We start from the raw sequence: 114,211 nt of genomic DNA, 5'->3' as shown, positions 1-114,211 counted from the left end.
TTTTTAAAGATTTTTATTTATTTATTTGACAGACAGAGAGCACAAGCAGGCAGAAAGTCAGGCAGAGAGAGGGGGGGGCAAGCAGGCTCCCTGCTGAGCAGAGAGCCTGATACGGGACTCAATCCCAGGACCCTGAGATCATGACCTGAGCCAAAGGCAGAGGCTTAACCCACTGAGTCACCCAGGTGTTCCCAAAGTTCTTTTTAAATATAAAATTCTATCTACCCAAAACTTTAAAAAAAAACTTTTATTTTTTTCATTTTAACAGAATCTATACATTTTTAAAAAGGGTTTATGATCAAGCTTGCTTAGACAGTATCAAGAAATATTGAGGAAGCCTATAAAATCTCACTTTTTAAAAGTCATTCTCTTCTTGTGTTTCAGAAGATAAATAACTTAATTGACTTGGTTTTATACATGTTTTTTCTTATTAATACAAATTCAAAAGGACAAAAAATAACATTCTAAAAAATAATTCTTATACTTTGCAGGTAAACATACAATACAGTATTATATTTATAATAATGACTAATACTATATCATGATTCACTATATATCACCCAACTACCATGAATGTATTCCTGGTCTCATGATTTAACTATGCAGAATTTTGTAACCACTAAGAACAAAATATGTGAAATGGCCTCCCACATTGCTTGATATATAACTCAAGTACTTTTGGAGTTCAGCACTCCAAAATGTAGGGATATGCCCTTTCTCTCAGAGTAGAAATCACATCTGTTATTAATATGGCATTTTACTATTTTTTAGGAAGTAGCTCAGCTCAAATTTCAATTGTTTATCCAAGATTCACACGTGTGACTAGAGGAGATATGAGTATTATCAATAGTGCAACAGCAATGTGTATTTCAGCCAGGTACGTGTACTCTACATCTTTTGACTTGCAGAATCCTCACAAGAACCTCTAGAGGTAAGTAATATTATCACCCGATGTTTTTGCACTTAAAACAACTGACACACACAGAGGTTAAATAACTTGCCCAAGGTCACACAGCTAGTAAGGGGAAAAGGTGAGGTTCAAACCCAAAAAACCTCTCTTTGGGGCCTGTGAGCTTAACTATTACTCTGTAATAACAACAGTCTGTTTCCAGGAAGGTCTTTAAAGGAGTATTAAGGAAGTCCATAGAAAGACTTGCCAAGGACCAATGTGAAAAGAAGAAAGGAATTCTGAGTGTTGCTTCTACTATACTCTGTGTGTGACCTGAAACAAGGTTCTGAGAAATGGAGCCCTAAAGGAGAACAAATTTAGGGAGATGAGAATTAATTAGAGTAACATTAGCTACTGTACACATAAACCTCAAATATTTAGTAGCTTAGAATAACAGAAATGTATTTTTTAAATTGTGGCAAACTGTTCTTAATAATTTATCATTTTAATCATTTTTAAATGTAAAGAAAATGTATTTTTTACTTATAGAAGAGTCCAAGGTGTTCTGGCTCTTTCCATCCTATATTCTGACATTCCCTGAGGTCTTAGAGCTAAGAAAGGAAAAAGAAGATGCACCTCACCTACTTCTTAAACTCCTTGGCCTGAAAATGATACACATCAGCTCTGCAAAACTGTCATTGTGAAATTGTGGTGAACTAGTTCCGTAATTCTACTGAATGCACAGGAGGGGTGGGAGGGCTCAGAAATGTTTTAAATACTCGGGTAGCAACTTCTTGGAACTCATTCTACATAATGGAACTCTGGTAGACCGCTGGCCGTCTCTGCTGAAAGCTCCTTCATAAAATTCTTTCCAATCACCGACAACACCAGAAGCACTACTTTGGAACCCAGGAAAAACACTTAAGGTAAGAGATAAAAGGATCCTTCCCCCATTCACAGAGAACCAGTTGGTGCCATGAAGCCTTTATCAAGTCAGGGCCACTGTCAGGGTCTGCATTAAGAGGGCAGAACACTCACAACTTTGCCAACAGGTGTCACTACATGTGGCAGAGACATTAGCATCTTTGCCATAGCAGACTGGCCAGCGATAGTGCGTCTGGCAGATGACCAAGAGAGCAGAGCCACATTTGCTGGGCGTGGAAGTTGAAGGTTCTTTTGGCAGGCATCAACAAAAGGAAGGTTGCGGGGGGATGGTTCCTGGGCACCTGAGAATATGCTCTGTGACTGCATGTGAGCCAGCCCCTGTGATTCACAGAAACCAGTCAAGAGGAAGGCTGTTTTAAGATAGGTTGGTAGGGACAAAACAAAAGAAATACTATAGAGACTTTGGCTTTACCTCAAGGCTTCTGTGGCTTGAAACTGAAAAAAAAAAAAAATCTGAAAAATCCTCACAATTTCCTGAATATCATCAAATTAAATTTTATTGGCATGTAGTCCTGGTCCCATGGTTTATTTAAGGAGAATTTTGTAACAACTAATAGCAAAATATATGCTTCCCTAGGAGAACGGTCACCATCTGAGTGATGAGATAGTACACGGGAAGAATCCAAACTTACAGATTGGGGAGCCAAAGCTGGGGGACTGGCTCCCTGGAAGCCACTTCACAGCTTCAACAACCCGCAGCTTTGAGGCAGGGAACAGATATCTGCTGAAAGCTATTGGATGTGACACACATTGGCTTTCAGGATCAGACACCCCCCTTGAAGAGGATGAATTAGGACCTAGGGCTGCTCAGAGGAGCGGGTAAAAAGCTGAGCTTCAGAGAGTGGATTTGCAGGGGTGAGGGGTGAATACATTACAGACAGCTACAAAGAATCGCAGGAACTGGGGTGAAGGGAAGAGACTTCCAAGTCCCAAGACCCCAGAGGTCTCTAAGGTGGACAGCTGTCAAAACAGGGCTCCATAGTCTTCAATCTGGAACGGTATCCTCAGGACTTATGAAAGAAACGGTCTTCAACGTCCAGAGCACTAGATAGGAAGCTTGGAAGGTCCTGAGCAGAGCCTTAGAGATGTCTGATTGTGACCGGGTGGAGAAGGCTGAAGCTTGGATGGAGCCAGAAAGAATGCTGCTCACAATCCAGAGGAGGACCTGGATTGACCTAGGGTAAAGTGTGGCCCCAGGAACAGAGTCAGTATCACCTGGGGACTTGTTTGAAATACAAATTCTTGGGTTCCATCCCAACTCTTCTGATTAAGAGTGCTTAATCAGAAATCCTGAGGGTAGAGCCCAGAAACCTGGGTTTTTAGTAAACCATTCACGTAATTTTGATGCAAACAAGGGACTCAGAAGACCCAATGGGATGGAGGGAGATAAATATTGGGAATTAATATCAGACCAAAGACAGACCTTGAGTAGTAAGCAACACAATGGAGGCTATGATCTGGGAATCCCAATCTCCTTTCACCAATCTTCCAACAAATTTGGAAATGGGAGACCCATTAAGACCCAGACACAGACTGTATAAAGTGAGACCAACATTTCAACTTGTGAACCTGTTGTGAACCTGTGTGAGATCGGCAGGCACACTCACATAGATGGGTTTCACGCTAACCTTGAGTGTCTACTCATCTCCTGTCATTACCCCATCAATTCCCTGTGTTCATTACACTTTCACTAGCCCCCGCTGGGTGCACCACACAACCCACTCCTATAACCACGTCCTTTTCATCAGCATTCAAGATAAACACACAATAAAATCTTGTTCATTCCCTATTATTTCTCCTCCTTATCAAACTCACTAGTATGGTGACGGTATTATTTTCTACTTTATGTTACTGCTTGTGAATGACATTTCAGCCCCATCATAGAATCATAACTGAACTGATCTTGGAGTTACAATATTTTCATTTTTCTACAGAAAGATGCAATTCAACTTACAAACAATACATTTACAACTGAACTTTGGAACGTGTCCATAGATGGGAGGTGGAATGATTGGCATAATTCCTCACAAACTGAAACAGGAAAAAAAAAAAGAAAAAAAAATCTACACAAAAGGTACCATCAAGGAGATGAAACAAGTTCTACCACAGCGTTCCAAATCTGCTTTCAAATGCTGTATCTAGCTTCTCTTCCCTTCCCTCCATTGAAAAAAGAGGAAAGATAAAAAAGAAAGGAATGAAAGAAGTGGGGGCATAATTTAGAATTGCATAGGTTCTTTTTTTTTTTTCCTACTACATGGATACACTTTTATTTACCTACCAAAGGGAAAACCAATGTTCACTAAAAGCTGTTTAACCTATATTCTCAAGAGTGAAAGTGTTTAAGTTACTATCTACTTTTTAAAGGCTTCAAATAAAATACAACTAGGAGAATAAATAAAGAATTCAGATTATAAAACTCTCCAGATAATTAATTGTCATAACAATATAGGGACTGCAGTTAAAAAAAGCAATTTTCCATAGTTTACTTGGAAGTAGAGAAAAACAGTACCAAATCTACCTATTAAGTTATAACAGGTACTTGTAAGTGAACAGTATCAAACTGTATAACTTTAAAAAAAAATTTTTTTTTATTTTAAGTAGGCTCCACATCCAACATGGGGCTTGAACTCATGACCCTAAGATCAAGAGTTACATGCTCTACCAAATAGCCAGCCAGACATCCCTCAAACTGTATAGCTTTTAAAAATTAACCTTAGGGGCACCTGGGTGGCTCAGTGGGTTAAAACCTCTGCCTTCAGCTCAGGTTATGTTCCCAGGGTCCTGGGATCGAGCCCCACATGGGGCTCTCTGCTCAGCAGGGAGCCTGCTTCCTCCTCTCTCTCTCTGCCTGCCTCTCTGCCTACTTGTAATCTCTGTCTGTCAAATAAATAAATAAAATCTTAAAAAAAAATTAACCTTAAAATTGTTAAGAACTGTATGAAAATTGATATTATTTTTCAAGTTCTCCCAAAAGCTCCACAAAATCAGTGATGTACCATTCTGTTTTATCTCTTACTTGTTGTCTGATCACATTTCCTCTAAATGTAATGGAAACATCAGCAGTAAGAAAGGCTTCTATGTCTGTGGCTCCATCTCCAATCGTAACTATTTCCTTCGAATGAGATTTTTCCTTCACAAGTTTAAGACCTTTTCTTTTCCCACCAGATTTGGCTGTTGGCTGCCTCATCAAAACCTGCTTATTCACCATCAAAGTAGAAGTTCAGCCTACTGGCAAATATGTTGGTCTATGCGATACTGAACTTTGAAGCAACATGCTCTACGATCCTTGTAAAGCCACCAGATAAGAGGAAAACCTGAACATTTCGCTCTTGCAGGCAACCTACTAGCTCTCTTATGCCCTGAGTCATGTGTTGGGGTGTGGGGGGGTGTATACTATGAGCCTCACACCTGCTGCCGGGAGCGCCAGATGGGAGCTAAGAGTTCTGTGAGGGCCCCTATGAGAGGCACTGCCCCACCCACAGCTCACCGTTGTCATTCCACAGAATTTGGCTAGCTTACCAATTCCATCTTCTCTGAGGATTGTGCTAGACACATCAACACACACTTCATCAGCTGGACAGAAAGGTTTCCTCTTTCCTCACTCTGAAAGGGAGACCATCCCTGGAAGAATTTTCCTTGTTTCTCCAGGGCTGGATTCCTAGGAGATGACACTCTTCTCTTCCTGCTTCTTTCCTGACTAAAAATGTAGTGTCACGTTCTGACTACAAACTTCTTCATGAGAGATTTTGTGGGTTGGGCAAGAGCAGGAGCCCGGGCTGCTGCTCCTTCCTGGGCTCCTCCCCACCCTCCCCCCACCACCTCTCACCTTCCACCTCCCACCTCCCACCTCCTGGGCTTCTGCAGCTGTAACCCCCAGATTGCAGGGGGCCCATGGCTGGCTCTGAGGTTCAGTCCCAGAATCCCAAGAGAGGTGACCCGTGCAGACCTGCAGAGCTTTTACTGAACAATCATATGAAATCTGTTGATAAGTGCAGTGGCTTCTGGTAGCTTTTGCATGTGCAATCCTAGACTCCACTGGCATAGATTCTTATCACCGGGCTGAATTACCCTGATTTGCAAACCCATCTCAGAACCCCTAAAGACCCAAGAATAAAGCATCTGTGTAGCACTCAAAACATCAGTGGGACTCACTAACCTTGTTCTCTGAAAAATGAATTAATCCTGCCTCTTGCAGTTAGACCTAGATGGTTTTACCCCAGAAAAAGAAATCTTAAGGGTAGGGAAGATTTTACATGGCGAGAGGATGCTAATGGAGAGGGTCCAGGATGAATCGTTAAGTAATTAGGAAGAAAAGAAGGCTGATGAGGAAGCTAAGAAATGAACACCCTTCTGCAATAAAAGGGCCAGAGAGTGGACCCAGATTTGCAACTAAAGAAAAACAAATCTATTTCTTTCTAGACCTTATTGCTTTTTCTCCATAAAATCACAGTGATGGGCTAAATTACAGTTGCTACCCTAGGACAAGTCATTAGTGTTAAAGATTCTCAGGTTGAGGAATGTCCAGCTAAACAAATCATAGGGTAAGGAGACAGAAGCCCTTTTAGATGAATTAGGGATGACCTGAAAAAGAAACGAGTTTCAAATCAATCTCCTAAACCAGGTCTAGCAAAAATGACATGGATTTCAACTCCTGCCACCACAAATACTAAGTGTTCCCAACAGGTAACGAGAGCCAGAAAAGCTTCCTGCTGACTTCTTGGAAAAGGTTATGAATTCAAACCCTATGGTGATTTTGCCTCACTTTAAAAAAATTTCTAAATAATCTCACATATGTTACCTCTCAACAGCATCATATATCCATCTATACCCACCTAGAAGTGATATTAGAGTGATGGCTGTAACAGACTGACCCCAAAATACAGTGACTTTAAGGGAAAAAACATGTTTTTTTAATATTACAGAATTGGCAAAGGAGTTTTATTCCACATGATCATTCAACACAGTGGGGAAGCAGAAGGCTCAGAAAAAACATAACTAAAGTCTTAAAAAACAGTTCAGGGAGTAGTACATTTCACTTCCAGACATATTCTATTGCCTCACTTAACTGAAAAGTAGACCGGCACATGTAATCTAACCAGGTGGACATCTCCCCAGCTTCAAGAGGGAATAATTTTCGTAGGTAGATAGTTGATTCAGGTTCAGGTTCAGATTTAGTTTTGAGAGGTTCTATTATTTTCTCAACTTTAAAAAAACAAGGCTTGGGCTCATGAAAGATATAAAGCTTTCCTAAAGTTGTACACCTCGTACACGAACAATTTAAAGACTCTAGCCTAGATCTTCCAAGTTTAGGAGGGCTTCAAAAGCTATATAACACCACAGAAGATTTTAGAGGAAGAAGACATACAATGCAATGTTCTTTTAAGAAGATAATTTGTCGCTATTGTGAAGGGTAAATTGTAGAAAAAAGATACAAAGACATGCAACTATAGAAGCAATGCAAGCCAAACTCAACAATGGCCGAATCTAAAACGGTGATGATTAAAAGATGAAAGATTATTAGAGCAGAGGTTCAGAGTTTAGGGCCCATGGAAACGCCTCCATATTGTCAAACTCATCAGTCACTTCACTGCCATTTTACTGAAGCCTCTCCAGGTTCTCCTCCCACTTTCTGGCCCCTCCTTCTTGGTCTCCTTTGTTGCTCCTCCACTGATACCAATTCCTAAACTTTAGCTGACTCCAGGGTTCCATTCTGAACCTTCTTTTCTGTTCACCTTCCTCTCCCCATCCCCTGCCCACCCCCCAAGGCTCTCTCATCTAGGTTCTCAGCTTTAAACTGCATCTTATCCGTTATCTCTTACAGGGTAAATCTACATAACACACCACCCAAAACACAGTGCCTTTCAGCAGTCAATGTTCATTGAGCTCAACACTCTGCAAACTGGCCTGGTGCTCCCGCCATCTTTGACTGCACTTAAGTACTGTCTGGGTGTCCCCTGGCTATAGATTGATCTCAGAAGACCTCCACTGGGATGACCAGGCCCATCAAGTCTAATATACTTGTCTTTCATCTCCAACTGACTAGGCTAGGGATGTTCCCATGATCATAAAAGAGGGCAAGAATAAAGCCAAGCCAATCACACAAGTGTCTTCAAAGCCTTGGCTTCCATCATGTTTGTTAACATCCCAACGGCCATTAATGAGAGGGCATGGTAAAGGACATTGATATGGGAGAGATGAAGAAGTAGAGTCATTCTGAAGTCCTCTACAGATGTTTATGCAAAGCCACTCCAGTTTATTTCTCTGAGTCCTGGTCTCTTCTGAGCTCGAGACATGTATGTTAAATGGCCTAATGGACAGTGCTTTTGCATTTCTAGGCATTTCAGACAGCATATCTGAAACTGAACTTTTCTTGAGCGCCATAGTTCAGTCGGTTAAGTGTCTGCCTTCAGCTCAGGTCATGATCCCCTGCTCAGTGGGGAGCCTGCTTTTCCCTCTGCCTCTGCTGCTCCCCCTGCGTGTGTTCTCCCTTTCTCTCTTTCAAATAAATAAATAAAATCTTTTTAAAAAATAAAACAGAACTGAACTTTCTTTTCCAACTGATTCTCAGTAACACCTCCATCTTCTTCCATGTATCTCTTTCTCCTATAAAGACACTAGCTTTTGGAGACTAGACCCTCCCCCAATCCAGAACAACCTCATTTTAACTTGAATACATTTGCAGAGACCCTATTTCTAAGTAAGATCATATTCACAAATACTAGGGATTAGGACTTGAATATCTTTTTTGGAGGACACCATTCAATCCATAACTACCAGGTTGTTCTCAACAGAACATACTGAGTGATTAAAAACATGGACTTTAGAGTCTGGACTACCTCGATTGGAACACCAGTTCTGTTCTTATTGGCTGTGTGATCCTAGGCAAGTCACATAAATTCTCTGAACTTCAGTTTTCATATTTGTAAAACAAGGATGGGTATAACATCTATATTAAAGAGAAAATCTGAGGATTAAATGAGTTAATGAGTAGAGTGCCCAGAACATAGTAACACATGTATATTTATTAGATAAAATAAGGTCTTTACTCGTTCATCCTCAGGTCTCAGCTTAAATGTATGTTCTCAAATAGCCATTTCTTGATTTCCCCTCTCTTCAAACATAACTCATAATTTTTTATTCACATGTGTGGGTTCCCAATTCCATGAGGGCAGACTGTGTATATTTTGTTTACCACTGTATTCCTAGCACCAACAAAACATTTTGCATATGATGAATGTTAAATAAATGTTCTTGAATGAATAATTATGGAGGGTTCAAGCTGGCAACTTAATTACTGTGAGTTTGTGGGTGCTTGATTCTCTCTCTCCAACTCCCTCCTCTCCCTTCTCTAAGAAGCTTAGGAAAAGAATGAGTTTCAAATTCATAACATCCAGATTAGGTTTGGTCTCTTTCTCTGTAGCTTCACAGAAGAATAGAGATGTCTTAACCAGTGGTTTTCTACAAAATCTATCCCCTAAAAGAGAGAAGACAAAGAAGAGCAACACGGAGCCAAAGTGGCGGGAGAGCAAAAGGATAAGTGCATCAGTAATGATCACAGTGTATGCAATCACCAGGTGGCAATTCAATTAAAAAACACCAATCTCAACCAGTTATGAATTCATACGCATTAGTAGGAATGTGTTCTGTTTATAATAACCATGGTATAGAAGGGCCTGGGGTTGGAACACAAGCATAGCTTGTGCCAGAGAAACTGCCTGCTCTTCCTCATTGGTAGAGGTCTTGTTCTACCAACAGGTAGGAAGATGAGACCCAGGTTTTGCCATTTTTATCTACAGAAACAAACAAATAAAAAAAAAATCCAGATACCTCGCCCTCCAGGTAACAAAGGGAGTCTGAAAACTCACCCAGATCTCATTATTTGATCTCCAGATTGAGGCGCATCCTTTGCATCCTGGATCCTAATGATGAAGTCCCAGAACCTAAGTCAGGTTCGGTGGGGTGAGGAGGTTCGGAGCCGACGACTAAAGAAAGAATTCTTAAGACGTCGTTGGTGCAAAAGGTGATTTATTAGAGCACGGGGACAGGGCCCGTGGGCAGGCGGAGATGCAGCTGCCCCGGGTTGTGAGGAGTGGTTGGTTATATACACAGGAGTTGGGTAGGTGAGGACAAAGGGGTGTTCAGAAGGGCTGTTGGGGCAAAGAATACTATCAGGATATTGAAGGCTTAGTTACTATCAAGTAAAGACAATTGAGAGTCTCCTGGTGGAATGTTACATTCCTGCTATCAAGCATCCCTGTTAATGAGATTTAGGTTTAAAAGAAATTTAACTTTATTTACTTTTCCTTCTACCTCCACCTCTTTCGGTTTTTATGGAGGGGAGGGTAACATTTGGCTTGAGGAACTGAGTTCTGTGTCTTTGGAAAATGGGCTTATTGATAAGGTAACTTCTTTGTTGTAATCTCAAGGACATTTGCAAACCAAGGGAGACTCCTGTCTTGTAGGATTGTGATCTCAGCAAGTTAACTATTTATTTTATGGCAGTCAGGGGTGCCTGAGGAATGCTACACCTATGGAGGGGAGCGGATGGAAGGGGGGGGTGCAAGGCGCCAGCTTTTGCTTTGTCCTCAGCCAGCCTCCTGCTCCCTCATCATTCCCCCCTGAACAATTTTGACCCTTAAATCTTTAAGGTGGTTGAAGGTGGAAGTTCTCATCTTCTGTAACTTCTTCGTGCTGAATAGGGGCATAGAGCTGTCTCTACCTGCTCGGGTCAATATTGGTCAGGGTAGGAACGTATAAGAGAGTTATGAAAGGTGGAGGCAGCTGAATCCAGCGCTGACAGTGAAGAGGCGTCCTCGCATGTGACAAGGATCGTCTGCCGTGGTGTAGTCATTGTAGCAATGGAGTCTCGGCACCAAGTAGAGAAACATGGAACAAAGCAACATATTAAGATTAATAAGGCGATAAGAATAACAAGCCCGAAAAGGAGATTCGGCCATAGTCCTCCTTCAAACCAGGAACTTAACCATTCACTGAGAGAGAGAGAAGGATCTTGTAGGGCCTTAATCTGGGTATTTATATCTTTTATTAGTCCTGTGACATTTTTGTGATAGTCTGGAATGTACACACAATATTTTGTCTTGATAATTGCACATGTGCCACCCTGTGCTGCTGTCAGAACATCTAAGGCCATCCTATTCTGTAGGACTGCCTGGCGTATTTGTGACACTTCGGTATTAAGCAGGGAGATGCTATTTAGTGGATCATTAAGTGCCTTTGTAGTATATTTATTAAGCGCTTCTACATGCCACATGACATCCTCTAGTCCCGCAGATGGAACAAAAATGGATGCTAAGTGATCATACCATTTAAAAACAGATCGTGTCCATCTCTGTTTCAAGTTGGAGAGATTAGCTGGAGTTGTAATGGTTTTAGTAATGCGCCCATGGATCCAGGCAAATCCTAAAGTACAGCGACCTATCCACCCTGGAGGAAGCCAGGGCCACAGGTTGGTTCCACATATCCAGTGGGTTCCGTTTAGAGCTGGCCATCTAATGCCAGGTCGCCTTACCCAATCAGTAGCAAAACATTCAGTAGCCTGGAGTACTATTATTTGAGAACACATTTCTAGTGATAGCCATCCCAGATATCGTGTGTTATTTGCCCAAGTACCACTCGTATGATTCCTTTGTTCCCAGCATAAAACTGCCTTTTAACTGAGCTGTCCAATCGTGGGTGTGAACCACAAATATGTATCCCGGATCTGATATATGCCATCTTCAGTATAGCGATAAGGAGGGTTTTGTAACTTAGGCCCATATTTGATTGGGGAGTTATGGCTTGATAGCAATCCCCTTTCCTTCCAAATAGCTCCATGAGCATGTAGTACCAGGAAAGCATATTTGGAGTCAGTATAAATGTTAATTCTTAGGCCTTCTGCCAACTGAAGGGCACGAGTAAGTGCTACTATTTCCGCTTTTTGGGCAGAAGTATTTACTGGAAGGGGTTTTGCCTCGATTGTTTTAACCAGACTAACTATAGCATATCCAGCTCTTTTTTCTCCCTTATCCATAAAGCTGCTGCCGTCAGTAAACCAGTTATCATCCGCATTTTCAAGAGGGGAGTCCTTTAAATCCAGCCTGCTTGAATAGACAAGGTCCACAATCTTTGAACAGTTATGTTCTACGGAACCAGGATGGTCAGGCACAGGCATCAGAGACGCTGGGTTTAAAGTCTGACAGGTTTTAAGTATTACTTCAGGCGTATCTAAGAGCATAGCCTGGTATTTAGTAAGACGGCCTCCTGTCATCCATTGGTGACCCTTGGTTTCTAAGACACTCTGGACCTGATGCGGAGTCATCACCGTCAGGGACTGACCCATCGTAAGCTTTGAGGCTTCTTCTACTAGGAGGGCCGTGGCAGCCACTGCTCGAAGACAGGCTGGCCACCCTTGGGCCACATTGTCAAGTGACTTTGAAAAGTAGCCCACCGGCCTTGTTTCATTCCCCAATTTCTGGGTGAGAACTCCCAAGGCTTGGCCTTGCTTCTCTGCCACATATAAAGTAAAAGGTTTCTCTAAATTCGGTAAGGCCAGAGCTGGAGCTGACAGAAGTTTAGTTTTCAATGCTTGAAAGGCTGTCTGCTGAGCCTTAGTCCATAGCAAAGGCTCCTCATCAGGGCCTTTAATTGAGTCATATAATGGTTTGGCCAAAAGCCCAAACCCAGGAATCCACAGGCGGCAAAAACCCGCCATTCCTAGAAAAGTGCGAAGTTGTTTTTTCGTAGTTGGAGGCTCGAGATCTAGTATGGCCCTTTTTCTGTCACTAGACAAAACACGGTGACCGGGGGGGGGGGGGGGGGGGGGGGTTCAAGGCGCCAGCTCTTGCTTTGTCCTCAGCCAGCCTCCTGCTCCCTCATCATTAAGATACCTTTAACCACATCTGTTGCTAATACAAGTTGAAAGACTAGTAGTTCTGATATTGTGTGGTAGGTATTTTAGATATATTTACTCATTTAATCTTCCTACAGCCCTATTATGTGGGTAGCATTATCCAAGGTGACCTAATAGGCGATAGAGCCAGGATATAATTATGACCTGATTATTACAGGGTTCATAATCACTTCGCCAGAAGGGTCCGACTTGCAATTTGACACCCATGAGGTTATTAGTAAAACCTAGTCCAGCAGTTTCTTAAATCATGGTCCGCTGAACCCTGCATCGAAATCAATGGTAGTCTTTGTTAAAAACTCAGATTCCGGGGCGCCTGGGTGGCTCAGTGGGTTAAGCCGCTGTCTTCGGCTCAGGTCATGATCTCAGGGTCCTAGGATCCAGTCCCGCATCGGGCTCTCTGCTCAGCAGGGAGCCTGCTTCCCTCTCTTTCTCTCTGCCTGCCTCTCCATCTACTTGTGATTTCTCTGTCAAATAAATAAATAAAATCTTTAAAAAAAAAAAAAAAAAAAACTCAGATTCCCTGGCTCTAAGACGGAAGGAATCAAGGCGGGGGGGGGGGGGTCAGAAAAAGCACCTCCAAGTGATTCTGTTGCAGGACATTATGGACGCAGATGATTCTTATGCACGAGGACCACACACACTGGCCTCGGGTACTATCGAAAATTGACAACATACCGCCCTGGCTGACTTGAGCCCAGCTTGCCATCCTCTAATCAAAACCACTCCCATAACCGCCTCAGTCGCAGCCGCAGTCGGAAACTGAGCACGCGCAGTGCTTAGCTCTCAGAAGCAGGGCAGGGCTCCCTAAGAGCCCGCCCCTTCGTTACACGCCTGCGCCGGGAGCACGGCTCTCCCTAAGTAACCTAATGCCGGCGTCTCCCCTCACAGCGGTCCAGAGCCCCGCCCCCAAGTCCGGGACCAATCAAATCCCAGGTTGCTGAAGTTCGGGGCCAATGCACAGGGCCGTCTTTTATTCCTCTCTGCAGTTTGAAACTGTCAGGTCGCTGCCAAGGGAGCCGGTTTACCGCTGTTGTTTCGGCTACGACGCGGCGAGAAGGGGAGGCAGGCGTCTGGGTTTGTGGAGAGCCGCGACGGTGGGTAGCGGCGCCCCCGACGGAGGGAGTGGAGTGGGGTTGAAAGTGCCTCGGCTCCGGTTTCCGCTCCCGGGACTCAGTACGGAGCCGGTGGCGTCTTCCCCGAGACGTGGGCTCTGTGCTCTTCTGCGGGTCGCAAGGTGTAGACGTTTCCCCCTCCGAGGGGTCCGGGAACAGAGGACAGGAGTGAGGGGTACTTGAAGTATAGCGGTTCCTATCGCCATAGGTTCCGGTCATTTAAAACGTAAGGGGAAAAGTAACCATGGCTAACGCTTTTTTAAAGAGTGTGATTCAAACCACGGTGGGAAAGAAGGTATCGAAGAGAACTTCCAGCCCTTCCAGAATTTCACACCTGGTGTCCTCTGCTTCTAGTCCCTTACGTGGGGCGGGGCTGGCGTATCTCCTCTACTGCAGCTAAGATGGGTGAAGAGCGCGGGGACGTCACCCTGCTGCCAGCTTGCACATTAATTCACTCTTCCTGTCTCTTGGGGTTACATTTGAATTCCTGGACCCCTCTTTCCTTAGCAGCCAGGTATTTACCAAGACGTACTTTGATTTCTCTGGCAATCGAGAAGTACCCAGAACTTCTTATCTCGTGGTTTCTAGTATCTTGGGTTAGAAAAGATTGGAAATTTAGTGAACTGATTCACATCTGCCACCCATTAAAGCAAGCTTCATTTTTCTCCTTTCTGAACCTAGAAACAGTAAGAAAATGCTGCGGTTGTAGAGTTTCAAAGAAACTGTCGTACCTTGCTGGCATCAAAGCAGGGCGGATGGAAGGCCTAATGTCCTATTTTCCAAAAATACAGTAGTTGTTTTGTGGCTTCAGTGTCTATTTAGAGACTCTTTTTGAATTCTGACCCAACTTTTCAACTTATTTCTTTATTGAATAATCGGCACCAGCCCACCTCCACTCCTGCTGTCTATAGGGCATGCGAATACATCCTGAAAGAAGTGAATGAATATAGAAATTAACCAGGTTACCAGGGTGGTGGATTTGACGTCCATAAAGCAGCCCTTCCTTGCTGGGCGTGTGTGTGTGCTTATTTTATCCTCCCTAATTGGCTTAACTAAAGACAGCCATGCTGCGACTTAGTTTACTTACCAGGTGTGTACACAGTAATAATGAATAAAGTTAAGTTTTCATGAACGAATCCCAGCCCATGTTTCCTTTCTAATATTGTACTTTTCCCCGTATCTGACTTTTCTACCTGAATTTTCTTATTTCATTTGTTTTTCAGGCTGCTGTGATTGAGACCTGTTTCACCTTCCACTGAAATTGTTCAGGTAAATGTCTGCAACTTCTTACTGCAGTATTCAGGAGACCCCAATTTTCATCTTTCTTTGGCATCTGACTAAGCATTCCCTTCCCCAAGTTTTTATGATGCTTTTCTTTCTGATAATTCTACCACTCTGACTTCCTTTTCTGTCTGGCTCTTCTCTTAGAAGAGCTGAATTAGAAACACTAAATGTTAGTGTTTCTAGTTTTTAATCTCCTTCCACTACTGTAGTAGGCCTTTAACTTTGTTAGGGTTATAGACCCCTCTGAACACATATTAGAAGCTAAGGATCCTCAGGACACCTGGGTGGCTCGGTCAGTTAAGCGGCTGCCTTTGGCTCAGGTCATGATCCCAGGATGCTGGGATCAAGTGCCACATCAGGCTCCTTGCTCAGTGGGAATCCTGCTTCTCTCTCTATTTGCTGCTTCCCCTGCTTGTGCTTTCTATCTCTCTCTCTCTCTGACAAATAAATAAAATATTTTTTTAAAAAAAGCTAAGGATCCTCTTACTAGAAAAATACACATATGCATTTATTCTAAAAATACTGCATATAATTTGGGTGTATGGACCTCAGAATAAGAACTCTTTCTGACACTCCTTTTTATACGTGATCTTATCCTCTCCCATGTTCAGTATTTCCCATTATGCTGATGATTCCTCAAACTTGATCTCTACCCTGTACCTCCAGGACAGAGCTCCCTCACTGCTTAACTCCAGAAAGCACCATTCACATTGTAGCCCTTGTGAATGGCAGTCCCTGGTGTATAGTGTAATGGTTGGGGCCATATCCTGCATATCTAAAGCTACACTTCCTGTCTCAGATGCCTCACACCCAACTCCTCTGATACTGAACCCATTGTCCTCTGTCCAACCTGCTTACCTTCCTACATTTCTTGCCTTGGAGAGTGGCACTATTATCTGTCTGATTACCAAACCAGACATCTGGAAGCTGCCGACATTACAATACAAGCCTAATCATGTCATCACTTGTTTAAAACATTGCATTACCTCTCTAAGGTAAAAAACACATTTTTTTTGACCTGACATGATCATGATCTTCCATGTTCTGGCTGCCCCTTTCCTTGCCTATTCAATCCTTTGCCAAGTCTTGCTCTGCAGTCTTTGCTTCAGCCTTACAAACCACTTATGTTCCTGGCATACACGCCCATGCCTCTGTGTCTGCTTCTGCTGCTCGAATGCCTAGCACATCCTCACAGCTTTAATCTGTTAGATCTCAATACCTGGTTCATCTTTTCCATGAAAACCTACTCTCTTTCCATTCCACTTCTTCACCATCATGATCCTACCCCATGAAAAATAGCTACTCTTTCCTCCCTACTTTGTACTTCTCTGTTGTTTTGGTGTACTAGCTTTTTTTTTTTTGCTTTTTTTTTTTTGGTTAATCATTTGTATTTTATGTATGTCTGGCTGTCTCTACAGATTATAATCCATGAGAACAGGACTTTTCATCTTACATTCCTCACCATTGTCTTCCGTATAACTGTGTTCAGATAGTTTGAATAGTCACTACTTGTCCTTTATTTTTTTTTTAAGATTTATTTATTTATTTTAGAGAGAGAACCCAAACGAGCAGGGAGAGTAGGGGGGGAAAGAGGGAGAGAGAATCCCAAGGAGACTCCACGCTGAGCGCAGAGCCCAACATGGGTCTCAGTCCCAGGACCTCAAGATCATGACCTGATTCCAAATCAAGATTCAGACACTTAACCAACTGAGCCTCCCAGCTGCCTCACTACTTGTCCTTTAAATAATTTGTTTACTAGAAATTTTATTTTTTTGGTTAGAGCTTTTAACAATTTTTCTGTGGCATGTAGGAATCTATTGTTCTGTACAGTCTTGCTTTTCTTAAAATATTCCCAAATGTTAAGTTTCTCAAGCAAAGCATTTGCACAAAAGCATTTGCACAGTTATCTTACAGGAAAACATACAGCACACAGATTGCCACACATTGCTCAAGAACGTTGATCATTGGACACTGGGTGGCTCAGTTGGTTAACCATCTGCCTTCATCTCAGGTCATGATCCCAGGGTCCCAGGATCGAGCCCTGCATCCAGCTCCCTGCTCTGCAAGGAGTCACGAAGCTCTTGCTTCTCCTTCTGTTCCCCCCACCCCCCGCCGCCCCACCTCATGTACTCTCTCTTGTTAACTCTCCCTCTCAAATACATAATAAAATCTTTAAAAAAAAAAGTACAGTGATCGCTATCTATTCTCAGCAGACCCCATTGTGGATATGTCTGACAAGCTCCCATTTCTCTTTAACCTTTCATAGATTTGTGTCATCTTCTTGACTATATTAAAAACTCACTGCTGTTGGGAATTGAGTCTTTTACTTTTTTTAAAAAATTATTTGTGGGTGCTCAATATGTTGAGTGATTTTAACATTTCACGGGATTATTATTTACAGGATAGGATGTGGGTATATGTAGAGAACATGTTATTTTAGTTTAAATATCAAGTGATTTTCTATTATGTTGTAGTGTTTGTGTAGAATGTCATCAGATGAGGAGAAAGGCTCACTTCCCGTTTTACAGAATGACTCTGAGCGGGGCAGTTCTGTCTCTTCAGATCTTCAGGTAGGAAGACATGTCTAAATTTGTTGTGACTTCTCTATTTTAAACAAGGGACAATATGAGGGAAAACTAGGAATACATTTTTCCCTTATTCATGCCATTTACATTTATAATTATGTTTTATATATAGTGTATAACAAATTATAATAATATCAGATGCCAAGAATTCACAGACTTTGGGACACACATACCTTACATTGTTTGAACCTTTCAGAAAATAGTCATGAACTCTTCACTTTTCATGCAAAAGATTCAAACAGCACAATGAGAGAAGCTGGAAATTTCAAGAAACTTTTTTCTGAAGGTTTTCTCAGTATAAGTCTCTGTTCTGAATGCTGCTTTCACTTTAATGCAAATTAGTATAATATCAAACCACCCAGAGTTCTGGGGACTTAGATTCCTTCGTGTTCTACTCGAGGTTCTAATCCCTGTTGCTACATTCTGCTGCGTGGGACCTGGATGGTGACAGATAAATGGTGTGGTTTTTTAATGAACTCTTTTACATTTATTTCTAAATGTTTATTTATTATTGGAAATGTGGATTCAGATTTCTAGAGTAGATTTTTAAGTGTGAGAGCTGATACATAGCTTGAATTTTATAGTCCTATCAGTTACAAGGGGAAAACTGGATGTTATGTTTATGCTTCAATAGAGTAAGTTGTTTTTGACACTGTAATATGAGAAAAGTTTTAAGAAGATATTTTATGAAACATATGTGTTCCTTTAATTGAAATTACAGATTTAGAAATTGGAAGCTATTGAAAAAATAGCTGTGACTTTTTATTAGGGTAAAAGTAGTCTGGAATTGTTAGGTACATGTTTCATCCTTGCCTTCCGTTTGGATGTCTTTTAAGGTAACAGTGCTTTCCTGAAGTTTTTATCTCTAACTTTTCCAGACTTCCTTTAGAAAAGAATTGATTAACTCATTTATACTTTTGATATTACGATTTATAATAAATACATTTTGGTCCTCATCCCTGTTTTTGGCACACAATGTCAAAAACCTTTGAAATTTCTTAAATAATGAGAGTGATAAATGTGTTACACTACAAGGTGACTTTTGCACCCCCCTGGTTGCTGAGGAGTCAACCACATGTTTAGAGAGTTGGAACTTTTAGCTTTGCGCAGTGGCAGTATCGTAGCCAATGAGGTTTATCCGAGGCGCGATTATTGCTAATAGAGAGTTGGAACTTTTAGACCTACCCACCCTGAGCTCCAGGAAGGCTTGGGCTTGCTACTAGTGTCTGAGATTGGGGGAGGTGAAGTCTTATGGCACTGAGCCCTTACTCTGTGGAATCTGCTGCTATCTGCAGTGGATAGTGTCAGAATTGAGTTGAATTGTAGGACACTCAGCTAATGACTAAGAATAGCTTGTTGCTGGTGGGGGAAAAAACCCAGATATTGTAAACCTTTTAAAAAATGTAAACACTTTGTGAGTTCCCAGGTTGTCATTTTGTCAGGAGACAAAGCTGTACATCAAAAGAATAAATCTCCAAAGTAGAAAGACAATATTGATTAATTTATTTTTATTTTTTAAAGATTTTATTTATTTATTTGACAGAGAGAGATACAGCAAGAGAGGGAACACAAACAGGAGAAGAGGGAGAAGCAGGCTCTCCGATGAGCAGGAAGGCCGAAGCAGGGCTTAAGCCCAGAACCCTGGGATCAGGACCTGATCTAAAGGCAGAGGCTTAACGAATGAGCCACCCAGGTGCCCAGTATTGATTAATTTTGATCCTTAAATAAAAAATAACCCATTACGGGGTGCCTGGCTAGTTCAGTGGGTTAAGCCTCTGCCTTCAGCTCAGGTTACGATCTCAGGGTCCTGGGATTGAGCCCCACATAGAGCTCTCTGCTCAGCCGGAGCCTGCATCCCCCTCCCTCTCTGCCTGCTTCTCTGCCTACTTGTGATATCTCTCTCTCTCTCTGTCAAATAAATAAATAAAATATTTTTTATATATTTACATATTTTATATATATATATGTATATATATATATATAAAATACTAGACAGAATTCACTTAATTCACTTCAGGTATTGATTAGGACCCTTCAAAGAGGTAGCTTTGACCATTGGTTATCTTCAAACTGAAGGTGAATCCAAATAATAAAACAGTTATGACTAATAAGATGATAGTTCTCTATCTGAGCTAAACAACTTCTTATGGAGAAAAATTAATACAAAATAATCCTTTAGAATAATAACATTTAACATTCTTGAAAACCTTCCCCCCAGTTTTATAATACAAAGATATTCTCTGGGTCTGTGCATAAGACTCTTAGAAATGACTCCTTTTAGTAGGAATATTTGTTACATTATGACCAACCCCTTGTGAATAGAGACTAAGTTCCACTATATTTTTTACTTCACAGGTATCCTTTTCTGATTTGGGTAAAGAAATAGCTAAGTATCTGTGTTAGGAAAGTCTAATTTTTTTTAAACCTAAGGAATATTTGCATAAGGTCTACACTTTGTCTCCTCTATTTTTTATCACTCCTTTCTCATGTGCCCTGAAGGTGTCAGCAGCTAGAGTGGAACAGGTTTGCATTCATGTTCTCTTTTTATCTTCAGTATTTGTTCTCTTTCAATATTTCCCTTATACTCTTTCCATGCTGTGAAAAGAGACTCAGGGTTGTTGCTGAGTGGCTGTTTTTGGATCGTGGCTGTCAGAAAGCCACGATCCAACTCCTTTTCATCCCTAGATTGTCCTATTGTGGAGTCTTTGGGAGGAACATCTTCAAACTAGGTTTCCGAAAAGCAGACATTTGGCTAACCATGTCTCTGCCCACCTGCAAGGAGCTGCCTTGGAGGGAGGGCTCTTCTGCCTTGGAGCTGCTGATTGGCTTCAGGCACCTACTCTAGGTTACCTTTGTGTCACCATTGCTAAATTGACATACTGAAGGAATCTGTATACTAAGGTCCTATCACTGGAAGCAATCTGGGTAGGTTTACTTGTTGGATTTGTCCTGTTTTTAAGAAAATACACATTCCTTATGACATGGGAATACTATTTTGAGAACTGAAGTAGAGAACATTTTTAATTGGGCCTTATTGTTCTTTGCCTGAATATCCATTGTGACTATTGTAATACATTCTTTGTCCTTGGCTTCTCATAGGAAGAATATGAAGAACTGCTTCGTTACACTATCGTGACCCCAAACATTGAATCAGGTGCTCTACAGCCATGTCATTCTAAAGGAGAAGTGGTGCCAGATGTGCGGGTTCCTACTATAATTGATAATATTCTTCATAATCAAGGTTATGTATATTTTTAAAGATATCTCTTAATTTAAGATGTTACTGAGCTCATTAATGCTGTTGACCTAGGATTGCAAAAATGCTTCTCCAGTGATTCTTCTCAGTCCTGTGTATCACTATCATCTGGGGGGAACTTTTTCCATTTTAATGTTACTCTTGGCTCTTATATGACAGCTGGATTTTTATATGAACTTTGTTGGCCTATTACTTTTATGAAAAACAATAGTGTTAAAGCAACATGGTAGCCATTATGTATTGCTCAGTGGAATATACTGCATCTCTACTTACTCCAGTCGGTTATATACCAGGGTTATTTTGGAAACTAATTGCCCAAGGCCCCAAATTAAAGATAGGTAACCCTCAGAACCTTCTAAGTTTATGAACCATTGCTAGGACTTTGTCGGCAGCATTTTTGTGAGTATGGAAGACTGTTTGGATTATCACCACAAAGATGAACCCATTTTGGACTATGTCAGGAACAGAATTGAAAGCTAATACATACCAAGAAGTATATTGATAGATGAATGGAAGGTGGAAAAAAGAGGATAAACCTCCTTTCACCTATCCATTCCGTATTCAGTAAAGTACAAGATCCGAAACAGTTCACCCTAAGTAAATATTCCTTAAAAGGGCACAGAAAGCCCTCCTAAGATGGGCCTGGCAATGGGCAGTTACGAAAAATAGTCATAACTCCAAGGATCTCTCCTTGAAGGTACAGGACACAGCCTACTCAGAGTCAGCGGGCTTGTGGGCTTATGGGAAATTACAGCCCTGGTATTTGGTTCCTCTCCCTCTGCAGACATGGAATTTTCATTGCTCTTCAGTCTTCAGCCTATTGCATTGGATCATCAAATAGGACCAGAACCTAACACTAAACATTCTAACACTGAACATTTTCTGCCCAAAATTTTAACTGATTTCAAGAGATCGGACCCTGGGATTTATTCATTCTTCATCAGTGATCTTGACCATGTTTTGATTACACTGGGTACCTCAGCCTGTAGTTCCTGCTGAGCAAACCCAAAGTGCTGCCTACTGTCATAAAATGTTTAATAATCAATCCATGTGTTTGCCTTCTGTGTCTCTACCCTTTTTGTGATCACCAAAATCTTGTTTCCTTTTCCACTGGCTGCCCTACTACTGTACTGTTGTTCCCAGTGACACAATTTAGGATTCCTTTCCTTGCCCCAGCTCCAGCCTTTCAGGGTCATCACTTGGGATTCAAGACCTGTTCTTTTCTAGCGTGCAAGATAGTATTTATTCATTAATACTCTGCCTTTTTCACAAAGAGTTTGAGATCTAAGCATACAACATGCAGTGAATTTAGATATCCCAATTCACACATAGACTTGATTAGAATTTATAAATTTATCATCCCATTTTCTCCTCTTGGTATTGCTGTTGCTTGGTTTAAGGCTATGTGGAGGTTGGTAAAGTATATATAAGCCTCAAACACAGCCATCCTTGTGAAGTTTTCCTGTTTTCTTTTCACCATATATTGAGTGAGGGTTCCTAAGGTGGAAGTGAGGTAGTCTCTGTTCTGGGGGAACCGCTGTCATTTTTGTTTGATTACAACTAGTGAAGAGCAGCAGGCACCTGGAAATACCTGTGTTATAATATAGCACAGCTTTTTCCAAGTTCTAATGCCATTTATCCACTTAGTCTCTTAGTATGAATTGAATGCTATAGTAGGCTGAATTATCTTTCATCTGCATTTGGTGGGTAAAGTTGAGCTTCCTGATAGTACAATAAGATGTTTTCTAGTCTCAGATTTTTTTCTTTCTTCTTATTCTTTGACTTAGTGTTCCTCATTCCCCAGCATGTTGTATTTTGCTTGTTCTAAAATCTTAGATACTGTTACCTTCTTAAATTAGGGATGTGCATTTAGGCATTTAATATGAGAGTTGTTTGGTTTAATAAAAAAAAATTTTTTAATTTTCTTTTCAGCAGGAAATAGCCCTGTTGTAAGAGAAACAAGGATGGAAGTTGGAAAAGGATGTGACTTAAATATTTCAAGTCATTCAAAGACAGATGGTATGACTTTTCCTTAGCTTCTTTTTATTAATATATGACATTGTGTGGTTTGGTGAAAAACATTTGTGTAGTAAGGGGAATAATTTCAGCATATTACTTATTGGCAGGATTTTTAAATGTTGCTGTTGCTAATTTATTAACTAATAACTGTTTAAAATAATTTCATAAAATTCCAAAATACTACAATTAAGACAGGTTAATCTGTTACAGTGTGTGGCATCCTTTCTTAAAATTGCTAGGTTAGAGGGCAAATCCTTTAGAAGAATTATTGGGATGTCAGAGAGTTTGGCCCATTTAAATGTTTTCATGAACCAGTGCGTTATTTCCCAACATTCAGGCATTTGTATATGATTTTTGTCCTATCTTCATGTGTTTTTTCTTCAGATATATTCATTTTTTGCTTAAATTCATTTAAAGGAAAATTTGTATGTGCCATTGCTGATTATAAAACTCTTTTTTTTTTTTTTTTTTTTTTTTAAATATTTTATTTATTTATTTGAGAGAGAGAGACAGTGAGAGAGAGCATGAGCGAGGAGAAGGTCAGAGGGAGAAGCAGACTCCCCATGCAGCTGGGAGCCCGATGCGGGACTCGATCCCAGGACTCCGGGATCATGACCTGAGCAGAAGGCAGTCGTCCAACCAACTGAGCCACCCAGGTGTCCCTGATTATAAAACTCTTAATATGCCCTTTTTATAAAAGAAAACAGTGGTGGGGCACCTGGGTGGCTCAGTGGGTTGAAGCCTCTGCCTTCGGCTCAGGTCATGATCTCAGAGTCCTGGGATCGAGCCCCGCATTGGGTTATCTGCTCAAGCAGGGAGCCTGCTTCCTCCTCTCTCTCTCTCTGCCTGCCCTCTGCCTACTTGTGATCTCTGTCTGTCAAATAAATAAATAAAAATCTTTGAAAAAAAAAGTGGTAAAAATAAATGAAACTAAAACACAATTATTAAGTTTTGATTGAATACCGCTGGTGAATGTGTTGTATTCAGCCTGAAGTCTGCTTTTCTTTGTTGAAAGGAGAGAGGAGCAAGTGTTACAGCGGTTATAAAAGGAGACTAGCCCCAGACTGAAACTTTTCCTTTGACACAGAATGTTTTAAAATAATTAAAATAGAACATTTTCCTTGCCCTGTGACTCAATGTTATATAATGTATGGGCCATTTAAGCCATCGCATAAGAAGTATCTTTACCCTTTAGTTTTCTCACTTGTAAATAAAAGGCTTGGGCAGTGTAATCCCTGGGGGACATTTCAAGTTCTTCATTTATGTGATTCTATTTTTTAAAAGTGAATATATGTTTAAAAATAAAAAATAAAGAGGCACCTGGGTGGCTCATTGGGTTAAGTCTGTGCTTTCGGCTCAGGTTCTGGGATCAAGCCCCGCATTGAGCTCTCTGCTCAGTGGCGATTCTGCTTCCCCTCTCCCTCTGCCTGCCTTTTTGCCTATTCGTGCTCTCTCTCTCTCTGTCAAATAAATAAATAAATAAATATCTTTTTTAAAAGGTAAAAAAATAAAATAAAAAATAAAAAGCAGAGCCTCTTACATTTCCCACAAGTCCTGATCTTGGTGAAATCTAGTGAAAGAAAACATTCACATACTTTGTCACTCTGCTTTTATTCTTTGGGATTATTCTTCAGAATAGGTAGGTAGTATCTCATATTTGACTAGCATAAACCATTTGTTGATAAATTGCTTATGTAAAAATATATAATAGGGAATGACTTTCCCTTTCACAAAGAATTCTTGATTTACTTTTAAGTAACAAGTTCTGTACTAGCCTTATCTTTGTTTGACTCATCTCATTCACTAAGGAAGATAGGGAGGGCTTTTAATCTTGGTTGTTAGGACCCTCATAACAAAACTGAAGTATGTGAGAAATGATGATAAATAGTCTCTAATTCCAGCATGCACATGTGATAAAAGAGTAACCTTTTCTATTTTTTGCTTTTTAAAAGGAGATGCCAGTTCTTCTGGCTCTTTCACCCATCCCTCTATCCCCCCGCTTCCACCATGTATAGGGGCAGAGGGTGGGAATTATGTGTATGTATTGTATATATGGATATCCTTATGGATATATGGATATATCCTTAATATCCTTATGGATATCCATATATACATATATAGACCTATATGTATGCATATATATGTACATATTTTCACCCATATGTTGAAGGCCAACAGTGTGCCTTACAACTGATTATCTTATTATCTGTACTAGTATGTACTAGTCTCTTTCTACTTAGAGAGTTGAATTTTAGTCGTGTTAAAACACATACCAGTGTTTTACATAAAGTAGTAATGACCTGTATACAACCACTGGGACCTTGGGTAGTTGCTTAACCCTTTCTGAACCTGTTTCCTCATCAGTGAAGTGGAGATAATAATGCCTATCTCTCAGACCAGCATGTATTAGGAGAGCACATCTTTACAACACTTTTATTACAGGAAGATAGTAAGCATTTAGTAAATGTTGATATGATGATGCAGATGATAATACCTTCAGTTCACACTGGAACTGGATATATGAAGCATCCTTGATTGGGACAGAGGTCATTTTGGGGAGGGAGGGTAGGAGGCATCTCATGCTTGTCAGTCCTCAATCAGTGACAGGATTAAAATTACAGTATTAATTTCAGCCTAAGTGCAATTTAAAAGTAAGTACACTGAGAGGTCATTTCTCTGCATTTTACTCCACCTCGGTGAGTAATTGACATGTCACCCTCCATTAGAACTCCTTACATTTGGGTTATCCATCCTCCAGCCTGACCACAATACCTTTCCTTCTTCTCCAGGGTCATCGCCAGTGTCGTCACCAAGGAAACCCTCACACCCTGTCATGGATTTTTTCAGCTCTAACCTCTTAGGTGACTCTTCCTCACCAGCGTCTATTTCTAGTCATGCAGACGTCCATGAAATCGTTGTGAGCGATTTTCTTATTTCAGATGAAAACCTTCAGAAGATGGAAAATGTACTGGATCTTTGGAGTTCAGGGCTTAAGGTATTACACTTGTTCAGTTACAGTTGTTTAATATGTAGGATAACAGTTCTGCTTGTGATCCCACTACTCACTGTTTTCTTTGAATCGAAAGATTTTGTGAAAAGAATTAAAAACTAAAGAGTTCCTGAGAAGATCAGTCCAGTGTTTTTTTTTTTTTTAAAGATCTTATTTATTTATTTGACAGAGAGAGATCACAAGTAGGCAAAGAGAGAGGAGGAAGCAGGCTCCCTGCTGAGCAGAGAGCCCGATGCGGGACTCCATCCCAGGACCCTGAGATCATGACCTGAGCCGAAGGCAGCAGCTTAACCCACTGAGCCACCCAGGCGCCCCGATCAGTCCAGTGTTTTAAATCTGTATTTCTCAGTCTTTATTATCCATACGGCTCATTGTGTTAAGCAGCAGCAGCTTGTTCAGCAGGTCTTGACCAGGGCCCTGAGAATATGCGTTTCTGACAAGCTCCCAGGTGATTCTGCGAGTCCAGGACCCACATTTTGAATAGCATACTTTTCAGTAGAAAGAGCTACTATGGGTTTCCACTGGATTTCTCAGATGTTTTTAAGGACTCAGCCTATGTGTGACACAGACACCTAGTGAAGCCTGACCATATCATAGCTGTGAAGAAGGGAAATGTCTCCTTTTGTAGGAAACACAAGATCCAATTTTAGCAACGTGTATTCATTTTATAGCTGCTTTGAGCAACCACGGTGTGTAACTGCTAAGACTACAAAATCTGATTATTTTAGTGATATTATTGGCCTCTAAATAAAACAAAGTATTACAGAAATGGCTTTTCTTTTTTTTTTCTGCTATTTACTATATAATGCAGAAAATGACAGTTTTTCTGAAACATAGTTTGAGACAACTGATTTCACATTCACAGTGAAATTATGGTCATGAGAGTTCTATGGCATTTACATTTCTCTACTACTTAAAACTATAAATTTTAGAAATAATCTTTCATTATAGTTGTTACCATTTTTCCCCTGTGGAACAGGTTTCATCCTTCTAATCATGGTGTGAGTTCAGTGGAGTAGCCACTCCCAGTCATTTAATTTGTTCTAGGTTCAGATAATCATATTGTTACCTAGTTTCTTTGATAACATAATTTTTGGGTATTTTTACTTATGCCAGTCAGTAGAGTGAAAAGGGGTCAGATTCAGCAGTTTGTTGTACAATGTCCTTTGTGATAAATGATTTCAAGGAAGAAAGCATCAGTCCCATGGTTTCCACTATCCACTTCTATCTAAGTAATTTCCCAGTCCTATGGCTGAGCCTCAGCCATACGCCTACATTTCTGCTTTCCCTGAGCCATCTTAATATGGACATTGAAGTCCTTGAATAAACAAAGTATCTGTTTACTAGTGAAGGAGACCTGAAGTTTGTTTTTTTTTTAAAGAACAACAAGGTTTCATACAAAATAACTTAAAATAGGAAAAAAATTCATTTCCCTAGTATGGCGAATGTGAACTGAGAACAACAGTCATGGCTGTTGAAGACATTTTCATTAGGGATTTTTATAAATAGCTCTTATGTTGATTGCTTGTTCTGATTATCTTTAATGTTTCTTAATTTCAGTGTAATTTTAAGAAGTAATGTTAAACAAACTGCTTAATTGCTGGTGTATTTATTTTTCAGACAAACATCATATCTGAACTAAGCAAATGGAGACTTAATTTTATTGACTGGCACCGAATGGAAATGAAAAAAGAGAAAGAAAAACATGCAGCACACTTAAAACAACTGTGCAACCAGATCAACAGCTTGAAGGAGCTGCAAAAAGCCTATGAAGTTTCCATCGGGAGAAAAGATGAGGTCTTCACTTTTACATTTCTTTTTAAGTGAGATGCAATAAAGATCTTGCTAGGTAATAAATGCCAGGAACAGATTATTTAGGTCATATGAGATACAAAGGGAAGATTGTTTCAGAAGCTGGAAAAAACAAAAACAGATGCACAGAGGGGCGCCTGGGTGGCTCAGTGGGTTAAAGCCTCTGCCTTCAGCTCAGGTCATGATCCCAGGGTCCTGGGATAGAGCCCCACATCTGGCTCTTTGCTTGACGGGGAGCCTGCTTCCTCTCTCTCTGCCTGCCTCTCTGCCTAGTTGTGATCTCTGTCTGTCAAATAAATAAAATCTTTTTAAAACAAAAAAGAAAAAAAACCCAGATGCATAGAAATAAGATATATTCATCCTATTAAACATGCCAGGGTTATGTCATTTAATCTTTGTCACCACCATGAGTGTGCTTAAAGTTTTAAAAGTGCATGCTAAATATTGGGACACTTAATTGTTTTCCCCAGTCTTTTTCTTCCTAACTGTTATTAAGAGATTATCATGGAACCAGCATTACCCCCATGTTAAACTATGTTTCTAGGGGCCATTTTAAGTATATCACAATTTATTTGTGATATGTCTTTATTCATTGATAAAAATTTTTCCTATTATTATAGACACAGAGAGCACTTTTTTTTTTTTTTTTTTTTTAAAGAGGGAGCACAAGTGCCCAAAGGGTGGGTGAGGCAGAGGGAGAGGGAGAGAGAAAAAGAGAATCTCAGGCAGCTTCCACGCCCAGAGAGGAGCCCAACACTGAGCTCAATGTTACCACCCCGAGATCAAGAGTCAGATGCTTAATAGACTGAGCCACCCAGACGCCCCACACAGAGAATACTTTGTACTTCACTTTCTTCTAGCCTCTTAAGAACAAAAGAGTGAGGTTCAGGTCTTCACTAATTTTGTACCTCACGACAGCACCTTCAACAGCAGAATGGGCAATATATCCACTGTTTTTCCCGCCCCTCCCCTGCCACGGTGGTTTTCAGAGACAATGCCTCAGCTATTTGTCTGCAGATGCAGCATTTACTGTTTTAATGAACTAGATAAAGATTATATATTTTTAAAAATATATATTTATTTTGGCGTTCAGGGTATTATATAAAATCAAACATTTTATTTAATTTACTTTTTGAAGCATCAGATACTAACATCAGTCATTTTCTCTATTGCCCTCAAAACTCTGTCCTAAGGTTTTAAAATATTTGAGTTTAAAGATTTTATTTATTTATTTGAGAGAGAGTGCATGAGCAAGCAGGAGGGGCAGAGGGAGAAGGAGGCTCCCTGCCACAGGACTCAATCCTAGGACCCTGAGATCATGACCTGAGGAAGGCAGACACTTAACTGACCCACCGAGGCACCCCAAAATATTTTAAATATATATTTTTCAATTTCAAAGTATCCCACACAAAAGAGTGTACATGGGTCCAGTTTGAAAATGAATAAGATAAACAGCTATGCGCCACTATAGAGCTCAAGAAATGGAATATTACTAATGTCTTAGCATGTATACCCTTTTCCACTTTTGAAAATTATCTAAAGAACAACCAGAATAAATGTCTTTCAGTAAATATGCCCAATTTACTAAATCTTGCTTGAATGTGGCCAATTTAAAAAATATATTTTGGCTTCTCAGTTCTTTGTAAGAGAGAATATTGTTTTAAAATTTAAAAGTTGGGCACCTGAGTGGCTCAGTGGGTTAAGCTGCTGCCTTTGGCTCAGGTCATGATCTCAGGTTCCTGGGATCGAGTCCCGCATCATGCTCTCTGCTCAGCAGGGAGCCTGCTTCCCTTCCTCTCTCTCTGCCTGCTTCTCTGCCTACTTGTGATCTCTCTCTGTCAAATAAATAAATAAAATCTTTTTAAAAAATAAAAAAATAAATAAAATTTAAAAGTCTTCATAGATGTAAAAAAAGAAAAAAGAACAGGAAAAACTGAAGAAGAACATTATAGTATAACTGTTGTTTGCTTTTTTGAGTTTGTTGAATCTAGAAAATCCTTAGCAACTTCTAATCCAAAGTACCAAAAGTATTTAGGGACCAGAAAGATGTTTAAAACCCTGGTCGCTGCCCTCAAGTCTAGTGAACAGGGACTTTGTGTATATGTAGCAATATATTCAAATATGTAGTTGTCTTTCTTGAATTAAATGTCAATGACTATATTAATTTTTATATATCTAAACTTTTTTTTATGATTGCCAAGATACACATAATGAAGATTTTTCTTTTCTTTTGTTCCTTTTCATTCATTGATATGTAGTACATTCATGTGGTCAAGGTTTTTGGCCTTTTTACAGATAATAAAGAGGTTAACTGGATGACTATACAAGTGATGCATAAGTATTCTCTTGAGCATTTTTTGATACATGAGAAAATCACTTTACAAATTACTATTATTGTAACAACACAATAATTGAGTTAATTGCTATTTACAGGTGATTTCTAGCTTATCTCATGCCATAGGCAAGCAAAAGGAAAGGATAGAGTTGATGAGAACATTCTTCCACTGGCGAATTGGCCATGTTAAATGCAGACAGGATGTAAGTATAAAAACAAAATGATAACTGACAGATATTAGACTTCTGAAACTCAAAAGGGTTTAGGATCACATTTTAGAGTTATTGTTAAAGCTAATGAAAGATTTATTTTTTAATAAATCAAAATGAATTTTATAATTTAATGTTGCTCTTATTTCAAAGAATTTTAGTGTAGTTTGGGGAAAACACCTCTTATATTTTATAGGTCAATTGATCTTTTATTTCCCACTTTGTAGTAAGTTAGTAAGGATCTTACCTGACTAATAGATGCCCTTGTCATGGAGCCCCTTTAACAAATTTAATGTCAGATGTGATTATGAGGAGAAAGAATTTATAATCTTTAACATATCATATGCTTATTATATTGTTTCTCCTTCAGAAATGCCTGAATATATCTTCTTCATAAAGAGGCAGTACTGTATCAATATATTATAAAATTGTGTGAGTGTTTATTGTGTAGACTTGCCTTAGAGATGAGAATCAAAGAAACCTTGTCTATATAGCTTCTTAAAAATTCTTTAGTTTGTTTATAATTTAAACTTGAACATCTTTATTTTAATAAGAGCTGAATCAGGATAGCAGAGTAAATATAAACCAAGAATAGTAAGTTCTGATACTTCTGACAGTATCAGAAGTGGAAAAGTATGAGAATATATGTATATCCCACAGGAAGACAGTATAGAGACTCAAGAGTATAGGGGATGGATGTATGTGTGTGTGTGTGTGTGCGTGTTTTATTTGATGTTCATGTGAGCCATGGAATGATCTCTGTGCATTTACTTCTAAGAAATTAATACTTAAGGAAAAGGCTACTACTATCATGGAATAGGATTTCTCTTTAAAGGATACTTTCTTATGCTTTCATTGTTTTTTATTAATCCTGGTAACCTACACATATTGAAAAGAGCTATTTAAATGAGAATGGCATATTTTAAAAGTTATTTATCAAATGAAATGATGAGAATATATTATGTTTAAATGTTAGTTGAAATACTTGAGGCTACCATCAGTTTTTGAATAGCTTTTCAAATTTAAGAAAATTGAAATTGGAACTACTTCAAAAGAATTTAAATCCACTGATAAAAGAAGACTGGCATATACTTCTGTCTGGATCTATTTGGCACTCTATTTGATGGCAAAGTGTCTGAATTAAATTAGCATTGCTTATGGCGGTGGCCACCAGGTGGAAGAGTACTAATGGCACCTAAAGCCATAGGCCCCACCTTCTCGGCCTTGCAGCCACTCTGTCCTTCGCCTAGACCTGCTTTCAGCTGAAAGGTGATACAGACTCATAATGCCAATGTCAAGTTACTCGTTTCCTTTCTTTTGTTTTTGTTTTTGTTTTTTTTTCCTCCTAATTTGATGGGTGGCATACAGCAGTGATATAAGGATAAGAGCTTAGGTTCTGAAATGAGGTGGGGCTGGCTTTTCCCTTTCTATTTGTGTGACCTGGGCAGGTTACTTAACCTCTCTCTAAGCCTGTTCTGTCTGCAAATGAGAATAATATGATTATACAGGATTAGATGATAACATATATACACTGCTTACCTCAGGGTTACATTATGTATTTTAATATCACTGCCAATATATTTACCAGTTACTGTGTTTTTGAGGTTGTATATTACTTTCATTTAGGCCTATGAAGGTAAACTAGCTGACCAGTACTTCCAGAGAACTTTACTGAAGAAAGTCTGGAAAGGCTGGAGATCCATAGTACAGAAACAGTGGAAAGATGTGGTAGAACGAGCTTGTCAAGCAAGAGCAGAAGAAGTTTGTGTCCAGATTTCCAATGATTATGAAGCCAGAGTTGCTGTGGTAAACTTTTTTTATACTTTCAATTTCTTTTAATAAAAATTAAAAAGATAAAATACTGTTTATAGTTAGGCAGAGTAACCCATTTCTCCAGTTCCATTTACTGCTGTGTAGATTCAAATGAGACTTCCTGGCAGAGAACACTAGTTAAGACTAACTTAACTCTGACCTCCAAACTTTAGTTGGCTCTCTTGAATGTACACTTCCCTTGGAAATCACCTGTAGACCCTTACATTTCTAAGAAAGCATGCTTTCTTATGCTTCTTTACTTGGCCTTTATTGAGCCAAAAATAAAGACCCAAAACAAAAATGTTTATCCTTATGTTAATGTAAGTAAATTATGTTCTGATAAGTAGTTGCATATAAATTGAAGTCATTTTCCCACTGACTTTTATTAACAAAATAAACATTGTTTCCAAGGGAAAATATTTGAGACCCAAAATTAAATTAAAACCACGGTGAAGAATGCAGAGGGCCTCTTGAAATCAAATATTAAAAGAAAACCCTTTTTTCATCATTATAGGACAAAGTTCTTAACGTTAAAAATAATATTCATTATATAAATAATTTGCTGCAATTCAAGATGACTTGAAAAAGAAAAATTCAGTCCCTTGATATTTGGCCTGTGGGATTGTACCTATTGTCACTTTGCCCTGTAAATTCTATAGATAATGTTTAATTAAAAAGAAAGAATGATAGAAAAATTCTGTTAATAGTGCACTTAGGTATTTTTTTTCTGAAGAGATGAGAGTCCGTCTGTGGCTTTAATGTATTTTGCTTAATAGTCTGCATAAAAGTTTTATGGTCAGAAATGACATATCTATTTGATATAATTAAAACATATCAACAACCTTTGGTGGGACCAGCATGAAATTCCCCTTGTTTGAAACTTGATTTTATGGTTAGGAATGAAAATGGTTTATTGATAGAGACAGTAAGAGGTAAAAATGCACCTTTTAAAATAAATTGAGATACGTGGTGGAAGAGGAGAAGTGTTTTTAGTATTTTACATAAGAATAACTTCAGAGCTTGACAAGACGGCCACACTAAACAGTGCCAGCAAGGACTCCTGCCACCACTCCAGCCCCAGCCCCAACCCCAGCCCACCCCTGGCTTCAGCACCAGCACTGGCTCAGCTCTGGCTGTGGCTGTTGTGCAGCCCCCAGCCCTCTTCCCGTCTCCCCACTGCAGCCACGTGGTCCAGCCACGCCAAGTCATTTTGGCCTCCATTGTGAAGAGTGACAGTGCAGTAGAAGCACGGCCTGAGTTTTCGGGACCCTGTTGAGAATTGTTGACAAGCATTCAACGAAAGTCACTAACAGCTTCTTTTCAGTACCTCCCAGTGAATCAAAAGATGAAGTAGTTGTTGGCATGAAATTCACTAAGAACGTGTATGAATTACACAAGAAAGTCTCTCCAAATGAGCTCATCCTGGGCTGGTACCCAGCAGGCCGTGACATTACAGAGCACCCTGTGCTGTTAAGTACTATGGCAGGGAAGTCCCCATCCCTATTCACCTCACTGTGGGCACCAGCCTCTCTGAGCAGCAAGGCCTAGGTCAGCACTTTAATGGGTGTCCCTGGGAGTACCATAAGGGTAATGTTCTCACCTCTGACAGTGAAAGTAGGCATACTGTGACACTGAACACATTAGAGTCGACCTGATCATGAAGACCTATTTGAGCCCCAACCAGATGTTCAGACTCTCAAGCAATCTGCAGCAAGCCTGAGGGGCATGGGTTCACATCTGGGATGCCCTGATAGTATTGCAGTACACAGAGGATGTGCTGTCTGGAAGGGTGTCAGCTGACAATACCACGGTCCATTTCTTGAGGAGTCTGGGTCACCAAGTACCCAAGATAATTCCCAGTGACTTTGAGACCATGTTCAACAGCCACTTGGCCAATCTCAGAGAGTCACAGATTGCTCTCACTGAGAAACTTATAAACCTGTGAATGGGCCCAGGCAGCACTCTGGCCAGTCTAGGCCACCCTAGGACTCAGAATAGAGTGAAGTAGAATGGTTTCCTTGAGGTTTGAGTCACACTGAGTCAGTCAACTCCTTGTGACTGTAAATAAAAATAGCCCGCTTTTTGTAAAAAAAATAAATTCACAGTGTAAGTCTGTGTTTTGACTAGTTAATATCCTTCCTTGAGTCTCAATCTTTTTATTCTTTTCAAAAATTCCCCTTATTTAGTTATCTGGAGCTTTGGAAAATGCAAAAGCTGAGATTCAAAGAATGCAGCAAGAAAAAGAGCACTTTGAAGATTCCATGAAGAAAGCTTTCATGAGGGGTGTGTGTGCATTAAATCTCGAAGCCATGACTATATTTCAAAACAGAGGTGATACAGGTCAGTTATTTTGTATAAAGTTCTCTGCCTACTTTCAGAAAGGATTTGAGGAGATTTCAGTGATTGATGTGGTCTATAGTACTGATTTTCTGCAATGACTATGTCTTGTCCAGGTCTGGTATTTTTAACTTGGTAGTGTCATACCCAGTTTTAAATCTGCCTTGAAGATTCGCTCAGTTTTGGTTATTTATGGTATCTTAGATCTGATCAAGTAAACTGTCAACTCTTAAGTGTTTTGGCTCAGTGTTAAAATGATGTTTTGAATACAAAACAGTATTATAAGGCTCTTTTAACTAATAACTGCAATGCCTTCAAGTACAAAATTTTTATTTTTTTAAGTAGCCAAATTCCTTGGACCATTTTGTTTATTAAATATTTATCTAGTCATGGTTTCCCATTTTAAAAATTCTTATTTTCAGTTTAAGAAAGACCCCAACTAAAACTAATTTTCAACAAATATAAATATAGGCCTATCTACAACAGTCAGGTAAAATAATTTTATTTCAAGAAAAGAGAAGTCCCTGTATTAGCTGGGATCTGTGTGGTTTATGTGGGTGTTTCTCCAGCAGGGCTTAGAATAGCACATGACTAGAGTCTTTGCCACTAATTTGCACCGAGGCCTATTTTCCTTGGTGAGTTTTAGTATTCTGCTCTGAGCAAAGAAGATAATATAAATCTTCCCCACCTGCTTCACAGAGGGTTCTTTTGGAAATGCAGTGAAATATAATTGGAAGCTCTTTAAAAGATAAAACATACTTTGACATGTAAGATGATAGCAATGATAAAATTATCACTATCTTAATTCACATCAACCTGTTTTATGTAAATATGTGAACATTTTTTGTGATATATCCTCATATTAAATCATATTTGAGATTCACAGTTTATCAATGACACAGTTTCATTTTGAACATCATTAACATTCCAATCCAGTGCATAACTTTTCTGTGGTTGTCATACCTTTATTTTAAAACATCTTCAAACATTTATTATTTAAATTGCATGTGGTGTGGATACTAGCAAGTTAAGGCCAATAATTTTTTTCTGAAGCAGTGAGAAATCCTAGAATCTCAGGGCAGAATAGTTTATCTTGCTAATACCCAAAGGAGTACTTGATTTCTTCAATAGATGGTCTTTTAATTGAATGTCAACAGTGAAAACAAACTCACCACCACCAGTTGTAATTATTAGCAAGTTATATGTATTAAATTGAAGAATTTAATTATCTACTTCTAACAGATCCTAGATTTCACAAGTGACAAATTATACTTACTACATTCAATTATAAGAGACCTGTTTCTCATAACCTACATAAGAAGATTATGAATTGATTAGGACAGAGTGTTCTACCACCTTAATAACTTTACTATCTTAAATTTTTTAATTCAGATACAGCTTTGTCTCCTACAGGCAAATATCCAGAACTGGATTTGGAGAAAAAGTATTCTGATAATTATACAACGTGATTTGTTTTGCCCCTGTTGCTTTTAAATCTCCTTTTATCTGCAGTTAATGCCAAGTCCTGGGATCTTAATTGTTCTGAATGGCTGTCATCACAATGGGGGTTAAAAATGACAGGAAAGTAAGACACACTAGCAGTAGTGTTGGTAAAGCTACCAAAAGCAAAAGTTCAGTGTTAACTAATGCAAGGTTTGCTCTGTGATTTGTAATTTTGTGGCATTTCATTAAAAGCTTTAAAAAAATTTTAATTCTAACAAGATAAAATTACTTCTGGCCCTTTTTCCTCTAAAACAGCAGTTTTTTTAAAAAGCAGTTTTTAATAATGATGTATCTATCTTGTCACAGCAGAACAAATACTTGGTTTTTTGTGTGTCCTGACTTTCTGCTGTCTATGATCTGCAGTGCGTCTCAGTAGTATCCTAAATCTTAAATCTAAATCCTAAATCCTGAATCTCAAATCTGTATAGTATCCTAAATCTTAAAGATTGGAAATTAGAAGTTTTATGAAGAAGGCAAATGTGACAATAAAAATGGCCTTTAAATGGTACCTGCCAAATATTAAAGCAGTTTTAGGAAAGTAGAAAAATGCTTTACAGATTAAAAAACTTACCCCAGTTAAAAGGAGAACAGTTATTAAATTACAGTGAAAAAAAAAAAAAGGGAAAAAAAGGGAACTGCATAAATCAGCCCACGTTAGCAAGTTAGTCAGCTACCTCTATTCCAGGGAATCCCATCATGAGAACTCATTTTTGTACTTGTTCCACATCTGATTGAGTCTGCCACCCACCTAAAAAGACACAATCAGAATCATTTGCTATCAAAAGCATGTTAAAACTCTGTTTTGCTTTTAAAGTAAAAAGCAGTACTTTATATTGAATTAGTCCCTCTCATCAAAGGATTTCAAAAGATCTATGAATTATAATCCTCATTCAGCTTTGTTAATGAGGTACTGTTACTCTGTTTTATATAAAGATAGCCTAAGAGAAGGGATTACACGGAGAAAGACAACTATCATATGATCTCCCTGACATGAGGAAGTGGAGATGCAACATGGGGGGGTTAAGGGGGTAGGAGAAAAATAAATGAAACAAGATGGGATTGGGAGGGAGACAAATCATAAGTGACTCTTAATCTCACAAAACAAACTGAGGGTTGCTGGGGGAAGGGGGGTGGGGTTATGGACATTGGGGAGGGTATGTGCTATGGTGAGTGCTGTGAAGTGTGTAAACCTGGCGATTCACAGACCTGTACCCCTGGGGATAAAAATATATTATATGTTTATAAAAAATTAAAAGATTAAAAAAAAGAGAGAGGGAGAGAGAAGGGCTTACAGAAGCCCAAATTTCAAATACAAAGAGGATAACATCAAAAACCATTTAAATGTAGGGCCATAGAACACCCTCTGTTCAGACATTCTGAAGCATCTCAGTGACTGAATTTCCAAACCCTCACCCTGGTGATGGGTGCTACATAGCTACAGTCTTATAATACTTATACAGTGCTTATAATACCTGGGGGGGGGGTGGGATAAAATATGAAGAAACGCTTTGGTTTAGCTTCTGGAAGCCAGTGTTGCTCCTTTAATCCAAGGGTAAGGTTCATTTTTGAGAGAAGGTTACTATATAGGGTGCCACTAAAATTAGTTACGTGTGCAAATATACCTAATCCATGAGTTTATTTAATCCACTTGCAAGAACTGATTTCTTTTACAAAGTTAAAAGTAAAAATTTTAGTGTTAACTGATTTTTAGTGTTATTTACTGATTTATTATTGTTTGCTGAAAAATCAAGTTTAAAATATATTGATTTTGTTTGGATAGGAACAACAGATGGAAATGAGAGGGTATAGGGATATCAAAAAAATTCTACAGATCTAAATACCAGGCAGTTGTATGAAATGGTTCAGAATGAATCCTTAGACTCAGTGTGACCATATTATTATAATGGCTGTTTTGGGAATACATTTTACTCAGCTGACATCCTAGCTGAGTACATACTTATTTTTTTTTATAATTTTTTATTTTTTATAAACATATATTTTTATCCCCAGGGGTACAGGTCTGTGAATCACCAGGTTTACACACTTCACAGCACTCACCAAATCTTTTACATAAGAGCAAATCTTCATTAGTTTTCATATATTGAAGGAAATGGTCTTTAGTCTTAAGTGGTTAATGCTAACATTAACCAGTTAATAATGCTAAACATTATATGCAATACATGACAGATTCCTACATTTTCTTTAGAACCAAATTTTAGCTATTATGTATTTTCATTGTTGGGGGCATAAAAGGAATCTTAACCTGGAAGACTGTTAATGGAGTTATTTTGCAATTTGTAGGGATAGACTTCACAAATAAAAAAGAAGAGTATGGCCCTGGTGTTCAAGGCAAAGAACATTCTTCTCAGTCAGATTCTCTGGCCCCTCAGATGCCCTCAGTGGTTGCATTGCCACCGTCCCCGCCAGCAGCAGCCATGGGAGCAGCCAGCGCCTCTGCTTTTACCTCCGCTGCTTCCGTCACTTCTGCTGGGGCCACTTCTGCTTCCTCTGCTCACCTTCCGGTTTCTACAGCTCTTGGCTCCGGGTCTACAGCTGCTGCTCACCTTCCGATTTCTACAACTCTTGGCTCCGGGTCTACAGCTGCTGCTGCACCAGAAGAAATGGTCAGTATGGTTAATACATGTGCCTGTGTGGGGAAAGGGGCTCAAAACTTGCATGTATATTGGGAGATTTTTCAGTTAGGACATACTTTCCCATGGAGGAAAATTCTATATGGTATTTAGGCCCAGCCATAGAAATAGTTAATATATGAAGTAGCTAAAACAATTTTAAATGAAAATAATGGCTGAGAGTTCTATTACAGTAGTGAGAATTAAAAACTTCATTTCACAGTTTTCAAGAATTAGTCAGGAAAAAAATGGAGAAAGAGTTGATGACAGACTTTATTTTGAAGGGAACTCATGGATATGTATTTTCAAGAGCTTAGAAGATTAACGGCTCTTTTGAATACTTATTCAACTACAGCTTTCCCTTTCCCTGAATGTAGCTATATCATTAATACTATTCTGTTGTTACTCCATCTTGATTTGAGTAGGTTTGTGTTTGTAATTCACAGTTGGAATAAAGATGGGAGTAGTTTTTCCTAGTTACTGAGCTTCTTTCAAGAGATGTGCATAGGGCATAGAACTGCTGAATGGGAGTATTTGTGTGAGAACTTGCCTGAAGGAATTAATCAAACTAATTAATATGGAAGAGTTACAAAGCATGTCAAGGTCCTGACTCCTGAGGCTCCCCTTGTTAAACCTGTATTCTTTATAAACAGCAGTTCTCAAAAGTGAAGGGAGTAGAGATACAATCCAAACTTATCAGACTCACTTCTGCTGAGCTTTTTAAAAAACAATGTATCCCCTAGGCACGAAGGCATGTCTAGTTTTAGAAAGCTCCTGAGATGATTCTGATTTGCTTGTGTCCCTCTCCTCCCTGACCCCAAGCACTTACCTGAGAGGAAAGAAGATGGCAGAATAGGTTTGATGTCCCACAGCTCTCCTGGCAGACCATCAGAAGCTGCCATTGCCCTGGACAGCTCTCTGTAGCTAAGGAAGGCATTGAGTCAGCCAGACAACTGCCCATGTGGAGTATTCCAGCTGACATGAATTTCTGCCTTTTGGAAGCTACTGACTTTAGGGGAAAAATATGTTGAGATCTGCTATTTATCACATGTGCTCTTGATTCAAAGAGGTTAAAAAATATAGCTGTTAAGAGAAATTTGAATGTGTGAGGGAGTTTTGACTTAGAAATAAGACACTGAAATTCAACTCTGACATATGTTCAGCTGTGTTTATTTTTCATGAATACACATTTTCAAGTGTGCTTCTATACAGATGATTTCATTTAAGTAAATACGGTGAGTGTTTATTTAAATTTCTGGCTTGTCATTCATGTTGCATATTCAGATAATACACAGATATAGATTTTTCAAAAATTCCCTTCAAGTATGACTACACCATTTGTACATCTGCATATATGTAAAACCTGAACATGCACAAGAAGAAAATGAATGAGTATGCTTACCACCCTATTTGTTACTTTTTGAAATAATTTGAGATAATTTTGAAGTCTTTGAAACCTGAAAGACACAATATTGTGGAGACAGCCCTTTCAACTACATCCTCCTCTATTAATAGATACACATTCAATTTTGTTCACATAAATACAGTCTTTACGGTTAGGGGGAGAGGAAAATCAGAAGTAAATCACTCTAAGTATAATGCTAATTTTCTTCCTTTCTTATATAATTACAGTCCTCAGATTCAGGCTTACCTGAATTTGTCTCCTTATTTTTAAAAAACCATAATAACAAAAAAAAGGAATAAGGACATTAGTTGGCTAGCTTACCTAATGTGAAATTGTCATTGTTGGGACTAGGAATGGAGAGATTTGTGAGGTAGGCCTGGTTATCTTTCTTTTCATTTTAATCACAGAGGCTTCCTATGAACTATTTAAAACTTTTTCCAGTCTTAGTATTTTCAGTAGCTGAAAGGAGCTGTTTACAGAGAATAAACTGCAGAGCCTGAGAAACAAATAACTGGAGAAAGGAGGATTGCCAGCCTAGTAAAATAACACTTCCCTTTGCAAAATTTTTAATTTCTGCAGACATCCTCGGTATGTTAAATAAAATGCCAGAATTTCATGATGGAAAGCACTCTTCAAGAAATAGATTAGGCAGTTATACAAGCAAATATGTTGCATTTCACAAGACTGGACAATGGGTGACAGACACTTTATTCTTTTTCTAACTCCCAGTTGGAATAGTTGACAGGTTTCAATTGGATTTTTAAACTCTTTAGTAATACTGAGGCCCCCTCTTAACTTTCCTCTTCATCTGAATGTAAAGTGAGAGGGTATCATTAGGCGCCCAGTATTGGTTTCCTCATTTTATAAATGGAAACTGAGGTTTAGAAAGAGGGAGGGGTAACTTGTCTGTGGATATAAGCAGTAATTCCAGCAGAACTGGAATTTAGACTTTTGACAGTTTGGCCACAGAACCCTGTCTCTTTTTTGTTTTTCTTTCTTCCTTCCCTTTCCCTTTCCCTTTCCTTTCCTGATTTTATTTACTTATTTGACAGACAGAGATCACAAGCAGGCAAAGAGGCAGGTAGAGAGAGAGGGGGAAGCAGGCTCCCGCTCAGCAGAGAGCCCGATGCGGGGCTCGATCCCAGGACCCTGAGATCATGACCTGAGCCAAAGGCAGAGGCTTAACCCACTGAGCCACCCAGGTGCACCTAGAACCCTGTTTCTTAACCAATAATCAAGTTTGTCTCCATGTCAATTATTAAGATAAAATAATGAGTTTTAAAACTATGTCATTTCCCTTTTCTTTCTTAATCCTTTTGATTTTGTTGCTTTTGTTGATATGACATAAAATGCTAGAAATTACATTTTTATAGCATTTTTAAAGTCAATTAAGCTGATAAATTTAATGTGATTCAACATGACTGAGACCAGTAAGTGGTCATTTTAGTCAAAAAGTCAGTTAAAAAAAAAAAGTTAAAGCAGGAAATTTTTAAAAATTATATATACATATCTTACACATCATTTAATGTTCAAACATGAGTGTGAGTGTTAATTTGCTAGTGTAGCTGAACCAGTATGGGTTCACAGATTGTAATTAAGCCATCTCTTTTAAATAAGCTACACTAAGTGGATTATTTTTTCTGTAATTTCCAATTTCACTTTTTGTAAGTAAAGCAAGAATCTAACAGAACTTGCAGTGCAATCTGATTATAGAACAAACTATTTGAAAACGAAAAGCAGACTTGGTAAACATGCAAGTCAATTAAGACAACTATTTCAAAAAAGTGATAGAGGTTTCTTTTTAGTCCTTATTGTTCTTTACTAGAATATGTATTTTTCATCTTACTGAAGGCATTTTATTTTATTTTTTTAAAGATTTTATTTGAGAGAGAGAAAGAGAGAGAGTGAGCACGAGCCAGGGGGAGGGGCAAAGGGAGAGGGAGAAGCAGGTTCCCCGCTGAGCAGGGAGCCCAAGTACTATGTACTACACACTATGCACTAGACACTATGTGGGGCTCAATCCCAGGACCCTGAGATCATGACCTGAGCCAAAGGCAAGTGCTTGACTGAGCCACCCAGGCACCCCCTACCAAAGGCATTTTAAAACAATTCTCAGCTAGTTGGGTGAAGGTTATCACCCATGGACATTTTCCTAGCTACTCCAGTTTTTCTCATGCCACATGTTTCCCTGTCAAAATTTACCTAGTTTGTCTTTCATTCTTTCATCCTCCAAGTAAGAACACCTGTTAGAGTTGGGAGTGTTTATACCCCTCAAATGTGACTGGGCAGCAATAGTTATCAGCTTAATTGTACTTCAGTTTAAAATTTTTTCATAAAAATATTTTTACCTGCACTCAGTTTTACATTTGTATATGGCTTTTAAAACTCTTCAGCAGTTCATAAAGTCTTTTTTGTACTTTAATAAGAAATAGGATAAGGTTTTCCTAAGGTCAAAAGTAAAAGTACACAATAACATATTTGTAAATATTTTAAGATCAGAGTTTTGGTTTCTTAAATTCATAAGACCCATAAAAATTTAAATAGCCAAATAGTTTCTGCAAGTATATATGAGAAGCAGTTGTCTAAATATCTCTCCCTAAATTCTGTTAGTTGTTTCTCCTATTTACCTTTTTTTCCCTAAATTATATGCTCATGTCATTTCCACATGCATCAGTTTCAGACATTATTGGTTGACTTCCTATTATGGATGAAAGAACTTGGCCTTTTCATACCACCTTATTCCTTCCCTTCCCCTCCCTCATCCACTGTATGTACGTATGTATGTATTTGAGAGAGAGAGAGAGAGAGAGAGTGCAAGCAGGGGGAGGGGCAGCGGGAAAAGGAGATAGAGAATCTTAAGCAGAGAATCTTAAGCAGGCTCCACGCTCAGCACAAAGCCCAACATAGGGCTCAGTCTCACAACCCTGAGATCATAACCTGAGCCAAAATCAAGAGTCGGATGCTGAACCAACTGAGTCACCCAGGCGCTCCTCCACTTATTTATTTATTTATTTATTTATTTATTTATTTATTTTTTAAAGATTTTATTTATTTATCAGAGAGAGAAAGGGGGAGAGAGCGAGCACAGGCAGACAGAATGACAGGCAGAGGCAGAGGGAGAAGCAGGCTCCCCGCCAAACAAGGAGCCTGATGTGGGACTCGATCCCAGCACGCCGGGATCATGACCCGAGCCGAAGGCAGCTGCTCAACCAACTGAGCCACCCAGGCGTCCCATCCACTTATATATTTAGATACAAATATTCCAACTTTGCATTAAGTTAAAGTTTATGATGACTATGTAAATATGGCTAAGCTATTATTATGCTTGTATTTCCTTTCTAGTACAGTTTTTTGTTCCTGGAATTGATCCCTTCATTTTTGTCTTTACTTGGTTTTCTCTGCAACTCTAACTAGGTCTCAAATCCAAACTCTCCAAGGATTTACAAAACCTCACTGAGTGCTGTTTTCCCAGGGTCTTCCTGACATATCAATATTCTGTCATTTTAATTTTCCCAGAGACATTTCTCATGGAACACACAGTCTTCCTCTTTCAGTATACAGTTGCAGCCATCTGTAGCTAGATGCAGATATGTAAAGAACTTCAATGAATGAAACCTCAGATAGATGAGACAATGAGGAAAGATCACTAATAATGCTTTTGGAAAAACTATGGTTAGAGGGAGAATTAATTTAGGTTCATAATTCACACTGAAATTTCACATGTTTTAAGAAGTTAAACCCAAATAAGTAAATGTTAGAAGAGTATACCCCAGCTGTCCAAGGAAAGCTGCTTGATTCAATTATGGAAGAAATTAATGATTAAAATTAGCTATAATTTTAAAAATTTATGTGCATTGAAAAATAAAACAGATAAATGAAATAGGGAAAATACTACAAGTGCCTATCTCAGGAGCAATTAAATGTTTTTGAGAGCAATACCCATTCCTGGCAAGTAATTAAAGAACATGGGTAGTTGAGAAAATGAACTGCAAATATGAAAAATTAATAAGGAACCACAAATTAAATTAAATATATATGTTATTCCTGATAGAAATATAATCTTTCTGGAGTATCATCCAGCAGTAAGTAACAAAAGCTGTATAAGCTGACATTACGTTTTTATATGATCATCTCATTTTTGCAAAATATTCTATAGAAAAAACTCAAGGGGAATCCTCATTTACAAAAATTTTGTTTCCTGTTATAGTAGGAAAATAACTGAGTAAGATAAACCTTCGTTTGTCAGTTATTAAAACCTCTCACTAAAAGTTATAACATAGGGTGCGTGGGTGGCTCAGTGGGTTAAGCCTCTGCCTTCAGCTCAGGTCATTATCTCAGGGTCCTGGGATCGAGTCCCACATTGGGCGCTCTCCTCGGCAGCAAGCCTGCTTCCTCTCTCTCTCTCTGCCTACTTGTGCTCTCTCTCTCTCTCTTTGTCAAATAAATAAATAAATTTTTAAAAATTTTAAAAATCTGTTTAAAAAAAGTTATAACAGGTCTCTGTATTTGTGAGGAAAAGTATATTAACAAAGCAATAAGAAAAAAAAAACACAAAAGCATATGTCTAATGAGAGGCATATGCGTAAAGTTAATTATACATAAGGATCAAAAGTATTCATAAAACAGAATAATGGTTGCCAAGGGTTAAGGGTGGATGAGGAAGGGAAATGGATATGATCCTAAAAGTTCACAAGAGGGAAACTGTGGTGCTAGAATAGTTTTGTATCTTGATTACGGTGATAGTTATGGGAATCAAATGTGATAAAAATGACATGGATCTATAATACCAAGGCATTTTTACCCATGTCAGCTTTCTGGCTTTGACATCATAATTATACTATACTTATATAAGATGTAATCCTTGCAGGGAACCAGGTGAGGAATATACAGTACTTCTCTATACTACCTTTGCAACTTCCTATGAATCTGTATTTCAGAATGAAGAGTTTATTAAAAGTTTATAAAATCCTACAAAATGGTTGGTACACCCAATTAAAGGGGCGTTTTAGGATGCTTGGTTCTATATTTTTTGCTTTTTGTCTGATTGTTTTATTTTTTCCATGTTAAAGGTGGTTAATATACAATTATTTTTTAAGTGCCTGTGTATTTCCCTCACAAGTTACAGAAGCAAAAGTACTATATATTTTGCTATGGATTTTTCTACCAGCTGGATATTTCCTTGTTTTTTTAGTATGTGCCCAGAATTGTGACATCTGCACAACAGAAGGCTGGAAGAACAATTACAGCCCGGATCACAGGGAGATGTGATTTTGCCTCAAAAAACAGAGTTAGTAGCAGCTTAGCTATAATGGGAGTTTCTCCTCCCATGAGCTCAGTTGTTGTGGAAAAACATCATCCAGTCACAGTGGTGAGTACATATTTGATGACCTTTGTCAAAAAATCTTTTTCTTGAGAGTTTATAGACCAATAAGCACTTAAGCTACATGTTGAGGAAAAGATGAAAATTCATGATGAATCTTATTTATTCTACCTTTTATTATGGTACTTTATATACTTATAATTCTCAAACCTGCTCTAAATCTACCTTTCCTCTTTTAAAAAAATTAAATTCAGAAATGTTGTTTCTTGTCAACAGTGTAAAAATTAGCAACACAAAAAGCTATGTTGGTGTCCAAAAGAGACAAATGATTTCTCATTAATTTAAAAAGAGAGACAAAAGCAGTTTCCTTATTACCTGCTGTTTCTGTAGGAGGTATTTGATTACAAGAAACACTTCCCTATTTTTATAGTCTTTAATTTTTGCTCTTTTTTTAAGTCTTCTTCCCCTTTTTTCTATATAACTGTCAGCATACATGTTTCAAAAAAAATTTAGGGGATTGTAGTAAATTCACGTGATAGAAAAGAAAACACTTGGAATTTAAGCAAAAATAAACAAAAAAGCTTGAGTTTGTGATCATATACAAATCAGGTAAAATATTTGAGCTTCCATTTCCTCTTGTGTAAAATGGGAGTGTTAAGAATACTTAGCTCCTAGAGTTATTTTCTGGATTCAGGAGTAAATGAGATAATGTGAAAATTGAATGAGATACACTTAAAAAAAGCACTTTACAAATTGTAAAACCATAAGCAGATTTAACTTAATAAAAATTACTAGAGAAAGGTACATGGGATACCTCTGTATTATTTCTTAAACTGCATATGAATCAACAGTTGCCTCAAAAAGTTTTAATTTTTGAAAGTTACAAGATCACATCCTTAAAGACAAACAAGAATTGACTTTAAGAGAATGCCCCCTTTATAAATTTTCAATATTAGACAACACTCCTGTCTATATAATATGTCAAAATATTAGCAAAAATATATGTGAAATAAGTTTACATCCTTTTCTTTCTAGCACTAGATGGTTGCTAGATGATTAAGAGGAGCTGGAGTGTTTAAATTTAGCCTCAGGTAAAGAATGACCACAGTGAACTGGAGACTGAGGCACCAAGTCCAGATGGGGATATGGAGGATGGAGTGTCAGCCTTCAGAGACTGTAGACTTGGAAAGTCCTTAAGTGACTTCTTAATATATGTTTAAGTATGTGAGATTAGTTATCAGAAATAAGAACAACTGAAGTCATTTCTATTTTTGTCCGCACATATGTATATAGAGAGGGAGAGGGACTATCCATTTCTAAGATAAAGAAGACATAGACCACATATATGCTTACTTTTAATTTAGGCAGCCTTTTGTTTTTGTACTAATGATAGGAATTCTTATTCTACGAAAACAAACAAACACAGAAATAAAAGACTTAAAACCCCTGTTTCTTAGATTCACCTCCCTAGCTGTCCTTTGCTGATTCAATATGTATAGTACTTCTCCAGTTAATTGGTTATGAACGAGACAGCCATAAACGGCTTGCATGATTACCTAATTAGGATTGTTTTAACAGACACTATGGCAGTCCTCTGCACTACTTTTCATCTTCTCCCCAAAATCAAGACCTGTAACTACCAGAAAAAAATTATTACTAATATACCAGTAGTCGGATTTCTGACACTTTAGCCCCATCTGCTGGCTAATTGCTTGTCCCTAGTGCTACTTGATTCTCTGCCCTATTTTTGTAGATCATGAAACCAGCCCCTGGTAAGGTGAATCTGTTTCTACATTTCCTCTTGCCCATCCTTCCCAAGGAGAAATAGCTCTTTTAACGGGGTCAGATTAGGTGGTTAGCAACTAAATTTTCATACTAGTTATGGAAACTGGAAGAATCTCCCCCATCTGTAATGGTTATCCAGTTATTTATGTACAATGAAACATTTATATAAAATACCTCTTAAAACAGAAAATCATTTTTCCATTTCCTTAAAGAGGAACTCTTAAAGCAGTACCTGTCATGAAGACCTTTGTAGTAAGTTTTTTAAGTAAAGGGTTTTTAAAATACATAGTGAATGTTTTGATCAAGTACATATAATCTTGCTTCAGATATTTTAAGGATGACTTTTCTAAGGGGAAGACTGTACTACGAATGTACATGTACTGCTCAGTGACGTGGACTGAGAATTGGATAACAGGTCCCACTGCTGCCTACTCAGAAGCTGTATCCAGTATAATAGAGGAAATCCTTAAACTTGTACATTTTATACATATGAATGCATGTAATATATACTTGTATAGACAAATGAAGTCGATTGTGTACTGACTCTAATGCTTCGGTGCTTGGGTCCAAGATGTTCCCCTGAGCTCTGATATGGTGTGGGTATCCTCCTCTCACCGTATTTCCTCAATGTCTAGTTATTTGTATAGAAAGTTGTAATCCACACTAAGGAGCACCAGGCTTCTGGAAATATCTCCTCTTGTATGATAGGAAAAGGTTTTAGTTAGCTCCCAGGTGAACCAGGGTGATATATAAGAGATGTGCTTTACTCTGGTTTGGAACAAGGACCAGGCATCCCTGAGATTGAACTCCATATGTTAACAGGAACAGGGAGGAGAAAATTGGTTAGAATAGCGGGATGGTGTCTTCCAAACACATAAAGTCCCTTTCTGTAGTTGGTCTCTATAAACATTACAAGATTCCACTTGAGCCTTCTTTGAAGAATGACACCCGTGGCTCTTTTTGTGATCCTCTGGAATATGGCTCTGATACTGAACTGTGGGTGTTGAGCACATCAGTCTAACATATGGATTAAGAACCACATTTTATTTGTTTCAATGACTGCTTTACCAACTTAACTGCATGTATCTACTGGATGCTTAACAAATGTTTGTTTGGTTAAATTATATATAATGAAATGGTATTTAATATGTGTAATTTTATGGGATTGTTAAAGCAGATTTTTACCTTTTCAGCAAACCATTCCTCAAGCTGCTGCAGCAAAGTATCCCCGGACAATTCATCCTGAAAGTAGTACCTCAGCTTCTAGATCCCTCGGAACCAGGTCAACTCACACCCAGTCTCTCACAAGCATCCATTCCATAAAAGTGGTTGACTAAAATGAATATGCACATATTGAGATCTTTTAATTCTTTTGGTTTTACCAAGGATTAGAAGTCTCTCATTTTTAAAATTTCATATTCTTAAAACATCATGGATACATCATGCTCATCTTTTCAAAATTACAAAAGACTTTTTCAAGCCATACCATCCTTTGTAATATATGTAGGATTATTTTAATGTTTTTTTTTAATTTAAACGATTAAGTAAAACTTTTTTAAATTAAAAAATGACTTAATTTTTTAATAGGTTCAGCTGGTCACTGATTACATCATCAAAGTATATAAATCCTGTTTCTCAACATTATTTCTAAAAGGCTCAATCATTTCCAGTGTTACTAAGTCAACTCTGAGAACTTTACTAAAAATATTAAAATAGAATTAAGGTATTTTTATTTTAAAATTAAAAAGTAATAATGATACTTTAATACAAAGTTTCTGTGAAGTTGGTATATTAGTCTTCATTTTCCTAAGATCATTACAATTAAAAATGGGAATTGGTAAGATCTATGAATAATTTTAATGTTAAAAGGGAAAGATTTTTTTGCTAGCACAAAAAGAGAGACACAGAAACATCAAAAAAATTTCCTCTTAGAATGATCCTATTTCTGATGTTCTTTCTTGCCTTTCTGAAACTGTATGGTATTGAACCTTTTTTCTCTCTGAACATCTAAACATCGCCGTATGGGAGTGGGTATAGCACTGGGCAATTCAGCAAAGCTTCTAGGCCTGGGCAGAGACTTTTCAGTGGAGGAAACCATCTGGGTAAAAGTGATTGAGGAAAGAAAGACCAGGCTTCTAGTGGTTTTATTGCTGGCTGACTGGGTTATCTTGGGCCAGACATTTAATGTCATAAATCATAGGATACCACTTGTGAAACAGATCTACCTACCCCTCCTATTTCACAAAGTACTCTGGCTTACATAAAAACAAGTTAGTTCTAAAGAATCTGTCCATAGCCTCAATTTTCACATCTTTAACAGAATTGGATGGACTTAATTAGAAGGCTGTTTCACTTTGAAATTGATCTAGCTCTGTGCTCTAACTTTATTATAGGAAATAGTTTTTCTTACTGTCTCACCTTGTAATAGAACATGAGAATAAATGTGAGATAGGCAAATACCCTATTTCCTAAAGGGCACACCAAGGCTTTTCTGAATTAAAGAATAAAAGAATTAGAGTATTGTGTCTTAGAGTATTAGATCCTTCTTTTGCAGCACTGTTGTGAATTCTGGTCCAGCTACCACTGTGGCAGACAGCGCATCAGGAGTTACAACAAACACAAACCAACAGTGCCTCTTGTGCTACCCATACCTCGTGCATGCTCTTCGCTAGGACTTCACCATGCACCAACTGACCACAGACTCCACTTGGAGCCTACTCATGCAGCCTAGAGTTAACACCCCATTGTGGTAACAGATCAGTTCTTCCTTTCTCCAATGTATGAACTGCCCCGAGGTATACTAGTCCATCCCTTCTCTCAGAAGAAAGTACCCTGGAAATCAGATGATCAGTTACTCTTCATACCAAGTGGTAGCCAATTTGGTATTTCACCCACCTTCCCCATTGCACTCCCTTTTTCTGTCTTGCTTCCTTGGATTTGCACTCCTAAAAAAACAGTACTCATGGACTTTGGTCTCAGGCTGTGCCTTTTGAGGAACCTAGATGACAACTAGGTATAGTTTTTAATATCCAAGCCGTAACCATGTGGACAAACTAAAAGGAATATCATGAATATTGTAATTAAGAATATCATAACCATATTTTTAAGCTTTAAGCTCTAGAAGTTGTATATTGTCCAAGGTGGAAGCAAATAATTAGTGCTAGCCTAAGTTAAATTCCACAACTAAAACACTTACACAGTAAGAGTATGTATTCTATTTGTTTACTTTTGCATAAAGAGGTTACCCAGATTTTGAAAGAGGGAGCAAATAGCATGGTCAGTGGAAACCAGCCATACTGAAGAACAAGTGAGGAACAAGACTTCACTGAATACCTTTCTTAAAAACTTTTTGGACTTATGTGGATATATTACCTATTTTAAACATTTATAAAAGTAAGTGAGCCATTTACAGTCCGCATAAGACAAAGATATAAAACCATAAATTCATGATAGAATAACTGTACTGATATTGCTCAGGATTTTATCTCTGGCCTTATAGAATTAAGATCAGAATTTGAAAATGGAGAGCCTTAAATTATAATGAATAGGTGCAGATAAACTGATATAACTTGATATCTGATTTCATATTTATTTCATAACTTTCTCAGATTATAAAAATACTACATGCTGTCAAAAAAAACCCTGGAAAGTACCAAAAAGTACAAAGTAAATGAAAATCACCTTGCTGTTGATTTTAAAAACAACAGCAAACATTGGTGTATACACTACTGGTCTTTTTTAAGCAATATTCTACACATATGTGTAATTTAAAGCCAACAGTAACTGTAAATTTCCAAAACTAGGTTTTCTCAGTGAAGAGAAATAACAGTGGATGATTTCAATACAGTGGGCATGAGATTAGGCAATTCACCGGCATTCAACCTTGATCTTCAATGCTGTGGAAGAGTGAGACACTACCCCATTTTATAAAGAAGGAAACTGAAGATCCTGAAAACTTGAATCACAGTTAATAGGTCGCAAACCATGCAAGGGAAGCAAGGGCAAAAATGAACTATTGTGATTTCATCAAAATCAAAAGCTTTTGCACAGCAAAGGAAATAGTTAACAAAACCAAAAGACAACTGACAGAATGGAAGAAGATATTTGCAAATAACATATCAGACAAAGGGCTAGTATCCAAATCTATAAAGAGCTTAACACCCAAAATCTATAAAGAGCTTAACTCAACACCCAAAGAACAAATTATCCAATCAGGAAATGGGCAGAGGACATGAACAGACATTTTTGCAAAGAAGACATCCAGATGGCCAACAGACACATGAAAAAATGCTCCACATCCCTCAGCATCAGGGAAATACAAATCAAAACCCAACGAGATACTACCTCACACCAGTCAGAATGGCTAAAATTAACAAGTCAGGAAATGACAGATGCTGGCGAGGATGCAGAGAAAGGGGAACCCTCCTACACTGTTGGTGGGAATGCAAGCTGGTGCAACCACTCTGGAAAACAGCATGGAGGTTCCTCAAAAAGTTGAAAATAGAGCTACCCTATGACCCACAATTGCACTACTGGGTATTTACCCTAAAGATACAAACATAGTGATCCAAAGGGGCACGTGCACCCCAATGTTTATAGAGGCAATGTCCACAATAGCCAAACTATGGAAAGAACCTAGATGTCCATCAACAGATGAATGGATAAAGAAGAGGTGATATATATATATATATATTTTATATATAAGAAATGAAATCTTGCCATTTGCAATGACGTGGATGGAATTAGAGGGTATTATGCTTAGCAAAATAAGTCGATCGGAGAAAGACAACTATCATGATCTCCCTGATATGAGGAAGTGGAGATGCAACGTGGGGTGTTTGGGGGATAGGAAAAGAATAAATGAAACAAGATGGGATCAGGAGGGAGACAAACCATAAGAGACTCTTAATGTCACAAAACAAATGGAAGGTTGCTGGGGGGAGGGGGGTCAGGAGAGGATGGTGGGGTTATGGACATTGGGGAGGGTATGTGCTATGGTGAGTGCTGTGGAGTGTTGTAAACCTGGCAATTCACAGACCTGTACCCCTGGGGCTAATAATACATTCTGTCTTTATAAAAAAATTTTTTCTAAGTGGCAAACCATGATTAAAACTATGTCAAAAAAAATGGAAAAAAAGGAAAAAAATATGTCTGTCTATTCTAAATCTTTTGGATTTTTCATATACCGGGATGCTGCTCCTACCAACATTTAAAAAAAAAAAAAAAGATGTGCAAAACCTAGACATATATTGCATCAAATGACAGAAAGGCAAAAATCATATACAATCTGCTTTAAGTAAAAATAAAAAAAAAAAAATTCTGACCTTTCATTTCTGTAGTTGGCAAGTACTACTACCATTTTTTCATCTGGTAGAGCTTCCTGTCACCACCATCGTCATAGCTGAAAATCAATACTACTGCTAGAATTTTATGGCATTAAAGGACTGAATTTAAAGGAAAACGCTGAGTGGAAAATCAATTAAATACAATTCCTTTAGGCATCTATGAAACTGCACATTTCTTGGACCTTGAGTCTGTTTCGTTTTTTTGTCGACGGATCTTTTCTGGAAAAAACAAGATAACATTTATTATTAAAGCTAACATTTATTAAGTACTTACTATGTGCCAGGCCCTATGACTCACTTAATCCCCCAACAACTCTTTGACACAGGCAATTTTCTAGTTAGTAAAGGAGGTAACTGCCACCATGAGGGTGTAGAACTTGCTCAAGATCACACACTGTCAGCGCCGGAGGTCAAGTACGGACCCACAGTCTTGCTCCTGAGCACATCCCTGCACCACTTCAGGGGAGTGCCTCTTACTCTCCCCCAAGAGTTCTTACAGATACTCTTATAGAAACAAAGAAATTTAAAGTAGATGGAACAATCCCAGTGCTATGAAGATAATGTCACAGGAAGAGCTGTCATCCATGCACAATCTCTTGAAACGGAGTATTGGCTCAGTGGTATGATTCAGACATTTAAGCTCAGCTTCAGGTAAAACTGCATCAGTGAAAATGATGGCAGATATGCCTATGTTTTGCTTAAATGGTTATTATTACATGAGAGTTTTAACACCCCCTAATTTATCAATCAAACTATCAAGGAGAGTTTTGAAACTCTCCTTTAACTTTATGAGATGGCTTAGCATTCCTGCCCTCTCCTGCTCCCCACACGCCACACACACCTCCACACCCTGCCACACATTCACATCAACAGAAATCCTCCCCCACTTTTTCAAATGCCCAGCAGGGGGGTCATGCTGAGAACCACCAGGCTAAGGTGGGCTCAGTACTGACAGAGTCACTCACCAGAGGAGCTGTGGATTATTTATGAGCCACTGTTCTCATCAGATTGGGACTGCCACTGTTAACGGACAGTATTATTTCTGCTGGCTGTCCCCCAACCATTTGAAGGGAGAAGGAGCTTCTGTCTTGAAAACCAACTCACCAGCTAGTTCTGGGAAGCCTGCGCGTATCAGCTCTTCATACAGATGTTTGACTGGAGTGGCCTGTGTCATCAGGGTCCCATGCAGCCAGATGAGCAGAGCCCTGTGGCCGTGTTCACGGAAACTTCCCTTCCCTATGCCAAGTACACAGAGTTAAGAGGCAAAACACCATATGCTTTTTATTGTGATCTTGGTTCTCACTGAATTTTCTGTATGACTGTGGTTGCCCAGTACTAACTCTTCTGATGGCTGTCAGATAAAAAGGCCAGTGGATGAAAGCCCTTCCAGTTCCCCTCACTGGAACTGCTTTAGGGTGACCAAAGTTTGGATTCACTCCAGCACTTGTCTTGCACCTGCTGTGCTTGACACAGACTGAAGGAGCAGGTAAGACATGAAGCAGCTGAGTCCCTGCCCGATGGTAAGGAACAATCTGAACGAGATGGGGAGCTCTCCTTCAGCATTCACGTGGCACTGCTATCTACCACCATTTCTCACACGCAAAGTGTGAGAATGAGAAATCCTATTACAATGGAGAGAGTCTCATGCAGTCAGTCTGTGGTTAGGATCTGCACTTTTAATCACTCAGATGCTGGTGTTGCTGTCTGTTAACCACACTTTGAGCAGCAAATGTGTACCAGCCTGCCACTCCAGTTTCTGGTGGAAGTATGCATCCCCTGGACCAAGATTATTCACTGGATACCTAAGCCCTGAGAGATGTTGGGGGGAAGTGCTGAGCTGAGATGTGTCTCTCGCAACTCCTGTTCTCTCCTGTTGTGAGAGAACAGGCAGAACACAGAACAGAACACAGAACAGGCTCCTAGTTGTAGCCACTGTGTGTGGGAGCCGGCAGATACCACAGAAGGAGGGCCTGGGCTCTAGGGAGGAAGCTTGCTGGACAGACTTAAAGAAGCAGGTGTTGCAGGGAGAGTGAACTGTAACCATAAAGAATGTACTCTTAGGTGAATCCTGTTCCTTTCCTAATCTTGCCCTTGCCAAACATTCTTCAGTAGCACCATCAACGTGTCACTCCTTTGCTTAAAATTAAGCCCACAAACTCCTTAGTGCCAGAACCATTAACCCTGGATTGTATCTGGATTATGAATGTTGCCATTATCATGCCAACTAGATTATAAATTCCACCAAATAATGTACCTTGGCTCCTAGAGCAGTTGCATCCCTCACCTGGAGAGCTAAACACACACTAGGCACTCCACATTGTTTGGCTAAAACACTTAAAATCGCCTTTATCCTGCTGGCAGTTACTCTGAAGACACACTGCATTTTCAAATCATTTCTTTAGGTCAAGAGAGATTTCCATAAGGCAACTAAATTCTCTTAAAAACGTCACAGAATGCCAAATGCCTAATTAGTGAAAAAGGAGAAAACAGTAAAAAAGAAATCTTTTCAGAAACTATAGTCAATATTCAACATTTTTGATGCATTATCTTCTCCATAATGTAGCCATTGAATTAGCTATTAAAAGTGCCATAATTGTATGTGGTGTGAATGGCATGTGTTCTTGGGCTGGGATTTTGCCATCTACAGTCCCAGCTATCAATAATACGGATCAGCTCCTGAATAGGGACTTGTTCACATCTCATAATATCCATGTAAGGAAAGTGCTCTGGATAGAATGTTTTGCCAAGAAAAGGATTTGTTTCCTTGTTTTTAAAGCTAATTAGTTGATTAATGCCAAATAAACTTTATGTATTTCCCAGGTTTTGGTCAAATCATAAAAAAGCAAAGCTAATGACTCCAGCTGACCTGACCTCACTAATTCTGACAGCTGGAGTCTGGCTGAATTGACTCCATGGCTTGGGATCTTCTCAGGAGAGCCCTGAATCTGTGTCCCGCATCTCTCATGGGATAGGTGGTCTCACTCGAGACTGCATCCTATAAGAATTCTATACCCAGATGTGGCTTAAGGGAGGACCTGGAGTGGAAGCACTAAACAGTAAGCCTTTTGTTAGAGAATGAACATTTTCACCCCAAGACAATCTCAAGGAACACTAGAAGAGGTTGGTTTCCCAGGGACAAGCTGTTAAGTCCTTGCTTCCCTAGCACCTATTCAGTTGGGAAACTTCATTTCCCTAAAGGCTAAATGCCAACTTTCCAAATGGCTCGTTAATTATCCTTTGCAAACTTTAGTTTATTGCAGAGTCCACGAACATTCATGGTTTGCAAAGTTCTCAGTCTTTGTGGTCCTAAGCTAACTGTCCCAATTCCTGGGCCCTTGTCTGCTGCTTATTGTGAGCACCAACCACTTACTTGGAAGATCTGCCACCAAGAAGAACTGCTGTTCCTTCCTGTCCACATCTAAGCCATGCTCACCTGTCCACTGCTCCTCAATGGCTCTGATCTGGTCATCTGTAAAGTTCCAGGAACGGGCCAGCCTCTGCCACTCGTTGGCCTTAAGCTGCTGGTAAGCCAGTTTCCAGAGAAGACTGCGAATATGTCTGGTCTCTAAACTGTGATCTTGCTTGAATGTCAAAGTAAATCTGGTTGATGGGTCCCTGATGTTCTCACCATGCTGCTAAATTAAAGATAACTACATCAGATGATTTCATTTTCTGCTTATTGCCTTATTTCATGGTATGTATACAGTTTTTCAGATATAACTGGTAAGGTGGTAACCAAGACTTATGATGTCAGTATTATCTGACATTTTTGTCATTTAAGATAACAATGGAGATAAATGTCTGAAATAAAAAGCTTGAGTACTATCTGACACAGGAAACATGAGGGCTTTTGCCATGTTACATGCTTCTATCCCAGCCTCTGATATTTATTCACCCCACAAGAAAACAGAGGGGTTGCCTCGGCTAAGGAAATATCACAATAACATATGTATGTACCTTTGAAGGCTTACTTTCAACCAGTACCCTCTGTTCTTTTTTTTTTTTTTTTTTTTAAGATTTCATTTATTTATTTGACAGAGAAAGAGCACAAGTAGTCAAAGTGCTAGACAGAGGGAGAGGGCAAAGCAGGCTCTCGCTGAGCAGAAAGCCTGATGCATGATCCTACAACCCTGGGGTTCTGGGTCATCAGGATCATGACCTGAGCGGAAGGCAGACACTTAACCAGCTGAGGTGCCCCTCCCCTGTTCTTTTGTCTGTTTGATTTTCTCATATCAAAGTTTCAGCCCAGATTGGATATACTCTTTTTTTTTTTTTAAAGATTTTATTTATTTAACAGACAGAGATCACAAGTAGTCAGAGAGGCAGACAGAGAAAGAGGAGGAAGCAGGCTCCCTGCTGAGCAGAGAGCCCAATGCGGGACTCGATCCCAGGACCCTGAGATCACAACCCGAGCTGAAAGCAGAGGCTTTAACCCACTAAGCACCATCCAGGCGCCCCTGGATATACTCTTAATAAGACCCTAAAGCTGGTCCCTCCATTCATCCTGCTCTCTGGTGTGAGGAGAGCAAAGCAGAAGTCTAACTCTGGGAGCCAAAAGAATGGAGACGACAGGGGTCGATACCATTTAGTTTCAAGTCACTGCAGCCAGGCTTAGTCCAAATGCACTGTGCACTGATAGCTTGTTTTCTGTTTTCAAAGGTTCCTTTTGTCCCTTCTGCAGAATCCAGCCAAAGAAACTGGAGAAAAATCTCAAAGTGAAAGCAGGTGTCATGGTTTCCTAGCACTGCACCTGTCGTACACGCTATCAGGTCTCCAGATTATCCTCCTTCAGGAGGTTGCAGATCGGTTAAGGACACGCAGAACACACAGCCCAAGGATTGGGACTTCCTATCTATTCTCCTTTTTTATATATGATAACTCCTGTTTTTGTCCTTAATTAAAAGTGAATCTTAGTGAAAGATAATCTGAACAACAAGGGAGGAGTCCATGCTGGAACAGGAAGTGGAATAAGAGGACATGGACACCTGGTTATCAAAACCCCTGGGAAGAACATGGTGGGCCTTGCACCTCAGCCCAGTCACAAAGCAGCTTGTGTCTTTCACAGCATCGGTGAACTCCTCTGGAAGGTCTACAATGTCCTGGGAAGCATGCCCAAGCAAACAGGCCAGTCTTTTCTCTAGTATCTGAAACTCTGAACAGAAGTTGGACTATAACAGGAGGTATAAATTACCTGTAATTGTTTCAGAGGTTGTAAAATACGGGGTCTTCTCTGTCCTACCCTTAGCTTTACTCCCACAGTGCCTAACTCCCAGGGAGTCCTGAAAGCGGAAAGGCTGAGGGTGGGGGATCCAACAAATTTGGAAGCCATGGGAGCCATGGCCCCTCCACTTTTTCCTTTTCTCTTCATTCCCTCTCATGAAACAATGAGGATTCCAACAAGAACAAAATCTGAAACACCACAAGGTAGAGGGAAGAACTGCAAAATGCATCAACCTTTGCACCACAGCATTTTTAGTTCTTTGAGAAACACACATGCTCTGCATTCCAGGATTGGGTTGGGGTGGTCCTTCAGGATTCCAGAGGAAAGGGTCATCAATTTGGAAAGCCCAGGTCTTTTTCAACAGTTCATGGAAGTATTAATAGTTTTTCTGCCAAACACTGAAATATTTGTAGAAGTATCACATGCCAAAAGTGGTGGAAATTAAAATACCACGAGCCAGATTTTAGGAAGCTTCCCATTTGCCTCTTAACCACTGGATTTAATGATGGATATAAGAGAGGAAATGTCAGTCCTCTCTCTGATGTTCTTTATTAGGAATCATTTTATATTAGGCCAGAATAGAAACTTGTTTAATATACAAAGAGAATTTGAAATAATAATAAATGCATTTGGTTTTTTAAAAATCAGGGGATAGGTTTGTTTAATGAACAAAGTGAACTTAAAGTAAGTAATAAATAAGAGTACCTGGGTGGCACAGTCAGTTTAAGCAGCCGACTCTTTTTTTTTTTTTTTTTAAGATTTTTTATTTTTTATTTGACAGACAGAGATCACAAGTAGACAAGAGAGGCAGGCAGAGAGAGAGAGAGGGAAGCAGGCTACCCGCCAAGCAGAGAAGCCCAATGCGGGGCTCGATCCCGGGATCCCGGGACCCCGAGACCATGACCTGAGCCGAAGGCAGAGGCTTTAACCCACTGAACCACCCAGGCGCCCCATAAGCAGCCGACTCTTGATTTTGGCTCAGGTTGTGATCTCAGGGTCCTGGAACTGAGCCGCCCTTAGCTCAGAGTCTGCTTGGGTTTCTCCCTTCTCTTCCCCTTCCCCCTCCCCTCCACATGCTCTCTCTAAAATAAATGAATAAATCTTTAATAAATTTGGTTTAAAACATTTAAAAATATATATATTAAAAAACAAGGCTTCCTCCCACTCCAGATGTCTGTCCCCAGTTGTCATTCAGGTTAACAATGCTCACATTTCGGAGAGTCTCCTTTATCCATTTATGTATTGCATAGGATTCTCAAAGTTCATCTAACTCTCACATCTTAAAGATTTGTTAGGAAAAAGAGCTTATTCATTTGGTGGAAAGTAATTTATTCTCCTCTAGGAAAAAGAATCTAAAAATGCTAGCAGCATTAAAACATTAAAAATAGAACCAATGACTATTTCTATTTTCAAAGAAAATGTGAAAACAGTCATTTAAGAAGCAAGAGAAAAGGTAGAAGTTGGGAAAATTACCTTCAGTCAAATGCAGTGATGATCTAAGAAAAGGAGAAAGAAGCTAAGGCCAAGAGGAAGAAAATGAAGGAGCAGGAGGAATAGAAATCAAGTAGGAGGAGGAGAGAGAAAGCATTTCTAATGGTCACAAAAATGTTTTATAGGCAAGTAAGAAAAGTTTGAGGAGGATGGTGTGGCCTTTAAATAATATATATGTCATATCATCCAAATATATATATCAGGACCCCTGAGCCAATTAAATAGGATTGTGAGCAAGGAAGAGGCAAATCAATGCACTTTGCCTTAGAGATTTAAGGGAAATTTCACAGATTGATAAATTAGACAGCAAACCAGGCCTGAGTCTCCTCAGGGTAAACACATGAGGGTTAAGACCTGAATTCTGGCACCAACCTACTAGACTAGGGGAGCCATTCAGCTTAGGATGGAAATAACCGAAAGTAGAAACTGAAGGTGTTGCCCAATAATGCAAATCCTGCCTGAGGGCTTAGATTTTGATGTTGGAGGGAAGGCCTGCTGTTGAGAAGCTGCATGTATGGTAGCTATCAGAGGAAATAATAATGAAAAAGGGACAGAGAATGTCTTGGAGTCAAGTCTTCTGTGTCCTCAAAATGAATAAGGTTTTTGTGACTATCATAGGACACTTGAGTGACAGCCAGAAGGGGTGGGTAGAAAACAGCAGAGCCATGAACATAAACTTTGTTATCACTCATTAGAATGTGGGTTTGAGAACTTCCACAAAGTAGCAGAGCCAGAGACTCCGTGACAGAGGGCACAACCTGGGAGCCAACCATGCAGGGCAAGCATGCTAAGCCCGTTAGCCCTGACCAGCCTGCTTAGCCCAATGAGCTCTGCACACCTCAGTTCTGACTACTGATGCTGGCAAAGGGAGGAAGCAGCAGCTGTTCATTCCATGAATGGAGCAGCACAGGCCAAAGGGACTGTTATAATTGCACTGACCAGGACCCTCCCATTAGAGCAGAAAAAATAACACAAACCCCACACTACCCATAAGAAGATGGTGGTTGCAGAAGAGCCACAGCTAAGCTGGCATCATGCTTCCTTACCTCTTTCCAGGCATAGTATCTCTCTGCTTTAATGATCATGTCCACAACAAGGCTGTGGTTGCTCCTGGAGGCCACGGCCAGGGCAGTCTTCCCTTGCTAAAAGTTAAAAATGAAAGTGTCAGGCAGTATGGTAAAGTGTTTAGGAGCTCGAATTTTGGAACAGAGGGACCTGCATTCAAATCCTGATCCAACTGCTTCCCTGCACTTGGGAGCTTGAGCCAGTCCTTGGCTTCCCTAGGTCTCAAAGAACCCCATGGTGTACTGGTGAGGGGCAAATGTGATAGTGCATATCAAGCCCTTAGGACTGTGCATGGCACATGGTAATTAAGAGATGCTAGGTATTGAAAGTGTCAGATGCTGTGGCAACAGGGCAGGGGAAAATATTTGGGTTTAGGGACCAACCATCAGCAGATGATATTTTACACATGCTCTATCAATGAGAATCCAAACATGTCTCCAAGATCCCCAGGGGTCCCCCTGGCTCGCTGCACGAGGGAGTCCTCAGCAAATAAATAATATGGTCACACACTTTTCTCTTCAGGTCTGACTCTACCTGTGGTTGAGACTTTGGTCAATATGCCATGCTTCCTTCCCCCAATAGTCTTTTCCTTCTTTTATGGGAAGAGACCTCCTGATTCTAGCTAGGCACTTGGCCACTCCAGACATTTCCTAGCCACCCTCGCACTTAAATATGTTACCTAAATTCTGTTATATAAAAGAAGTGGCAAATGCAACTTCTGGAAAGTATTTTTTAAAGAAAGGAAGGATGTTATTCTCCTTCCTTTCCTCCTCTTCCTGAGTGGAATGCTGACATGATGGCAGGAGCTTGAACAGCTGTCTTAGACCAAGAAGTTGAAGCCATGTGCTATGGAGAGTAGGTAAAAGACAGAAATTGCTGGATCTCATTAAGAATAATAGCATTCAGGCACCTGAGTGGCTCAGTGGGTTAAAGTCTCTGCCTTCGGCTCAGGTCATGATCCCAGGGTCTTGGGATCAAGCCCCACATCAGGCTCTTGGCTCTTCGGGGAGCCTGCTTCCCTTCCTCTCTCTGCCTGCCTCTCTGCCTGCTTGTGATCTCTGTCTTTCAAATAAATAAATAAAATCTTAAAAAAAAAAAAAAGAATAATAGCATTCATCAGAGAAAGGGCAACCCTCTTACACTGTTGGTGAGAATGCAAGCTGGTGAAACCATTCTGGAAAGCAGTATGGAAGTTCCTAAAAAGGTTGAAAATAGAGCTACCCTACAACAAAGAAATTGCACTATTAGGTATTTACAAATACAAATGCAGTGATCCAAAGGGGAATGTGCACCCCAATGTTTATAGCAGCAATGTCCGCAAGAGCCAAACTATGGAAAGAGCCAAGATGTCCATTAGCAGATGAATGGATAAAGAAGATGTGGTACATATATACAATGGAATATTATGAAGCCATCAAAAAATGAAATCTTGCTGTTTGCAACAATGTGGATGGAACTAGAGGGTATTATGCTAAGTGAAATAAGTCAATCAGAGAAAGACAATTATCATATGATCTCTCTGATGTGAGGAATTTGAGAAATAAGACACAGGATCATAGGGTAAAAGAGGGAGAAAATGAAGAAGATGAAACCGAGAGGGAGACAAAACATAAGAGACTCTGAATCTCAGGAAACTAACTGAGGGCTGCTGTGGGGGGAGGGTCGTGGGAGGGCTGGGGTAGCTGGGTGATGGACATTGAGGAATGTATGTGCTATGGTGTGCATCATGAATTATATAAGACTGATGATTCATAGACCTGTACCCCTGAAACAAATAATACATTATATGTTAATTTAAAAAGAGAATAATAGCATCCATGACAAAACTACTAATTCATAGTACAGAATTCAGCTCACTTGGATTCCTGTCAAGAATTTTTCTCTATTATATGGCCTCTAATCAAGGGTGAGGGATTGGAAACTTAACCAAATGGAATGAGCAATAAAGGATATTCTGAACATGATTTTGGGCATGAGTGGCCTGGGATCCCATCTGGTATCTTTTACAAATTACAAAAGGCACACCTTTGTCAAGATGGATATAGCTCAAAGCTACAGCACACAGCTTTACAAGCAATGTCCCCTAGATTTTATGCAGTGCACAACCTACACATCTATACTTTTTTTTTTTTTTTCCTAAGCAAAAGATGGTGGTTTTCATCTATCTTTTAAATGGCACATTAAAAATTTGCTCAGGGGTCCTGAAGATAATCAAAATGAATGTCAGAAATAACCCCAGAAAAAGTTCTTAGCAACCCATGCTTCTCTGCTTAAGGATCCAGCAATTTATCCCACTAATTCCCTCACATGGCTGAGCAAGTACAACTCCTACCAACCCAAATGATCCGGCTGTTAGTGAAGGTGATAACACCCAGGTGGGCCAGAAGGTCAGGTATGATATTTACCAGTTTCTAGTCAAATGACACAGTAATGAAATTAGGAAGAAGTATACTGTGCAGGCAGTTAGCAAGTCTCTCATTGCATGCTACCTAAATTCTGGCTTAAGAAGCCATTGGAATCACCATGAATCACCCACCACCTTCTGTGGGAAGGCAGCATTCTGAAGCCAGTGTTACCAAGTACCTAGGAAAACCTTCCCAGGGAGTGTGCCCTGGAGTGGAAACCCAGATAAAACTGCTGTTGAGTGTGGGAAGGCCTCCAGGAGCTTGGGGACACCTCAGACTGAGAGAACATGTTTCTGGGAAAGTCATTCACACCAAACCCTGGCTCCTTTTTCCCATCCACAGTCTGAATCACTCTTACAAAACTTGTGGGAGTAAGTAGAAAACTTACTTGTGGGAGTAAGTAAACTTACTTGTGGTAAAACTTGTGGGAATAAGTAGAAAAGGTAGTTTTTATTAATTAATAGGTATTGGGGGCCAACCATGTGCCAGGCCCAGAGAAGAAAGAGGGAGGCGGAGAAGAAAAAAAACGGGAAAATCAAATTATGAGTCAAGTTGCAGCACTGATGGTATTTACCTGAACATCCAGTCCACGAGCACTGGGGACCCAGCCTGAATTCCCTTTCCAATGCGACAGTCTTTACCCATAAGGGGTAGGTGTCCCACAGGAGTTAAGTATTAATGAGAAAGTGAAAAAAAGTGGGACAAGAAAGCACAGGAAAATACAAATGGGAAATGTTAATACCAAAGCTAAATGTTAAGGGATGGTAAGGAGTCACAATGGCGAAATTGGTAGAATGCCACCTATGTGACGAGTTCTGGGTGGTTGCGTTTTCCTTCCATATGCTTCTGTTTTCCAGATCATGCACAGTAGGCTTATATTACTTTTCATGATAACTTTAAAAACTGACCTCTAGAGAAAAGTAAAATAACACATCAGTACTCCAAGTCCCACAAATGTAACATGTAAAAAAGATTCTGAAAGAGGACATAGGATGAACCCCACATGCACTAGGTATTAAAGATGTGTGGAGCTAATGAAGAGTTTGGGTGAACACAAGAAAGGGGAAAGCGGCCAGTTTCAGAAGCAGTCAGCTCTGCTCACAGCTGTGGGAAAGCGCTGGACAACCAAGCAGCCTTGGCTTTGAAGCTTGGCTCTATGTCTTACTGTGCACATGATCCTTGATATCATAGAAATCTCTTCAAAACTGGGATAATTTTGCCCACCTCACAGAGATGTGAGGACTGAAACAAGGTGCACGTGTGTGAGCACCTAACAGGACTGCCACACCTCAGTCTCCTGTGTTTATGCTTTTCAGTAAACTGGAACCTAGCAGATGTCCACCCTGCAATCCTCCTGACATGGAGCCCAGCTTACTGTTTACTTGAGAGAAATGAAGTTGTCTTTCTTTAAAAATAAAAAAAAGATTTTTTAAAAAATCTAAGCACATTAAGGAGGGGAAAAAACTTGCATAATCAAAGTTGTCTTTCTTTGGGCATCTACACAATGCCCTAAAGGTGGGAGCAACCCAATGTCCATCCACAGATGCAAGGATACACAAAATGTGTTCTCTGCACAGCGGAGTGTCATTCATCCTTACAAGGAAAGCTAGTCTAACACACACCACAACACGGATAAACCTTGAGAACATTATGCTACATGAACTTAGCTAGTTACAAAATGACAAACACTGTATGATTCTATTTACATGAGGTACCCAGAATAGTCAAATTCGTGGAAACAGAAAATAGAGCAGTGGTTGCCAGGGCTGGGGAAAGAGGAGGAAACAAGGAGTTGCTGTTTGGAGTTTCAGATTGGCAAGATGAAAAAGTTCTGGAAATTGGCTGCGTAACAGTGTGAATAGATTTAACGCTACAGAACCATACACTTAAAAATGGTTAAGATGATATATTCTATGTTATATTTATTTTACAATTAAAGAATTTTTAAGTAAGAACAAGTTTAGACATATGTATGTTTGTTCACTGCAGCTCGGTCACAGCAAAAGCTTAGGAACAATTTAAATGCCCATCCACTGAGAACAAAACAAATTATGACATGTCCATGCCATAATGGACATTATATAAAGAAGAATGAAGAAACTCTCCTTGTACTAATATGGAACAGTTTCCACTTTATATACTTAAAGAAGAAAAGCTAAATGCAGGATAGCATGGAGAAGTACATCACCACAATGTAAAAAGGATGCAGTAATATGGTAAGAGTATAATATATTTATGTTTGCTTATTTATGTGTAAAGAAACTGGAAAGAACAAAGAAATTTTGACAATAGATCTGTATGGTCAGAGTAGTCTGGAACCCAGATAACTAGGGTCGGGGGGGGCTCATTTTTATTGTAAAACCTTTACTGATTATGTTTTCTAATTTTTGGACCAAGTGAATCTACCATCTTTCCCAAAGATTAATAAATAATTTTAATTTTTAAAAATACCTGTTTTATTACTCAGGGTAAAATATCTTACTTACACGATTCAATCGAAATCAGGATGTTCTACTGACTGTTTGGACACACGGTTTCTCTCATGTGTGTCCGACTCACAAGGGGTGTGCTAAGTAAGGCTGCCGTTCGAGGGTTACAGACAACAGGGAGCTCTTCATGACCATCTCCGCTGAACACGGTAAAGACTATGAACTTACCTTATCAACAATCTTCAGGTCACATCTTGCCTTCAGCAAGGTTTCCACTAGTTCCACATTGCCAAGATCAGCAGCAACATGCAAGGGAGTTTGCCGCCTCTGCCATGAGAAATTTCAAAAATGTAATCTAAACACATTAAGGAGGGGAAAAAACTTGCATAATCAAAAGACACAGGGAATGCAGAGGTGTCCTATATGGGCATAAGGGAAGATAAACTAAGATCACATTTTTATTTTTCAAAAAATTTTTTTAAAGATTTTATTTATTTATTTGACAGAGATCATAATAGGCAGAGGGAGAGAGGAGGAAGCAGGCTCCCCACTGAGCAGAGAGCCAAATGCGGAGCTTGATCCCAGGATCCTGGGATCATGACCTGAGCCGAAGGCAGAGGCTTTAACCCACTGAGCCACCCGAGAACCCCTATTTTTCAAAAATTTTTAAAAGATTTTATTTATTCATTTGAGGGAGAGGGAGAGAAAGAGAGAGCACAGGAGCAGGGGGAAGGAGAAGAGGGGGAAGCAGACTCCTTACTGAGCAGGGAGCCCAACTCAGGGCTCAATCCCAGGACCCTGAGATCATGACCTCAGCCAAATGTAGACGCTTAACTGACTAAGCCACCCAGGTGCCCCAAGATCATATTTTTACATAGGTACAGGGGACATTCACTACAGTGTTATTTTTAACAGTGAGAAGCTGAAAGGAAGTTGCATGTTTCACTAGGAGATTCGTTTGATAAATTATGGTAAATCCACATGCTGGATAGTAGGCAACAATTCAAAATTATTTTTAAAAAATAATTTCAATAAGAGATACTAGAATAATCAAATTCATAGAGACAAGAAAGTAGAATGGTGGTTACCAGGACTTGTGGGGAAGGGAGACTAGGGAGTTAGTGTTTAAAGAATACAGAGTTTCAGTTTGGGAAGATGGAAAAGTTCTGGAGTTGGATGGTGGCCATGGTTGCTCAACAATGTGAATGTACTTAATGCCAATGAACTTTACATTTAGAAATGGTTAAATTTCTTTCTGGGGTAATCACTTTCTTACCAAGAGGATAACAGTGTTTCAAAGAAAAAGACAAAATCACAAGAAAGTCACCCACTTTAACCTTTCACTGAAGGGATACGCTAATGTGCAGATAATTCTAAAATATTAGTACTGAGGGGCGCCTGGGTGGCTCAGTGGGTTGAGCCTCTGCCTTCAGCTCAGGTCATGATCTCAGGGTCCTGGGATCAAGTCCCAGATCAGGATCTCTGCACAGCAGGGAGCCTGCTTCCCCCACTCTCTCTCTGCCTGCCTCTCTGCCTACTTGTGATCTCTGCCTGTCAAATAAATAAATAAAATCTTTTAAAAAAAATATTAGTACGCTATTTATGGTCTAGCCCAACCCTTGAACCAGATAGAGGAAGCAATTTCCCCAGAGTCACACAACTGGGCAATAGCATCTAGCTCAATACTCCTCCAACCAGAGCACTGGACGACTTGCTCGGGCCATTAGCATAATTAATATCAGAAAGCATTTATTAAAGAATCACTTTTGGATGGCAATGTGCCCCTCTGGGGGCTCATCAGAAACATCACACTTACGATGACAAACTATCGAAGGTCTATACCAACACGGAACAGAGATACAAGTGCCACACATTAAATACCAATAAAATTTCATTGCGACGATACTGTTTTAAGTCTAAAAGGCAGGAAATGAACTAAAATGTTAACAAGATTGTCCTTCCTTGGGAGGAATTACAAACAAATGGAAATTTTTACCTTATTTATGTTTTCTTATTGTTATACATTGAGTGTATTCTCAATCTAACATAAAACTGAAATGAAAAAGTCTAATTCTATAACGGGGGGTGCAGAATAATAAACCATCCTTCTCTGGAATGAATTTAGCCAATTCTGGTAAAACCAAAATCATGTGTAAGTTCTGTGTATGGAGCAAAGATTCTGCTCATTTGTAAATATTTGAGTCATTAGCAGATTCAAACACATAAGCATATATAATAACAAAAAGGTCCTCCCCCAACTCCCCCAAACATTTGTGATCATGAAACACAGGGAGGAAGATCCATTGGGGGGCCGGGGGGAAGGAATGGAAGTGCAGGTAAGTCTCCATTCTGCTCCCGCACAAAGGAACAGGTAGGCTGGAGATGGAGGTGACTGGAAAGACCTGAGGCTCTGGTTCCCCGGACAGAAGCTGAGGGCCACCCAGCAGCTTAGGACAAGCATGTGCCCCGGATCTGGCTGCTCCCTCCTCTCAGGGCCCAGCAGAGGCTTCTCTAGGTAGAGGCAGTCAGAAAAGCAAGACATGTCCAGAGTTCTCATCTGTCCCCAGGGTTCCAGAAGGGCTCCTCCCCAAATAGTTTCTCTTCCTACTTCCAACAGCTCTTGGGAGAGGCAGCAGCCCCAGAGTTGGCTCTGTTTCAGACAGTGCCCACTCCCATCCTCTTAATCTTCCACCTCAGCATTTCCATTTCCAGCCAGTGATGGATTCCTTTTACGGGGCATTTGATTCTGCTCCAGTGGACTGAATTCATTGTGATTTTTTTCTTTTAATTCCAAGAGGTCTCTTTTGCCTTTGGGTAAAAGGAAGACCATTTACAGTCTCTAATATAGAAACAAAGCTTCCTCCTTGTGGCAAAGGGCTACCACTGGCCAGTTATATTCCATGTAGAGGGAGTGGCTTTTGATTTAAAGAGCCGCTAGCAATCCACCTCTGAGCTACTGTTTATCAACCAGAGGTGCTGGACCTATTAAGTGCAAACAGGTTAAGAATGCACTAACTGAACCCCAGTTGTGCATCTGAAAAAGTACGTGTGTGCAAGTGGGAATGGGGGTCACAGGAAAAAAAGGATAACATATATATTCCACTTGGAAATTTTTTTTTTTAAAGATTTTTATTTATTTATTTGACAGAGAGAAATCACAAGTAGATGGAGAAGCAGGCAGAGAGAGAGAGAGGGAAGCAGGCTCCCTACTGAGCAGAGAACCCGATGCGGGACTCGATCCCAGGACCCTGAGATCATGACCTGAGCTGAACGAAGGCAGCGGCTTAACCCACTGAGCCACCCAGGCGCCCTCCACTTGGAAATTTTTAAAGTAACTTTAACTTGCTCAAAACTACCCTTACCTACACAATGCATTGAATTATAAGAAAACAGACTCAGGTTTCTGATACATCTTGCTTACCTGATTTAAGGTGTCAACATCGTGCTGTGCCCTTATTAAGCTGTTCACAACTGAGATATGGTTGTTGATAACAGCTAAATGAAGAGGGGAGTCCTTCAGCTGCAGAAAGAAAAAGAAACAAAATTTCAAATCCAAAAGATTCTGGGTACATCATTCAGAACAATAAGCATTCATTTTGATAGAGATGTCCTGATAATCTCCTAGTACTGGAACTGCCCAACACAGCATCAGGCCAATAGCAAGTGTTCAGCACTATTTCTATCCCAGGATTGTACAGCAAAACCACTCACTAGCAATCAGCTCTCCCCCTCATTTGTTCTGGAACTATACACTGAACACCTACTATGGGACAGGCTCTTTTCAGGAAGCTAAGGATTTAGTGGTAAACATGGCCCATTCTCAGGAATCTTCCAATCTAGTGGGGTAAGAAAATATTAATTTTTTTTAAATCACAAAATAAATACATAAATTGTGAAAAGTGCTTTGGAGGTAAAGGAGAGTACCAGGAGAGCATATTGGGATGGGCAGATTGCTAACTTTTCTGAAGATGAAAAAAACTTTCCTGAAGAACTAACACTTTCACTTAGATAAAAATGATAAGAAATGGGGCGCCTGGGTGGCTCAGTGTGTTAAGCCACTGCCTTCGGCTCAGGTCATGATCCCAGGGTCCTGGGATCAAGCCCCGCATTGGGCTCTCTGCTCAGCTGGGAGCCTGCTTCCTCCTCTCTCTCTGCCTGCCTCTCTGCCTGCTTGTGATCTCTCTCTGTCAAATAAATAAATAAAATCTTTTTTAAAAATGATAAGAAATATGAAATAGGCTTAACTGCAGGACTTCTCAGTGCCTTCCAAGACCTAAGGTATGGTGGGAATAGCGACAAGGAGGAAAAACCATGCACATTCAGCATTTCCTGAATTGATGTGATTTAGAGTTCTTTCTCCCTAAAGCTTTCTGTGGGACTAATGCTGCATTCACCCAGGGGCGCCATTCTCATGGTTAGCCCTCCCATGGATATAGAGTATACAGCCCCAGGATGTTCACCAAGCCCCTCCAGCCTGCTCCCCTTTCTTCCTCAGTTGTGGTTAAAATGCCTGTCCTACAGCCTCACCCATGGCCAGTCCCTCTAAGCCAACCCCGAAGGCAGGATTCTTTCCCAGGAGGTCATGACTACCTCTAAGATCACTCACTTGGCTCCTGCTGCTTCACCACCACCCAGCTGCCACTGGCCTATGGATGCACTAAGGAAATGTCTCTAGGGGTACTGAAGGCAGCCAAAAAGAAAAACAGGTGTGGGAAAGGGGTGAGATGGGAGAGAGAGTGAGCTGAGGGACAGTCAGGGTGGAGGGAAGGCAGCAGGAGACAGGGGGAAGGGGGGGTTCAAGTGTGAAAGAGCAGGGTATTCAGGAGATCCAGGGAGGCTGTGAACAGTAGGAGAGCTGAGAGCCAAGGCAGCTGACAGGGAGTACATGTGTGTGTGAGGGCAGGTGTGATGAGGACAGAGCGTGGCGTTGCTCAAGGGAAAGAGTTTTTTTTTTTTTTTTTTAAGATTTTATTTATTTATCAGAGAGAGCGAGCACAGGCAGACAGAATGGCAGGCAGAGGCAGAGGGAGAAGCAGCCTCCCTGCTGAGCAAGGAGCCCGATGTGGGACTCGAATCCAGGACGCTGGGATCATGACCTGAGCTGAAGGCAGCTACTTAACCAACTGAGCCACCCAGGCATCCAAGGGAAAGAGATATTAATAATAAGAACCACTTAGACATATTGAACATATTTTTATAATGCTACTTAATACATACTCACTTCTCCAACAGTTTATACTCTGTTTTAAACTCTGGGCTAACAGTTTTCATTCACAATAACCCTAGCAGCTAGATCCTCTATTCCCCACTTTATATATGAGGTCAAGAGCAGTTACATAACTTCCAAAAGGCCTTGGGGTCAGGAAGTGGCAGAGACAGGATTCGAACCCCTATCCACCTGACTCTAACATTGGCACCAGGCTCCTTCCCAGGAAAACTACTAGGAAAGAAACCTATGGAAGAGAGAGGTACTGAGTTTCAAGAGCTGCACCAGCACACAGAGGAAAAGGAGAAAGGGAGGAAGTAGGACTCCACAGCTGCATAGGTCAGGCTGCCACAGGAGTGAACAAGAAAATGGAAATAATGGGACTGGCTAGGGCAGGGTGGAAGGAAGGTTTTCTGGGCAGGCCTCTTCTATTCAGGAAGAATGTTCTCTCTTGAGGCACCAAGCATGAAAAAAGAGAAAGCATCCCTTGGCCCAAGGAAATGGGCAGTGTCCTTCTTGCCAGGGCCACCGGCCTTGCTGGGACCCAGCCCCTCCCGAGAAACAGGAAGCATCCTTGGATAAACCAGGCGAGTTCAGAGCCAATTCCCTAACGTCATTCTCCAAAAACTACCAAACACGATCAAATCACATCCCTTCTCTCCAGTTAATATAATAAATAATAATGGCTAAGCAAAATCAGAGGAAATAACAGTCTCACAGGAGAAATGAAAATAGAGTGAAAAACAGAGAAATGTTTCCCATCCAATTCCAGCACAGAGGGCTTTTGTTAATGCTACCAAAGCCAACTCAAACTTCAGGAAAGGTAAATCAGTAAAAAAAGATTGACTTTCAAAAGAAAAACAAGATCACTCAGTGAAGGGAGGGGTGGGGAATGATCATTCTTCTTCCCATTTATAGCAGTGCCCTTTCTTTTCCCAGACTGATAAATTTAATACAAGAGTAACAGCATCTCCAGATACCTGAGAAAGTTTTATTGCAGCAAATATCAATATTTAAAAGACAAACAACTCATTTTGTTCAGGAACTTCAATGACTTTCTAAAATTCATCCCTTGGATTTTATTTCTCAAAATTAAGATTGAGTCTCCAAAAGAAGTCAGTCAGCTTTCCCAAAAAAAATTTCTCCTTTGTGAACATCTCATCCCCTCAAGTATCTGTGAGGAGTATTTCCCCGCACAGCTAGCCTCACGGTACCACAATCCAAGCGCACGTTACTGGAATAGACTCACTTCCATGTTCTGGTGCAGATCAACATTCTCCCCAAGAAGACACCTGACAAGGGATGTATGCCCATTCTGGGTTGCCATCTCCAAAGCAGTGATGTTGTGCTGTAAGACACAGTGGAAAGGGCAGGGAGGACCCCATTACAATCCAGCATGCTTTCTGGTATCCATCACGTGGTAATTAATTAATACAATGAAACAACTATTTAAAAAAGAAAATCCAACGTGTTTTTGATCATTTTGAGGGCCTCTTCGTTACTTCCTGTAAGTGTTTCCCCTAAGAGTGAGAGTCCTAAGTAACACATGCCTCAGGCAAATACAAGCTAAATCCCGGTTTCCCTTCATTAAGGAATACAAAGCGTACAAGGGCCAAGTCTTCCCTCCAAACATCCTGCAAAACCCCTCCTTGAACCAAAACAGCTATCCTGGTATTGGTCCCAGGAAATGCCTCAACACCCTCGTACCCCCTGGCCATCTTACCTACAGCTCTCCCTTCCGCCATGTCTTGCTCCAAAGCTTAGCATGACTGCGATCTTTGTGCAGGGTTCCCTCATGGCCCCTCACTCAACTTCAGTGCCTCTCCTGCCCTGCTGCGTGCTGCGTCCTACCGCAACCTGTGCTCATGTGGCTTCACTTCAGGCCCACGCTAGATGGCAGAACTGCCTTTGATTATTGTGCCCATCTTCCAAAAGGTTTTAGCATGCTGCCTTGCAGTAATATAAGATCAGTGGATAGTTGCTGGCTGATTAATTATAAGATTGCTACAAAGTATTTCTAGGTCCACCAGATAAGGTTCTATAGGATGTTACGTCTTCCAAAAATGACTATATAAGTAACCACCATTCACATGCCCGTTGGCAATGTGAGCCTTCCACTTCCCCAACACGCAGTCTACCCTTGCATCTGGGTGGACTCTATAAGTGCTTGGACCAATCAACAGAGTATGGCAGAAGGTACAGTGTGCCCATGGCAGATGTAGCTGCTAACCGGCCTGGCAGGGTCTGCTCCCTGCCTATTAAAATCCAGCTGCCTTGCCAGGAGAAGAGACCACACATTAGTGCCGCTCAACAGTCCCAGTTGAGCTCCTGGCTGACAGCTGACACCAACTGCCAGGCATGTGAGTGAGCCACCGTGGACGTCCAGCTCACTTACTGTTTCAAAGGACCAAAGTCTGGCTGACATCTGACTACAACCACATAGTCTGACTAACAGACCCAAAGGAAGAATCTCTCATCTTAGTCCAAGCCTCAAAGCCATGGATGACAGATACCAGTGGATTATTGGTTCAAGCCACTGAACTTCTGGTGAGTTTCTTATGAAGTAACAGATAAGATGCTCATAAGAACGATACATACCCTGACAACCTGGACTCTAGCTTGAGCAGCTATTAAATGTCTCTGTGACATTTGTAGGCCTCTTCATCCGTAAAAAAGGATATAACCACCTGTACTAATTTTTATTGCTGCTGCTAATGAATTGCCACAAACTCAGTGGCTTAAACAATACAAATGTATTATGTTACCATTCTGGAATTCTGAAGTCTGAAATGCGTCTCACTGGGCTATAATAAAGGCCTTTCTGGAGGCCCTCAGGAAAATCCCCTTCTTTGACTTTTCCAGTTTGTGGAAGCTGCTCATATCCTGTGGCTCACGGGCCCTTCCCTCCATCTTCTGAGCCAGTAATGGTGTGCTAAGTCCTTCTCATCCTTCTTAGTTTTGATCTCCTCATCTGCCTTCCTCTTCTGCTTTAAAACACCTTTGTGATTACACTGGGGCTGCCTGGATAATTGAGGATAATCTCATGTGAAGGTCAGATGATTAGCAGCCTTAATTCCGTGCACAACCTAAATCTTTCTTTGCCTTGTACCATAACATATTCACAGATTCCAAGGATTAGGACATGGATGTTCTTGGAGTGAGGGGGCATTCTTCTGTTTACCACACCATCCTACCTCTTTTTCCCAAGCCATAGTAATACTGGGAGAATAAATGAACTAGTAAATATGTATAGTAATCATAACTATCATGTTATTCATTACACACACACACACACACACACACACAAAATAGCTTGAGCCCTTCTTATGCGCCAGGCACTATGCTAGATAGTGGGGAGATATGCTGGTAAACAAGCTCTCCACTATTGCATTCCAGTAGAGGTGGACAATCAGTAGACCTTTAGACTGGCAGACAGATCAGTGCACCAGCAGACTGAGAAAAAATCTGTTTACTAGATCTAGATGTTACGAGAATAACAACAGCTATACTAAGTGCAACAAAACAGTAAAGCAGCAGGACTGGATAGCTACTTTCCAGTAAGTGATCAAGAAAATCCTCCAGGATAGGGTGACACTGGGACTGAGATCTAAGAAGATCTGAATCAGAAGCAAGTCTGTGAAGAACCCAAAGCCAAGAAATAGTAGGAAGAGCTGTAGGACTCTGGCATCTTACCCCAGAGGTACCACAGGCAATGAGTATAGGGCCTACAGACTTTTAAAGAGCCAAATAAATGTTTAAAGTGTTTACCAAAAAAATTATTGATTCCAAGATACCAAAAGAAATCCGTGAAATTGAAGAGAATAAATATTTAATTGACATAGTTATACCCCATTGATTGTAAAATGTAATAGTCATAAAATATTCATTACATTAGTAAACAATTTGTAGGTTAAATTTTTTCACCTCTTCAAATTCCCAAGTATACACAGAGTTCTAAGAAGACCAAAGTCAATCATAAATTGAGGGAGTGTATCATAGCCAAATAATTATGAAAGCACCAATTAAAAAGCTTTTAAAATAATTTACAGCAAACACAAGTTTTTTAATGTGGAATGTTGGGGCCTTTAAATATGTTTGATAAGATACAAGGGTAAAGCCTCCAAAAAGGGAGTTGTTAGGGTCTACAAAAGGCTTCACTGGTCCAGGGGCATTTAGTACAACCCTGATAGAGAACCTCCTGCCCAACTCTGGGCAGCATAACATCAGCCCAAACGGAGGAAGCCTCTGCTGTCAGCTAAATCCATAGTCACCAACTACCTCCCCAGAAATGGCTCAATCCCTTACCCCTTCCCCTTAGTTGGGGGTTGGAGCACAAAAGCAATCTCCTGGACAGCAACACTAATCATTGTCAAGCGGTGAAGCATTTCCAAGATCAAACACAGTAATCACCTACAGATGTAAGAGCAAACTAAGCCTAACGTGTCCCCACAGTGATGTATCCGTGCTGCTGGCTTCTTGCTGCCCACAGCTCAGTCCCCCAGCGTCTTCCCTGGGTTCGGTGGAGACAAGTGTGAACAACCAGTAAGAGCTGAGCCTGTTGATGCAGGAAATGTGCTAATGAGCTCAGGGGAAAACTCAAGAAAATGTACAAGTTGAAAAATAGACCCAGGACAATTTCCAGGCTGCCTAGATAACATCAAGGCTGTAAGGATATGGATAACGTGGAGTCTGCAGTCTTAGTTGGGTGGGGAAAATGTGAACATGTGAAAACCATTACAAAGCAAAACCTCTCTGGAGGCTAACAGAATTAACTACAGAAGAGAGGGAGGGAACCGAACAATGGAGTCAGCCAACAGAAGTGAGCCCAGCAGGACCCCAATAATGAGGGGGCTTTTCCAGGGACTTCAAGGGGGCTGAAGATGGGGGGGGCAGGGAGGCACCTGTGAGTGCCTGAAAAACACAACAGCTCTCCACACTCGAGTATTTCGTGGGACCCACAAATTCTTAATGTTGTGTTCATTTATTGCATAAATAATGGTGCTCATTTACTGCATAAATAAGCCTGCAACTCCAGTGGGGATCAACTCATGATATCTTTATTTTCTACTCTCTCTCACAATCTTGTCCATTATATAATTTTAGACAGTGAAGATGTTTGTACAAATACATATCATCTTTTCTATTTGTGTTCTATCTTGGACTTTTTTTTTTTAAGATTTTATTTATTTATTTGTCAGAGAGCTCGCACAAGCAGGGGCGAACAGCAGAGGCAAGAGGGAGAAGCAGGATTCCTGCTGACAAGAAGCCCAATTCAGGACTTGATCCCAGGACCCTGGGATCATGACCTGAGCCAAAAGCAGACACTTAACAGACTGAGTCACCCAGGCATCCCATATTATGAAAATATTTATCTGGAACATGGAACATATTTAGTATATTTAGTATTTATCATTAATATTTTTAACAGCTATGTAATTTTCCAAGAAAAAGATACACCAGACTTATTTGGCTTTCCTCTAGAATTCTTAGCATGTATAGGCTGTATTTAATTCTTGGCTATTGGAGATAACTTCATTATCTATCTTTTTTTTTTTTTTTTTTTTTTTAATTTAACCATCGGCTCTTACAAGGTGGTAGAGGCCAGTTCTGGTGTGCCACCTCCTGAGGCCAGCATGGATAACCTTTTTTTTTTTTTTTTTAAAGATTTTATTTATTTATTTGACACACACAGAGAGATCACAAGTAGGCAGAGAAGCAGGCAGAGAGAGGGGGAAGCAGGCTCCCTGCTGAGCAGAGAGCCCGATGCGGAGCTCAATCCCAGGACCCTGAGACCATGACCTGAGCCGAAGGCAGAGGCTTAACCCTCTGAGCCACCCAAGTGCCCCTTCATTATCTATCTTAATGCATGTACCTTTTTCTCTTTTTAAGATTACTCCCTTAACAGAATTCTTCAAGGCTGGGTGAAAGAAAAGTAACTAATTGCTTTTCAAAAGCATTGTACAAATGTACACTTCTACCAGCAGAATAAAGAGCATAAAATATTACCAATTTCAGACTCTATTCTTGATCCTAGTGTTATCTTTATACCTTTTGAAAAGGTATTGTTTCTACAGACATACCTCATTTTATTGATTTGCTTTATTGATTGTACTTCACAGATACTGCTTTTTGTTGTTGTTGTTGTTACAAGATGAAGGCATAAGACTTCAGTGGAGAAAGTAACTGCAGATGAGGTAGAAGTAATACAAGAAATAGAATTAGAAGTGGAACCTGAAAATGTACATAAATTGCTACAATCTCGTGATAAATCTAAGAGATGGGGAGTTGCTTCTTACAGACAAGCAAAAAAAGTGGTTTCTTGAGATGGAAACTACTCCTGGTGAAAATGCTATGAAGATTACTGAAATGACAAAGGACTTAAAATACGGAATACAGGGACAGGATCTGAGAGGACTGACTCCAATTTTTAACTAAGTTCTACTGTGGGTAAAATGCCAAACAGGATCCATGCTACAGAGAAACGGTTCACAAAAGGAAGAGTCAATCGCTGCACCAAACTTCACATTTAAGAAACTGTGACAGCCACCTCAACCTTCAGGAATCATCACCCTGATCAGTCGGTCACCATCAACACTGAGGCCAGACCCTCCACCAGTGAAAAGATTGTTAACTTACTGAGAGCTTAAAGGACAGTTAGACTTTTTTAGCAATAAAGTATTTTTTAATTAACATATATATGTTGTTTTTTGGGATATAATGCTATTGCACACTTAACAGACCACAACAGACCACCAAAAAATTCATTTCACTCACTTTATTGTGATAGTCGCTTTTTTGCAATGGTCTGGAACCAAATCTGCTCTATCTTAAAAGTTTGCCTGCACATTGTGCTGATAGGGAGGGAGTCCCAAAACATATAGCACTTAAAAACAAAACAAAACAAAACAAAAAAAAACCCAAGGTCCAGAACAGGAGATCCACGTAGTGGTGTCAGTATTTATACATGTCCATGCTTCATCACAGTTTCCATGTAAATGCATGGAAAAAACAGATTCAAAGAACTATTGATCCCATTAGTTCTGGGGAGATGAAATTGAAATCTGCAGTTAGAATATACCTTTTGGAACTATTCAAATTTTTTGTTACTTTCATTGTAATTGAAAATTACTTCAAAAAATGGAAAATGAAAGTAAAACCATCTGAAGGGCAAGACCACTGCAAGGGTGAGAATCCTCACCACGGTCACTGACTAGTCAGATAATCCTGAACGAGTTCCTTAACTTTCCTAAATTCCAGTTCCCTCATCAAAAAATGAAGGTAAGTGACGCAAGATCTTCGCTCCATGCCTAAATACAAAAGCATTCTGTGTTTACAAGAAGGCACCACAGTGTCTTCTTCAGGCCCAGACTGACCACTTGAGCTTTCACACAATAATGGTTTTTTTTTTTTTTTCAGCATTTACTGTGTGTAAGCCAGGCACGTACCGTGGCTAGGGTGTGAACAAGGTAGAATGAGAATGTCTCTGTATTTGAGAACTAACAACTATCTGCTCCTTTTGTCCCTGTTTTCAATTATTCCATCCCCAATAAATAGGAAGAATTGCAATGCTTTCAAGAAGACAATAATTAGGGAACTATCAGAGGTAAATCATTAATTCTTACACCAAACAAAGCAAATTATAAATATCAATTCTACAAAAGCCTAGTGAGTGGATCTGTTCAGGACTAGATTAACCAAAGAACATTCTGAGTCCCCCACCATAGTGTGAGTGAACATGGCATGGCACACATACTTTATTTGGAATGTTGACATCACTTCCTGCTGCCAGAAGCACTTTGCTGCATTCTTCATGACCTCCTTTAACAGCCAGGAAAAATGGTGTTTCTCCATTCTAAAAAAAAAAGGAAAAAAATTAAAATTAATTGCCCTTTGGCATGGAATGAAATTCTTTGAGAAACAGCATGCTTTCTCTACACTTTTTATGCATTAGTCTTAGTGGATAGCATTAAGTTTCTATATGCCAACTTATATTATCAAGACTATATGCCTTGGCAGAGTTAAAAGCACAACTCTGTGAGGTCAGGATTAATATTACCCCATTTTACAGAAAGGGAAGCTAAGCCTTAGCTGAAAAGTGACATGTCTAGTGCACAAATTCAGCTGTTTGGCTCCAAAGCCTGTACCCTTACCTATCCTGTTATGCCTCTTTTTAAGATTTCCATCCACCATTGAGACTCTTATCTTTATTAATTTATCTAGCAAATATTTACTAGACACTTACTACCTGTCTGACAAAGGTACTGTGATTAAGAAGATGAATAGATACAAACCCTGCCCACAAGAAGGGAACAGCCCATCAAGCAAGATAATCACAGAAATATGAATTACAATGCAGTGTGCAACTCATAAAAATTGGTATATAGATGCAAGTGGCACAAATTTGTACCAAGAAGGCTTTACTGTTTAAAACTGATTTAAGCTGTTGTGTGTCCTTTAAAGAAAATAAACAGTAATACTCTTTCTCAGTAATTAGGTTTCCTGAAATTCATTATGATAAAAGCTATTAGGACAGGGCGCCTGGGTGGCTCAGTGGGTTAAGCTGCTGCCTTCAGCTCAGGTCATGATCTCAGGGTCCTGGGATCGAGTCCCGCATCGGGCTCTCTGCTCAGCAGGGAGCCTGCTTCCCTCTCTCTCTCTCTGCCTGCCTCTCCATCTACTTGTGATTTCTCTCTGTCAAATAAATAAATAAAATCTTTAAAAAAAAAATATTAAAAAAAAAAAAAAAAAAGCTATTAGGACAAAGTGAGACCTTAGTTTAGGCCAAAACACAGAAAGAAAAAATGGAACTGGTATCACATGGTACATGGATATTTTCCCCTCCTCATAAAGATTCCTTCCTAAAAATACTGGGAAGAAATGCAGAATTCCTTCCCATTCCCTAACCATTTCCCCCCTTGGGTATTAGTCTAACAAATGCATTAAGTTAATTCAGAAGGTTTTACTCATAGCTAATTAGATATGAACAATCATGTCAAGAGGGATGCAGGAACATGGAACCAATGTCCCCATCTCCAATGGATGGAAAAATTGTATCCATGCTGCTTTACCTGAGTGCCTGGGACAGCCATCTGTTACAGAGGAATTTCTCCCCCACAAGAGGCCTTCTCATTTTCCAGGAAAATGGATGCCAAATGGCAAACCTCAGTGGGAAAGGCATTAGCAAAAAAATGTAAAGCAAAGAATTCACATCTTTAACGCATCAGGAGTCTAATAAACATTCCTACCTTTGACCCAACAGTCCTACTTCTAAGAATATACCCAAAGGAAATAGTGAGGAATTCAGACTATAGTTTTTATACAAAGAGGTTTGCAACAACATTATTTTTAAGAAAAGGAAAATGAAATTAAAGTAAATGTCCAAGAACTGAGGAGTCAAATGAACTCTGGGCAGCCAATAAAAATATATATATATAGGAACACAAAGAAAATGGAAGGAAAATATACATAATATCTCTAAAATAATCATTTCAGTGTGGAGAAAATACAAGAACTACTATTTATGTTTATCTTTATATTAAAATTTTTAAATGTATGTTTCTGGCTTATGCTTTGTAATGTATTAATTTAATTATAAATGTATGTATGACAGATACACACCTAAACTTTCCTTATGGATAGGAGTTTGCTACCAAGACTGTTTAGAGACAACTCTAGAGTCACTCCAACTGGTCTGGCAACAGTTTACAACAGGAAACAAAGGCAGCCCAAGATTGTATGAATACTCTGGGCCTTATCCAAAAGGCTAATATTAGCACTAGTCCTTATTCTGTGCAGATGAAATGTATCATAATCTGCAATTACAGTTTGTTGGGCTTTATGAGCTCTCTCCAATGTGCCCTAATTCAAAAATAGCTAAAAGGTGGAAGAAATTCAAGTGCACACATTCCAGTGGTAAAGTATTAAAACAGAAGAGGACAGACATGACTAAGACTTTCAATTAAATCCTGTGACTACAGGGGGTGTCTGGGTGGCTCAGATGGTTAAGTTTTTGCCTTCAGCTTGGGTCATGATCCCAGGGTCCTAGGATCAAGCCCTGTGTCAGACTCCCTGCTCAGCAGGGAGTCTGCTTCTCCCTCTGTTCGCCATTCCCCTGCTTGCGCCTCCCCTTCTCTTTCTGTGTCAAATACATAAATAAAATCTTTTTTAAAAAATCCTGTGACTATAGGACTTGATCTCTACATTGATTTGTGAAGGCCAGTCACACCTAAGATTTACCCAGGTGATTTTTTTTTTAAGTGTCTCACCATCATTCATAACTTTTATTCAGGAAGACCAAATTCCTGGGATTTTCTTTAAATAATTTAAACCAATTAAGCCTGACCATCAGTATGCTAGATGTGTCAGAAAAGACACACAAAAGTAAACAAAGGAAGGCTCTATTTTTGTCCATGATCCTCAAGTGAAATCTTGGCTTAACTTCCCCAGGAACTTGAAGAGAATAAAATAAGGATTAATAGCAATATATACCACTGGTACAAATTCATATACTGCATCCATACCACACCAATGATGACAGCAGATACCACTGTTGTATCCTTATAAACATGTGCTAGGCACTATTCCCAGTGCCATGTGTGTGACACTGCCTTCCTATTTAAACCTCACTATGGCCTTAGAAGGCTATTTGACAAAACTGAGGCTAAGAGGGGCTAAGGACTAAGCCCATGATTACCTTTCTAGAAGACTGATGGAGCCAGGACCTGACTCACACAGTCAGAGCCCTGGTTTTCACCGCTGGGTGTGTAAGTCAAGGGATGCAAGGGACTAGCCTGGCAGGCTTTTCTGGTCCAAAAGGAACACTGACTTGGCCAGGCATCATGGAGGCTCATTTTCATACCCTTCCATTTTCATTATTTTGCCTGCAGTTGGTACTTTCATGGTCATAAGCCACCAACTCTAAGTACCACCTTGGTTTAACGTATCTGAGATCAGGATGCATCTCACAATCTCAATCAGGTAGTAGATGTGATATTGTTGTCACTGCTTGCAGCATGCATTATATCAGAATGGGTGTTGACTTGGAATAAAACCTCAGAAGTCATAGCAGGGAACCCCTTAAAGAAATACTGCATCACAAGTACTTCTGAAGGCAAAGAGGATATTACTTTGTTCAGAAAAACAAAGACATCGAGACTCTGAGTAAGAAAGTGATTTAGAACAATCAAGCTCAGTGTGAAGTTTAGGAACCAACTTATCTTGCTTATTTGTTCCTTTTTATGTATATAATAAAATCTAATATAAAAGTCTAAAAAACTCTTTCAATAAGTACAAACTACTCTGGGACAAAAAAGCTTGTTTGTGTCATGGTTTAAGTGGCACCATTATTTTTTTCTTAGTGTTACATAAAATAATAATACACTTTACAATCACTGGTGCCTTAAGTTAAAAGACTATATTACTTCTTACAGCATAGCTCAGAGAAGTGCCAAGTTTAGAAGTTATCAGAACATTAAACTGTGAAGTCCAAGAGGACTCCATTCATTTGAGATTCCCAAGAGCCAGTGTAGAAGTCACTGACCCAAAGGTCAAAAGTGACCATCTAAAGCATATGACTCACAAATCTGCCTTCACAGCCAAGACTGCCTTCTCCACCCAAGACTGCACTCAGTTCCCATCCCCCTGCCTTCCACAGAACCCCAGAGAGTTTCCATCTCCCCACTGCTCTCCACCTGAAAATTCCTGCACCCTCCCAATGCCTCAGAGTAATCTCCTCCAAAATCCTTATTACTGATCTCACTCACCTGCTCTGCACCTGCTCAGAGGAGGGCACTCCACCTTCCCAGGTGTCTAAACTGGCGAACTGGGCATCAAAAAGGCTTCCCTCTCTCTAACTCGAGTCACAAAGCTGTGGCCTCTGTCTCCCTCTATCAATTCATCCTATTTGCTCCTTGTGAGTGCACTGGAGGCAAGTTTTCTCCATAGCTCTTGATCAGCAATTTGCAGCATCCCCTGACTGCGTGTCCCCACCTCCAGGCTCTCCAGGCACCAAGCCCCCTCTAGACCATTGTGACATTCACAGGCCTATACACAAAATGAAGCCCATCTCTCTTTGCTGCTTAGAACCTGGCAAAGTCTCTACTGTCTATAAGTCAAAGCCAAGCCCTCCTCATGGAGAGCACAGCCCTTCTTTATCTCTACCTTGACCCTCTCAGCTCTGACCTTTTTGCATGCCCTTCTCGCCTTGGAGCCTTCTTCTTCTTTTTAAAAATTTTTAAATATTTTATTTATTTATTTGACAGAGAGAGAGAGAGATCACAAGTAGCCAGAGAGACAGGCAGAGAGAGAGGGGGAAGCAGGCTCCCTGCCAAGCAGAGAGCCCAATGTGGGGCTCAATCACAGGACCCCGAGACTATGACCTAAGCCCAAGGTGGAGGCTTAACCCACTGAGCCACCCAGGCGCCTCTCACCCTGTAGGCTCCTAAAATAAAAATACATTACCTAGCATAAGTTACATATGAAATATTTTTAAGGTAATGTGTAAATAAATGAATGGATTAACAAGCGTGGTGATGGGTATTCAGGAGGGTATGGATTGCATGGAGCACTGGGAGTTACACACAACGAATCGTGGAACACTACATCAAAAACTAATGAGGTACTGTATGGTGATTAACATAACATAAAAAAAAATGACTTGCTGGCCTACTTTAAAGAAAAAAGAAGGGACTTTTCAGCATGATATTTTACACTCTATAGCACTAATCTCTTTGTTTTCCTCCCATGAAAGTCATTCCTCCCCTGCCTTCCACTTTCCAGTCTTGTGTTCATCTGTAATGAGCACCTTCACATACCTCATTGATCTCATTTGTTTCTTGCCATTGGGTTAGCAGCACCCTGACCACAGGACTGTGACCATGCTTTGCTGCAAGATGCAGGGCAGCATTCCCCTCCTGCAAAAGAGACAAATTCATGGTAGAGTCCAGGGCACTGAGGAACACGGCCTTCCAACGGTCAGGGTTGTAATGGGACTTCTGAGAGGTTTCATTTTGATTAAAGCTGCAGTCCAGAGTGTGGGTCATATTATCCACAGTGTCAAGTGAAATTTATAATTTTTTAAGGTTTCAAATGTAAAGATACAGTTGTTTGAACCAGTAGGGAAAAACCATCCATACTTCTTGTTCAATCCTTGCTGTTAATTTGCTAACAAAAAGTGAAACAGAAGAAGCAATCCCATATGACCTATGTGAAGGTACTTAAAGATTTAGCATGCGGAACTTTTGGACCCACAATCCCACGTGTGTGTATGAATTCCTCTTAATAATCAAAGATATGCAGAAAGATATGGGTGTCCATTACAGTTTCCCTCCCCAGGGAGGTGACACTGAGTCTCCAGCAGACGTCAGGAAAAGAGAAGAGGAAACTGGAAATAACAGCGGAAAAATCCATGTAGTTTATTGATGTCACAAACATTTATGGTGTGAAAATTAGCAATCTGCTTGACCCACTGCAAAAGTAGGTTCATTTAATCTGGATATTCCATATTCTGTAGCAGCAATTGAACAAACTGAACAAAATGCCATCTCCAAAGCTATATACCAGGTGTCTCTCTCCTTTCTCTTGTTCTCAGCAAAGAAACAAAAGTCCCACTCACCTTGTCCTTTTCTGAAGTATGTAGATTAAGGAAGATAAGTTTTTCTATCATTTCAGTGTGGCCCCTCTCAGCTGCCCAAAGAAATGGTTTTCTTCCTTTCTGAAAATCAATCACAAACCTACAAGTGTTTATTACACATTTATTGAACAAGCAAGACAACTGACAGAATGGACGGCATTTTGATGGTTACAAGAAGGCCAAGATGGTGCTTCTGGTTGTAGCATTTAGGCCCTTCCTAGGCAATAACAATCCCTATAAGTCCCAACCAGCTTCAGTTCTGAGTCATTGCCCAAAACTGTGGGGACTTCCCATCAGGACAGAATAATTTTTAGGGGACAGAAAAGTATTGTTCAGAGGTGTTCCTCCCAAGCACCTGGGGAAGTGCTGATTCAGAGCCAGACAACAAGATTCCCATACAAATGTAGGATTTTTACCAACTTTCTGTGTTTATTGAATAGTTCTGTTGTTCAGCTCTTAACAAAGAGAAGCAATTAGGTGACCTGTCTCAGGTCCCTGCACATCACACACTAACCTTGCCTTACTGATAAAAATGTGCGAAGCACCAAACAAAAATATGTTTGGGTGGCTCAGTTGTTAAGCGTCTGCCTTCAGCGCAGGAAGTGATCCCAGTGTCCTGGGATTGAGCCCCATGTCAGGCTCCCTGCTCAGTGGGAGGCCTGTATCTCCCTCTTCCATCCCCCCTGCTTGTGTTCCCTCTCTTGTTGTATTTGTCAAATAAACAAATAAAATCTTTAAAAATAAAATGCTATTTATTTATCTGAGCAAGAAAGCACACACACATACATGCACACATACACACATAGACGTGAGGGGGGGAGGGTTGAGGGGGAGGGAGAGGGAGAGACAATGTCAAGCAGACTGTGTGCTGAGTATGGAGCCCTACTCAAGGCTCATGGCAGGGCTCAACATGGTGCTGAGTCTCAACCCTGACATCATGACCTGAGCCAAAACCAAGAGTCAGGCATTTAACCGACTGAGCCACCAGGTGCCCCTTTAATTCCAGATATTTAAAAGAAGGAAAAGGAAGTTGGGGCAGCAAGATGGAGGCCGAAATATTTTTTTTCAATTAAAGAAAACACTCACAAATTGGTTTGGTGTGTTATTAACCAAAAGCTTAGGAAGATGTTTGAAATGTGGGAAACAAGATGCAAGCGTCTTTGTAAGAAGATTTCTAAACCTGAGATTTGTTATCTGATCCCCTGCTAATGCAGGATTATGAAAAGATCATAGAGACTGTTAACTTGAGACGAAGAGCACATGATTCCCCATTAACTGGGGAAAAAGGGAAGGAAAAATGCTGAAATAATAATGGCAACAAAAAAAATGTCTATAAGGATCCATCCTATGGAACTCTATATTCATGCATTTATAGAAGCTGGAGAAAACAAAGTAGTACCAAAAAGTTCACCTAATTCACTATTCTTGGGCCAAACATGTTTGCCAATGAGGTCTACATCCCCAATCTTAAATCCCAGAAGGCTTGGCTTTCATCCTCATTCTCATGAATTCACTAAGGAAGCACATACACACACCCACACACAAAACAAACAAACAAACAAAACAGATTACTTGGACCGCCAGTTTTCTGATTTTCTGCAAGTTATTAGACACCTAATTGAAAAACAGAATTTAGTCGTGAGCTCTGAACAACATTTTGGAAACGAAATACCAGAAATTATTGTGTCTGGCTTATACAAATATCTGCAAATGGTGACAATGGATAAAGGTTCATATTTTAAAAAATCACAAGAAAGGATGTGTAAGAGACAATTATATACTACATGAAAACATTTAGTCACATATCCTTATAAGTTATTTACTTATTTATTCCACAATTATTGACCATCTATGAATATGCCAGATACTGTGCTCAGCAACAGAGTGGCCAAGTTGAAAAATACACTGCCCCATCCTCAAGAAGCTCAGAGTCCAACAGGGAAGATAAAGACATGAGCACGTAATTAAAATGAAATACAGTGACTGAGTGCTGGTGATATATGGGAGTATATAACTCAGCATGAGTGTGTATTTGTGGATGGGGAGGGAGCTGATAAGACATGGAGGAAGAAGGCCTTTTAAATTCACTAAAGCACTAGAACAGGAGAAAAGAGCAAGGGTGGTGACATTTCCTGCCCAACATCTTTCCCACTGGGAGCCTATGCCCTGTTTTTACAGAACTGTTAATCAAAGGCTCCTACTTCTTCTACCATCTATCCCTTAGTCACACTTTATGGGTCAGGGATGGTCTCATGCTTGGTGAGACCACTCAGAGTCAACTGTGGGATATTTTTCTGGCACATTCTATCTGTATCTAGTCTAGAGTCATCAACTAAGCCATCATCGGCCCTCTTTGTCACCTGACAAGGAGAACTCGCCTAAGAATGAAGCCAGCACAGACGAAAAACAGAAAAAGAGACAAGAGCCCTGCTAACATCATAGGCGCTGCTGGAATCAGACATATCTGAAGCTACATGTGCACAACATGTGTGAGTGAGTTAATCAAGTCCATTTTTTTTTTCTTTAAGTAATTGGAATTGAGCTTCTATCGCCTTTCACTAGCAGGGCTTCCTTAAATCACGCCCCCCAACCTCAAAGGATCATCAGAATGACTTTAATGCCCACCAGAGGGTCTCTTTGGCTTCAACTAAACATTTCAGAATCACAGGATTATCACAGGCCACACCTGATACCAGTCTACTCTCAAGATGTAGGACATAAACCAAAGCTTGCCAGTGTCAGCTCTTCTTCTTCATACCATATCCCACACAGCTGTCCAGCTGTTGGCTTTGAGGCCCCACGGGACAGCTCAGTTGCAAGGTGACAAATCCACACTGAGCAGGTACTAGAGCCACCTTGGCTTAGAAGGCTGGTGCCCTACAGGAACAGATATCCCCTGTAAAACTCCTCAAGCATACCTTCCAGGCCCCCTCAAGGACATGCCCAGTTCATTACAAAAGTTACTATCCTCAGAGAAGTCCACAATATGGAGCCCCCATCTGGGGTTCATAGGTCATTGGTAGTTCCTCCAAGTCCAAATGCTATTTGCTAAGTAGGGGTTATTTTTATCATAAGCAATACTTATCTCATTTGCAGTGACACAGGGCCATTTGTGTCATTTGCAGTGACACAGTGACACAGCTAACCAAAGTTTAAATTCTCATGCAGAAGCAAAAGGGGTTTTGTTGGCTCTTTACCCACAGAGACCATAAGCAATACACAAGCGGGTTGTGTCCTAGAGTAGACATCTGCTGCTTTTGTATCTCTGTTCCTTTCTTCTAATAACAGCAGCTTCATTTTCCTGTAGAGAACTTCCCCAATTATACACACATATACTCTGCCATTTATCTGGTTAGTGCTGTCAACTGCCAGGCTTTAAATGCCCCATGAAGTAACCACTTAACCCAGGCTGGTCACAGTGATTGGTTCAGGATTGGGCAGATGATTCAAGCAGGCCAAACAGAGTTGTTCCTGAGATTCAGAACATGAACATTTGATGAGAGGAATTTTCTTTCTTATGAATCAAAATCTATAAGAATATCCATATGAGGGGCTCCTGGGTGGCTCAGTCAATTAAGGTCTGACTTGGTTTCAACTCAGATCATGATCTCTAAGTCATGAGATCAAGCCCCGTGTTGGGTGCAGTACTCCACAGGGAGTCTGCTTGAGATTCTTTCTCTCTCTGCCCTTCCCCCACTCATGAACACATGCATGCTCTCTCTCTCAAATAAATAAATAAAATCTTTTTAAAAAAAGAATATTCCATAAGAATATCTTGAAACTGGTAGAAGCCAGCTTTCCCATCACATGGAGAGCATATCTATCAATAATGTCAACACAGAGACAACAGAGAGTTAGGAGCTGGATGCAGCTGTGCCCGAAACCATTCAGATAAACCCTCAAACTCTTCAGTTCGCAATAAGTAAATTATCTCTATTGCTTAATCTAGATTAAACTGGATTTTTATCACTCATAACAGAAAGCAGTCTAATTCATAGTTAGCAGTTTGGGGACAAATACTACTAGAAGTATCAGGGATCTATTCAACTTTAAAATGGTTTCACTCTTGGGGCACCTGGGTGTTTCAGTTGCTTAAAGATCTGCCTTGGGCTCACTCGGGTCTTGATTCCAGGATCCTGGGATCAAGCCCTGCTTCTCCCTCTGACCCTCCCCCTGCTCCTACCCTTGTGCACGCTGTCTCTCTCAAATAAAAAATAAAATCTTTTAAAAATTAAATAAAATGGCTTACTCTTACCCTTAGCTGCTACAAAGGCCTGAATTTCTGCATGGCTAAACTAGGTAACAGAGGATCTGCCCCCAAAGAAAGCCCAGTGTGGTTAAGAAATGGAAGGTTATCACAGATGAAATATTTTTCCTCACCAAGAAAACAGCTATTACTTTAAACTTTGAATGCCTTTTAAAAATATTACCATCAAGAAAAAAATGTGATAGCCGAATTACACAAAATAAGGGCATTTAAAGTAATCTATACCTTAGAAATATACCAGAAGGCAACATAAAGATGAAGTGAGAGCAAAATGAGCTATAAATATTTCCCCTATCTTATCACATATTATTAGGAAAAATAACAAGAACTCTAAAAATAATTTTAAAAAATAGTTTCTTTCCATGTCTTATTTCCTTTTTTAACCACCAAACTCTTCTAAAATGCTGTTCAAGTTGGCCTCTATCCAGCACAGTCCCCCAGGACTGATTCTCACCTGCAAGATGGGGAGACCTTCCAGCCAGGACAGTGGAACCTGGCATCAGAGCTCCAGTTTCAAAAAGAAACCACAATGCCTTCCCAGTTCAGGATCCCAATTCCCTTTCCTAATTAATGAAAATAAGGAGGGACCAGAATTCCTGTTGCCTTTTTCCTTGATTAACACAATGTCTATTTAACCTAACATGTTTTAATTCAATGCATTTAAGTTGCTTGCATGTGAATAAGTCTGAGAGGTTGCCATTGTTTATTAGAAATTATTTTTCAGTTTATTAACAGAGTTATCAAATTTGACAACAAATGCACACAAATGTCATAAACAGCCATTAAATGGCCACCCAGAGATCAAACTGACCATCCTTTCCCACAATGATCCCAGAGATGGAGAGAGGAGAGCTTCTGAGAAGAGGCCAGGGAGAACCCAGCACAAAGCCCCCCAGTGCCCTATGTGCAGGTCTATCCCCCACAACATTTCCCCTTACCCTGGGACCCACAACCAGAACCCAGGCATAAGAGGAAAACTAGCAGTTTGCTTAATAATTAGAGATTTGAGAGGGAAAAAAGAATGTTACCATGAATTAAAAAGTGTTGAAGGAGGAGTGCCTGAGTGGCTCAGTCGGTTAAGTGTCTGCCTTTGGCTCAAGTCATGATCTCAGGGTCCTGGGATTGAGTCCCACATCCTGCTTCTCCCTCTCCCTCTGCCCGCCACTACCTACCTCCACTTGCCCAGGCTTACGTTTTCTCTCTCAGGCTTTCTCTTTCTCTCAAATAAATAAATAAAATCTGTTTTTAAAAAATGTGTGAAGGAGCAGTGTGTTAAATATGCAGTCACAGAACTACAGAGTGTGGAGTGAGTTCTCCCCTTGCACACGGAAGCCCTTAAATACTGGCCTCAGGTCCACAGAAAAACGTGTGCGTTCCCAAATCCCCTCATGTTCATTATTCCCAACCCTCCAAAAAGGGAAGCTTCTTTGCATTTCGATCTCTAAAGAGTCCCTATAAAGATTCCTTTGAACCAGTGGAAGTTCCATTAAGTCTACAGCTGAAACCAATCTAACAGTGTACCACCAAACTCTATAAATATTCAACAAGTATTCATATACTCTAAGGCCATTCCTTTCTCTGCCCCTGCTCCACCCTAAACATTGTGAGTACTTATTTTTGACCACTAGATGGAAGTTTGCATGTAGACCCAAAACATCTACACTGCTTTACTAATCACTTCTCTTGGCTGCTCTAATCTCTCTCCCCTGGAGAGGCCATGGAGCTGAAAGAAACCTCAAAATATTTTCCAGTGTCTTCCATCTCTCCCACCCCCACCCACACTCTCCTAGGCGTAGTTAAATCCCTTTTATTAATAAAGATCTCCTCCTCGCAAGGATTTCCTTGCTAGCTTTTGAAGTCCCCTCTGGGCTAAAGAAAATTTTACCAATGCTGGTAAGGTTAGCAGGCTCTCAGTCACTTTCTGCAGATAAAGTATGCGAGAGGGTCGGCTGTGAGGGCAAAGCAGTCATTTCTATCAAATGCATTCAGTGAGCTCCACAATACTTTTAAGCAAACACAGAAAAATCTAATGATGAATTAATACACCTGAGCTCCTGATCCCAGGTCCTACTGGTTTTGCCAACATCCTTGACCCACTCACAGATCTCAGAAAAAGAGTAGGTTTTGCCTATTCCATTGCTCCATCTAGGATTCTTACAAAACTAAAATTGGACTCAGAGATTCTTCTCTCACTAAATGAGCCAGGGGACTCATTATTTGCTCATTCCTCATATGCGTCTGAATCCATCTTAATTTTAACATCTCCCAGCTGGACATGCCTGCACAGTCTGCTGCCAGGGCTCCTCCGCCTTTTTCCCAACAGACAGGGGAGGAGGAAGAGGGGTGGGAACAGGACAACTCCAGAGCCAGCTAAAGAGATGGTAGCCAAGAAGGTTGCTGGCCAGAAGCTGCAGACATGGCCGAGACTTCTCAGAACTCTGCTTTGATTTTGAGTCCCTTCAGCCTCCGTGATCCTCCCCACACATGCTGGCTCCTGTGAAATCAGCCAGAGCCCACTGAAAGGGAAGACTGTCATGTATCTCCTAGATAATATGCCCTCAACAAACATCTGCTAAATTGAACTGAGTGGAATTCATTCGCATCCCTACTTAACATCAATCAAACCAGAATGATCTAACTTCCTGTGTCACTGGGTGCTATTTGATTATGATTATCAGTTTGAGGATAACAGTGTATTTTATCCTATAATAATTGTTATAATAACTACCATTTAGTGAATTTAGTGAGCATTTACCACATATCAGGCTCTTTGCTAAGTGCTTTACAATCATTAACTCATTAAAACATCCCAACAGTGGCTGTTTCAGTATTGCTACATGGGAACCGCTTAGGGGTAGTGTCTGACTGGAAAGGGGTGGTGGAATGGCTTACAATGAAATTCAACGGCAGAGGCTCTTTTTACATAAAATTAAGGAAATATCAATCATCTATATGAAATCATAAAGGTATTGCTGATAAAAAATTATATGGAAGTCCCCCTCCCCAATCATCCCTCTTACACACTGTAGCTTTGACCAGCTGGAAAACTTGCTTAAAGCTCATAGCTAATATATGCCCATACCATAGCCCAAGTCTGTCTCCTCCAAGTTGTAAATGTACAGTTGCTCACTCATACTCTGAGGAAGTAAAACAAATTTATAGACTTCATTTGAAGAAAAGAGTTGTTATTATTATTATTGCTATTATTGCTAAGACTAAGGTCAGGGGCACCTGGGTGGTTCAATCTCTTAAGCATCTGCCTTCAGCTCTGGTCATGATCTCCAGGTCCTGGGATGGAGCCCCACATCGGGCTCTCTGCTCAGCAAAGAGTCCGCTTCTCCTTCTGTCTGCCACGCTACTCCTGCTTGTCCTCTCTCTCTCTTTCTGTCAATAAATAAAATCTTCTTTAAAAAGACTAAGGTCAGGGCACATGGGTGGCTCAGTGAGTTAAAGCCCCTGCCTTCGGCTCAGGTCATGATCCCAGGGTCCTGGGATCAAACCCCACATCGGGCTCTCTGCTCAGCAGGGAGCCTGCTTCCTCCTCTCTCTCTGCCTGCTTCCCTGCCTGCTTGTGATCTCCATCTGTCAAATAAATAAATAAAATCTTAAAAAAAAAAAAAAGACTAAGGTCAGAAAAGAATGTGAAAATTTTTTACAAGAGATAAAGTGAGGTATTACTGCTTAATTTCTGGAGAGACTTTTATGGAGAATAATGTTCTAGGCACAGTGAGAAGGAGGTCCCATTTGAAATCAAAATGTCAACCTCACAGGGTACACTCCCCTATGAGAAAAACCTAGAAGAAGATATTCCAGGAAAAAGTCCCTGGCACATAAGGTGTGCCCACTGTCATCTGAGAAGGGAGACAGGACAGCAGGATGGCACGGTGACTTGGGTCAGCTAGACCTGAATTCAAATCCTAGCTTTCACTTTCCAGTTTTGGGATACTAGACTAGGTACTAAGGTTCTGTGAGCCTCAATTTCATCATCTTTAAAAATAAGCAAAATCTTTCTGTATATGATTATGATTATGGGAATTAACATGATCATTCACTCATTCAGCAATGATTTAAGCATCCATATACACCAGGCCCTAGACCTCTCAGTGAAATAATGTATGTAAATAGCTTTCCTCTATACCTAGCACACTAATAAATACTCAGTAGGTGGTGGCTATTATTAGTATATATCTCCCTATGAAAAGAAAAAGAGGGACGCCTGGGTGGCTCAGTCACTAAGCATCTGCCTTCAGCTCAGGTCATGATTCTGGAGTCCTGGGATCAAGCCCTGCATCAGGTTCCCTACTGGGTGGGAATCCAGCTCCACCCTCTCCCACTTTCCCTGCTTGTGTTCCTGCTCTCACTGTCTCTCTCTCTGTGTCAAATAAATATATTTTTTAAAATCTTTAAAAAAAGAAAATAAAAGAAATAGAATGTACACAAATATGGTTAACACTGCATTATATTCCAAGACCCATTACTGCATAGTCTTGGATCAAATACACTCCCCAAAGGCCACACATAATGGAGTAAAATGCAAACATACATTCTGAATACAAAACAAGGAGGATACTGTCCATAATGAGCCAGGATTTGGGAACAGAGAAGGAAAAAAGAATCTGGATGCTTCCTCAATGCTTCCTGCCCTTCTCACATGAGATGCCAGAGCCACCACCAACACTTCTCATCTGTTCTGCTGTCTAAGGGTGTTGGAGGAGCTAGCTACGGGGCCAGGTCGCTGGCTGCTTTGGCAGCTCCAGCAGGAGTAGGAAGAAAGAGGAATTTGGTGGGGGTATGCATAGGACCTGTCCTACTATAGCAAATATACCTCATCAGGCTGGTCCAGGTCCTTCAAGTGCAGATCTTGAATGAGGTACTCCACAATGCGTACATTATTGCTCTGAGCTGCAAAGTGGAGGGCATTCATTCCATCCTGAAGAGAGCCAAGGTGAGCCAAGGTGAGGGACATAATTACATAGTGATCTTATAACTTCCCCATCCCACACTGGGGCAGCGTGAACTATCTCCTGGTGTGGCCTACATACCTACCTCATTCTTGGCCCTTTGGTCTGCTCCAGCTCGAATAAGCACGAGCATGATCTCGAGACTTCCAGACCAGGCTGCAAGGTGAAGTACTGTCAAGCCATGCTTCCCCAAGAAGAAAAAAGAAAAGCATCTATCACTGGAATGAGCCATAACACAGTCTCAATCAACAAAGGCCAAGTGAAAATTAACAATAGGGGGAAAAACTTAATATATAGCAAATGTAATATTTCAATTCTATGGGGAAAAGGAATGCATTTAATAAGTGGTACAGGTACAAGTCAGTCTCCACAGGGAAGAAAATAAAACTAAATCTTATATTAGACACAAAAAAGAGTTAGAAGAAAATCTAGACTGTAAGGTACAGTGTCTTAATCCACAAGTTATAAAAGGAAAGAATGGTGGTAAAGTCAAGAAACAAATGATTTTAAAAAATGTATTTTAATAAAGATAAATGGTTAATTTTTCTAATACATGAAACTTCTTGCAAATCAACAAAAAAGAAGGCAATTAAACCAACTGAAAAAGTGAACCAAAAAAAAAAAAAAAGGCACTCTCTTAAGGTATTAGTGGAAATGAACTGTAATGGTTTGAGCAATCTGGCAATATCTATTGAAATTTTCAATTCAACCAGCGATCCCACTACTAGGAATCTATTCTTTGAAAATGAGTTTTTAGGACCTAATATTATGTAAATAAGAATATTAACTGTAGCCCTTTAAAATGAAAGCAAGGTAAATGTCCATCAATATAAGAATGCTGAACAAATTAGGGCACAATCAGATCACATCAAGCAGTCGTTAGAGCTATAACATTCTTTCATGCGTCTGTTGGCCATTTGGATGTCTTTGCAGAAATGTCTGTTCATGTCTTCTGCCCATTTCTTGATTGGATTATTTGTTCTTTGGGTATTGAGTTTGATAAGTTCTTCATAGATTTCGGATACTAGCCCTTTATTTGATATGCCATTTGCAAATAGCTTCTCCCATTCTGTTGATTGCCTTTGGTTTTGTCAGCTGTTTCCTTGCTGTGCAAAAGCTTTTTATCTTGATTAAGTCCCAATAGCTCATTTTTGCCTTTGTTTGCCTTGCCTTTGGAGATGTGTCTAGCAAGAAGTTGCTGCAGCTGAAGTCAAAGATGTTGCTGCTGGTAGTCTCCTCTAGGATTTTGATGGATTCCTCTCTCACATTAAGATCTTCCATCCATTTTGAATCTATTTTTATCTATGGTGTAAGGAAATGGTCCAGTTTCACTCTTCAGCATGTGGCTGTCCAATTTTCTCAGCTCCATTTGTGGAAGAGACTGTCTTTTTTCCATTAGATGTTCTTTCCTGCTTTGCCAAAGATTAGTTGACCATAGAGTTGAGGTAGCATTTTTGGTTTCTCTATTCTGTTCCATTGATCTATACGTCTGTTTTTGTACAAGTACCGTACTGTCTTGATGAGTACAGCTTTGTATTAGAGCTTGAAGTCCAGGATTGTGATGTCACCAGTTTTGGATTTCCTTAGGTGGTCTCTTCCTCACAAGATGGCTTTAAGTTCCACACAAACTGATGACTCCAAAAATCACGTCTCCTTGTCAAACAAATGAATTGACATCCCCAAGGGATCACAAGACACCTGTTCAGTCATGAAGAACATTGCACTGTGAGTTTTCCAAAGAATAGCAGTAAAACCAGATGCTCTGCAAGCCCTTCTCAGAAATATTATTGATAGAAGATAAATCACACTTGGATAGGAGCTCTATTTTTTCCTAAGAGGTCGTTCCTAATTTCAAAGCAGGAAACACTTAAAAATTTCAAACACTAATCATAAAATCCAAGAGTCAGGAATTCAAACTGCCAACAACAGGAATATTTGAAGCCATCATTCCTCAGAGGCTAAGAATCACTGCTCACAGATGTTAACTCCCTAACAAAAATGTTCATAAAACTATGTCTTGTGACAAGAAACTGACATGTCTAGGACAGTCTGTGAACATGTGTCATGGATTACACTCACACTTGTACAGAATGTTCTGTAAAGTATGAAAAGCCCACAGTCAGTGGTGATCTACCCCTATCAATAGTGTGGTCATAGGTGAGGTCATTAACTTCCCCTGAGGAACGCATGCACTGGAGTACCTCCCCAGAGATAAGAAGCTGAGAGCTGATGCTGTCATTATTCTCTAAGCACCACCTGCTCTCCACCTAAGAGTGTAGACCTTGACTCACATCTGTTAAGAGCCTCCATTTATCCAATGTGCGTCTTCACAAGAATCAGGGATGCCACTGACTTTGAACCTGGAGCTCTCAGCACGTAGGCCCTGGTTAGCTTTTAATGCCTTGAGAGATACATTATGTTAAATGTCTTTGACCTTGCTCCCTTAATAGACTGTATACCCCTCAAAGTAGGGACTGTATCTCATGCCAGTGCTTCCTGACATGATCACCTAGGGATCTTGTTAAGTCACATATTCTGATTCAGGAGGTCTGGGGTGGGGTCTGGGATTCTGCATGTCAAGCTCCCAGGAAAGGCCAGTGTTTCTAGTCTCAGGACAACACTTTGAATAACAAGAACTTAAATGTTATTAAATCTTCAGTAGCTGGCATGGAGATTTACCCACAGTAGGGGATGAATATATATTGATGGTGAAGGGGTTCAATTGTTGGTTCTTTACAAACAGGTGTTAGAAGACAGATCTGCCAAGTCAAATTCAAGGCTCATAACCCAGATAAAGAAAGTTTGACCAAACAAAGCATTGCTTGAATTATAAAAAGCATTTTCTTAGTTATGTTCTAATGCCACTGTGAATAAAGTTATAGAAATATTGAACTTAGTGAAACTTTCAAAGTGGAGTACAGAGGAATATCTGAAATATATATGTACAATACTATATTTCCCACCTGACAGCATTTCAATCTTACAAGGCCAAATTACAAACAAACAAACAAACAAACAAAAACCAAACTGATGCTAGCTTCCAAATGTATGTTTGGAATAAGTTGGTAGAACATCTCTTCATCATTCCAGGAACAACTGACTTACGGTCTGACAGAAACCAGTAGTATATTCAATATACCATAAACATGGTGTTTATGAGAAAAGATGCTACCAACCTGGGCAATGGATGCATAAGTGTTTATTGTACAATTCTTTTCACTTTTTAGTATGTTAAAGATTTGGGATTACAGTCTTGGGTAGGATGGAGTAAGTACACTGTCTCTCACCAAATGCAACCAAAATCTCTAGACAAAATTCATAGAGTAGCTATTTGAGGACTCTGAGAAGTAAATGATATCAGGTAGATTGGGAAGTAAACAATAACTCAGAATATAAACAAAGATTGTTTCCTGATTTGGTTTCTGTTTTTTTCCTTCCATACCTTGCACCTTGAACTCAATGCAGTATAAGTCACAGAAGTGTGCTCTGGGAACAGACAGAAAGAGCTCCAAGAGAAGCCCTCTCTTTCTAGTCTGAGGAGCAGAAGGGGGGCCCTACAGGACAGAGAAAAGTAGCAGAAATATTGTTTCTTTATTCTCCTCTGGCCCTGCCCCAGGCAAGCCTCATTCCCAAAGCTGGAACCCTGTGGTAGAAGAGGTAGCAACAGCACTAACTGGGCAAGCACCTAAGACTAACAGAGAAATCCTCTTGGACCAGAAGAGGGGGTGGAGTGGGGACCCATGCTGGTTATTTTCCTTCCTCAGTCCCAGAAGCAGACCTAATTATGGGAAGCAACACAGCAAGCTCAGAGAGCACACCTTTGACTTTCTAGTCAGAATGGCAGGAAAAGGGGGAAAGGGACCCTGGAGCTGGAGAATGTGGGGATGAGGATGCTGGAGAGGTAGAAGCTTGAGAAGTAAGTGTGTGGCCTCACCATGATCTGTACACAGACCAGTCCCTACAGAGCATGACCAAGGCTTGGCATGCAGAACTACGGGGGCAGACTACTGCCCAGGTCTCAGACTAGGCCCTGGATAGTGCACCCATGGAGCAGGTCCAAAGAGCTCTGCAAAAGTGTTGAAAACTGAAGGGAAACTAGTGTCAAATGATGAAGAAACTGATCATCCCTATGTAAGGAAAAAATGAACCTTGACCTCTTCCTCATACTTTATACTTAGTAACTCAAAATGGACAATAGATCTAAATGTAAACATACAACTCTAAACATTTTACAAGAAAAATAGGAGAAAATCTTCATGACAAGTTAGGCAAGTCATTCTTAGGTAAAATACATCACCCAGGTTCATTTTTTAAAATACTGCTAAGTTGGACTTCATCAAAATTAAAAACTTTTGTTCTGTGAAAAAGATATGTTACAGAGTGTGAGAAAATATTTGCAAATCACAGATCTAACCAAGGACCTGTATCCAGAATATGTAAAGAACTCTCAAAACTGAACATTAAGAAAACAAACAACCCTCTTAAAAAATATTCAGAAGATTTGAATAGACACATCTCCAAAGAAAATATACAAATGGCAAATAACACAAGAAAGATGCTTGTTATTATTAGCCAGTAAAGAAATGCAAATTAAAATAGCAATGAAACACCAATACATATCCATTAGAAAAGAAAACACTGAGGAGAAAAAATGAAAATCTGGTGCACCTGGGTGGCTCAAATGGTTAAACATCTGCCTTTGGCTCAGGTCATGATCCTAGGGTCCTGAGTTCGAGCCCCACATCGAGTTCTCTGTTTCGCGGGGAGTCTCTTCTCCTCCCTCTGCCTCTTCCCCAGCTTGTGCTCTGTCTCTCTCCCTCTCAAATGAATAAATGAAATCTTAAGAAAAAATGAAAAAATGAAAGCTACAAGTGCTGATGAGGATCTGGAACAAATAGTTCTGCTACACTGCTGCTGGAAATGCAAGGCCCAGCCAGGAAAGAAAATAGTTTCTTTTTTTCTTTCTTTTTTTTTTTTTTTTTTTTTTTTTTTTTAAGATTTCACTTATTTATTTGACAGACAGAGATCACAAGTAGGAAGAGAGGCAAGCAGAGAGAGAGGAAGGGAAGCAGGCCCCCCACCGAGCAGAGAGCCCCATGGGGCTGGGTCTGAGGATCATGACCTAAGCCGAAGGCAGAGGCTTTATTCCACTGAGCCACCCAGCTGCCCCAGAAAATAGTTTCTTACATACAGCTTACTCTACCGCCCAGATATCTTGCTGCTAGGACATTCTACTAGAGAAAGGAAAACTTACACCTACATAAAATTGGTACACAAATGTTGATAACACCTTTATTTGTTTTTTGTTGTTGTTTGTGAATAAAACTTATATTTAGGTTTAGCCAGCTGGGCTCGGTTTAGACGACCCCAGTTTTGTTGGCAACATCCAAAGCATCATAGTCAGGAGCCAATTGAACATATGCCTTCTTTTCTCCATCAGGCCTGATCAGGGTGTGGACTTTGGCCACATCAATGTCATAGAGCTTCTTCCTAGCCTGTTTGATCTGGTGGTGGTTGTCCTTGACATTCACAATGAACACAGTGTGTTGCTCTCTTCTGTCTTCTTCGTGGCTGAATCAGTAGTTGGGGTGGCAGAGGAGCTGGATGATGGCATGGTGATCAAGCCTGTTTCTCTTGGGGGTACTCTTTTGAGGCTATTTGGGCTGCCTTTGGAGATGTAGTGCCGTGGGCCATCTGAAAGTAGGTGACATGCAGGTCATCTTTTTTTTCTGACCGTGAATGCCTTTCAGCACCACTTTCTTGGCCTTCAAAGTCTTTGCTTTGGCTTCACCTTTGGGAGGGCCAGGGGCTTCCTTCTTAGCCTTCAGCAGACATGTTCATGAAAGACATAGCAGCTTTATTTGTAATAGTAAAAAACAGGAAACAACTCTAATGTCCTTCAACAGGTGAAGACCTAAATAAATTTGTGGCACATCTATATATAGAAATACTATTCAGCAGCAAAAAGGGAAGAATTACTGATACATACAATACGAATGAATCCAGGAGAGGTTTTTCTGAGTGAAAGAGGTAATTGTCAACATTTTATATGCTACATGACATCATTTATATGGCATTCTCAAAAACGCAAAAATATAAAGATGAAGATGAGAGGGTTTGACTACAAAGAGGCGGTATGAGGAAATTTTCTGGGTGATGCAACTGTTCTGTATTTTGTTTACAGTGGTGACTACATGAATCTACACATGCCCTAAAATTCATAGAACTGTATACCAAAAAGAAAGAAAATTGTATTGTCCATTTAAAAATTAAAACAAAAAGTTACTGTATCAGGGTTTCAATGTCAAAATAAGAATAAACCCTTGGCAATCAGTTCTATTACCAAATCAACTTTTTCAGGCTAACTAACATTGTAAAATAATCAAATAACAACTTCCAGACCCAAACAACATGTAAAGTACCATAACTATAATACAACTTACTATCCTCACAAAATTAGAGGGCCTTCTGTACCAGTTTTTAGTAAAGGGTACTTCTTCATTCTGATTCTACTACATAACAATCAACTTGCCTACCAATCTCAGAGGAATAAAGTAGACAGAGAAGGATGTGTCCCACTTGTAAAACAAGGGAAAATGTTCATCATTATCATGTCTAGGCCATGTCTATACCAACAAAACCAATAAGATGACCAGCTAGTTTGATCTGACTTCATTCACTCATCTGCCAAAGATTTACTAAGCACATAGTAAAAACCCAGGCTCCGGGAGAATGAAAGTAAAGCAGTGCTGAGCTTTATCTTCCAATGAGTCAATCCAGACAGAATATAGAATAGCTGTGTGGAAACCTACTTACTGAACACTTTAAGAACAATGGCCCATTTGATTAAGAACCAGGAGCCATAGTCCCTAGGATTCTAAAAACCAAGCCCATCATCCTCCATTGCAGCTGGAGATGATGAATGATATATTGGTATATCCAGCCCAATTGGTTTTCTTGTGCCATAGTAAAGTAGTAAGTGAAGTTAGGAAAGTTAGGAAAAATAGGGAGAAAATCCTTAGGGTGGGTTTTCATATCAATGCAGACAAATAGTTAAGCTGCTTTGGGGCCAAAAGTTTGGTCTCTGGAACCAGGTAAACCAGGTTTAAATCCTACCTTTACCCCTTCTTAGATGTATCTTGGGCAAGATATTTAACTTCTGTGTCTTGGGCTCTTCATATGAAAACTGTATTTTTAGTAACCCTGTTCTCACAAGGTTGGGAGACAAGGTTGAGTATTAAAAATCAAAATCCTAGGACTGGTGCCTAGTACATAATATGTACTTAACAAGCTTTATTAGAGTTCACGCAGCAAAGTCAAGACTTAATATCCCTTAGGCCAGTTAGCTTCTGTCCTCCATGTCCCAAATTATACTATAGGCAACCATCTTATTCTTTTTTTAAATTAACATATAATGTAATTATGTATTATTTGTCCCAGGGGTACAGGTCTGTGAATCATCAGGCTTACACATTTCACAGCACTCACAAGGCTTACACATTTCACAGCACTCACCATAGCACATACCCTCCACAAGGTCCACAAATGCATATTACTGACCGTAAGGTCAATATGAGAAAATGAGCAAAAGCCTAAGTCCTACAGGTAGCGGGTAAACAATTCAGCTACCAATACATCTTAAAGAGATCTTTCCAAAGTGAAAGCCGAATTTTGAAATATTGGGTGGGCATGTGAAGAAAAGATAACTGAAGTAACCAGATTTCCTCCATACACTCCAGTCCATTCTACCAAATGAAAATGAACTTACCTTATCAGCAATATCCACTCTTGCCTTATGATTGAGCAAGAAATCCACTGCAGATATATGATTTGCCCCCACTGCAAAATGCAGGGCTGTGCGGTTCATCTGAGGAAACATAATTTGTGTTTTCCATCATCTAATTGTTATTCAGTTTCTTTATGATTCCTATGTCTTAAATGGTCATAATTTTCTATCATATGTTTATATGTGCATGGCATAGCCTATGATTGATTGTAACAGTGTAAGGATTTTAATTAAAAAGTAAAAGTTGGGGCACTTGGGTGGCTGACTGGGTTAAGCCTCTGCCTCATGGGTTCTGGGATCTCAGGGTTCTGGGATCAAGTCCCGCATCGGGCTCTCTGCTCATCGGGGAGTCTGTTTCCCCTTCTCTCTCTGCCTGCCTCTCTGCCTACTTATGGTCTCTCCCTCTGTCAAGTAAATAAATAAAATCTTAAAAAAAAAAAAAAAAAGTAAAAGTTGCAGGGATATCTGGATGGCTCAGTCAGTTAAGTGTCTGCCTTCAGCTCAGGTCGTGATCTCAGGGTCCTGGGATCAAGCTCTGCATTAGGCTCTGTGCTTAGCAGGGAGTCTGCTTATCCCTCTCCTCTCCCTCTACCCCTTTCCCGACATATGCTTTCCCTCTCTTACTCAAATAAATAAAACCTTTAAAAATAAGTAAATAAAATTAAAAGTAAAAGTTGTATTTTCTCCCATGTGCAATCACAAAGAACAGTAATTTTTTCTGCTTAGAATATATTGGTAATGTAAAATAAAAATTTTCCTAGATGTTCAACCCATATATGGTCTTTCCTCTATAATTTTTTGTACTGTTTATTTCACTTAAACAAATAAACTGCTTCAGAATGAAAGAAAGAAGGAAGAGAAGAAAAAAAGAAAAGAACAGGACAATGTAGACACAGAAAAAGAAAGTTCTGACTGTCTGTTGCTTCAAAGGAAAGCCAATAAGGTGCTCCTGGGATGTCCAGAGACAGTTTACTGTGTTTCAGACAAGAGATGTTTTGCTTGTAAGTAAAATACAAGTCGTATTTCCCATATTCTAGACACTGGTTTTACTTCCAAACAAGGTATCTGCACATGGATTTCCTCCTTTATTTCAAACAAATAATGTACTGCAAAATTTAAATATCTGATATCCTTGGTAGCTAAACTGATGGTAAACTGACGTTTGACAAAACATAAGTTATCGTGATAGTGTCTGTAATTTAGAGCTGTGTTCTGGTATGTCAAGCCAAAACAGCATCCAAGAGAATTCAATAAAACCACTTATATATATTTTTTCATCTCTATCATCACAGATTTTAAGGAACTCTGCAACTAACCACATAAACAATTTGCTGTAAATGGGACCAAAACAGATATTGTTAGAAAGTATAATACATTTCATTGAGAGCTGATGATAACTTGCCACAGTGACCATAAATTAAAATGCCTCAAATGTGCCCTAAATGATACTTCATTTAGTATTAAATCCCTTTCAATACTTTAATATAAAAATACAGTTTAAAATATCAGAAAGTCTTGGGGCACCTGGGTAGCTCAGTTGGTTAAGTGTCTGCCTTCGGCCAGATTATGATCTCAGGGTCCTCAGATGGAGCCCCACATTGAGCTCTCTGCTCAGTGTGGGGGTCTACTTCTCCCTCTCATTCTCCCTCTGTGCTCACTCTCTTGCAAATAAATAAATAAATAAAATACTTTTAAAGATAAAAAAATCAGGAAGTCTTATGTGAAAAAATTTTAAATTATTGTAAAAGTACATTAGAGAATCTATTTCCCGCTACTTGGGAAAATGATTATTGCTTTACTTATTCAATAGTTTATCTAGATATTACTTTCAAAGACGCCTGCTTATTTGTTTTTATTCCCTTCTTTCCTGATTTTTTTCCTTTTGGTTTTGTTGTTGTTTTTGTTTGGTTCCTAAAATTGTTATGCTGCAAAATTTTGCTATTTCTCTACTCTTTCTAGGATACCTAAGGACAATGAATGTTAAATGAAACAGTAACACATCAGACATACACATGCACACAATATACACATAGACACATAAATTTCCATATATGCAAACATATATCTCTCACATATACACAGCACAACCGGTAAACATCCTTCCACTGCATCTGGTGCATGACTTCAATTCGTATGACCTCACTATCTGGGACAGATCTATATGTTGTGGAATGAAAAGTCTACTCTCAAGGGAGCCCTCTTTAAAGCCAGAGTCAAAAAGCTGAACTGATGGCAATTAAAGTTTCTTACTTTTTTGGATCTTACAAAACCATTTAAGCATGAGAACATATTGCTAGAGCCCTCCCCAGTGCCTGGGAAGGGGTCTGTACAAGTCAGAACACTGAACTTCATTTAGCATTAAATCCACCTCTATTTTCCCATTTTTGATCCACTGCACAGATTGTCCTAAGCAATTAACACAGCCCCAAATCTGTTCACTTTGATAAACCTTGCCCTGAAAAGCTATCAGGAAATCTCTACAAAACTAAGCAGTAGGAAATTTGTATTTCTAGCAGTGGACTTCTCTCCTAAACCCAGACACATCAAGAACAATACAGTCAAGAGCCAGGTTTTAGAAAAGGCCCTAGTGCCTGACATGCAAAGGTACCATATTTCCAAAGTGGTAAAATACAAACCCATGCTCCTTTGGATGTTAAACTTGGTGAGCCGAACAACAAAGGACATCCCTGGAGAGAAAGCAGTGATGAAACTGTGAAGCAAAAGATGTTCTGCCTTTCCAGAATGTGTGAGGCCAATGATCCACAGGCTGCAATCCAGGATCAAGTCCAGGCCCATAACCTTGATGACTGGCTTTACTGCCCACCCACAGTCTTTGTAAAGATGCACACAGTGACTGTGTATTTTCCCTCTGATAAGATAAATTAAAACACCCAGAACTATTCCTCCACTTAATTCCACCTTGAGTTTACACATTCTGGAATTACCAACAATAGAGCTCTCCTTCACCCCATCCAGCACAATCATTTTAATTTTTATTACTATTTCAGTTGCACTGTGTAAATCCAAACCACCCTTAGGGTACTCACTTGTCATATCTGTGACTTCTACTCACATTGTTCACAGCATTAATGTTAACCTTCTTTTCAAACAGCTTCTCCATAAGATCCAAATTATTGCTTTTTGCAGCATTCTGAAAGTTTCTCTCGTTTGGCAGTACTGAAAGAAAGAAAGCAAGCATGACTGAAGGAATTTAAGGGGGATGAAGACAAAAAAAAAAGCCAACCTCACATGACAAACCTGGTAACTTTAAAAACTTGACACAACAGCCTTGAGCCTTTCACATTCTGCCAATCTGAACATAGGAACTCTGCATTAATATTCTACAGAGCTGTATTATCAAGATTCCACTCTGTGCTCGCAGTGCAAATGTTTTCACACCCTTAAAAATATTCCTGGTCCCAAACAAAACATCATTTCCAAGGACCACCCTGAAGTCAGCAATGTAGCATCTGCCTCGAGGAAGTTGGAGGGTGGCCGTGGACTTTATGGTTTTTTGTTTTTTGTTTCATTTTGTTTTTTAATAAATGTCTGTATAAGATTAGATAGGCAGAAGCCCAGATACTCCATTCAAGTTTACAGACATAAAACTGCTGTCTGCAGAACCCACTGAAGATGCCGGCCAGCAGAAATAAATCATTAAAATGTAGCACATCATACAAACATACACAAAGACTGAAAGGGATGAACATGTTTTATTTTCATTTATATAAAAAGAGGTAAAAGTAGATTCATACCTACTATAAACATTACATATTTCACACATGCACACATTCGGGTGGCAGGTTTTATTAACTAGCCTAGAAAAGATTTCAGGATTTATTTCATTTTTTTAATATGCAGGGGAACTGGGAGGATTTGGAGGGAAACCCCAATATTGGGGGATAAAGTCAGAATTGGAATGATCTGAAATCAGCAAAGACCATCTCTAAAAAGAAAGCCACCTAAGAGAGGTTTTGTGGATGTGTTGCCAAGTAGTTTCCCAATAATAATAATAATAGTAACAACAACAACAATAACAAAAATCTGTTGAAGACTGTAGAATATGAACAAGTCTAATCAAAGACCAAGAGGATCTTCATGGGAGAAATACACATTCATTCTTTCCATCACATGGATCCCCCTCTTGCCTTCCACCCTTCTTATGACTTCTAAATGACTTCACTTCCACTCTAAATGACTTCAACATCCACACAGATGACAAATCCCTGGTCTCCCAGTTCTCTGACTCCTTCATGGAGAACAATCTATGTCCCACCTGATCTCAGCCACCCAATTTCAGGGACCTACTCTTGACACGGCCATCAAAAGCTACATTACCTCTGATATCTTTAAGAATCCCACCATCTGGGCGCCTGGGTGGCTCAGTGGGTTAAGCCACTGCCTTCAGCTCAGGTCATGATCTCAGGGTCCTGGGATTGAGTTCCGCATCGGGTTCTCTGCTCAGCAGAGACCCTGCTTCCCCCTCTCTCTCTGCCTGTCTCTCTGCCTCCTTGTGATCTCCGCCTGTCAGATAAATAAATAAATAAATAAATAAATAAATAAATAAATCTATCTTTAAAAAAAAAAAAAAAAGAATCCCACCATCTGACCACCACCTCACCCATCCAACTCACCTGTTCTAGTTCTCACAGTCCTGAAATTTTGCAACCTCATCAAGTCCTCCAATCTACTGTTCTTACCAGCTTTTCCTGTTATTTATCCTTTATTCCTTTACTCCACCCCTTGCCCAGGTTAGATCCTATAGTCCACCTCTGAAATCGCTTCTATACAAACACCTTTACCTCCCTTGCCTCTTCTTTCCTCATCAGAACAGCTGGCAGAATCTTAATTCCAAGACTAAACCCAACTTCTCTTCGTCCATTTCTGCACCTGAACAGCCGAATAGTACTAGAGAGAAACACATAACCGTGCTTGGGAGACTCAGATAATACTCATCCATATCTGCCCCCTCCATCTGAATGCCAGGATACCTACACATCCTAGTCAGGGTTCAGTTAAGGTGAGGTCCATCCCCTGGACTGAAAGCAGAAGTGGTTGTATGTTCCTTGGGGCAGAGTTGGTGAAAAGCTCCTGCGTCATCTTCCAGGTGCTTTCTTCCCATTTTTATCAACCCTGGAAGCCATGTGTTTAAATGTTGCAGTGTTGTAGCTTTGTTGTAATCCCTCAAATTTTACATGTGGAAGCTCTAACCCCCAGTATTCAAAATGTGACTATATTTGGTGATAGGGTCTTACAAGAGGTAATTAAAATGAGGTCATTAGGGTGGGCTCTAATCAAATGTGACTGGTGTCCTTAGAGGAAATTTGGATACAGATATGACATAGGAAAGACCAAGTGGAGACACTGGGAGGAGACGGTCATCTACAAGCCAAGGAAAGAGGCCTCTGGGGAAACTAATTCCACTGACACCTTAATTTAGGATTTCTACACTCAAAATCAGAGACAAATTTTTGCTGTTTAAGCCATCCAGATTACTTTGTTATAGTTATCCCTAGCAAACTAATACATGGGGTCACTTGATAGCAATACCTCAATTAGCAGTACCTCAATTAGCTTGGTACTGGGAGACAATTCTCCATGGGTCTTGTGGATTTCTGTACATCTTTTTTTTTTTTTTAAAGATTTTATTTATTTATTTGACAGAGAAAGAGAACGTGCAAGCAGGGGGACCAGCAGGCAGAGGGAGAGGTGGACTCCTCACTGAGTAGGGAGCCCAATGGACCCTGGGATCATGACCTGAGCTAAAGGTAGACTCTTAACGAACTGAGCTACCCAGGTGCTTCTGTACATCTTATAAGCAGAAGGACTGACTGCTTTTGTTGTAGATCCTCTTTTCCAGGATGTTTGCACAGAAAAGAGAGATAATGTCCTCCTTTGAAGCGAGGGGCTAGTTTGCTTATGGCTTGCCTTAAAAGACAGAGAGAATAAGGCATCCTTCTGGCCCATGAGAAAAGGTTTGGGTTCCCTAAGTTCAGGATTCATCCATAACACAACCCACAGCTTATGCAGGTGTCACTTGGTGCACTTAGCATCTACCTGCGGAACAGGGGCTTGGACAGCTGACACAAATGTTGACACCCTGGCTACTGCTCCTACTGAGAGTACTAAAGTCCTCTGTGGCTGATCCAGAAGTGTCTTCTGCTAGTGTCTGTGATACCATGGTAGGCTAACCTGTTAGCTTGCAAGTAAAGTAAAGCTTGCCAGAAGGAGATATTGATTATACTTAGTCACTCAGATTAAGGGGTTATTTGCTGCTGTAGGAAAAGCGAGTCTATCCTGACTACAGAGACTAACATACTACACGTAATTAACATACTCTTAAATTCTTTTTTTTTTTTAAGGTTTTATTTATTTACTGGACAGACAGAGATCACACGTAAGCAGAGGGGCAGGCAGAGGGAGAGGGGGAAGCAGGTTCCCTGCTGAGCTGAGAGCCCGATTTGGGGCTCGATCCCAGGACCCTGAGACCACGACCCGAGCTGAAGGCAAAGACTTAACCCACTGAGCCACCCAGGCGCCCCTTAAATTCTTTTTTAAAATAATGATTTATTTGGGGTGTCTGGATGGCTCAGTGGGTTAAGCCTCTGCCTTTGACTCAGGTCATGATCTCAGGGTCCTGGAATCAAGCCCCACATTGGGTTCTCTGCTCAATGGGGAGCCTGCTTCCTCCTCTCTCTTTCTGCCTGTCTGTCTGCCTGCCGGTGATCACTCTCTCTGTCAAATAAATAAATAAAATCTTATAAATAAATAAAATCTTATTTATTTATTTGTTTCAGAGAGAAAGAGAGCCCACACATGTGTGCATAAGCAGGTGGAGGGGCAGGGAGAGAGGGAGAGAGAGAATCTCAAGCAGACTCCCCACTGAGCATACAGCCTGATGCAGGGCTACATCCTATGACCCTGAGATCACAGCCTGAGCCAAAATCAAGAGTTGGACACTTAACCAACTGAGCCACTCAGGTGGCCCCATATTCCTCATACTCCTAAATTCTTACCTACTAATCTCAAGTACGATCTCATCACAGCAATCCTACTTCAATTCCCTAGCCTTCTGTTCTTCAATTCCATGACTTTTCCTTTCCTTTCAAATACCCTAATCTATTAATGTGCCTTATTTAGTATCCATGATCAGCAATATCCAAATCTCAACTGATAATATTGCCTACAGAAAACATAAGCAATCTGATAGTAATTCCCTTATTTTCCCATTACTAAGTTTATCAACCTACCTACATACTTTGATACCCACACTCTCTGCTTTTACTATTATTATAGTCAATGAAGCATTCCCGTGCCTACCAAGGTTAACCACCCCACTGGGGCAATGGATCGCACCCTTCTTATCTTTTCAATTATTTCATGTATCAATCCCCTAGAAATTATCCCATTCTCCTCTGCATCATTTATACTCCCTCCAGGGACCATGCCCTTCAGCATATACAGAGACACTATAATATGCCAGTGGAAAAAACCTCTCTTAACTTCACATCCTTTCCAAATGCCCTTCCATTTCTCAATCTACCCTTCCCTCAAAATTCTTAAAAGTGTTCTATGATTTCAGTCTCTCTTTCCTCACTTCACAGCTTCCTGTCATCTCCATACTAATAAGACCTCATTCCCACCACTTCACTGAATCAGCACTTACAGGATCACTCCATCTTCATAAAAAAAACCCCAGTCATCGCTTCTCTTTGGGCACCTTAAACTCTTGGCAGATCTGACAGATGGCCATACTCTCCTTGTAACATTCTTCTTCAGGCTTCTGATAAACTACCTGCTATCTTCCAGATTCTTTTACTGGCTCTTCCTTTTCTGCTTGATCTCTAAGTGTTGGAGCACTCAGGGGTTTTTATGAAGTTAACAACGTGACAGAGTAGGTACTATCATCCCATCTTACAGATGAGAAAAATGAGACCTAGAAAAGCTAACCTCCTTACTCATGTCTTAAAGACAATAAATAATAGAACTATCCCACGTAGCCTGAATCCAAACTCAAGCTTTCCAACCCCACAAGTGTCCAGGGTGTCAGCATGAGAGTGTAGACTGCCCACTGTCAGATGTTTTAGCTAATGCATTCTGTCAGTTAGACTGGGTTTCTTTCAATTCTTTCTTCATTCCCACAGAGCCCTGACTCTCTTTTCCCCTCTGTATTAATCCAATGGGAGTGTAGTTCTAGTTCCTGGTCTTTTCCCTCCTGGCTATGTCCCAGGGTAAATCAAGTCCCTGTGGTGTCCTGAAATAGAACATATGGATTCTATTCAATCCCTGAAGTCAAATATCTTCTCCCTTTTCTACCACATCTATAAGAAAAAGTAATTTTGAAGGGGCTCCTAAGACCACTGAGAAGCACCATACAAGATTCTTAATCTACAAAGTCAATGGTTCTTAGCTCTGGCTTCACAATAAAATCAACTGGATCCCTTAAAAAAAAAAAAAAAAAGAAAAAGAAAAAGAAATCTAAGTGAAGTTCTTCAACCCAAGCCAACTGCATCACAATCACTAGGCTTCAAAATGTTTGCAGACTTGCCCACAATTTACTGAGTTACCTTGTAACAATTCTGAATCTTTACATTCTGATGTAAAATGGAGATTATAAAACTACCTTTGGCAGTGTGGAGAAGCCAGTTTGTACAGACTAATAAGAACTGGCTATATATCTTCCCAACTCTGTGTCCAATGACATTATATTGTAGCTTTAAATCAGTTGTGGTGAAAGTATTACACAAAGAAAACTGGAAAATACTACAAATCAGAACTTCCCCCCACCCACCCTGCCCCAGAGAGCTGGTAATCAAACATTTACTAACATACTACTATCTACCTTCTAGCTAGTAAGTGACAGAGTTGAAAATATGATCTAGACAAATCACAAAGGTATCAATTTTCAGCTTGACTAAATAGTATTTAGAGAACTTAACTATATATGTCTTTTGTTTTTTTCAAAATGTTTAAGATCAAAGAAAGGTTAAATGTTCAGCCCAAAACAACAGGTTACACAGAGTTGTATCATTCACTTAAACTTTTAGGGGTCAAAAACTCCAATGCCTTCAGGAGCTGGGCAAGTATAAACAAAGAGGGCCAGAACAGAAGACCATGCTAAGGTAGAAAAACAAGGCCCACCTCCTTCTGTCATTTCATTCAGGTCTCTGCTCAACTGGTACCGCTTCTGAAAAATTGTATCTGACCACCCAATCCCCTTTCTCCTGTCATTCTCTGCCCTGTGCCCTCCTTCATTTTTCTCCTTCATATTCTTTGTTATTACTTGACATTCTAATACATATATGTTTACCTACTCACTATCTGTTTCCTTCACCAGAATACACTATCCATAAGGAAGCTGAAATAAGTCCAGGGCCTAGTGTTAGTAGGTGTTCAATAAATATTTGTTAGATGGATGGATGGAAGGGTTGGAAAGCCACTATCCACCTCTAGAACAATCCTGCCAGGAGAGAAAATATTATGTCCAGTATTATAAAAACTTCCAACATAAACACACAAATACACACACACACACACACACACACACACACACATAAATCATGTATCAAAGAGGAAAACCCAAGAGAAATTAGAAAATAATCTGAACTAAACTATTTATAAAAATAAATCAAAATGTGTGGGATGCAGCTAAAGTAGAGCTAAAACAGGAATTCATAGCATTAAATTATTAGAAAAGAAAGTCTCAAGTCAGTAATCTAAGCTCCTACCTTAAGAAAATAAAAACCTGGGGCACCTGGGTGGCTCAGTCAGTTAAACGGCTGACTCTTGATTTTGGCTCAGGTCATGACATCGGATTACTGGGATTGAGCCCTGTGCTGGGCTCTGTGCTCAGCAGAGTTTCTACTTGAGATTTTCCTCTCTCTTTCTGCCCCCATCCCCTGCCCACATGCATGCACTCTCTCTCTAAAATAAATAAAGAAATCTTAAAAAAAAAAAAAAAGAAAGAAAGAAAGTAAAAACCTAAATCAAGCAGAGTGAAGACAAATAGCAAAAGTAAAGGCAGTAATCAATGACATTGAAGAGATAAACAATAGAAAAAAAATCAATGAGAACAAAAGCTGGTTCTTTGAACGTATCAATAAAATCAGTAAACTTCTGGTAATACTGACAAGATAAAAAGAGAGAGAAAGAAGGCACAAATTACCAATATAAGGAATAACAGGGAACATAGCACCACAGTCCACACAGACATTAAAAGGATAACAAGGGCATATTATGAACAACTCCATGCACATAAGCTCAACAACTTTGATGAAATAATTTCTTGAAAACCACAAACTAGTCAAATATATTCGAGATTATATAGATAACCTAATAATACCATAACTATTAAAGGAATGTAATTTGTAATTTAAAATAATCTAAAAAGAAATCTTCATGCTCCTAAAAAACTTTCAGATGTGCAAGAAACCAAACTGTCTCTTGTCCAGTGGCAAGCAATTTGATTATCTCCATATAAAATCCAAAGCAGGGGCACCTGGGTGGCTCAGTGGGTTAAAGCCTCTGTCTTCAGCTCAGGACACGTTCCCAGGGTCCTGGGATTGAGCCCCACATTGGGCTCTCTGCTCAGCAGGGAGCCTGCTTCCTCCTCTCTCTCTTTGCCTGCCTCTCCATCTACTTGTGATCTCTGTCTGTTAAATAAATAAATAAAATCCAAAGCAATGTACAAAGCAGCTCTGGAACTAATAAACGAGGTTAGCAAGGTTGTAGGTTATGAAGTCAACACATAAAAATCAATCCTATCTCTATATACTGGTATCAACAAGTGAAAACCAAAATTTTGGTGGAAACATGATATCCAAATAAAAACATCTGAACCCTAATGTAAACTTCACACCTTATATGAAATGAACTCAAAACAGATCACATAGGTAAGTGTAAACCATAAACCTACAAAACTTTTAGAAGAAAACACAGGAGGAAAACTTCCTAAGCTGGGGTTGGGCTATGTAGCCTCCACAGCAATTATCACTGCCTTCCAAGATCTACCTCACTGATTTGCTGGTTTGTTCTACCGTCCTTCGACCCTCCACCCAAACCAGAACGTGGACTGTCCTGCTCCCTCCGCATATTCACATCTAAAATAATGTCTGGTAAACCGTAAACTCCTGAGACTACTTCTAGATGAATGAACGGACGGATGGAGGAACTAACTGAACACGGTTCAGGAACCGGTGCTCTGTCAACAGCCCTGAAATCATTCTCAACTTTCGAAGACTCTTCAACGATGTGCCTCAGTTTAAGCTATAATATGTTTATTCTCCAAGAGGCCCAGAAGACTCACCCCAGGCTTTAAAAACCTACGCACAGGGGCGCCTGGGTGGCTCAGTGGGTTAAAGCCTCTGCCTTCGGCTCAGGTCATGATCCCAGGGTCCTGGAATCGAGCCCCGTATCGGGCTCTCTGCTTGGCAGGGAGCCTGCTTCCTCCCCCCTCTCTCTCTGCCTGCCTCTCTGCCTACTTGTGATCTCTGTCAAATAAATAAATAAAATCTTAAAAAAAAAAAAAAAACCTACGCACAGAAAGATTAATTGGTTTCAAGTCACACAACAAGTCACCGCGTGAGTCAGGATACAGGAGATAACACCACAGGAAACTCCTTTCCTTATTTGCAATGGGGCTTAATCATTTCTTCAAACACCCGCTTCCTTACATTGAAAGAGTAGCTTTTTCCTGCCAACCACAGGATAGGTTTCACCTGAAATCAAACAGCCGGAGTCAAACCTTGGGCGGGGAGAGCGCGAGCTGACAAACCAGCGCACAGGCGACGCGCTGGCGGAGGGTGGGCGCCCAGCCCCCGCGGCGTCCTGAGGTGGCGCCTCGGCACCTTCCACACAAGCCCCCATCCGCGGCCCGGCCGCCACTGCGCGGGCTATGGCCCGCCTCCTGGAACTCACAGATCTCGTGTCCCGCAGCCGCCGCAGCCTTTCGAGGCGCCTCCCGCTTCGGGATCCAGGGCCGGCTCGCTGCACCCCTCAGATCTTCCCCGAGGCCCTTCACGGCCGCGGCCGCCCCTTGCAGCAGCTCCCTGGCGGCCGCCCGGTGACCCAGGATGCTCTGGCCGGGGTCCATGTGAGCCGTCGCCGCCCGCGGAGCGCCGGCAGGCACCGTCCGGCCGCTGCTTTTACCCCCCGCGGTGTCTCGGCAGCTCCCCTGGGTTCTCCCGCCCGGCGCAGCTCCGCCGCGTGGAATGGCCCACCTGCGGGTGTGGCCTGCGCACGTCCTGGGATTAGGTTACCTGAAGGAAAGCGCTCCGGAGAGAACGCCCAGCTCACACTTTAGTTCTTTCTACAACTTTGAGAAATGTCCAGGGTGGATTTAGAACCACACTATGAGAACTTCAGTATTAAATCATTTCTGAATGGGCTTCCAGAATTTTCTTTTGAATTAAGTAAGACTCTCAATTTTTTTCTCTGAAGGTGTAAACCTTGGTATCCTTTTTTGTTTGTTTGTTTTGTTTTGTTTAAGATTTTGTTTGTTTCAGAAAGAGAGGACAGAGCATGAGTGCGCGAAGGGTGGAGGAAGAGGGAGACGATCTTAAGCAGGCTTCCCAATAAGCGTGAGACCCAAGTGGGGCTCGATCGCAGCACCCTGAGATCATGACCTCAGGCCAAAACCAAAAGTGAGACGCTTAAAAGACGGACACCCAGGCTCCCCCTTGGTATTCCATTTTAAACCCAGTCATAACATTTTGGACTGCCCATCTTAGGTTTTTTTTCTTCTTCTTCTTCTTCTTCTTCTTCTTTGTAGTTCATGAAATAAAAAATTGACTAAATATAGGATCCTGGGCAACCATGTGCGTAGCTAAAATTCTCATCATATTAAAGAAAAGTAGAATACTGAAGGACAACCAGGACCTCTGCCCTGAATCCACCGCACCCACAGTGGATTTGATGCGTTACAAAACAAAGTAAAACCATGGCACATCTCACACCTGTGGATGGTTTCAGAGGTCAAATAGGAAGTTTAGCGCGTTCTAGGAGTGAAAAAAAAATTAAGTCCTTATAAAACAGAGCTAGATTTGACCCCAGAACTGACCCACCCTTTATACACACACATACACACACACGCGCGCCCACGCCTGCGCCTAAGAATATTAGGAGAGCATTGCCTGTAAAAACGTACAAGACAATTTGAAGAGAAATAAACTAATGAAAGCTGAGAAATATGTTGAATGAGATTAGGCAACTGCTGAGGACTTGACAAAAGGAAAGAAAAGAAGTGGACAT

The 114,211-nt window shown here is 40.1% G+C and overlaps 2 protein-coding genes and 3 pseudogenes across 6 annotated transcripts; 3 read left to right on the top strand and 2 right to left on the bottom strand.

Annotated features, from left to right (window-relative positions):
* Positions 1 to 4,784: 4,784 nt before the first annotated feature.
* Positions 4,785 to 5,453, bottom strand: LOC131831395 (phosphoserine phosphatase-like; annotated as a pseudogene).
* An 8,241-nt stretch (positions 5,454 to 13,694) lies between these two features.
* On the top strand, positions 13,695 to 48,741 carry POC5 (POC5 centriolar protein). 5 transcript variants are annotated; one of them, XR_009354016.1, is made up of 13 exons: positions 13,695 to 13,837; positions 15,079 to 15,124; positions 17,614 to 17,709; positions 20,824 to 20,965; positions 22,913 to 22,999; positions 25,789 to 25,994; positions 27,630 to 27,806; positions 30,255 to 30,359; positions 31,992 to 32,171; positions 34,364 to 34,517; positions 38,408 to 38,641; positions 45,244 to 45,420; positions 48,351 to 48,489. XR_009354016.1 is itself a non-coding variant. In XM_059175271.1 (13 exons), the coding sequence occupies exons 3-13, from the start codon at positions 17,626 to 17,628 to the stop codon at positions 48,492 to 48,494; spliced, it is 1,776 nt and encodes a 591-aa protein (XP_059031254.1). In that variant the 5' UTR covers positions 13,698 to 13,837; positions 15,079 to 15,124; positions 17,614 to 17,625; the 3' UTR covers positions 48,495 to 48,741. The 5 variants fall into 5 exon arrangements, 4 of the variants coding, with proteins under 4 accessions (XP_059031255.1, XP_059031254.1, XP_059031252.1 ...); XM_059175271.1 differs by having other exon boundaries at positions 13,698 to 13,837; positions 22,916 to 22,999; positions 38,319 to 38,641; positions 48,351 to 48,741; XM_059175269.1 differs by having other exon boundaries at positions 13,698 to 13,837; positions 38,319 to 38,641; positions 48,351 to 48,741.
* Positions 18,823 to 18,981, top strand: LOC131832783 (U4 spliceosomal RNA; annotated as a pseudogene).
* Positions 33,342 to 34,122, top strand: LOC131832365 (eukaryotic translation initiation factor 3 subunit F-like; annotated as a pseudogene).
* Positions 48,742 to 52,470: 3,729 nt separating the features above from the next.
* ANKDD1B (ankyrin repeat and death domain containing 1B) lies at positions 52,471 to 113,157 on the bottom strand. Its single transcript, XM_059175274.1, has 15 exons — positions 112,880 to 113,157; positions 104,037 to 104,140; positions 100,946 to 101,044; positions 93,263 to 93,361; positions 93,042 to 93,146; positions 83,932 to 84,030; positions 83,132 to 83,230; positions 78,073 to 78,171; positions 71,569 to 71,667; positions 68,535 to 68,633; positions 65,342 to 65,440; positions 60,261 to 60,356; positions 55,936 to 56,137; positions 53,607 to 53,738; positions 52,471 to 52,721 (listed from the first exon to the last, which is right to left on the bottom strand). Exons 1-15 carry the CDS (start codon positions 113,052 to 113,054, stop codon positions 52,660 to 52,662), a joined length of 1,668 nt encoding a protein of 555 aa, XP_059031257.1. The 5' UTR covers positions 113,055 to 113,157; the 3' UTR covers positions 52,471 to 52,659.
* Between the last annotated feature and the right edge of the window lie 1,054 nt (positions 113,158 to 114,211).

This window comes from Mustela lutreola, chromosome 5, assembly GCF_030435805.1.
Source record: "Mustela lutreola isolate mMusLut2 chromosome 5, mMusLut2.pri, whole genome shotgun sequence".
Lineage (NCBI taxonomy): Eukaryota > Metazoa > Chordata > Mammalia > Carnivora > Mustelidae > Mustela > Mustela lutreola.
The sequence above is the reverse complement of the archived record's forward strand: the minus strand, read 5'-3'. Positions and strand labels throughout refer to the sequence as shown.

What these genes read in the sequence shown, in the direction of transcription:
- ANKDD1B (XM_059175274.1), bottom strand. Translation starts at nt 113,054, where the DNA reads ATGGACCCCGGCCAGAGCATCCTGGGTCACCGGGCGGCCGCCAGGGAG. An exon ending in ATGTTGACACCTTAAATCAG is followed by an intron (nt 65,441 to 68,534) that starts GTAAGCAAGATG and finishes TTCTCATGGCAG; the next exon opens with AGGCGGCAAACTCCCTTGCA. An exon ending in GATACTATGCCTGGAAAGAG is followed by an intron (nt 56,138 to 60,260) that starts GTAAGGAAGCAT and finishes TCTTTAATTTAG; the next exon opens with CAGCATGGTGAGAACATCAG.
- POC5 (XM_059175269.1), top strand. Translation starts at nt 17,626, where the DNA reads ATGTCATCAGATGAGGAGAAAGGCTCACTTCCCGTTTTACAGAATGAC. An exon ending in CTGTCTCTTCAGATCTTCAG is followed by an intron (nt 17,710 to 20,823) that starts GTAGGAAGACAT and finishes GGCTTCTCATAG; the next exon opens with GAAGAATATGAAGAACTGCT. An exon ending in TTTGGAGTTCAGGGCTTAAG is followed by an intron (nt 25,995 to 27,629) that starts GTATTACACTTG and finishes TTTATTTTTCAG; the next exon opens with ACAAACATCATATCTGAACT.